This window comes from Sorex araneus, chromosome 7 (assembly GCF_027595985.1).
Source record: "Sorex araneus isolate mSorAra2 chromosome 7, mSorAra2.pri, whole genome shotgun sequence".
In the NCBI taxonomy this organism is placed as follows: domain Eukaryota; kingdom Metazoa; phylum Chordata; class Mammalia; order Eulipotyphla; family Soricidae; genus Sorex; species Sorex araneus.
This window is the reverse complement of record NC_073308.1, coordinates 30,328,224-30,431,817: the sequence shown is the minus strand read 5'-3', so window position 1 is coordinate 30,431,817 and position 103,594 is coordinate 30,328,224. Positions and strand designations below refer to the sequence as shown.

At 39.1% G+C, this 103,594-nt stretch overlaps 1 protein-coding gene and 1 non-coding gene across 2 annotated transcripts; one reads left to right on the top strand and one right to left on the bottom strand.

Moving 5' to 3' along the window:
* Positions 1-14,931: 14,931 nt before the first annotated feature.
* On the bottom strand, positions 14,932-100,479 carry LOC129406439 (complement factor H-like). The gene is given in 19 exon segments (XM_055144203.1): positions 14,932-15,134; positions 15,756-15,938; positions 19,249-19,428; positions 21,461-21,637; positions 39,850-40,044; positions 40,495-40,677; positions 48,405-48,584; positions 48,688-48,870; positions 49,628-49,804; positions 51,713-51,889; positions 53,819-54,001; positions 69,712-69,888; positions 72,041-72,235; positions 78,637-78,732; positions 83,683-83,918; positions 93,418-93,564; positions 96,035-96,179; positions 99,257-99,349; positions 100,449-100,479. Coding segments are annotated over 19 exon segments (3,141 nt in total).
* LOC129406733 (U6 spliceosomal RNA) lies at positions 94,004-94,110 on the top strand. Its single transcript, XR_008631192.1, has one exon. It is a non-coding gene; the product is annotated as a U6 spliceosomal RNA (small nuclear RNA).
* Positions 100,480-103,594: the final 3,115 nt, after the last annotated feature.

Below are 103,594 nucleotides of genomic sequence, written 5' to 3'. Positions count from 1 at the left end.
TTTTTGAGTTTTAAATAGTACTAATCTTTTGAGACATATGATATAAAAAAATTCTTCCAAGCAGATAATACATAAATCTGTAACTATTTTCAGAAAGAAATGCATTGAATAATTCTAACTCTTTATTTTTCCATAATTTCACAATACTACATAACCTAGTAATGTTTATACAATTATTATTTCCAAAATTACTACATAGCTTACATTAGACAAGTCTATATCCAAATCACAAAGAGAAACAAAGTGCTTCTTGAGAAAACAAGAAAATCCCACAAAATAGAAAACCTTTGAAAGAATGAGATAAAAGTATGGAATCTGCTCTCTTCATGTTTTGGGGTTTAGGAACACCCTTACCTCTCTTAGCATAAAGTATATAGAGCTGAAGTAGGAAGCAAGAGTCTGACTAGGGAACAATATGACATCAGAGTGGAGTCTGCATCCACATCACTCACTGAGAAGGTAAATCAGTGGGGAAATTCCCACGTGTCTAGTTCTCTGCAGGGAAAACCCCATTTGTCTGTTTGCCCTTATACATATGCTGAGCCCGCACCTGGTCAAACTCCATGGAACCCTGTTGAAAGCAACTGCTGCAAGAACAAAAACTGAAACATTCAGATAACACTCTGTGGAGAGGAGGAGTGTAAGGATCAAGGGCAGTATGATCAAATCATTCCGATTAAACTTTATCCCGTTGATGAAGTTTCTCAAGCGGTCTCAGTAACATCTCCATTCTTCCAGCCTGAGACTTTAGAAGCCTATCTCTATTCGTCCTTCCAATGATGCCATACTGGAGGCTCTTCCAGGGTCAGAGGAATGAGACCCAGCTTGTTACTGGTTTTGGCATATTAATAATCCATGGGGACCTTGTCAGGCTCTCCCATGTGGGCAGGAAACTCCCAGTAGTTTGCCAGGTTTTCCCAGAGGGAGAAGTAAGCTATTAGATATTGCATGGCTACAAAGTGGCCGGGTGCTTCCGGGAGTTGGCTTTTAAGTCTCTGGATGCTGGCCGTTGACAGGATTACATGGCGACAGGGGCAGTCCCTGGGTGTGACTGCATAACTACTGGGAGATGGCAAATCTGGGCGTAAGAGGCCCAGTCCCAATCAGAGCAGACTTGGAGGTCTCAACCTCGGGTCCATCGCACCTGGGTTCCTCTGCCGCTTCCTTCATTCATGAGAGTGGCCCTGAGCATGGCTGTGGCTAGGGTCCAGAGGTCTTCGGCCACCGGGAGCTCTGCTCAAGATGGGGAGGGAAGCTGGAGTCCAACCCCTTGGAGAAGGCCCTGGGGAAGACAGCCAGGCGCGGGCAAGAGACTCTCTTTCGGGAGCTGGCTTTTAAGTCTCTGGATGCTGTCCATTGACAGGATTACAGGGCGCCCTATAAACTTAAGAGGATGTATTTTAGGAGTTCTCTATCCCAGTAGATGGCTGAGGGCTCTATATCTGTAGTAGGGGTTCTATTGCTCACTACATCTAGAAAACATAACAGTTGCAAAATGACTTTCAAGACTGCAATCTCTCCAGGCCAGCCCATAGGGCCCCAGAACAATGCTGGGTGTGAGCAAGCCTCCTCAAGCCCTCACTCTGGCTGACTGTCTCTTGATGTGGCCCCATGTCCCAGAGCACTGCTTGGTAGAACCCTCCATAAAAGATGAAAATGTAAGAACAATACCTAACCTGAAAATCTCAAGATTAGTAGTTGTACACTTGGAAAGTTGTTCATATTAGGTTTTGAAAAGCTCTTACAGGTACGATGATACATTCAGGTAAAATGCAAACTACCTCAGAAGTCCTAGAGACAAAAGAAGACAGGAGGAAGAGAAAAGTTAAGATTTTGACCTTCATGAGTTTCATCTAGACAGACCTGGGTCTGGACAGAGTGAACTGATTGCCATGGGCTAGTTTGAAGAATTTTGTCTGACTAAAGTTTTGAGTTACTCTTGAAATATTTGGCATCTTCCTGGAATGATATGGGAAATTATTCTTTCCTCCTTGGGCTAAAAAGTTCTAATAGAGACGATGACGACTGGGTTGTTCACATACCAAGGCATGCTCCTGCTTCATCATTTCCCATTTAGCAAGGTTCTGTAGAATGCCAAGCCACTGTAGTATACAGGAAACTTAAACTATTTAGAATATGATTTCCTACTACAGGAACAGTCTATCATTTGAAGCAATATCAGAATTTAAAAAATTACAATTTCATTAAGAAATTAAAGTGCATTTCTTTGCAGGGTGGTGGAAGAAAATATTTCCAGTATTCCACAGAAAATGGATATCTAAAGATATGGATGTAAAGACAAAAAGTCTTCTAAACCAAGTAAGAAAATAGGAAACACTCTCAAATAGCTGTTAAAAGCCATCATTATTATCTCTTCTGATGGAACATTTCTCCCTTTGGAATAAACAGTTTCAGTCCAGCAGAGGACAATAACACAGAGGAAAGGAAAGATTTGAAGGTGGATTACTAGGGACAATATAAGTAACATCACCAAAAAGTGCATTGTGGCCACACAGTATACATTGAATGCTGATTTTAGACATCCAGATTTATAAGGTAAATCAAGTGAATGCAAGTTAATGCCTGCTGATCTGTCCTTATTTGTAAAATAGTTTAAATTTATTAATGATTTTAGACTTTGAAAGTCTAAAATTTGTTTTGTTTAAGGCAAAATTATCCCTTTAACGTTCCAGACACAAAGCCAGATTTCTCTAAAACCTAAAACAATTATAACTAATATTATTATGAGTGTTCAAGTGAGAACTGTTTTTAATCATATTGTACATTTAGAATACTTCAAAAATTTGGTTTACTTGGTCAAAACGGAAACAGCTTTGGTGGAGCAGATGACCAAATATCCTAATATCCACTGAATATGAGTTGCTGCTTTAAGATACACATTTAGGAATGGAATCAAATTTAGGATCTACCTAGCTGCACCCCGTAGGCTTGAACATTAAATAATTATATCTTCTTTAAGAATTTTCCTACAACATCTCTTATCCCTAGGGGTTTTTTTCTTATCTGATTTTGCAGGATTTCCTTTATCATGTACACTAACATTCTTTTAGCTATTCACATTATTTATTTTGGGATATGTATCTCTGCTCAGGGCTGACTCTTGGAATTGCTCAGAGGACTATAAGTGGTGCCAGAGATTGATCTCAGGTTGACAGCATGCAAGGCAAGCTCCCTACCTGCTGAATAATCTGTTCGGCCCCTATGCATATTGTTTTACACAGAGGCTAAACCACAAAACTTTCACATCAATTGTGGGTGAAGTTTCCTTTTTGGTCACACCGCAACAGAACTGCTTTTTTCACAGTCTACCACCTCAGTATATGCCATTCTCATATGTGAGATATTTCATTGTTTTGCTTTGCATTTCCATGAAAATTAATGACAACATTTTTTGTGCTTTTTGGCTCACACCCGGCAATGCACAGAGGTCACTCCTTGCTCTGTACATGTGCTCAGGGGACCATATGGGATGCTAGGAATCGAACCCGGGTCAGCTTCGAGCAAGGAAAATGCCCTACACACTGTGCTATCTCTCCAGCCCTGACAATAATTTCTTATACACCTACTTGTCCATGTTTATATATGTCATCTCCTCTTCCATTTTTATGTCATCCCCATCTTTAGTAGAGTCCATTAAGCTTAATATTTCTTTATTACTGTGTCTTACACAAACTGTTTCCTTGACTTGAATTACTCTCTCTATGTGACTTCCCCTACAGAAATAGTCTTATTTATAATTCTAGAAAAATTGAATGAACTACAAACATTAGAGAGACTTATCAAAAATAGTCCATTAAATCTTTGTCATGGTGTTAAAGAAATAACTATTTTCAAGATCTGCAGAAGATTTGCATTGAGGTTGAAAGTATAAAGTCAAAATTTCTGGTGCAAAAGAATTGAGCAAGTTCCAGAAATATAAAAGTTAGTAAAGCTTTCTAGTGTTTCACAATGCAGAGTCTTAAAATGAGTATGAAAAAAGAAACCTCTTCTACTCAACAACATCTAAGTATACAACCCATGTAAAATAATTCTTTAGTGCATATTTTTGGAAGACACATTGCAGTTTTGTACCTTATTGGATCTTGAGATCTGATCACACAAATCTCACTTACCTGAGGTTATAATAGTGTACTCCTTGTTAAGAATCATTTTATTAAAAGCAAAAGCAGTTTTTATGATAAAAAAAATTTTGTTGACCATTGTAAACTGTTGAGAATAAATTATGGTAAATTAGAAAATATAAAAATTCACTTAGACAGTAGATAGCATGATCCAAATTGGTTTCCATGCATAACTGGTCATTCTCCTATGAATAAGCTATAATACCAGCTTAGTAGGTCTTCTAGCCACCCATCTCCTTTCTGTTCCATCTGCCTGAGAATGAATAGATCGCTCTCCTTGTAGAGTGAGGCAGGAATAATTAGGGGAGAAGAGGAAGTATTTTGTCCAATAGTTTTCCTTGTCTCTGGGCCTGAAAGGAAAGATATATTATAGAAACAAGCACAGTTACATTTTCCTGATTAATATAACTTACATTTCCTTCCTAGGAGTATCTGTAAGTCAAGTTTATCTTCATATTTGGAGAAAATATTTGCATGGGGGAGAGAAATATTCATAACATATTACTAACATATTTTTCTAGTAGGTATATATTAAAGTATAAACAATACACGTTGACCTCAGTGTAATTTAAGACCTTACATTTCAAGAATATATCAAATTTTTAGATGAGTTTCCAGTGAAAATGATAATTTTTGGTAGATGAAAATTTGAGAGATATACTCATACCAATGCACTTAGGAAGCTAGGTCCATATTCCACTGACAGGTGTACCCGATCTGGGTTCAATTATTGTAATTGCTTCTCTGCAATTGAACTTTACTGAATCTCCATGGTTAGAGTGAGGAACAGTAGGTTCTTAAAAGCCATCCTCAAGCCTAGGTGTAGCCTGACATATATCCTTCTCTTCTATTAAAATGGATTCTCAAAATAACGTTTGCCTGAAAATACATCATACTTATAAATATGAACAAAACGTGTTAGTTTTACATTAGGTTTACATTTTTACTTTCCTTATGCACATAGACAGAGCTTTCCATACTCCATGAAGGCACTGAATCTTATGAGAACACGTCACCAGAAACCCAGGATCGCAAACACATTCTACTACACCACTGTGTTCATAGACTTCTCTCTCCATTTCTGTTGACTTTCCTTTGAAAAGTTAATGAGGCAACCACAATGCTTTACATGTTCTACAGTAGAAATGTATAATCGATGGATAATGTTTATATTTTACCACAGAAAAATTCAGTATATGATATTTTTTCTTTAATATATTTATAAAATAATTGATTATAGCTATCTAAAGCTATAAAAAGTATGATGATATACAAAATTCATATCTTACTTCTGCTAAATTGAATTCATTTACTATAACTACATTTAAACCCAGAAAATACATTCACAAATCAAAATATTAATATATACCTCATTATATTCCATTTACATATTTTGTCAAAAAATTAAAAATCCAATGCCCATATTCAATTAAAACATCAAAATATGTACAAATTCCATAGTGATGTTTCCATTTTATTACGATATTTGAAGATTATTTCAGCCGTACATGTGAATTAATTTATCAGGGCTTTCTAAATATTATTTTAGATATACTCATATGCTCAGCGAAATTTGAGTTCACATTAAAGACATGGATTAGATCCCATGTTGCTGGTGCAATTGTTGGCAAAAGCCAAATATTAGCAGTCACATAGTGTTTATACACAGTTATAATGTTTACACATAGTTATACTCACACTACATATTTTATCAAACAATTGTAAGTTGCATTCTTAAATAAGGAAATGTCAGATATCTGCTACCTGAAATATATCCCTCACGGACATATATCTGTCTAATTACATTAGATCACTGACACAGAAAAAACCAATGTGCAAGTGAAAAGAAAAATGTTGATGCAAAAACTCTGAATTCTTCATTTAGCAATTGTAAGATAAACATTTACCGCCCCATATTGGATTATTAGGAGACCATCCAAAGGATTATCACTGAATTGAATGTGGTCCAACTCTTATACCTATATTTCTGCAGGAGAATTTCAACACCTCTCCACCTTTATATTTTAATTTTCTAGCTGTAGCAATTATATATGTATCTAATTTCAAAAGAGAGCATTCTCTTTCTATTCAAAGGTGAATTACATGAATGAAAAGATGGAAATAAGCATTGGCAAAGAAACTTCATGCATCCTATGAAAATGCGGTCTACAGTGTCAAATAAGCCTTCTTCCTGGAAATATTCATCATCCCATGGATTGTCAAATTCCTCGAGCAGTCTCAGTAATGTCTCCATTGGTCCTAGCCCTGAGATTTTAGAAGCCTCTCTCCATTTGTCGCTCCCAAGTATGCTGCAGTGGAGACTCTTTCAGGGTCAGGGGAATGAGACCCAGCATGTTACTGGTTTTGGCATATGAATACACCATGTGGAGCTTGTGAGGCTCTCCCATGTGGGCAGGAAACTCTCAGTAGCCTGCCAGTTTCTCCCAGAGGGAGAAGTAGGCTATAAGATATTGCATGGCCGTTTTGCGGCCTCGCGCTTCCAGGAGCTTGGTTTTAAGTCTCTGGATGTGGATGTGATTACACACACCTGGGTTCCTATGAAGGTTACTTGATTTGTAAGCCTTTTGCCCCGCGTGCCTGGCTGTCTTCCCGGGGCCTCTTGGGTTCCGGCTTCCCTCCCTGTCCCGAGCAGTGCGCCCGGCAGCCAAAGACCTTCGGAACCTAGCCACAAACATGCACAAGGCCCCTCTGGAAATATTTAATAGTCATCATGTCCTGAAATTTGATATTGGAGTCTGAAGTATGTTAATTTACTGAGCATCAACAGATGCCTGACAATATTTGAGAAATCAACTTGCTTGACTTTAAATAAATTTATTAATGACATGTATGATTTTTTTAAGTTTTATTGAATCACCATGAGATAGTTACAAGCTTTCATGTTTGGGTTACAATCTCACAATGATCAAACACCCATCCCTCCTCCAGTGCACATTACCACCGCCAATATCCCCGGTATATCCCCCCTTTCCACCCTCCCCCTGACTCCATGGCAGACAATATTCCCCATACTCTCTACTTTTGGGCTTTATAGCTTGCAACACAGACATTGAGAGGTCATCAGGTTTGGTCCATTATCTACTTTGGGCACGAATATCCCATCCCGACTGATTCATCCAGCCATCCTTTTCTTAGTGATCCCTTCTCTATTCCATCTGTGTTCTCCCCTCTGATCATGAAACAGTCTTCCAGCCTTGGGACAATCTTCCTCGCCTTTGTATCTACAGTCCTTGGGTGTCACTTTCATGTGATGTTATTCTATACTCCATAAATTAGTTTAGTCCTTCTATGTCTGTCCCTCTCTTTCTGACTCATTTCACTTAGCATAATACTCTCCATATGTATCCATTTATAAGCAAATTTCATAACTTCATCTCTCCTAGTAGCTGCATAATATGCCACTGTGTAAATGTACCAAAGTTATTTTTTAATTTTTATTAGTGAATAACTGTGAGGTACAGTAACAATCTTATGAACTTTCATGTTTGCATTTATTATTATTATTTTTTATTAATTAGTGAGTCACCATGAGGGTACAATAACAGATTTACACATTTTTATACTTGAGTTTCCCTCATACAATGTTTGAGCACCACTTCCTCCACCAGTGTCCATTCTCCACCACAGTGAATCCAGTATCCCTCCCACCTCCCAATCCCATCCCCCTCCCCCCAGCCTCCTGCCCTGCCTTTGTGGCAGGGCATTCCCTTTTATTCTCTCTCTCTCTCTCCTTTGGGGTGTTGTGGTCCATAATAGGGGTATTGAGTGCCATCCTGTTCAATCTATAGTCTATTTTCAGCACGCATGTCCCCTCCCGAGCGGGTCCTCCAACCAGAGCTTACTTTATGTTCCACTCTCTATCTGAACTGCCTTTCCCCCAGCATGTGAGGCCAGCTTCCAAGCCATGGAACCAAGCTCCTGGTACTTATTTTTACTATTCTTGGGTGTTAGTCTCCTACTCTGTCATTTTATATTCCACAGATGAGCGCAATCTTTCTATGTCTGTCTCTCTCTTTCTGACTCATTTCTCTTAGCATGATACTTTCCATGTTGATCCACTTATATGCAAAATTCATGACTTCATCTTTTCTAACAGCTGCATAGTATTTCATTGTGTAGATGTACCAAAGTTTCTTTAACCAGTCTTCTGTTCTCGGAACTCGAGACTTTTCCAGGTTCTGGCTATGTAAACAGTGCTGCAATGAATATATAAGTGCAGGTGTCATCTGGAAAACAATATGGATGCTGCACAAAAACTTAGAAATTGAGCTCCCATTCTACTCAGCAATACCACTTCTGGGAATATATCCCGGAGAAGAAAAGAAGTATAGTCATGTTTGCATTTCATATACATCCCTCCACCAGTGCCCATTCTCCTCCACCAATGTTCCCAGTATCCCTCTCACCACCCACACCCTACCCCCAACATGTATAATTTTTATATGAAATTTTGTATTTTAAATTATAGAATTTATCTGTAATATTAAAAAAGTTCTACAAAATTTAAACTGCATAGAAACAAAATTATGTTTGTTGAAAATAACTGTTAAACTTGAAGGCAAAAGACTTTGCAATGTACTCTAGTTAGGAAATAGAATCATTATTAAAACAAATTAAATTTGTATCATATATTTCAATGTAAAATGATGTAAGCATTGTGTTCAGGGCTAATGTCAGGGTGTAGATAAGTTGTCCTAGACATATACATAATAGACCATTGTGTTCTTCTCTTGTTCAGTTTTTTGTTCATATTTCCAGGGGTGGAGGAGGGAAGTGTTCGCCCAATTGGCCTTCAGAATAAATAGACATATCTGCTATTTTCAGTCCACCAGAGGTTAATTCAGCAGTAGGGCTCAAGGACCTGATGCTGCTCTGGCTCTCCTTTCCAACATCTCCGGGTCATTATTCGGAAAACACGGCCTCAGTAACAAAGAGCTTTAACAGAGGGGTCAGAGAACTAGTACAGAAGGTAAGGTTCTTGCTTTAATGTATCTGACTCAGGTTCAGTCCTAAGGGCATCTGGTTCCCTGAGTTCTGCAGGAGTGATCCCTGAATGCTGCAGAGCCAGGAGTAAGCCATGAGCACAACCAGCCAGCTGTGCCCCACACAACAAAATCCATGAGCCAAAGGGAGAAGCGGGGTGTGGAATAGACAGAGAAATAGAGAAAGAAAAATGGAGAAAGCCTCATTGTTGGTTTTTCATAAAATATTAATTTACCTCTAATATTCCCTGTTATGATTATTTAAAAAACCATTACCAATAATTCAGACTATAATTTACCTGCTTCTGATGCTATTCTTACAATATTATCTCTAGCTTCATTATAAATTCACAGTCAGGCTTTAGGATGCTTAATATTTTGTCTTGTTTTATTTTACTTTGGAAGGAGGAAGAAGGAAGGAAGGAAGGAAGGAAGGAAGGAAGGAAGGAAGGAAGGAAGGAAGGAAGGAAGGAAGGAAGGAAGGAAGGAAGGGAAAGAAGGAAGGAAGGAAGAAAGGAAGGAAGGAAGGAAGGAAGGAAGGAAGGAAGGAAGGAAGGAAGGAAGGAAGGAGGAAGGAAGGAAGGAAGGAAGGAAGGAAGGAAGGAAGGAAGGAAGGAAGGAAGGGAAAGAAGGAAGGAAGGAAGGAAGGATGGAAGGAAGGAAGGAGGGAAGGAAGGAAGGAAGGGAGGGAGGGAGGGAGGGAGGGAGGGAGGGAGGGAGGGAGGGAGGGAGAGAAGGAGAGAGGGAGGGAGGGAGGGTAGGAAAGAAAGAAGGAAGGAAGGAGGGAGGGAGGGAGGGAGGGAGGAAGGGTAGGAAGGAAGGAAGGAAGGAAGGAAGGAAGGAAGGAAGGAAGGAAGGAAGGAAGGAAGGAAGGAAGGAAGGAAGGAGGGAGGGAGGGAGGGAGGGAGAGAGGGAGAGAGGGAGGGAGGAAGGAAGGAAGGAAGGAAGCGAGGGAGGGAGGGAGGGAGGACATAATGTGTGACTCTTGAGGCTTGCTTCTGTTATCATAGTGTTTGGGTTGATTTATCGTTTTATTACTGCTATGGCTGAAGTCCTGTGCAATGGGACAGTGATGCTGAACTTTGCCCTGTTTGAGACCAGGAGTCACAACCTGGGCAGGGCTTACAAGCAAGACTCCCTGCCACCACCAAATTCCATTCCAAGTCTCTCAGGTTTCAGAAGTCTGCACTATTTCTGTAATCAATACTGCATGTGTTTTCATGTCCGAATAATTTTATCAGAATATGAATTTACTTGCTTAACCATATACTTATTGTTAATCCACTCCTATGTTAGAAAGTGAAGGTTTTGCAATACTTAATCATCATCAACAGTGCATTGAGTATTGTGTCCAATTTTTGAGGTCATCATTTTAAATTAAGTTTTCGTTGACCATTTTCTATGTTTTTCTTTTGAGAAGTGTCCTTTTAAACAGATTGCTAGCTCTCTCAATCCATTTGTCTCTAGTTTACAGAGTTGTGAGATATATTTGCATATATTCTAAATCCTGGTTATTTTGATGTATGAGTAGAAAATATTTTCTTCCATTCTGTAGATTACCTTATCATCTTATACATATCTTTTATTAATTTAATTATTTCCTTGGCTTGGGGGTCACATCCTTTGGTATTCATTGCTTACTCTTGTGTTGTGCTCAGTGATCATACCTGATGGGATCTCAGGGGACCATATGTGGTGCTAGGGATCAAAGTCCAGTTGTCCACATCCATGGCAAGTACTCTACCAGGTGTGCTATCGCTCTGGCACCTATAATGTATTTTCTTGTACAAAATTGGTGCTTTTTTGACTCACATATTCTATCTTTTCCTTTTTTGGTGCAACTATATTGTAATACCTAGAAGCCTATGGCAGAATCTAAGGTCATTAGGACTCATTCTTTGACTTTTTGATGTAAGTAGTGTGTATTTTCACATCTCACATCTAGGACCATGATGCATTATGAAATAATTTTTATTATGTGAGGAATGGGTCAGATTCATTTCCTGGCAGGTGAAATTCAGTTGGCCCAGAATCCTTTTATACTGAAACTGTCTACGCAGTGAAAGACTTTGAGTTATATCAATGACTCTTCATTTCAGAGACATGAACTCATTTTTATTTTGTATTGTTGATACTCTTAGTGTATTTGTCTTTTCCTATGCTATGTTTCAAAATGTGGGGCAGGAGAGAATACAACAGGTAGAGTGCTTGACTTACATGCAAGCGATCTAAATCCAATTTCTGAGATGCCATATGATCTGGCACCAACAGGAATAATATCTGAGGGCAGAGCCAAGAAGAGGAAGCCCTGAGCACTGTTGGTAAGGCAAAAAAAAAAGAAAGAATGAATAAATAAGTTCAAAGAAAATATATACAATAAGAACAATTCTTAAAAACCCTTGAAACTGATGAATGCACAAAATAGATGTTTTCAGAAAATTCTTTACATTTATATTTTAACTGTGGCTGAAGAGAGAGTACAAACCGCATGGTGTTTGCCTTGAATGGCTCTAAGTGGATATGATCACAACCACCCCAAGTGGTCTTCCAAGCCTGGTTCATAATGAACGATGATCATATAGCCAAAAATAGGCCCACAACACCACCAGGGGTGACCCCAGATCTCCCCCAAAATTTGCTGGGAGCTAGACCGATATTTCAGATGTTCCTGTGCTTGCCTTTCATGCAGCTGACTCTGGTTTAGTCTCAGGACAGCACATGCTCCCTGTGTACCACCACAGTGATCCGTGAGCATAGATTCAGGAGTAAGTTCCTGTAAGTAAGAACAGTCACATGGACATAACATGCATAAAAGCAAGCTCCCAGAAGAGAGGGATGCAGAGGGTCTCTTGCACGCATGCCTGCTGTCTTCACTGAGGCCCCTCAGAGAGGATGGGCTCCAGATTCCCTCCAGCCCTAAGCAGAGCTCCCGGTGGCCAAAGACCACCGGAACCTAGCCAAAGCCATGCTCAAGGCCCCACTCCACACGTTCAGATGAGCCAAATGCATGAAGGTACCGGCAAAGTAACTTAGGTGTGTGTAATTCCATCAATGGCCAACATCCAGAGACTTAAAAGCAAGCTCCCAGAAGCACGTGGCCACAAAGTGGCCATGAGATATCTTTTTTTTTTTTTGCTTTTTTTTTTTGTGGGGGGGTCACACCTGGCGATGCACAGGGGTCACTCCTGGCTCATGCACTCAGGAACTACCCCTGGCCGTGCTCAGGGGACCATATGGGATGCTGGGATTTGAACCCGGGTTGGCCGCGTGCAAGGCAAATGCCCTACCCGCTGCTATCTCTCCAGCCCCGGCCATGAGATATCTTAAACCCTACTTCTCCCTCTGGGAGAAAGTAGCAGGCTACTGAAAGTTTCCTGCCCACATGGGATACATGGGGCAACTTTGCAAGCTTCCCATGGAGTATTCCTACGCTAAAGCCAGTAACAAGCAGGATCCCATTCCTCTGACCCTGAAAGAGCCTCCAGTGTGGCATCTTTGGGAGGACCAAGTGGAGAGAGGCTTCTAAAATCTCAGGGATAAGACAAATGGAGAGGTTACTGAGCCCGCTCAAGAAATCAACGATCAACAGGATTTCGTGATTCGTGATTCATGAAGTAAGAACAGTCACATGGACATAACATGCGCCCCTCCCCAAAGACACACCCTGGATTACCAATTCTTCACAAATGGAAGTAGCACTGCATAAACTTTGTGTAAGTTTCAGGTGTGTCATTTTAATTCAATACAGAAGTTCACCATCGAGTGCATTTCTAGCTGTTTTGAAATAATTGACATATTTTCCACAATGTAACCCCCTCCTTTGCCTTCCACTTTCCTTGAGGGGCAGACATAGTGGTGCTACTAAATGTTGCTCAGAGTCTCCAAACCACTTTTCCACTTTTTCACTTAACTGAACCTTGTAACAGTTCACTTGTGGCCATGCATTGCTGTAAATCACTTGAGCTACCCTGCCAGTGCTCCTTGTCCCCAGAGTGACATTCTGCTGTGTAATCCAGCTCTCTGGACCGACATCTAACAGTGCTGAGGAATAATGAGGTGATGAAGATTCTACCAGATCATGCAATGTCTTGAAATTCCTGAAATATCCCAATCATTCCTTTTCCATTCTTCCAACCATAAACACTAGATTTTATAGTTTCTAAGTTGTTTTTGTTAATAGTTTGCAAATAATCTACAAGCTTATAGTTTATAAGTCTTTTTTTTACCTAATTTTGTTAATCCATGTCATGTATGAAACACATATAAGTGAAATCATGCATTACTTATCTTTCTCCATCGGATTCCTTTAATAAATCATAGTCATTCATGTGCTCAAAAACGGCAATATCTCATTCTGTTAAAATAACTGTCAGTATTGCATTGAGATTAGAAACGGTATGTTACTTATCCAGAGAGTCTCTTGCCCACACACCTGACTGTCTTCCCCGGACCTATCGGAGGGGATGGGCTCCAGCTTCCCTCCCCACCCAAAGCAGAGCTCCCAGCGGCCATGCTGGAGGCTCCTCTCTACATGTTTGGACAGGCCTCATGCATGAAGGTACCGGCAGAGGAACCCAGGTATATGTAATCCCATTAATGGTCAACATCCATAGACTTAAAAGCTAGCTCTCAGAAGCGATATCTTGTAGCCTACTTCTCCCTCTATGAGAAACAGGCAATCTTCCAAGAGTTTCCTGCCCACATGGGACAGCCTTGCAAGCTTCCCATGGTGTATTTATATGCAAAGTCCAGTAACAAAGTGGATCTCATTCCCTTGACCCTGAAGATCCCTCAGTGCAACATCGTTGGGATGGCCAAGTCCAGATGGACTTCTAAGATCTCAGGGAAAGGACGAAATGAGATGCTACTGGGCCCGCCTGAGAAATTGGTGTTTAACGGGCTATAGTGATCGTGATGTTCCTTATCCAATCACATGTCTGTGGAAACTTCTGTTTTCCCCAGTCCACTCTTGTACATAATGATACTTTGAACATGGCAATGTTTATATTGTTCGACTTAGTGTTTGTCCCCTTTTAGTAAGTACCCAAGAGAGAATACTAGAAGAGACTTTTCATTTTCATGAATTATGACTTTTCATAATGACTACAACAATCTGCTTCTATGAAATTTCAATTGTTACATATGATTCCTAACTCTTGTATCACAGGCTCTTTCCCACTCTTCTAATCATCAGCATTATTTTAAAATTGCAATTTAGTCATGTATCAACAAAAGTGTGAAGATTATTGCATGATTTTGGAATTGGAATCTAGTCACAAATGAAGAATTGTGACGTAGTTATATTTTGTTCTTAGCATAGACATTTAATTTATCCCGAGTTATAAGTGTTTGTAATTGGCAGTATTTTGAAAGCATGAATATTTCTACAGTTTCTTTGAAATAGAGTCTCAGAAATCCCTGAAAGTTCTAGAAAGAGGTGAAACAATATTAGCAGAATGACAGGAGGAAGTAGGCAGAAAAGACTCTACATCAAATTTCAAAACATAGACATTTTACAAATAGGATACATACATTATTTTTTACAAACTTTCAATGTGTTACCTTTAAAAAGTAATTATGGGTCTCTCAGATTAAAACTGCATCAGCCACATGATGTGTACCTAGCTTTCTAACTACGAATAAAGTTTAAACATTAAGAATGAGTTGAGAAGAATGAATTGTAAATGAATATTCAGAACAAATGTATATATTTTAAGTTTCTGATTGCACTAGAAATATTAATTTAAAATATTAATTTATTTTTAAAATTAATATTTCTTTAAATATTAATTTAAAGCACAAGTGGGATATGCTAATTTTCCATCATGACAGGTTGTTCGAAATGTTTCATCTGGTGACGTTCTACGATATCCCCGTTTACAGTCAAATTCAACAAAGTCCCCTGACTCAGTATAAAGTTTCTTTGTATCCACCCATCGGAACGTTATATTATGTTCATTTAAGATGTCTTCTGATATTACACAGGGACCTGAAAAGGAAAAATTATAAACTTTAAATAGTACACAAATACTACTCACAAACGTCAGACTTTCAAGCTGAGTTTCCTACACTCATCCAAGAATTTAATACCAAACTTTTGACAAACCAAAATATTGACAACCCATCATGTGAATTTAAAACGTTTAAAGTGTGAAATTAAGATTTATAATGAAAGTTTCCTAATGCCATTTATCATATTAAGAGCCCATGTTAAAAGAAGTTTCACTGTTGTGCTTCAAACAAGTATTCAAATTTTATTTTTTTATATTCATATTTTGTAGTTATGTATTCAGTAAGATTTTGTGAATCTGTGAACTTTTTTTTCGAAACATCAAATTTTCATTTACAGCCAATCATTTTCCTTGACTCCTTCGGCATATTAAAATAATTTAAAAAAATAATTAAAATAAAATACTTTCTTTTTTAGTTTTTTGGGTCACACCTGGCAATGCACAGGGGTTATTCCTGGCATTGCACTCAGGAATTACTCCTAGCATTGTTCAGGAGACCATATGGGATGCTGGGAATCATACCCAAATCGGCCACATGTAAGGTAAACGTCCTACCCACTGTACTATCGCTCCAGCCCCAGGCATATTAAAATACTTACTTATGCATTTGGGTGGTTCTGACCACTGCCCATTGCGGCATACTATAGTCCTGTGTCCTTCGAGTCTATAATAAGATTGGCATTGGTAATCAACTCTTGATTCTGGAGCATATTCCTTAAGTTGCTGTGAAATAGTATCTCCATTTGCTATAGGTGGAGGGGGACTACACTTTCCTACAGCGTCTGAAAAAAATATTTGGTTTATTGAAACTTACTGATTTCATGTAATATCCATTACATATACTAGGAGAGAAAGAACAAATGTTTAGGATAAAAAATAAATGGGTCAAACTATAACGTACATAATGTAAAGTGTCATAATTTTACATGATGGAAAAGATTCAATGAAGAACTTTCAATTTATAAATTGTCATGCTTATAACTGTTTCCTTTCAGCCTGCATAAAAGCAGATAGAGCATTAGCGAATATGTTTGCTTTAGAGACTCTACTATTACAAGTATTTTTTCAAGGACTGGAGTGATAGTATAGAGGGCAGGGTGTTTGCCTTGCACACAGCTGACCCAGGTTCAATCCCCAGCGTGCTATATGGTCCCCCCCAGTCTCTCAGGTATGGCCTAAAAGGCAGAAAAAAAAAATTTATATACCAATTGTGCAGGACAAAAAACATCTCTTATAGTGGAAGTGGAGGAAAGGTGAAGGGCACCACATCATCTCGTGATTATGTGGTGAAATCTTCTCCTTAAAATTTAGTTGGTCTTTTAAGTTTTTACCACTGAAGTAGAAGTAATTCAGTGAAATAAAAAATGAAAATGGTTAGGGGAGTGCAAAACAATGTGACATCAGAGGGTTTATGGCTGGTACCAGCCTCTTTGACCCCTCCTCTATGACTGGGTGGGTGGCAGGAAAGTGGCACAGGACCCAAGAACAAAGCAAACTCATGGGTCAAAGAGCTGAGGAGATGCAAGACCCCAGTGAAAGGAGACAGAGCTGCTGTCACCAGCATGAAGATACAGGTGTCAGGCTCTAGTCACTGCGCTCAAACCCAGAAGTCAGACTAGATCAAGTGTGATGGGGGACAGGAACTGGTCTTTGGACACTGGGAGATACGGGATAAACGGGTGAAGTCACGCCACAAGTAGGTAAAAGAATGAGACCAAGACGTGGGGGAAGGACCTAAACCATCCTACTTAAACTGTAATGAACGGTGATCATCAATCTAAGCCTTTGAAGGTGAATACTTCATACACTACTCAAAGATTGGCACATCTAAGAGATAATCCAATTTCACAGAATAAAATGAAGTATCTGGTTTTCATAAAAAATACACTGCAGTTTGCATGGGATATCTAAAATTTTACTGCTATTGATTATTCCAATTTATTTTTATTTGTACCTTCATGCATGAGGACTGTCCAAATGTGTGGAGAGGGGCCTCAAGCAAGGTTGTGGCTAGATTCCAGTGGTATTGTAACCTATTTCTCCCAGTGGAAGAAACTAGCAAGCCTCTGAGAGTTTCCTGCCCACATGGGACAAGACAGCCTTGCAAGCTTCCCATGGTGTATTCATATGCTAAAGCCCTTAACAAGCAGGATCTCATTCCCCTGATCCTTAAAGAGCCTCCAGTGCAACATCCTTGGGAAGACAGCATGGAGAGAGGCTTCAAAAATCTCAGGGATAGGACGAATGGAGAGGTTACTGAGCCTGCTCGAGAAATCGACTATCAACGGGATTTCATGATTTGTGATTCATGATTTTTAATTGAGACACACTGATTTACAAATAATTCAGAGTAGAGTGTCAGGAATACAGTGTTCTAACATCAATCCCACCACCAATGTCACCTTCCTTCTCCGAGTGTCCCCACATTCCCTCCCACAATTCTGTATCCTGGACAGACACATGTTAAAATTTGGTTTCTGTGGCTTGGATCTCCTGCTGACAGCCTGGCTGGCTCTGTGTTTTAGATATGTGCCTTTAACATAATTCTGCCCCACAGACATGCCTGAGGCCCCTCAGCCTGACCAAGAAGCCAGAAAGAAGTGTTCCAGAAACCCACATGGAAGATAACAAAAAAGAAAGAGAAACAAAAGAATAAGAAACTCACCTGATAATGAGTAACCCAGCCTCTAATAGCAGTAATTACTGATAAAAAGTCTAGTATGATCAGAAATGGGCTAAAACTGGCAAGGAGGACACAAAGACAAGATCTATCTGTGTTCCATATTCAAGGAATTCTTCACACTTAAAAACATAAGTGGATTCAAAGAAAGGGCTTGGAAACGTATATGTACCAGGAAAAGTTATCTTGAAAAGCTAGAAGTGGCCTATGTCCTAATTTCTTCATTGGCTCTCCTGATTTCCTGGACACTCAATTCAGGAGTGCCCCATGACCTAGATCTCAGACTTCTCTATAGATCTATTAATTTCCTCCATGAGCTCAGCATGACAGCATGTCTTTAAATGTAATCCATGTACTGGAGAAGTCCCACTTCATTATACTTTCTAGGATGACTCTCTGCCTAGTCTATGCCTCCAAGTGAAGTGTTTAGACTCCAAATACACCTAAATCCTATTCACTTTACTTATTTGTTTGTTTTAGTTGGGAAAAGACACCCATCATGCTCAGGACTGACTGCTGGCTCTGTGCTCAGGGATCACCTGAGCATGCAAGCTTTGGTGACCCTTGGGTTCCAGGTTGCAAATCTGAGTGAGCCATGTGCAAGGCAGGGACCCTACCACTCTCTGTCTCCCCAGCCCCACACTTCAGCAATTTTAATACCTTTTTATTTAACTCAGGAAATAAGAGCCTGAGACCTTAAGTCTGGTACTAATTTTCTATTACTCAGATAAAATATTTCCTAAAAATCAGCTATTATTTCATAAAGATAATTTGATTTTCAACATACTCATTTTGTTAAAATATGTCATAGGATTTCCCACATATGCTTGTATGTCTGTAGCACTGTAGTACTGTTGTCTCGTTCATCGATTTGCTCAAGCGGACGACAGTAACATCCCATAATTATCAGACTTATTGTTACCATTTTGGGTATATCGAATACACCATGGGGAGCTTGTCAGGTTCTGCTGTGCAGGCGGGATACTCTCAGTAGCTTGCCAGGCTCTCCAAGAGGGGCGGGGGAATCGAACCCAGGTCAGCCGCGTACAAGGCAAATGCCCTACCCACTGTGCTATCGCTCCAGTATGTATCACTGTCACTGTCATCTGGTTGCTCGATTTGTTTAAGCGGGCAACAGTAACGTCTCTCGTTGAGAGACTTATTGTTACTGTTTTTGGCATATCCAATATGCCACAAGTAGCTTGCCATGCTCTGCCGTGCGGGCGCGATATTCTAGGTAGCTTGCCGGGCTCTCCTAGAGGGGCGGAGGATTCGAACACAGGTCGACCTCATGAAAGGGGAACGACCTATGGCTGTGCTATCACTACATATTACCCTAGCATATTTTATTATTTGCTGCTATTATCCCAAAATATGTTGGATAATAGCAAAGCGCAAGTCAGATACACTACCTTTACATTGAGGAGGTGTTGTCCATTTGCCATCTAAACACTGCACTTCTGCTGTGTCTCCATAGAGTTTAAAAGGCTTTTCACATTCATAACGCACCTGCACACCAGATGGATACCTCACCATCTCATTTTGTATGATACCATGTTCAACCCTGGGTGGAGGACTACAAGCAACACTTTCTATAGGGAAAGCAAAAAGAACCTACAGTGCAATGGCTAAGTATAAAATCTACAAATGGAATTTGAATCATAGTTTAAGGAGATTAAAAATCCAAACTTCAGGGGGCTGGCGAGCAACATAGCTAATCAAATCAATTCTGTGGTTCAAATCTTTTTCTTTTTCTTTAATATTTTGGAATTGGTGTCACGCCCAGGGACTACTCCTAGTTTGCTGTCCAAGATACAGTCCTGGCCACAGATCTGCCCCTCCTGCAGGCAAGCTTGTATGTGTCAAAGGGCCACAGCCCCTATTTCAATTTTTGTCTTCTATCCTTCACAGATAGTTAATAGACTCTTTAAGGAAAGTGAGTAATAAGAATTTCTCTTTGTTCCCCTTTGGTCTAATCAAATTCATGTTATTAACTATATAAATTTTAAATAAATAGATTATAAGAAATATTATAATGAATTTATTGACATCAGAATTTGGTTTGTAATCAGTCTTTTAGTGAACCATAATTTAAAGCACATACCTTAGGGACAACAGCAATGAACACAATTTAGAAGACAAACTTGAAGGAAAAGGATGACGAGAGGATTCAAACAATGTACTTGGAGATATTTAGGAAATATGTCAAGAGAATACCCATAATGTCCTTTAGTTAAATCCTAGAATAATAGAAGCATTCAAAACATATATGTCTAATAGTCTAATATAATTATTAGTAGTAGCACTGTAGCACTGTTGTCCCATTGTTCATCAATTTGCTCTAGTGAGCACCAGTAACTTCTCCATTGTGAGAATTGTTCTTATTATTTTTGGCATAGTGAATACACCACGGGTAGCTTGCCAGGCTCTGCCATGCGGGCAGGATACTCTCGATAGCCTGCTGGGCTCTCTGAGAGGGATGAAGGAATCGAACCCGGGTCAGTCGCTTGCAAGGCAAACGCCTTACTCGCTGTGCTATCACTCCAGTCCATAATTATAATTTTTATTATAATTTCCAAAAAACCAACATACTGACTTAACTGTATCAAATGATTTGTTACACATTTATCCAAAGTACAACATGGATATGGTGATATTGAAGACCTAAATATGTATGAATACATGTGTTATTGAGGTCATACTTCTTATATTCAAATTCTTTTCTGCCAACATAGATCATCACCAAAACATGTGTGTATATGCATGTGTATGTGTATACTGTCTGTGATAATCTGTTAGCTTTAATAAAATACTTATTAATATTTTTTAATAAAGAAATCATAGAAATGTGCATACTACTAAATTTGATGAACTATTTAAGAAAAGAACATCAAATGGCAAATGTATATTAGAAGTACAAATGTTATATTAGAAGTACAAATATTAGAAAGAGGATTGGAGGGGCTGGAGAGATAGCACAGCGGGTAGGGCGTTTGCCTTGCACGCGGCCGACCCAGGTTCAAATCCCAGCATCCCATATGGTCCCCTGAGCACGGCCAGGGGTAATTCCTGAGTGCAGAGCCAGGAGTAACCCCTGTGCATCGCCAGGTGTGACCCAAAAAGAAAAAAAAAAAGAAAAAAAAAGAAAGAGGATTGGAGACAGGGTGAAAAAGAAAGAGAGAAAGACAAAGAGAGAAAGAGAAAAAGAGAAAGAGAGAGAAAGAAGAAAAGTGCTTGCCATAGACACAGTGGGGGTGGAAGAAAGGAAGAGGAAAACTGGGGACCTTGGTGGTGGGAAATGTACACTGGTAGAGGGGTGAGTGTTGGACCAGTGTATGACTGAAAACCAATTGCGAACACCTTTGTAACTGTGTACCTCACTGTAAAGTAAAATGTGTATTGGAGAGGGAGGATGTTGAAATCGTAACAAAGGTGATGTGAAAATGTCATAATTTAGCTCACGTTGTCAATTTTTATCCCTGGGGAAAATACTTCTACCAATTTCAAGAACTTCTCAGAGATAGTTTTATAAATTTTAGAATTACTACTTAGATTAATATTTGTAGTATCTAAGTTCTGAATTAAAGATATCTGTCAGCCTTAGAAGAATATAGTACACTATACCTATGCATTCTGGTGGACTGGACCATTTTCCTCCTAAACATGTTGAGATTGCAGATCCATCAATTCTATAACCGTCAGCGCAGCTGTACATAACTTCTTCTCCGTATTGGTAACCATCTCCGTTGTGTAACTGAGGTATACCATGGGAAATCTGAGGTGGAGTTCCACAAGGAAGTCCTGAAAAAAAAAATAATGAGCCCTCTCCCTCCCCTACCTTCCCTGCCTGCTCACTGCTCCAGCAGCTCCCAGACCGATCTCCAGCCAGTGTCCAGTAGCAAAAGGGACGTGGCCTCTTTGCTAGTGGGCGTGGCCCCTCTTCGGTGGGCGTGGTCGCCAGGAGCGGTGGCCGCTTACTTGGCCTCAGTTATTTTCCTCTTTACTAGTATAATGGAGAGACATCACAATCCCCATTAACTTACTCTGTGGAGATCTCCCCAGTTACCTCAAACACAAAAGACTAAATTAACCACTAGCCTACTCCAATTGCACCAAAATATCGAAAACTCAGGAAAAGAGAGATTAGCTTTAGTGAACTGGAAGGTCCCACCTCCATACAACCGTGAGAGCATGAAGAAACAGCACAAATCCCCACAGCAAGGAGAAGATGAAGAAAAGAGTCCAGAAACCTCTGCAGGAGTTTCCCACAAATGTGATCTCTATGATAAAGAATTCAGAGAAGAAATTCTGAGAATTTTCATCGAACTTAAAGAAACGGTGGAGCAGTCAGCGAAGAAATTACGGCAAGAAATGAGAGCAGAAATAGGAAGGCTACATTCAGAAATGTCACGAATAAAAGACACTGTAGACAAAATTAAAAACACAGTTGGAGCCCTCAACAGTAGAATGGCTGCAGCTGAAGAGAGAATTAGTGACCTTGAAGATAAGCAACAGAAATCCCAAAGGCTACAACAAACAATAGGAAAAGATTTTAAAATTGCTCTAAAGCGAATCAGAGACCTAGGGGATGATGCCAAGAGGAATAACATAAGAATAATTGGAGTTCCAGAAGGACAGGGAGGCAACCCTAATGAGAAAGCCACAGTTAAAGAAATCATTGCTGAAAACTTCCCAGAGCTGGATAAGGCAGATGTTCAGATCCTAGGAGCCAGAAGGGTGCCAGCTAGAAGGGACCCTAATAAAAAGACACCAAGACATATCTTAGTCAGAATGATGGATGCCATGGATAGGGATACAATACTGCAAGCAGCAAGGTCAAAAAAAGAAATCACATACAAAGGAGCACCCCTTAGATTCACAGCAGACTTATCAGAGGAAATCCTCCAAACCAGAAGACAGTGGTGGGATATAGTGTAAAAACTCAATGAAATGAACGCCTCACCAAGAATACTTTATCCGGCTAAGCTCTCACTCAAACTCGAAGGAACCATACACAATTTCATGGATAAACAACAATAAGGAATTTCATGGACTCAAAACCAAGCTTAAAAGAAGGACTAAAGGGCTACAGGAAAAATCCTACAAGAAAAACAAACCCCACAGAAAGATGACACAAAGTCCCATGACAATAATCTCTCTCAATGTCAATGGCCTAAATGCACCAATTAAAAGACAAAGAGTGGCAAAATGGATTCAGAAACAAAACCCAACATTCTGCTGCCTACAGGAAACACACCTGAACAGTCAGAGCAAACACAGACTCAAAGTCAAAGGATGGAAAACTATCCCGCAAGCAAACAACTCCCTCAAAAAAGCTGGGGTGGCTATACTAGTTTCCAATAACATAGATTTCAGGTTGAAAAAGATTAGAAGGGACAGCGAAGGTCACTTCCTATTTATCAAGGGATATGTACAACAGGAAGAAATCACACTCTTAAATTTATACGCACCTAATAAGCAATGAGCTAAATACTTAAAACAAGTTTTAACAGACTTTAAGGAGGACATTGCTAGCAACACAATAGCAGTCGGAGACTTCAACACTGCCTTATCACCTCTGAATAGATCGACAAGAATAAAACTCACCAAGGAAATACTGAAACTGCAGGAAAAAAATAGAAGAGAGAGGCCGAATAGACCTATACAGGGCTTTACACCCAAAAAAGAAAGAATGCACATTCTTTACCAGTGCACATGGAACATTTTCTAAAATAGACCATGTACTGGGCCACAAAACATACCTCAATAGAATCGGAAAAATAGAAATTGCATCAACAACCTTCTGAGACCATGATGTGCTGAAGATAGAAGCTAATCAAACACAGACACAGAGAATCAAAGCAAACACCTGGAAAGTAAACAGCTCAGTGTTGAACAATGAGTGAGTCAGGAAGGAAATCAGGAAGAAATCAAGAGATACCTTGAAACAAATGAAAATGAAGACAGGAGCTACCAAAACCTATGGGATGCAGCTAAAGCTGTGTTAAGGGGAAATTTTATTGCTCTGCAAGCGTTCCTTAGGCTGGAAGAAAGGGCCTATACAGATAGCTTAGCTTGACTTCACAGCTCAAGGCCTTAGAAAAGGGCCAGAAAAAGGAAGCTAAACCAGAACGAAGGAAGGAAATGATAAAAATTAGAGCAGAAATTAATGACATGGAAACCCAGAAAACAATCTGAAAGGTCAGTGAAAGCAAGAGCTGGTTCTTTGAGAAAATAAACAAGAGTGATAAACCGCTAGCAAGACTCACAAAGAAAGAGCGAGAGATAACACTAATAAACTGAATCAGAAATGAAAAAGGGGGCATCACAACAGAAATTCAAAAGATTATCAGATACTACTTTGAAAATCTATATGCCACAAAACAATAGAACCAAAAAGAAATGGATGAATTCCTTGACTCCTACAATCTCCCAAGACTGAAACAAGAAGACTTGGACTTCCTGAATAGTCCCATTAATATCAAGGAAATTGAAACTGTAATCAAAAGTCTCCCCAAAAACAAAAGCCCGGGTAGAGATAGATTCACTGGCGAATTCATCCAAACATTTAAAAAAGATTAGTTGCCAATACTACTCAAGCTTTTCCAGGAAATTGAAAAATCAGGAACTCTCCCAAACAGTTTCTATGAGGCACATATCTCCCTAATACCAAAAGCAAACAAAGACACCACTAAGAAAGAAAATTATAGACCAATATCCCTGATGAACACCGATGCAAAGATCCTCAACAAAATATTAGCAAATAGGATCCAACAACTCAACAAAAAGATCATACACCATGACCAAATGGGATTCATCACAGGGATGCAAGGATGGTTTAACATTCGGAAATCAATCAACATAATCCATCATATAAACAAAAGTAAGGATAAAAACCATACGAATATAACAATTTATGCAGAGAAATCATTTGACAAGATCCAACATCCATTCATGATGAAAACCCTCACCAAAATGGGTTTTGGAGGAACTTTCTTCAAGATAGTCGAAGTCATCTACCATAAGCCTATGGCAAGCATTTTCCTCAATGAGGAAAAACTAAGGGCCTCTCCTCTAAGATCAGGCACAAGACAAGGATGCCCACTCTCACCACTTGTGTTCAATATAGTCCTAAAGTACTTTCGATAGGTGATAGACAACAAAAATATACCAAGGGCATCCAGATAGGAAAGGAAGAAATCAAACTCTCACTATTTGCAGAAGATATGATACTATATATAGAGAAGCCAAAATCCTCTACTAAGAAACTCTTAGAAACAATAGACTTGTACAGTAAGGTTGCAAGCTATAAAATCAATACCCAAAAATCCATGGCATTCCTATTTGCAAACAATGAGACAGAGGAAAGGGACATTAAAAAAAGCAATCCCAGTCACAATTGTGCCCCAGAAAATCAAGTACCTTGGAATCAGCTTAACTAAGGAAGTAAAAGACCTCTACAAAGAAAACTACAAGACACTACTCCATGAAAAAAAAGAGGATGTAAGGAAATGGAAACATATACCCTGCTCATGGTTAGGGAGAATCAACATTGTCAAAATGGCAATACTCCCAAAAGCATTGTACAGATTCAACACGATCCCTATAAGGATACCCATGACATTCTTCAAAGAAATGGATCAAGCAATCCAGAAATTCATATGGAACAACAAACACCCATGGATTGCTAAAACAATTCTTGGGAAAATGATGATGGGAGGCATCACCCTCCCCAACCTCAAACTTTACTATAAAGCGGTAATAATCAAAGCAGCATGGTACTGGAACAAAGGCAGAGCCTCAGACCAGTGGAACAGGGTGGAATATCCCTACACACAACCCCCAATGTATGACCATCTAATCTTTGATAAAGGAGCAAGAAATGTGAAATGGAGCAAGGAAAGCCTCTTTAACAAATGGTGCTGGCACAACTGGACAACCACATGCAAAAGAATGGGTTTAATCCTCGCCCTGACACCATGCACAAAAATCAGACCAAAATGGATTAAGGACCTCAACATCAGACTTCAAACTATAAGGTACATTGAAGACAAGGTTGGCAAAACCCACCATGATATTGAAGCTAACAGTTTCTTCAAAGATGACACGCAACTGAACAACAAAGAGGAAACAGAGATAAACAAATGGGACTACATTAAACTAAGAAGCTCCTGCACTGCAAAAGACACAGTGACCAGAATCCAAAAACAGTCTACAGAATGGGAAAGGATATTCACCCAATAGTCATCAGATAAGGGATTGATATCAAGGGTATATAAGGCACTGGTTGAACTCTACAAGAAGAAAACATCCAACCCCCTCAGATAATGGGGTGAAGATATGAACAGAAACTTTCCCAAGGAAGAAATACGAATGGCCAAAAGGCACATGATAAAGTGCGCTACATCACTAATCATCAGGGAGATTCAGATCAAAACAACCATGAGATACCACCTCACACCACAGAGACTGGCACACATCCAAATGAACAAAAACAAACGCTGTTGGAGAGGATGTGGGGAGAAAGGGACCCTTCTACACTGCTGGTGGGAATGCCGGCTAGTTCAGCCCTTTTGGAAAACAGTATGGACGATTCTCAAAGAACTAGAGGTTGAGCTCCCATTTGACCCAGCAATACCACTGCTGGGTATATACCCCGGAGAAGCAAAAAAGTATAGTCGAAGTGACATCTGCATTTATATGTTCATCGCAGCACTGCTTACAACAGCCAGAATCTCAAAAAAACCCGAGTGCCCAAGAACAGATGACTGGTTAAAGAAACTCTGGTACATCTATACAATAGAATAGTATGCAGCCGTTAGTAAACATGAAGTCATGAACTTTACATATAAATGCAACAACATGGAAAGTATCATGCTAAGTGAAATGAATCAGAAACAGAGAGACAGACATAGAAAGATTGCACTCATCTGTGGAATATAAAATAACAGAGTAGGAGACTAATATCCAAGAATAGTAGAAATAAGTACCAAGAGGTTGTCTCCATGGCTTGGAAGCTGGTCTCATATGCTGCTGGAAAAGTCATCTCAGATAGAGAAGGGAACACCAAGTAAAATGTGGTTGTAGTTCCTGCCCGGGAAGCGAGATGTGTGCTGAAAGTAGACTAGAGACTGAACACAATGGCCACTCAATACCCCTATTGCAAACCACAACACCTAATTGGAGAGAGAGAGATCAAAAGGGATTATCCTGCCACAGAGGCAGAGTGGAGTGGGGAGAGATGTGATGGGGGGGAAGGATACTGGGTTTATTGATGATGGAGAACGGGCACTGGTGGAAGGATTTGTGTGTGAACATTTTATGAGAAAAAAATAAGTTCTAACATGTGTGAATCTGTATCTGTACCCTCATGGTGATTCACTAATTAAAGAATAAAATAAATTTAAAAAAAGAAAAAAAAAGGAAATAATGACTCTATATTTACCTAACTTTGAAATTTGTTGATTTTATTAACTGATAATGAAATTTAATATGTAGTTTTAACACTTAACAATTTGAGTTTCTTTTTATTTAATTAATATCTGGTTTGGGAACCACAAGTGGCAGTGCTCAGGGCTTTCTCCTGGATCTACACTCAGGAATCACTCCTCATGAACTCCAAGCACTGGATGTGGTATTGGGATTGAACCCAGGTCGGCAGACTGCAAAGCAAACGTTTTGTGCTTTTGCTCAATAACCAAATTTTATTTAATACTAAACCACAACTCAGGAGCTGAGACGACATCACATAGAAGGTTCACATATAGGTCCTCAAATCAGCCTCCTAGCATGTAGCCAGATGTTAATCTGAGCAAAAACTTGTAGCTAAGAATGTACAGATCTACATATGTATATAGATATGAGAATGTATATATCATAATGTATATAGGAGAAACTATAAATTCTTTCCTAACCAATAAATAACAGAAAAAGGGAAACACAATAGGAATTAACCATCTTAACAAATGTACCTTATAGTGTAAAAAATTGGGACAATGTAGGAAAATAATATAAAAACCTGGCTGAGGGCCCACTGCTCCGCTCCTTTTTTCAGGTTAATGGAGGGAACGGGCCCCATCACATCTGCACCTGCACCTCCCCCCGCTCCGTGCCGTCTTCCTCAGACCCTGGCTCCACCCTTTCTGCTCAACGCCCATCTAGACCCTCATCACCTTCCAGCGCCAGTCCACTGCTCTGCTCCCCTTTTCAGGTTAGTGGAGTGAACAGGCGCCATCCCATCTGCGCCTGCACCTCCCCACCCCCTGAGGTCACCCCGGCACATTGTGTTAGTGGGTGTGGCCTCAACAAAAGTGGGCGTGGCTTCAACAAAGTGGGCGTGGCCTCCTCCGGATCGGTGGCCACAGTTATTTTTTTTCAAATACCAAGCAATTATTTGGTACTTCTCAATATTCATCACCTATATCCCTGATTATCATCTTCGAGGGCCTCAAAATACTTCCTAAATGAGTTCCTAGCTAATTCCAAATTTCAAAAACTACCAATGAGTAGAAGCAGCTATTCAAGCCAAACCTAACGGACCTCACTCTCAAAAAGTATTGCTTGAACTTTCACATAAATAATAGAGGAACAGAGAGGGACATCTTCTAGAGGGAGTACAGAAGAAATTGATCACCACTGACCAACCCATTCAGAATTCTTTTTCACAACCAGAGGTGAACTTCAAGGCCTCTTTGCCATACTACCACAGCAATATGAAGAAACAGCGAAAATCCCCACCACAAGGGGAGGACGAAGAAAAGAGTCTTGATGCATCACTAGACCTTACCTACAAACTAGAGCTCTCCGATAAAGAATTCAGAGCTGAAATCCTCAAGATGTTCAATCAACTCAATCGAAAGTTTGACAAGGTATTCGTTACATTAAAGGCAGACCTCATAGAAATGATACAACAGACAGCTGAGAAATTACGGGAAGAAATGAGAACAGAAAGAAAAAACCTACAGAAGGAAATGTCACAAATCAAGGATTCCGTACATGAATTAAAAAACTCAGTGGGTGCCCTCAACAATAGAATGACTGCAGCATAAGACAGAATCAGTGAGCTTGAAGATCAGCTCCAGGAAGCCTATAGGCAACAACAATCAATGGGGAGAGACCTTAAAATAGCTCTAGGGAGAATTAGAGTCCTAGGGGATAAATTCAAGAGGAACAACATTAGAATCATTGGACTACCAGAACCACAGGGAACCAACCCCAATGAAAAAGCCACAGTCAAAAAAATCATTGCTGAAAAGTTCCCAGAGCTGGACAATGCAGACATCCAGATTCAAGGAGCCAGAAGGGTACCAGCTAAAAGAGACCCTAACAGAAAAACTCCAAGACATATCATAGTTAGGATGATGGACGTAACAGATAGAGACACATTACTGCAAGGCACAAGGTCGAAGAAGGAAATCACATACAATGGAGCACCCCTTAGGTTCACAGCAGACCTATCGGAGGAAACCCTTTAAGCTCGAAGGCAGTGGTGGGATATAGTGAAAAAAACTCAATGAGATGAATGCTTCACCAATAATACTTTATCCAGCCAAACTCTAATTCAAACTCGAAGGAATTATACACTATTTTGGGGATAAACAACAACTCAGGAACTTCTTAGACTCTAAACCAAACCTAAAAGAAGGTCTAAAGGGGCTACTATAAGACAAGACAAACCGCTACAAGCACAACAAATATTTACACAAAGATGGCAGAAAACCCTATGACAATAATCTCTCTCAATGTCAATGGTCTTAATTCACCAATTAAGAGACACAGACTGGCAAAATGGATTCAGAGACTCAACCCAGCATTCTGCTGCCTGCAAGAAACACATCTGAATAGCCAGAACAAACGCAGACTCAAAGTCAAAGGATGGAAAACAATTCTGCAAGCAAACAACTCCCTTAAAAAAGCTGGGGTGGCTTTACTAGTATCAGACAAAATAGACTTCAGGTTGAAAAAGATTAGAAGGGATATTGAAGGACACTTTTTATTAATCAAGGGATATGTACAGCAGGAAGAAATCACACTCCTAAACGTGTATGCACCCAATGAGGGACCAGCTAAATACCTACAACAGCTGCTAACAGACCTTAAGAAGGACATTGTGGGCAACACAATAGTAGTTGGAGACTTCAACACTGCCCTATCACCTCTGGACAGATCAAGAAGATTAAAACTCACCAAGGAAATAATGGCTTTGAAGGAAGAAATAGAAGAGAGAGGGCTAATAGATCTATACAGGGCTCTATATCCAAAAGAAAGGGAATACACATTCTTTTCCAGTGCACATGGAACATTTTCCAGAATAGACCATGCGCTGGGCCACACAACATACCTCAACAGAATCAACAAAATAGACATTGTACTAGCTATTTTTTCAGACCATGATGCATTGAAAATAGAAGTTAATCATGGACAGATGCAGAAAATTAAATCACACACCTGGAAATTAAATAGCACGATGTTGAACAATGAGTGGGTCAGGAAGGAAATCAAGGAGGAAATCAAATGGTACCTGGAAACAAATGAGAATGAAGACACGAGCTACCAGAACCTGTGGGACGCAGCTAAAGCCGTTTTAAGGGGAAAATTTATAGCTCTGCAAGCATATCTCAGGAAGGAAGAAAGGGCCCGCATAAATAACTTGACTTCACAGCTCAAGACCTTAGAAAAGGACCAACAAAAGGAGCCCAAACCAGGCAGAAGGAAAGAGATAATAAAACTTAGAGCAGAAATTTACGACATGGAATCCCAAAAGACAATTTGAAAGATCAATGAAACCAAGAGCTGGTTCTTTGAGAAAATTAATAAGATTGATAAACCACTAGCAAGGCTCACAAAGAAAGAGAGAGAGAGAACACTTATAAGTCGAATCAGAAATGAAAAGGGGGACATCACAACAGAAACCAATGAAATTCAAAAGATCCTCAGAGACTACTTTGAAAATCTGTATGCCACAAAACAAGAGAACCTAGAAGAAATGGATAAATTTCTGGATTCCTATAATATCCCAAGGCTGAACCAAGAAGACCTGGAGTTCCTGAATAGTCCTATTAACATCAAGGAAATTAAAATGGTAATCAAAAGTCTTCCCAAAAACAAAAGCCCAGGCCGAGACGGATTCACTAGTGAATTTTTCCAAACATTTAAAGAGGACCTATTGCCAGTACTTCTCAAGATTTACCAGGAAATTGAAGAAACAAAAACCCTCCCAAACAGTTTCTATGAGGCTCACATATCCCTAATACCAAAAGCAAACAAGGACACCACAAAAAAAGAAAACTACAGACCAATATGCCTGACGAACACAGATGCGAAGATTCTCAACAAAATATTAGCAAACAGCATTCAACAACTCATCAAAAAGATCATACACCACGACCAAGTGGGATTCATCCCGGGGATGCAAGGATGGTTTAACATTCGGAAATCAATCAACATAATCCATCATATCAACAAAAGAAAAGATAAAAATCATATAATTATATCAATACATGCAGAGACAGCATTTGACAAGATCCAGCATCCGTTTATGATGAAAACACTAGCCAAAATGGGTATAGAAGGGACCTTCCTCAATATAGTCAAAGCCATCTACCACAAGCCTACGGCAAGCATTGTCCTCAATGGGGAAAAATTAAGACCCTTCCCTCTGAGAACAGTGACAAGACAAGGATGCCCACTCTTTCCTCTTCTGGTCAATATAGTACTGGAAGTACTTGCAATAGCGATTAGGCAAGAAAAAGATATTAAGGGCATTCAGGTAGGAAAGGAAGAAATCAAGATCTCACTATTCGCTGATGATAATGATATTATACTTAGAAAACCCTAAAACCTCTACCAAGAAACTCCTAGAAACAATAGACTCGTATAGTAAAGTTGTAGGCTATAAAATCAATACCCAAAAGTCCATGGCTTTCTAATATGCAAATAGTGAGAGAGAAGAAAGCGACATGATAAAAGCTATCCCGTTCACAATTGTGCCTCAGAAAATCAAATACCTCGGAATCAGCTTAATTAAGGAGGTAAAGGACTTTTATAATGAAAACTACAAAATGCTACTTCAGGAAATAAAAGAAGACATGAGGAAATGGAAAAATATCCTCTGCTCATGGATTGGAAGAATTAATATTGTCAAAATGGCAATTCTCCCCAAAGCATTGTACAAATTCAATGCGATCCCTATAGGGATACCCTTGTCATTCTTCAAAGAGATGGAGCAAGCGCTCCTGAAATTCATATGGAACAATAAGCCTGCACGAATAGCTAAAGCAATTCTTGGGGAAAAGAAAATGGGAGGAATCAACCTTCCCAACTTCCAACTCTACTACAAAGCGGTAGTCACTAAAACAGCATGGTACTGGAAAAAAGGCAGATCGGCAGACCAATGGAACAGGGTTGAATACTCTGACACATGCCCCCAAATATATGACCATCTAATCTTTGATAGGGAGCGAAAAAGGTGAAGTGGAGCAAGGAAAGCACATTAACAAATTGTGCTGGCAAAACTGGATGGCTACATGCAAAAAAATGGGCTTAGACCTCCACCTATCACCATGTACAAAAGTCAGATCAAAATGGATTAATGACTTCAACATCAGACCAGAATCCCTAAGGTACATTGAAGACAAGATCGGCAAAACCCTCCACGACATTGAAGCCAAAGGTATCTTCAAAGCTGACACGCCACTGGCCAAGCAAGTGAAAACAGAGATAAATAAATGGGACTATCTCAAACTAAGAAGCTTCTGCACCTCAAGAGAAACAGTGACCAAAGTACAAAGACAATCTACAGAATGGGAAAGGATATTTATGCAGTACCCTCTGATAAAGGGTTGATAACAAGGATATACAATGCACTGGTTGAACTCCACAAGAAGAAAACTGCCAACCCGATCAAAAAATGGGCTGATGAAATGAACAGAAACTTTCCTAAAGAAGAAATCCGAATGGCTCAGAGGCACATGAGAAAATGTTCCACATCACAAATCATCAGGGAAATGCAGATCAAAAAAACAATGAGATATCATCTCACACCACAGAGACTGGCCCACATCCCAAAAAACAAAAGCAACCGGTGTTGGCGTGGATGCGGAGAGAAAAGGACTCTTCTTCACTGCTGGTGGGAATGCCGACTGGTTCAGCCCTTTTGGAAAACAATATGGATGATTCTCAAAAAATTAGAAATTGAGCTTCCATTTGACCCAGCAATACCACTCCTGGGAATATATCCCGAAGAGGCAAAACGGTATAGTAGAGATGGCATATGTATTTCTATGTTCATTGCAGCACTGTTTACAATAGCCAGAATCTGGAAAAAACCAGAGTGCCCCAAAACAGATGACTGGTTAAAGAAACTCTGGTACATCTACACAATGGAATACTATGTAGCCGTCAGAAAACATGAAGTCATGAAATTTGCATATAAATGGATCAACATGGAGAGTATCATGTTGAGTGAAATGAGTCAAAAAGAAAGAGACAGACATAGAAAGATTGCACTCATATGTGGAATATAATGTAACTGAGAAGTACAAATTGGCAACGATGCAACTTCTGGCAGATATCTCTCTGGACTTAGTTACTAAAATACTAAAATATAGAAAGCCAAAACCGAGAGGCCGCTAGTGTGGTCACTCGACCTCATACCTCTTCATCCTCAGTAATGGAAAACAAATTATCTAATGCTTCATTTTCAGCAGGTCTGACTTTAGGGGACTCTCCAAACAATAATATTGAGTTTTGTTGAAATATTGTATGCAATCAAAGTGAAAGTAAAGTGAAATTTATTAGTTACACGGGCGGGGGAATAAGGGGGGGGCAGGGGCGTGGGGGGGTTAGGGTTGTGGTGGTGTGGGGTGGAGCTATACTGGGATTCTTTTTTTTTTAATTTTTTATTGAGTCACCATGTGGAAAGTTACAAAGTTTTCAGATTTAAATCTCAGTTATACAATGCTCGAATACCCATCCCTTCACCAGTGCTCATATTCCACCACCAAGAATCCCAGTATAGCTCCACCCCGCCCCCTCACACCCCTAGTCCCCCCCACCCTAAGCCCCCCCCCCCGCCTGTGTAACTAATAAATTTCACTTTACTTTCATTTTGATTGCATACAATATTTCAACAAAACTCACTATTATTGTTTGGAGAGTCTCTCCCCTAAAGTCAGACCTGCTGAAAAGGAAGCATTAGATAATTTGTTTTCCATTGCTGAGGGTGAAGAGGTATGAGGTCGAGTGACCACACTTAGCGGCCTCTCAGTTTTGGGTTTCTGTAATTTAGTATTTTAGTAACTAAGTCCAGAGAGACATCTGCCAGAAGTTGCATCGTTGCCAACTTGTACTTCTCAGTTACATTATATTCCACATATGAGTGCAATCTTTCTATGTCTGTCTCTTTCTTTCTGACTCATTTCACTCAACATGATACTTTCCATGTTGATCCACTTATATGCAAATTTCATGACTTCATGTTTCCTGACAGCTACATAGTATTCCATTGTGTAAATATACCAGAGTTTCTTTAGCCAATCATCTGTTTTCGGGCACTCTGGTTTTTTCCATATTGTGGCTATTGTGAACAGAGCGGCAATGAACATGGAAATGCAGATGTCATCTCTACTATACCTTTTTGCCTCTCCGGGATATATTCCCAGGAGTGGTATTGCTGGGTCAAATGGGAGCTCAATTTCTAACTTTTTGAGAATCGTCCATATTGTTTTCCAAAAGGGCTGAACCAGTCGGCATTCCCACCAGCAGTGAAGGAGAGTCCCTTTCTCCCCACATCCACGCCAACACCGGTTGCTTTTGTTTTTTGGGATGTGGGCCAGTCTCTGTGGTGTGACATGATATCTCATTGTTGTTTTGATCTGCATCTCCCTGATGATTAGTGATGTTGAACATTTTCTCATGTGCCTCTGAGCCATTCGGATTTCTTCTTTGGAAAAGTTTCTGTTCATTTCATCAGCCCATTTTTTGATCAGGTTGGCAGTTTTCTTCTTGTGGAGTTCAACCAGTGCATTGTATATCCTTGTTATCAACCCTTTATCGGATGGGTACTGCATAAATATCCTTTCCCATTCTGTAGATTGTCTTTGTATTTTGGTCACTGTTTCTTTTGAGTTGCAGAAGCTTCTTAGTTTGAGATAGTCCCATTTATTTATCTTTGTTTTCACTAGCTTAGCCAGTGGCGTGTCAGCTTTGAAGATACCTTTGGCTTCAATGTCGTGGAGGGTTTTGCCGACCTTATCTTCAATGTACCTTAGGGATTCTGGTCTGATGTTGAGGTCTTTAATCCATTTTGATCTGATTTTTGTACATGGTGATAGATGGAGGTCTAAGCCCATTTTTTTGCATGTAGCCATCCAGTTTTGCCAGCACAATTTGTTAAACATGCTTTCCTTGCTCCACTTCACATTTCTTGCTCCCTTATCAAAGATTAGATGATCATATATTTGAGGGTGTATGTTGGAGTATTCAATCCTGTTCCATTGGTCTGCCGCTCTGCCTTTGTTCCAGTACCATGCTGTTTTAATGACTACCACTTTGTAGTAGAGTTGGAAGTTGGGGAGGTTGATTCCTCCCATTTTCTTTTTCCCAAGGATTGCTTTTGGTATTCATGGGAGCTTATTGTTCCATATGAATTTCAGGAGCGTTTGCTCCATTTCTTTGAAAAATGGCAAGGGTATCCCTATAGGGATCGCATTGAATTTGTACAATGCTTTGGGGAGAATTGCCATTTTGACAATATTAATTCTTCCAATCCATGAGCAGGGGATGTCTTTCCATTTCCTTGTGTCCTCTTTTATTTCCTGAAGTAGTGTTTTATAGTTTTCATTATACAAGTCCTTTACCTCCTTTGTTAAGCTGATTCCGAGGTATTTGATTTTTTGAGGCGCAATTGTGAACGGGATTGCTTTTCTCAGGTCACTTTCTTCTCTCTCATTATTTGCATATAGGAAAGCCATGGACTTTTGGGTATTGATTCTATAGCCTGCAACTTTACTGTACGAGTCTATTGTTTCTAGGCGTTTCTTGGTAGAGGTTTTAGGGTTCTCTAAGTATAGTATCATATCATCTGCGAATAGTGAGAGCTTGATTTCTTCCTTTCCTACCTGAATGCCCTTAATGTCTTTTTCTTGCCTAATCGCTATTGCAAGTACTTCCAGTACTATATTGACCAGAAGAGGAAAGAGTGGGCATCCTTGTCTTGTCACTGTTCTCAGAGGGAAGTCTCTTAGATTTTCCCCATTGAGGACAATGCTTGCCATAGGCTTGTGATAAATGGCTTTGACTATATTGAGGAAGGTCCCTTCTATACCCATTTTGGCTAGTGTTTTCATCATAAACGGATGCTGGATCTTGTCAAATGCTTTCTCTGCATCTATTGATATAATTATATGATTTTTACCTTTTCTTTTGTTGATATGGTGGATTATGTTGATTGATTTCCGGATGTTAAACCATCCTTGCATCCCCGGGATGAATGCCACTTGGTCGTGGTGTATGATCTTTTTGATGAGTTGTTGAATTCTATTTGCTAATATTTTGTTGAAAATTTTTGCATCTGTGTTCATCAGGGATATTGGCCTGTAGTTTTCTTTTTTTGTGGTGTCTTTGTTTGCTTTTGGTATTAGGGAGATATGAGCCTCATAGAAACTGTTAGGGAGGGTTTCTGATTCTTCAATTTCCTGGAAGAGCTTGAGAAGGATTGGCAAAAGGTCCTCTTTAAATGTTTGGAAGAACTCACTAGTGAATCCGTCCGGACCTGGGCTTTTGTTTTTGGGAAGACTTTTGATTACAATTTCAATTTCCTTGATGTTAATTGGACTATTCAGGTACTCCAGGTCTTCTTGGTTCAGCCTTGGGAGATTATAGGAGTCGAGGAATTTATCCATTTCTTCTAGGTTCTCTTGTTTTGTGGCATACAGATTTTCAAAGTAGTCTCTGAGGATCTTTTGAATTTCATTGGTTTCTGTTGTGATGTCCCCCTTTTCATTTCTGATTCGGCTTATAAGGGTTCTCTCTCTCTCTTTCTTTGTGAGTCTTGCTAGTGGTTTATCAATCTTGTTTATTTTCTCGAAGAACCAGCTCTTGGTTTCATTGATCTTCCGGATTGTCTTTTGGGTTTCCATGTCATTAATTTCTGCTCTAAGTTTTATTATCTCTTTCCTTCTGCCTGGTTTGGGCTCCTTTTATTGGTCCTTTTCTAAGGTCTTGAGCTGTGAAGTCAAGTTATTTATGCGGGCCCTTTCTTCCTTCCTGAGATATGCTTGCAGAGCTATAAATTTTCCCCTTAAAACGGCTTTAGCTGTGTCCCACAGGTTCTGGTAGCTCGTGTCTTCATTCTCATTTGTTTCTAGGTACCTTTTGATTTCTTCCTTGATTTCCTTCCTGACCCACTCATTGTTCAATATCGAGCTATTTAATTTCCAGTTGTTTGATTTGGTTTTCTCCATCTGTCCACGATTAAGTTTTATCTTCAGTGCATCATGGTCTGAAAAGATAGCTGGTACAATGTCTATCTTGTTTATTCTGTTGATGTATGTTGTGAGGCCCAGCGCATGGTCTATTCTGGAAAATGTTCCATGTGCACTGGAAAAGAATGTGTATTCCTTTTTTGGGGGATATAAAGCCCTGTATAGATCTATTAGCCCTCTCTCTTCTATTTCTTCCTTCAAAGCCAGTATTTCATTGGTGAGTTTTAATCTTCTAGATCTGTCCAGAGGAGACAGTGCGGTGTTGAAGTCTCCAACTACTATTGTGTTGCTCGAGATGTCCTCCTCGAAGTCTCTTAGCAGCCGTTGTAGGTATTTAGCTGGTCCCTCATTGGGTGCGTAGACATTTAGGAGTGTGATTTCTTCCTGATGTACATATCCCTTGATTAATAAAAAGTGGCCTTCACTATCCCTTCTAATCTTTTTCAACCTGAAGTCTATGTTGTCCGATACTAGTAAAGCCACCCCGGCTTTCTTGAGGGAGTTGTTTGCTTGCAGGATTGTTTTCCATCCTTTGACTTTGAGTCTGTGTTTGTTCTGGCTATTCATATGTGTTTCTTGCAGGCAACAGAATGTTGGGTTGAGTCTCTGAATCCATTTTGCCAGTCTGTGTCTCTTAATTGGTGAATTCAGACCATTGACATTAAGGGAGATTATTGTTATGGGATTTTGTGCCGTCTTTCTGCAAGGGTTTGTTGTGCTTGTAGGGGTTGTTCTTGTCTTACAATAACCCCTGTAGTGCTTCTTTTAGGTTTGGTTTTGAGTCTATGAAGATCCTGAGCTGTTGTTTATTCTCAAAGTAGTGTATGATTCCTTCTAGTTTGAATGAGAGTTTAGCCAGATAAAGTATTCTTGGTGAAGCGTTGATTTCATTGAGTTTTTTCACTATATCCCACCATTGCCTTCGAGCTTGGAGGGTTTCCTCTGATAGATCTGCTGTGAGCCTAAGGGGTGCTCCTTTGTATGCGATTTCCTTCTTGGACCTTGCTGCTTGGAGTATTGTGTCTCTCTGGAAGACGTCCAGCATTGTAACTATGATATGTCTTGGGGTTTTTCTGTTAGGATCTCTTTTAGCTGGCACTCTTCGGGCGCCTTGAATCTGGATGCCCGCATTGTCCAGCTGTGGGAAGTTTTCCGCAATGATTTGTTTGACTGTGTCTTTTTCGTTGGGGTTGGTTCCCTGTGGTTCTGATAGTCCAATGATTCTAATGTTGTTCCTCTTGAAGTCATCCCCTAGGACTCTGATTCTGGCTAGAGCTATTTTGAGGTTTCTTGCCATGGTTTGTTGTTGCCTGTAGACCTCTTGCAGCTCATCTTCAAGCATACTGATTCTGTCTTCGGCTGCAGTCATCCTATTGTTGAGGGAAGCCAGAGAGTTTTTGATTTCATGCTCCGAATCCTTCATTTCTTTTTGAAGGTTTTTTATTTCTGCTCTCATTTCTTCCCGTATTTTGTCGGCTGTCTGTTGTATTGTTTCCGTCAGGTCTTCCTTGAAGTTGTCCATCTTTGCATTGAGTTCATTGAACATGTTGAGGATTTCAAGTCTGAATTCTTTCTCAGAGAGGTCAAGTTTGTAGGAAGCGCCAATTGAGGTTTCCGGACTCCTTTGATCGACCTCTGGTTGCAATGGGGATTTTCGTTGTTTCTTCATGTTGTCTTTTAACTTGCCGTTTGTAGAACCTGATCTACTGAGATGTTTCCTTCAACCCTTATGTGAGGTCTTGTGCATTATTGTCCTACTGCTTGCTAATAGCTAGGATGTTAGTCTTGGGTAGGATGTTGAGGAAATTACCTGCCGCCGCGTGAGCTTTGGCTGGCCGGCAATGAGGCCACGCCCACTTTTCTTAGGCCACGCCCCTTTCCCACAACCCAACAGCGGTCAATGTGCTGGGGGTGGCGTGCCGGCCACTCGGCCGGCAGTCCGGAGGGGAGGGAAGCCCGGGGTGCTCAGGGCCGCGGAGCAGGCTGGGTCCGGAAGCTATACTGGGATTCTTGGTGGTGGAATATGTGCACTGGTGAAGGGATGGGTATTCGAGCATTGTATAACTGAGATTTAAACCTGAAAACTTTGTAACTTTCCACATGGTGACTCAATAAAAAAAATTTAAAAAAAATAAAATAAAATAAAAAATAAAATTATAATTTGTGATTTAAAAAAGAAACCTGACTGAAAAGTAATCACTACATTCAAACAAAACACTGCACAGTTCCCATAAAGTTATGTGTATTCAGAAGCACAGTATATGAAGTGGTAAACTTAACTTCACTCTATATTGTGTTACAATACAAAAATTGCCAGAATTACAACTGATATTTATAATGAGCCTATGTGGTTGACAATAGTAGATAATTTGATCATACCAAAATTCTTTGCTAGAGTGCAAAACTCCATTCTAACATGTCAAAGAATATAAATTTATAAATCAGAATAGTTCTCCCATATTATTTTGATGGGAAATGATTCTTTTTACAAATTTAACTGAAAAAAATTAGTAGTTGCACTATGCTCACCTACACACCGAGGTGGAATACTCCATTCTCCCAGGGAGCACGTTATCTTGTTGTCTTCTTCAAATATCTTAAAACCAGCTTGACAAGTGTAATTCAGTATGGTGCCATGTGGGTAAACTTCGGGCCCCAGTGAAGACCTAGCTGATGTAGTGCTTCCATGTTCAATCTGAGGTGGCTGAGAACATGGAAGTTTTTCTGGAGGAACAACAGAGATCCAAAAGAAAATGTGTTGTATAACTTTGGTATCAATTAAAATATGAAATTGAAAAAATCAATCCAACACTGGCATTTCATCTGAGAGAAACGTCAACAAAAATAAATTACAAGGTCAAAAAACATGAAGCTTGCATGATTAGCTATCCTTAGCAAATCTCCCATATATGTTCAACTTGCCCCAACCGACTTCTCCAATTTTTTTTTCATGAGGAGTAAAAATAGTCATAAGTAAAACTTGTAGCTGTTTTACATAGCAACCTCCATTTTTCCCTTTAGTTTCTCAGGACAAATAGAAAAATTTTAATTGATCTGTTTGCTTGTATTGGTAATTTGCTATTTTAAGAGAAAGTAAATGAACAAGTTTCACTACTTTCATTTAAACAAAGCAACCGTTTTGGGAATAGTTGTTGCAAACTAGACAATACTGACCTACACAGCGTGGTATTGACTGCCAGGTTCCATTTTTGCACTCCATTTCTTCTGATTCCTGCATTAGATAATTTTCTTGGCAGAGAATTGATATTCTTTCTCCATCCCGGTAATTGACTGTAGTCGTCATAATTTGACTATTGGGAATCTGAGGTGGAGGTGGGCAGACCTGTATTGTTTGACCTAAAATTATTAAAATTAAATTTCTTGATAAAAATCAGGTTAAAAGTATAGAAAACTAATTTAAGAAATGCAAAATTCAGTAATAAAGTATCATAATTTTATGTGATTATATGCTCTATGTATAATATGTCATGATTTTGGAGGTTTTCAGTTTTTTGTTTTTGTCAATCAGGTCACACCCAGAGATGCACAGGTGTTACTCCTTGCTCTGCACTCAGGAATTACTCCTGGTGTTGCCGGAGGAACATATGGGATGCTGGGAATCAAACCCAGGTCAGCCTCGGGCAAGGCAAACACCCTACCCGCTGTGCTATCACTCCAGCCTCTGGAGTTTTGTACTTTTATAGCATTGTGGGCAGATTTAATAATCTTCAATTTTTTTTAATTTTATACCTATTACAGATTCTTTTATAGACACTAAATATTGATCTAGGGTTTTTAAACAAATCTATATACATATATGACTACAACAATGCTTAAGGATTGGATTAAAACCATCTTAAAGGCGGAGGAAAGAATAAGTCAAAGAACTGGAGTTCATGCTGCTTGGGGAAGGCCAAGGTTCACTCCGTGGCACCACATAGTCTCCTGAGCACATTCAGGAGCAACTGCTAACACACAGGACCCAGGAATCGTCCCTTAGCCCTTCTGGGTATGGGCCAAAAGCAACTTTTTTAAATTTTGCTTTTTCTTTTTTTGGGGGGGGTCACACCCAGCATTGCTCAGGGGTTACTCCTGGCTCTGCACTCAGTAATTACTCCTGGTGGTGCTTGGGAGACCATATAAAATGCTGGGAATCAAACCTAGGTCAGCCACGTGGAAGGAAATGCCCTACACACGCCCTACCCGCTGTGCTATCACTCCAGCCCTACCGAAAGTAACTTTTTAAAAGAACAAAAAATTTTCAATATAGTCTACCAAGAGATACTGATTTATCAGGGAAAGAATCTATTTAGGAGATAACAAAACATACAAACAAGTTTTTGGCCAAGATAAGAAGGAATATGATCCCTAGTTATAAGATTAAAAATGTAAAACTTCCCTAGAGGTACAATAACTATTCTTTTGCACTGTCTAGAAAGAAACATATAGCTTGACAAAATGCACCTGGTTAACAGATCATCTGTCTGATATTAGTTTGAAGAGCAGCAGAATTTAAAAGATTCCTCTATAATCATATAATCATGAGTTCCTATAAAACATAACATATTCTGAAGACGTCTTCAAATGAGAAGGATCCTGGATGTTTGTACCTAGAAAAGTTTTGACTCCACTATTGCTCTTTGAGTTTTGCTCTCTTCTCTCATAGTAAATCTTGATTTCATTCAAAGCTATATTGAAATACATAGAGTGAAAATTTAAAGACTTCTCAATTTTCCAAAATCGTATATTCAATTCAAGAAAATAATTGACTGATTGAGTATAGTTTATTCATAATTATTAACATCGTCAGATTTAGAACTTTGAAGTTAACCAACATATTTTTCCTGTGGCTGAGCACAGCATAATACACAAGCACTTGTCATGTATGTGCTGACCCTGGTTCAATCCTCAGAATCTCATATGGACCCCTGATGTTTCCAGAAATAAATCTCTGAGTGCAGAGGCAGCACTCTACCTGGATGTGGCCCAACTCCCCGCAAAACTACTTTGTTCTTTCTGATTTTAATATCTTGGTGGAGTTTTCTTTTCAATATGTTCACAAGGAACACCTTATTCTGCACTGTGCCTTGGTAGCTATGCCATGTGCTGGACCAACCATAAGACATCTCTCATCATTTTATATATAACCTGTTTAAGTTTTTAAATGTTTGTGTCAATTTACTTCTAGTTAGCATTTGTGTCCTTTTGATTTTCTAGGCATTAGATTGCAATCTTGCTTTAACTTTGTTCCTTGTTTTCTCATGTCTGTTTTAAAGCTATAGGTACCTTGGCTTACACTATACCCATAGATTTCAGTGTGTTCTGCCATCATGTTAATTTTATTTATTTAAAGTATTTTCTACTACTAAATTCTTAAGAATTTACTTAAGAACTTGCTTATCATTCCAGATTTGTGAGATTACAAAATAACAAGTGTCTTTGGAGATCACGCCCAACGTGCAGAAGCCCTTCCCTAGCCCCCTGCTTGTGGTTTGGGGCTCACTCGGAAGCCCCCAGCGCTGCCTGGCCCCTTTGATCCACTTCAAAGACCACCCTGACCCCTCCCTTTGATCCACCTCAAAGACCACCCTGACCCCTCCCTCTTTCCCAGGTTATGGGCGTGTCATCACGTCAGAAAGAATGGCTTCAAAAATGGGCGTGGCGTATTTCTGGAGTGGCCGCATTTATTTCTCCAATTCAATGCTTTGTGCTTTGGCCATAATTGATGTAATCTATTCCTTTGAAGAATACCTTGGTCATTTTAGTCACTATGTTTTGATAGTCAACTAGCCTAGCCTATCGTAACTCCACAAAAAATTTCAGTGAATGCATCAAGCTGCACATAAAGTCTTTTGTAAAAAGATCATAGCCCCATGTCTTCAGTTGAGGCCCCTCTCAAGCTAAGGAGAGCGCCTGATAGTAAAGCCTATAACTACATGAAGAAACAGCGAAAATCCCCACCACCAGGAGAGATGGAAGAGAGGATCTCAGTAGCCTCAGCAGCAACTTCCAGGAAATACAACCTTCTCTTGGATAAAGAATTCATAGAGGAAATCGTGAAGATGGTTGATGAACTCAAAGCAACTATGGAATGAACATCCAATATATTAAGGGAGGATATGGATGCAGCATTGGAATGGTCCACAAAGATAATCCAGGAAGAAATGAGAGCAGAAATTTCAAAGCTACGAATAGAAGTGACACAATTAAAAGAATCAGTAGATGAAATTATAAACTTGGTAGGAGCCCTCAATAGTAGAATGACTACAAGCCAAAGATAGAATCAGTGAGCTTGAAGACAACCTGTAGAAAGCATATAGGCAACAACAAATAATGGAAAAAGACCTCAAAATGGCTCTAGAGCAAATTAGAGTCCTAGGGGATGACCTCAAGAGAAACAACGTAAGAATCATTGGAGTACCAGAACCACAGGGAACCAATCCCAATGAAAAAAACACAATTAAAGACAGCATTGCTAAGAAATTCCCAGAGCTAGAGAATTCAGACATCCAGATCCAAGGAGTCCAAAGGGTGCCAGCTAAATTGGACCCAAATAAAAAATCCCCAAGGCATATCATAGTCAGAATGATGGATGCCATTGATAGAGACACAATACTGCCAGCAGCAAGATCAAAGAAGGAGATCATATACAAAGGAGCACCCCTTAGATTCACAACAGACCTATCAGAAGAAACATTCCAAGCCCGAAGACAATGGTGGGATATAGTAAAAAAACTTCATGAAATGAACGCTTCACCAAGAATACTTTACCCAGCTTAACTCTCAGTTAAACTTGAAGGAACCATACACAATTTCACGGAGAAGCAACAGCTCAGGAACTTCATAGACGCAAGACCAAATTTAAAGAAGGACTCAAAGGGCTACTATAAGACAAGGAAAAATCCTACAAGAACAACAAACCCTACAGAAAAATAGCACAAAATCCCATGACAATAATTTCTCTTAATGTTAACGGTCTAAATGCACCAATCAAGAGGCACAGAGTGGCAAAATGGATCAGAAACTAAACCCAACTTTCTGCTGCCTACAAGAAACACATCTGAATAGTCAGAACAAACACAGACTCAAAATCAAAGGGTCGAAAACAATCCTGCAAGCAAACAGCTCCCTCAAAAAAGTGGGGGTGGCCATACTAGTATCCGACAACATAGATTTCAGGCTGAAAAAGATCAGTAGGGACAGCGAAGGTCATTTTCTATTCCTCAAGGGATATGTACAACAGGAAGAAATCACACTCAAACATATACGCACCTAATGAACAACCAGTTAAATACTTAAAAGAACTCCTAACAGAATTTAAGGAGGACATAACTAGCACAATAGTAGTTGGAGACTTCAACACTGCCTTTTCACCACTGGATAGATCAACAAGAATAACACTCAGCAAGGAAACAATGGCTCTGAAGGAAGAAATGGAGGAGACAGGGCTAATAGACTTATACAGGGCTATACATCCCAAAAGAAAGAATACACATTCTTTTCCAGCGCACATGGAACGTCTTCCAAAATATACCACGTTCTGGGTCAAAAATTATGCCTTAATAGAATCGGGAAGATAGAAATTGTATCAATTATCTTTTCAGACCATGATGCACGGAAGATGGAAGTTAATCACACACAGACGCGGAGAACCAAATCAAACACTTGGAAATTAAACAACTCACTATTGAACAATGAGTGGGTCACAAAGGAAATTAAGGAAGAAATCAAAAAATACCTTGAAACAAATGAGAATGAAGACACAAGCTACCAGAACCTATGGGACGCAGCTAAAGCTGTGTTAAGGGGAAAATTTATAGCTCTGCAAACTTTCCTCAGAAAGGAAAAAAGGGCCTATGTAGATAGCTTGACTTCGCAGCTCAAGATCTTAGAAGAGGACCAGCAAAAGGAACCTAAAACAGATCGAAGGAAAGAAATAATAAAACTTAGAGCAGAAATTAATGATACGGAAACCCAAAAAACAATCCAAAAGATTAATGAAACAAAGAGCTGGTTCTTCGAGAAAATAAATAAAATTGATAAAGCTCTAGAAAGACTCACAAAGAAAGAAGGAGAGAGAACACTAATAAACTGAATCAGAAATGAAAAGGGTGACGTCACAACAGAAACAAAGGAGATTCAAAAGATCATCAGAGACTAATTTGAAAGTCTGTATGCCACAAAACAAGAGAACCTAAAAGAAATGGACGAATTCCTTGATTCCTACAATCTCCCAAGACTGAACCAAGAAGACTTGAAATACCTGAATGGGACCATAAATATCAAGGAAATCGAAACTGTAATCAAGTCTCCCCAAAAACAAAAGCCCAGGTCCAGATGGATTCACTGGCGAATTCTTCCAAACATTTAAAGAAGACTTGTTGCCAGTTCTCCTCAAGCTTTTCCAGGAAATTGAAAAGACAGGAACCCTTCCAAACAGTTTCTATGAGGCACATATCTCCCTAATACCAAAAGAAAACAAAGACACCACTAACAAAGAAAACTATAGACCAATATTCCTGATGAGCACTGATGCGAAGATCCTCAACAAAATACTAGCAAATAGAATCCAACAACTCATCAAAAAGATCATACACCATGACCAAGTGGGATTCAACCTGGGGGTGCAAGGATGGTTTAACAATCAGAAATCAATCAACATAATTCATCATATCAACAAAAATAAAGATAAAAACCATATGATCATATCAATAGATGCAGAAAAAGCATTTGACAGGATCCAACATCAGTTCATGATAAAAACTCTCACCAAAATGAGTTTTGGAGGAACTTTCCACAAGATAGTCAAAGCCATCTACCACGAACCTATGGCAAGCTTCCATTCGATTCAGCAATACCTTCTGGGAATATATACTGGAGAAACAAAAAAGTATAGTCGAAATGACATCTGCACTTATATGTTCATCACAGCACTGTTTACAATAGCCAGAATCTGGAAAAAAACCAAGTGCCGGAGAACAGATGACTTGTTAAAGAAACTTTGGTACATCTATACAATGGAATACTATGCAGGTGTTAGAAAGGATGAAGTTATCAACTTTGCATATAAGTGGATCAGCATGGAAAGTATCATGCTAAGTGAAATGAGCCTGAAAGAGAGGGACAGACATATAAATATTGCACTCATCTGTGGAATATAGAACAACAGAGTAGGAGACTAATATCCAAGAATAGTAGTATATAATACCAGGATGTTGACTCCATAGCTTGGAAGCTGGCCTCACAGGCTGGGGGAAAGTCATCCCAGATAGAGAGGGGAACACCAAGTAATATGTGGTTGGAGATCTTGCGCAGGAAGGGAGATGCGTGCTGAAAGTAGACTAGAGATTGAACAGGATGACCACTCAATACCCCTATTTGGAACCACAACACCCAAAAGGAAAGAGAGATATCAAATTAGAATGCCCCGCTACAGAGGTGGAGTGGGGTGTGGGGGACTGGACTGGGGGGGTGAGAGGCATACTGGTTTCATGGGTGGTGGAGAATGGACACTGGTGGAAGGATGGGCTCGTAAACATTGCATGAGGTAAAAACAAGCATGAAAATGTGTGAATCTGTTACTGTACCCTCATTGTGATGCATTAATTAAAAAATAAATTAATTAAATAAAAAAAAGAAAAAAAGAACAAGTGTCCTTAGAGAATGAGAATGGAATGAGGATAGACAGGTATTTTTTCCGGGTGGGGGTTGAGATTATTTTTGGTGTTTTTTGTTTTTTTTTTCTTTTGGGGGTCACACCCGGCAATGCACAGGGGCTATTCCTGGTTCTGCCCTGAATATTAACTTCTGTTTTGTTGTATCTGAAAGAAAATTGAAAGAAAATTGCTCACTATCATTTTTAGAGAGGCAAAACTCCTATGAGGAGTAGAACAAGTAAATGTTTTTTCGTTTCAGGGGCCAAAAGAAAAGATACTGTATTAGAAGCCATCATTTTCTCCTTTTTATTAGAACTAGTAGTTTAATTCATGAGTAAGACATAGCTCAACACTTGTAAATAATTTTATATCAGGGATAGAGAGATTCATGAGATAGTATCCTCAATTTCTACTTTTCCTCTATTGAAAGATTTTGTGCAATTACTGTTGTAATTGGGCTGGAGCAATAGCATAGTGGGTAGGGCGCTTGCCTATTATGCAGACGACCGGGGTTCTGATTCCTCCACCCCTCTCGGAGAGCCCGGCAAGGTACCGAGAGTATCTAGCCCACACGGCAGAGCCTGGCAAGCAATCCATGTGTACTCGATATGCCAAAACCAGTAACAAGTCTCACAACGGAGACATTACTGAGGCCTGCTTGAGCAAATAAATCAATGAGCAACAGGATGACAGTGACAGTGACAGTGTGACTGTTGTAAGTTAAGATTGTACATCGCTGTCACTGTATCACTGTCATCCCTTTGCTCATCGATTTGCTTGCGTGGGCACCAGTAATGTATCCATTGTGAAATTTGTTGTTACTGTTTTGGGCCCTGCGGGCGAGATACTCTGGGTAGTTTGCTGGGCTCTACGAAAGGGGCAGAAAAATCAAACCCAGGTAGGTCGGCTGCGTGCAAGGCAAATGCCATACCTGCTGTGCTATCGCTCCAGCCCTAGAAAAAAAAATTAAAAATGACCTTGCATACTTCCTGACAAAACTTCAAGCTTTATGCTTGTAAAATTGGTCATGTTTGTATTTCCTTTCTGTTCTTATAAAGAGGATTTGGAGGATTATCTTATTGGGCCATTTTTCTAACTTTGAAATACATAGATTAAACTAAAATGAGCAGCATCTCAGAAGGAGGAGTTTGGTCTTATTACAAAAGGTAATGACAAGTCACTGACATAAGCCTGGGCTGATTAAATCTGAACTTCGGAAAAACCTCTGAGTTGCACAAATTGAAAAAAATGTAATATAGAACAAAACAAGTCAACTTCCAGAATTCCCTGGTGAAAGCCAGGGAAGCACTCTACACCAAATTACAAACAAAACTATGCACATATTCAAGAATAAATATTTAAATTAAAAATGGGTTTTCATATGAAAACCATACATTTAATAATGAAATTTGAGAGATATGCTCATACCGATGCACATAGGAAGTTGGGTCCATCTTCCACGGAAACATGTAACTGATTTCTCTCCAATCATTGTGAATCCATCCATGCATTTGAACTCGATTGACTCTCCATGATAATAAAGAGGAGCGGAGGAATCAGCAAAGCCATTCTCAAGTTCAGGTTTATCTCGGCATGTACTCTTCTCCGCTGCAAAAATTGTCATAAAATTATTATTTCTACTCAGGATGCAAGTTATACTTATACATATAAAAACAAAAAAGTCTTCATTTCATTAGTGCTTAGACAATACCAATGCACATAGGCAGAGGTGTCCAATTTCCATCAACACACTGAATCTTCCTAGAACCTTTCATCAGAAACTGAGGATCACAAACATATTCCACCATGGTACTGTGTTCATAGGCTTCTCTCTCCACTTCTGTCGATTTTCCATTCAAAAGTGAAGGCGGGGAACCACAACGTTTAACACGATCTGTAGCAGAAATGTGTGACAAATGATTGATTTATAATATTTCGAACATAGATATTGAGTTCATGGTAATTTTTCCTTGATATATTTTTTAATAATTTATTGTAGCATTCTAAAGCAAGCTGTGCAAAAAATATATCATTATACAAGATTGATGTTTCTCAGATCTCTAATATTGAACTTAAATATTATAACTATGTTTAAGTCCAGAAAATGCATTCATGAATCTAATTATTATAAACTTGATTTAAATTCCACTCATATGTATTTCAACATAAATTGCAAAATCCAATGCTCATATTCAATTAAAACATTAAAATATTTAAAATGCCTTCATTGATGCTTCCATTTTTTTACTCTATTTGGATATTGTTTAAGCCATACATATTAATGAGTTGAATATGACCTTCTAGAATATTATTTAGAAATACTCAAGTGCTAAATGAAATTTGAAATGAAGCCAAAGATGAGAATTAGATTCAATGTTGTTGGTGCAATGGTTGGCAGAAGCAACATATTAGAAATCACACAGTGTCTAACTATACTCACACTAAATATTTCATGGAAAAATCATAAATTAATTTCTTTAATAAAGAAATGTGAGATATCTGCTACCAAATATACATCCTTCATGGAAAAGAATCTGTCTAATTGTATTACATCACAGCAACACTAGAAGCCAGCATAAAACTGAGAAGAAAAAATGTTGATGCAAAAAAATCTGAATTCTTCATTCAGCAATTGTAAGATAAATATTTACCTCTACATGTTGGAGGATTAGGAGACCATCCAAAGTGATAGCACTGAATTGAATCTGGTCCAACTCTCTCAAGTTCATTACGACAAGAGAATTTCAACACCTCTCCAATTCTATATTTTCTTTTTGAGGGCATAGCCAATATGTTTTCATCTAAATTCAGAACAGTGCATTGTTTTTCTATAAAATGATAGAGCAGCTAAATGAAAATATGAACACAATCATTGGAAAGTAAACATCACATGTCACGTGAATAGGAGGTCTACAATGTCAAATAATTCCTCTTCTCGGAAATAATAAATAATCATTATTTTAAGTGTCCTGTAATTTAGTTTTGGCATCTGAGTGATGCTAATTTACTGAACAGCAATAGATCCCATCAATATTTGGGAAATCAACTTCCTTGACTGAATGTAAATTTATCAACATATATATTAATGTAAACACTTGTATTATTAAACCATAAAAGTAACCTGTCATATTAAAAAATTCCACAATCTTTAAGCTGCAAAGAAACAAGAACACTATGCCTATTTAAAATAATTATAAAACTTGAAGGCATAAAGGCGTTTCAATGTACCCTAGATGACAAATAAAATCATTTGTAATGGAGAAATTAAACTTAAAAACCATCTCATTTAAACATGAAAAGTATGGTGCTCAGAGCTGATGACTGGGTATACATTAGGCGTCCTGAATGTATACATAATATACTCTTGTGTTCTTCCTCTCTTGTTTGTATTTTTGTTCACATTGGGAGGGGGTGTTCTCAAAGTGGGTCTCAAGAGTACAAAGATGCATCTGCTGTCCACCAGGGGTTGATTCAGTATAAGGATTCAAGGACCTGATGCTGCTCTGGATTTCTTGCTCCAACATCTCTGGGTCATTGTTGGAAAAACATGGCCTCAACAGCAACCAAAAGAGCTTTATTAGAGGGTCGGAGAGCTAGTGCAGAAGGTAAAGCTCTCGCCTTAATGTGCCTGACTCAGGTGCAGTCCTCAGGGCATCTGGTTCCCGGAGCACCTGAAAAAGTGATCCCTGGATGCTGCAGAGCCAGGAGAAAGCCCTGAGCACAGCCAGCCAGGTGTGGCCCAAACACCCAAAGGCATGAGCCAAAAAAGTAAAGAGAGCCTGGATATAGGCTACTCATAATATATCAAATTGCCTCTGATCTCCCCTATCATAATTTCTTTTTAAAAGTACTCACCATTGAGTGAGAGTCTGATTTAGCTCTTATGATACAATTCTTTCCATATTATCTCTAGCTTCAATGTGAATCCAGACTCAGGCTTTATAATGCTTGAGTTTTTTTGTGTTTTGTTGTTGTTGTTGTTGTTGTTTTAAATCAAGAAGCGCAGCACTTACTCCCAGCTCTGGGATCAGGGATCACTCCATGAAGGGCTCAAGTAAACATAGGGGGTCCGGGGTCAGGGAGGCAGGGATGCCACCTAGGTTTGCAGCTTGCAATGCAAAAGCCCTACCTGCTGCACTCTTGTTCCAGTCTAGATGCTTAAAACTAGGTCCACTTCTTTGCTCCCTCACCTGTTGCACATAACTCTCTACCCAGAAAACTTTTATTTAGGAATGCTTCCTTGCAAAGCTGCATTACTAAATTGAATTATAATACCCACATCTCTATTTTCTAAATCCTTGAATTCTTTTGCTTCTTTGAATTAAAGTTGGTTGAATCTGATCGCTCTGAATAAGCACTGTGAGCTGAAAATAGGTAAAGGAACAAAAATGATAACCTTCATCATCTGTATTACAAGCCATAATTCCCAAAAGGAGAGAGAGAGAGAACAAGTTTCTATATTTACTTAATGTGGAGATCTTTAACTAGGATAACAAAATAATCATCCTTCACTCACAATGCCATAACATATTGGATCCAGAAAGTATAGTACTGTAACAATGCATTGTGTTCAACATAGATCACCCTCTTTGTGCTTCAAAACACCCATTTTTCCTAGTTTACATCAATTTGCAAGATAGCACCTTGATTTATATCATCATTTCTTAAAAATACCTCTAGATAATTATTCATCTGATGATTCTGTAAAAGAATAAAAACACAGAAACAGGACTTACCAAGACATAAAGGTTGATCAGACCAACCGTTGAGCTCACACACTATGGAACCACCGGTCCTTCCTGCTTTGGTTTCATAGCCAGGTTTGCATTGATACTCCAGCTGGTCATTGAGCATAAACCGTGCACCAATTCTTTTAATTAGAGCATTCTCAAATCCCGGCCTATCACAAGATTCTAATGCATATGAGAATTAGATGTTCCTATTCTTACCTAATGAAGTAATCTAATGGTGCAACTCCCATCCCAAAGGGGTTAAAGACGTATTCATTAGTATGCTTTTCAAAGGTATCATAAAATTATCCAGAAAAATCAATGGCAGACCACTGATTGGAGTTACTCAAGAGGAAACAAAAGTTTCTATATTTGCCTTCTTGAAAAATTAAACCACATTATTTTCATTTAGACTTATAGATTCATAGCATACTGATAATAAATTGTGTCGTAACAGATTTATGTATTTGAAATTGCATTTGTTTGTTGTGGTTTTTGCCAAAGCTAGTGAAGGTGAGGGGTCACACTGAGCTTAGGAATCACTCCTGGTGTTGCTAAGGGGACCATATTCTGATGCTTGGGATTGAACCCATGTTGGTCACTTGTAAGAAAAGCACACTACACATTACACTATCTTTCTAGCTCAGATTTGTGCATTTTTTCACTAACTAAAATTCATTTAGTGTAGTACTGTACCAACAATATTAGAAGTTCTAATATATATAACAGTGAAAAATTATTTATTAAATAAAAGGATTAATTTTAATAAGGAAATTAAATTTTTAAATATTCCATAAATCTCTTATTTTTTAATATATGCAATTTTATAATGCACATACAATTTTGTTTTCTTAAATATTTTACTAGTGGTTTTTATGCCTATTAATTTGAATACATACATAGTTCTATTGTTTAGAATAAGTGTGAAAAAAGTAAAATGACAAGAAAATTCCATTTTCAAGAAAGTTATACTACAGTGATGTTGATAAAGCTTATAAAGATTTACTGATTTATGTCAAATATGAAAATTTGTTAAATACCCAGGTAGGTTGAAATTTACAAATATATAGTCAATGCTAATAAAATAAATATTAAAAATATTTGTCTCCCATAATAAGTGTGTTACAATCTTGAATCGAATATCAATTAGTGTAAAATGACTTTGACTTGAGGGCAATATTTTCTTTTCTTTTTTTCTTTGGTTAATATACATAGAATAAAAATGAAAAATAAGAAACAAATCATCCAGGTTATATGACAGAAAAATTATTCATCATGTAATTGTAAATACATATGCATATATATATTTTGCTTTTTGGTTCATATCCTGCGATGCACAGGGGTTACTCCTGGTTCTGCATTCAGGAATTACTCCAGACGGTGCTTGGGAAACCATACAGGATGGAACCCAAGTGGGTGGCTTGCAAGGCAAACAACCTACCCACTGTATTATAGCTCCAGCCCCCATACTTTCATTTCAAAAATAAATTTCCTATTTTGGAGTAGAGATTGTGACACTGAGTAAGTCACATGGAACTTAAATAAAAATACACAAAAACTTTTTTACCGTTTGAATGAGTTCTCAATTACATTGTATTTTTTCTATTTGCCTTTGGCTCACACATGGAGATACTCAGGGGTTGCTCCTGCCTCTGCACTCAGAAATTACGGCTTTTGATTCTTTGAGGTCCATTTGGGAAGCCAGAGATGAAACTCAGATGTGCTGCATGCAAGGTGATCTGCTATACTATCTCTCTAGCCTGTATGCTGTGTTTCAAAGTGAAAATTACTTGAACTGAAAGGTATGCTGATATTTTTCCCTTACATAACATTTATCTTAAATGCCCTACGTTATTCTATGTTTAAGAAGAAATTTATTTATTTTTAATACTTAATTTTCTAATTTTCTTTGGGTTTTGGATGACACTCAGTATAGTTCAGGCATCAATATTGGCTCTATGTTCAAATTACTCTGGAGGGCTCATACAACCAGTATTTATATTTTCTGAAATTTGAAAGTACATGAGCACCTCACCCCAACTTTTGAGACATTATTAACAGTAATCCTTTGTGTAATGGTGACTAAGACCATGAATGCTAACAATTACTTACTAAAGCATTTAGGTTGAGCTGACCATCCAGTTAGCTGACAGGTAATTGTTCCTGAAGTTTCACCATTTGCTGTTGCAAATCCTGGTTTGCACTTGTATTCTGCTTGTTTATTTAAGGGATATTGAGTAGTAGCTTCAGAAAAAAAACCATTCTGAATTTCTATGTCTGAATGTGAACATGTTTCTAAAAAGGAGAAAGCATGAAGAAAAGAAAAGTATGCATTCAATAATTGTTTTCATAACAAGTCAAATAATACATAATCATATAAAACAAAATTTTAAAGAAAATGAGATACCACCTCACACCACAGAGACTGGCTCACATCCAGAAGAACAAAAACAACCGCTTGAATGTGGGGAGAAAGGAACCCTCCTACACTGTTGGTGGGAATGTTGACTGGTTCAGCCCCTTTGGAAAACAATATGGTCGATTCTCAAAAAATTAGAAATTGAGCTCCCATTAGATCCAGCAATACCACTCCTGGGAATGTACCCGAGAGAAGCAAAAAAGTATAGTCAAAATGACATCTGCACCTGTATGTTTATCGCAGCACAGTTTACAATAGTCAGTATCTGGAAAAAAAACCGAATGCCTGAGAATAGATGACTGGTTAAAAAATCTTTGGTACATTTACACAATGGAATACTATGCAGCTATTAGAAAGCAAGAAGTCATGAAATTTGCATATAATTGGATCAACATGGAAAGTATCATATTGAGTGAAATGAGTCAGAAAGAAAGAGACAAACACAGAAAGATTGCACTCATATGTGGAATATAAAGTATCAGAGAGTACGAGCTAGCAATGATGCAACCTCTGGCAGAAAGCCCTGTGGACTTAGTCATTAAAATACTAAAATACAGAAATCTAGAACCTCACTACCGCTACTGTGGCCACATGACCTCATATCTCCTCATTCTCAGCAGTGGAAAACAAACTATCAAATGCTTCCTTTCCAACAGGTCCGAATCTGGGGGGGGGGGGGAAACTCCAAACAATAATAGTGAGGTTTTTTTTGTTTGTATGTAATCAAAGTAAAGAGAAAGTAAAGTGAAATTTATCAACTACAGAGGATGGGGTGGGGGGTTGGGGGGTTGGGGGTCGGGGGTAGCTTTACTGTGGTTCTCAGTGGTGGAATATGTGCACTGGTGAAGGCATGGGTGTTCGAGCATTATGTAACTGAAACTTAAGCCTGAAAGTTTTGTAACTTTCAACATAGTGATTCAATAAAAAACATAAATTAAAGAATAAATAAATAAATAAAAATAAATATCTGTTAAAAAAAAGAAAAGATTGTAATATGCCAGTTCCTTTGTCAGAGAAAATAGACTGAGTTTCTCAAGAGATTTTATCAGCATATATCATGAAAAATTTATTGAGGCCTGGAGGAACAACAGTACAGGTGCTAAGGTACATGTTTTGTCTATGGATGTTCCCAGCTCCATGCCACGTGGTACTGAGGGCATCCTGTGTGCAGAGCTGAAGGGCTCTGAACCCTGTTGAGGTGGGCAGGTATCTCATGAACTGCAGGGCCAGAGAACCAATGAACACTCTAGTCTTTGCATTGAACTGCTACTGGTTGGAGGCCCCTGGTTGGGAAACTTAAACAAACAAGGTTGAAGCAAAGCAATATGACAACACTCCATTTTCTAATCTGGAATCATGAGAGATTTGCCTGTTTAAGAAGCATGGAGCCCTTCTTTTATATGAATACAATTATATCCCAGAGCTCTTTATATATTGAGTTCTGTACTAGGTCTTATTTTTAAATACTGCCTAGTTTGGCTCTCTCTCTCTCTCTCTCTCTCTCTCTCTCTCTCTTTAATGTAGGAGTGCTGCTATTTATTCAGTTATTGATTCAGATGATTTAATTGGATATGAACTCTACATTTTATAAAAAATTTTATTGGATATCTGAGATAGACCATTAAAAATCTGTTCATAATTGGTTTTCTTAGTCATACAAAGATCTAGCACCCATCCCTCCACCAATGTACCTTTCCCACCACCAATGTCCTCCCTTTCCCCACCACCATCCCCTAAGCCCCCACCCCATGCCCCAAGCCTACCTCTATGAAAGTCACTTTCCTTCTTGTTCTCTCTCTCCTTTTTGTTTTATGCATTATAGTTTTCAGGACAGGTGCTAAGACATCATGATGTTTGTTGAAGACATTTGATATTTTTATCAGAATGGTAAGGCTGGAGTAGCTTTTCAATTGGGTGGAAGCTTAGAGTGGGGATTTGATTGCTGAGGCTTCTGGAAGTACAGAGGGGGGTTGGGGAGGTAGCCCATCCTGCCACTAAGAAAGCCTGGAGATTTCAGTCACAAAACACGCATACTAAAATTTTCAGCAGATTGTGTCTTGGTGAGATCTGTCCTGAGGTGGTGGAGTCAGGCTTGGTGTATGGAGGCGATTTTGGATTGTGGAAACAAGCCGCTGCTCAGGACACTGCTTGGGTGGTCACAGGGGAAACCACACCCCCTCCAATTTACCCTGGTCTCTTCAGACATCTGTGAGTCCGAGCTTAACTGCTGCTTTTGATCTCTTTTGAAATTTATTTTTGGGTCCCTGAGGCAAGGACAGTGATAGAGCTTATGTGGCAATGCTGGAGTTGGTTTGTGGTGGTGACTGCCAGTGCTTCCATGAGTATTAGAAAGTGGGGGGAGATAGACCATCCCAACTTTGAGGTAGCCTGGAGATTTCAGTCACAAAATCTGTATACGAGTATTTTCAACAGATTATATCTTGGTGAGGTCTGTCCTGAGACAGTGGAATCAGACAGGGGTATGGCAATGATTTGGGATTATATAAACAAGTGGTTGCTGGGGGCTCTGCTTGGGCAAGCCACCAGGCCAACTTGTCCCCCTATGATTTACCCCACTCTGTTCAGCCATGTGCGGGTTGGAGATGAACTGTGACCTTTGATCTCTTCCTAGATTTCTATGGGTCTCTGAAATAAGGCCAATAAATGAGCTGTCACAACTGAGTTGGAGGTGGTTTGTGGGTGAGACTCCCACATACCTAACTTTTGGCCCTTTATTTTCTCAGTAAACTTGGTCCCAAGTTACTGGGGTCTGGCCAGAGGCAGAGCAATAATTTTTGGGTATTAGGAAGGCCAAAGACACCATCAGGCTGCTCTTCCACTTGCCCCAGAGGTACAGGTTGACCTGTTTTTGGCATCATATTCCCCTAGTCTGATTCTCTTAAGAAAACCAATTGCCACATCTGAATTTAGACCCTGATCATCTCAGCTTAGGCCCTTTCACAACAGCTATTACAGCTTTTGACACTGAGAGTGCAAAATGTTTCCCTTGGAAATTCTTTTCCTTTATCGAATTTTTTTTACTTTTAAATGACTTAAATTCTTGCTTAATGCCATATGAATTTATGCTTTTCAATTAACTTGAGGAATATCAGCAAATTCATTTAACTATCTTCTAAAGCCAAACTTACAGAATGCCATTTTACTTCAGAGCACATTCATGTCAGTTACTACTTCTCTTTCCAGAACTCAACATTTATTCAGTAGTATATGGATCAAAATATTTTAAAATGATTTAAAAAACATCATAGATAAAACTTCATAAGATGGGATAAAGTAGTTATGACAGAGAAATTTGACCATTATATTTATATAAATGAAAAGAACACTAAACCAAATTCACTGCAAGAAAGTAAAAAAAGAAAGTTGGAAAGCATCTTATTACACAGCTAGTTACTGAAAGCTTTCTAAATCAATATATAATTGACAATATAACTTGTTCATACAATTCAAGCATCCATCAAGTAATAGCCCAAATTATAACCTCATGGCACCTCCTAAATTACTAGAAAAAGACCAACAAAGGAAACCCCACAAAGTGGAAAAGGAGAAATATCAAAACTTAGGAAAATTCAATGAAATAGAAACAATTCTGTAGAATAACAACAAAACCAGCATTGGCTTTTAAGTAGAAGAAACAAGAGAGTGAAACTGGTCATTCTAATTCAATTTAGAAAGAAACAAAAGATAGACAATTCAAAAATGCCATATCAGAAATAAAGGAAGTTCTAAAAAATAACACAAAAAATTTCACAGTATCATCCAAGATTCTATAAAAAAGATTTTCCATGAAATTGGAAAACCTAAAACCTATAAATATTTTTTCTTGGAATTCTTTAATCTCTCAAGGCTAAGTCAGGAGGAATCTGCATACCTCATTAGTTATTAATAAGGAAATGAAAATAATAATTGTAAGTCGCCCTAAAGGGTTTGAGAAATTGGTTTAGATGCAAGTTCAACTCCCAGCACTGAACGGTCTCCCAAGAGAGCTTTTCCCACAGTTCTCTGGAGTGTCTCAAGTATCTCTATCCTCACAGAATCTGGTCAACATCAGGTCTTCAGAGTTTTACACTAAACTGCTGCAATATCTGATGATGAATTTCCTGTGTGACCACTGAGTCACTGAGCTTCAGTTTTTTTGGTTTTTTGGTTTTTTTTTAGTTTTTTGGTCACACCTGGAGATACACAGGTGTTACTCCTGGCTTTGCACTCAGGAATTACACCTGGCCATGCTCAAGGGATTATATGGGATACTCGGAATCGAACCCGAGTAGGCCGCATGCAAGGCAAACGCCCTACCCATTGTGCTATCTCTCCAGCCCCCTGAGCTTCACTTTTTATGCCCAGTTTCCCCCTTAGAAAAAATAAGCAAATCAAAATTACCAACAAAAAATAGTACTAAAAATAAGAGCCCCAACCAAAAGATTTTACTAGAGAATTTTTCCAAACTGTTAAAGAACTTTTTCTTTTTTTATTCTCAAATGTCTTTCAGAAGCTTAATGAAACTGGAATTATCTGGACACTTTTTATTTTGTTTTGTGTCTGGATCCCACACCCCTACATGCTCAGAATTTACTCCTGGATCTGCCCTCAGGAATTACTCCTGGCATTAGTCAGGGAACCATATGGATTCCTGAGATTGAACCTGGGTTGGCCACATGCAGAATGCCTTACCTGCTGTACTATCTCTCCAGCTCTGCCTCTGAGGCCATTGTTATCCTGATATCAAAAACATAAAGAAGCAGCATATAAAAGAAACTTAAAGAACAACATCCATGATGAACATAGATGGGAAGATCCTCAATAAATTCAAGATTAACCAAACCCCAGCCCAGGAAGCATTAAGGGAATAATAAATCATGTCTAAGTCGGAGTGACATCAGAGACAGGTTTGGTTAAGTACATGCGAATCAATACAGTATATCTCAACAACACGAACAAGGAAACATTAATTTTGTCCAATGTTTCTCTACATCTATGACTTTAATCGTTCCTTCCTTTTAGAGTAAAATACCCATTTATGATAAAAACCCAGAACAAAATGGGGAGAGAAATTTACCTCAATATACTCGAAGGAATTTACAAATTCAAGCTAAAATAATACTCAATGGCATAAGATGGAGAGATTTTCTTTAAAGATCAGGCCCAGGAAATGGATTTTTACACTCACCACAATTCCATTTAGCTTGTAAGTCTTCACAGCAACGGGACAAGAAATGATATTAAAGGGAATCCAGAAAGGAAAATGAATCACACTTTTTCTAAGTAACATAATATCATACTTATAAAAACCAAAAAAGATATGAAAAACTCCTAGAAATAATATATATATACAGGAAAGTGGCAGAAATCCATTGCATTTTACATGCTAACAGTGGAAAAGAGAAAAGTAAAAATAAAGCAGTGTCATTCACACTGTGCCCTAAAGAAACTAATACCTGGAAATTCACTAAACCAAAGAGATGGAAAACATTAAAAAAAAGGATCAATCATTGAAATAGAAATAAATGCAAAGAATTTGAAACACATACACTGTTAATGGTTTGAAGGATTACTATAGTTAAAATGGTGATATTACATATTCAGTGCTATACCTATCAATATTCATGTGACTTTTTATAATTATTTCAATTGATTGATTGTCACACCCAGCAATGCTCAGAGGACACTCCCCGGCTCTGCACTCAGGTATAAATTCCAGGCAGTGTTCAAAGGACCATATGGGAAGTCAGTTGTTGAACCCAGGTCAATTAAAAGTTGGATAAGCATCTTACTCATTGTAATATCTCTCTGGCCCATTGCAGGGCATTTTCAAAAAAAATTTATTGAATCATCGTGAGATAGTTACAAGCTTTCATGTAACTATCAAACTATCATACTCATATGTGAGCTATGAAGAAACCTTGTAGGGAACTATCCAATGGCCAAACTATCAATGATCAATGGTCAAACACCCATCCCTCCACCAGTGCATATTCCTCAGCACGAATATATCCGGTATATCCCCCCTTTCCCACCCTCCCCTTACCTCCATGATAGACAATATTCTCCATACTCTCTCTCTACTTTCGGTCATTATGGCTTGCAATAGAGACAGTGAAAGGTCCTCAGGCTTGGTCCATTATCTACTTTCGGCATGCATCTCCCATCCCAACTGATTCCTCCAGGCATCATTTTCTTAGTGATCCCTTCTCTATTTCATCTGCCTTCTTCTCTCCGCTCTTGAAGCAGTCTTCCAGCTATGGGGCAATCCTCCTAGCCCTTTATTTATTTATTTATTTATTTACTTACTTACTTACTTAAATATTTAATTATTTATTTTTATTGAATTACCATGTGGAAATTTACAAAGCTTTCAGGCTTAAGTCTCAGTTACACAATGCTCAAACACCCATGCCTTCACCAGTGCACATATTCCACAACCAAGAACCACAGAACAACAGTAAACATCCACCCCCCTCCCCAGCCCCTCACCCCACCTGTGTAGCTGATAAATTTCAGTTTACTTTCTCCTACTTTGATTATATTCAATATTTCAACAAAAATCTCAGTATTATTGTTTGGAGTTCCCCCCCCCCACCCACCAACAAAGTAAGACTTGCTGGAAAGAAGCTTTTGATAATTTGTTTTCATTGCTGATAATGAATATGACCTCATATCCTCCTGGCCCTTGTATCTACTGTCCTTGGGTGTCAGTTTCTTGCAATTGTTATTCTTTTCTTCAAAAACTAGAAATTGAGCTTCCATATGACCCAACAATACCACTTCCGGGAATATATCCCGAGAATGCAAAAAAAAAATACAGTAAAAATGACATCTGTACCTAATTTTTTTCATTGTATCACGGTTCACAATAGCCAAAATCTGGAAGCAACCAAAGTGTCCTAGAACAGAGGACTGGTTAAAGAAACATTGGTACATCTACACAATGGAATACTATACAGCTGTCATGAAATTTGCTTATAAATGGATACACATGGAGAGTATCATGCTAAGTGAAATGAGTGAGAAATAGAGGGACAGACATAAAAGGACTGCACTGATTTGTAAGGTAGTTTTAATGATATAGAAGTTATAGGTTAAATGTAGTAATAAATTTCCCAGAATAGCCAAAGCAGTTTCAGGAAAGAGAAGATGAGAAACTTTTCTTTACCCAAATTATCTTTATCAGGGAAATGCAAGTCAAGATATGACTTCCCACCAGTAAGACTAGGACCTGTCAAAACGATGGGAACAAACCAGTGCTGACAAGAATGTATAGAAAAAGGAAACCTCATCCGCTGTTCATGAGAATGATCCTTGGTTCAGCGTCTTTTGAAAATAATAACAACCAGCATGTAGGGAGCCATTTTATCTTACTGATCTTATCCTGTCACTATTTGTTTATCACTAGCTAACCCCATGCCACACCTAGCAAAGGTTGCCACTCCTAATCTTACTGATCTTATCCTATCAGAATTTGTTTATTATTAGCCAAAGCCCATGCCACACCCTGCATTTCAATTGGGGGTGCAGGCATGCATACTATACCACCTCCTCCCAGCAGGGAGGTATAAATAATAACTGCCTTAGAATCAATGCCTTTTCTCCCTCCTCCGGGCTCTGCATCTTTTCATTCAGCTGCGTCCCCTTCTCAGCCCCATGAAGGGTTCTCCCTGCTGAACAGAACGAGACCTCCACATCGACCTCCACACCGGCAATTCCACTTCTTGCATATATCCTAAGGCTCAAAAACACTATTGCGAGAAAAGACATTTGCACTTTTGTATTTAATATAGGGTGATCCAGAATAGCCAAGTTCCAGGAAAAGCCCACATACCTAAGAATAGAGGAGTGGATAAAGAAACGAAAGTCTGTATGCAAAACAGAAGACTGCTCAGCTATATGAACTGGTGACATCGTGCAATTTGCTGCAATGTGGATGGAGGTACATGATACATACTATGGTCTCAGTCTATTAATAAAACACTTTATTTTGGTTTAAAATTGCTAACTTTTATTGATAATATTCAATTTAAAAAATTGTTGTATTCCATTTTTGTTCCAGGCATGTAGAGTTTTATCCCTTTTCCAATGCACTATCCTCCAGCAGGATCCCCAGTTTTCCATCCAACCCCAGCATGCTTCTGCTGCTGGCACTTTCCCCCTTCTATTGTCCTAGTACTCCCTTCTCTAGTTTATCCTACTCATTCCTCACCCAGTGACAATATTCCTACTGAAAACCACTTCTATTTTTCCTCTCTCTTGACTTTGGCCCTTTAGTTAGATAGTTCCCTACATGGTTTCCTCATAGCGCACATATGAAATAGAGCATTCTAAATATTTTTTTCTTTTTGAGTCAACGCTGTAATGCACAGGGGTTACTCCTGGCTCTGCACTCAGAATTACCCTTTGTGGTGCTCAGGGGACCGTATGGATCATGGGAATTGAACCTGGGTCCGCTGCGTGCAAGGCAAATGCCCTACCGGTTGTGCTATTGCTCCAGTCCTGAGATAGAGCATTCTGTGATGAAACTGTGTTGATAGAAATAAGTCAGAAGGAGGACTTACACAGTGGGAATTCTTTTATTTTAAAAGAAGATATAAGGCATGAGTTAAAAAAGGAATTCATAGCTGAATTTCATGTATATAGTGTTCAAGAATAAATTCTTTCACATGCGGAATATTTTTTGAAAAAGCTTAGAAGAATGCATGTGTTATTCCCTACTATATTTGTTCATGTCCTGCAGATGAAAGAGATCATTCTTTCTTCCCTTCTCCACTGACTAAGTTCAATGAGCACAATACACAAGATCTATCCACATGAAAACAAACTGTATGGTTTCATGGGGTTGTTTTTCAATTTTTAATTGAATCACTGTGAGATACGATTACAAAGCTTTCATGTTCGAGATTCAGTCATACAATGATCAAACACCCATCCTTCCCACAGTGCACATTCTTGACCATCAATGTCCCCTGTATACCCTTCTCCCTTTTTCTAAACTCTCCAGCCTCTGTGGCAGACAATTTCCCCCATACTCTCTCTAATTAGGGGCTCTATGGTATACAATGTAGATACTGAGAGGCTATCACGTTTTGTCCTTTACTTACTTTCAGCACATATCTCCCATCCCGAATTATCCCTTCAACCATCAGTGACTTAGCGTTCCCTTCTCTATTCCAGCTTCCCTTCTCCCCCAGTCTTTCTGGTCCATTTCTCTATTGTCCTTGGGTGTCATTCTCATGTTATGTTATTTTATATTCCAAAAATGTGTGCAAACATTCTATGTCTTTCCCTCTCTTTCTGACTCATTCTACTTAGCATGATACTACCCATGACCATCCACTTATAAGCAAATTTCATGACTTCATCTTTCCTAACAGCTGCATAATATACAAATTATGAAAGAGAAGAGATATTAAAAACAGTCACTTTCATAATAGTACCTATGAAAATCAAGTACCCAGAATCAATTTCATGTTTTCTCATACAGAGTTTACTTATGGTCTTTGAGAGAGAAATAAATTCTATAAGCCATACGAGGCTCTCTAAGACTTCTAATGAGCCTCCATTTATGAATCCTCCTACTTGACATGTCTTTTTCCCTGTTGGGAGAAGCTGCATGAAAGTAAGTCTTCCCTCACACTTGCAGAACCAACCCAGCTATAGGTGGCATTCTCTTTGTTTTCTCAAGATCAATGCTGGACGCTGACTTCTTCCTTTCCAGAGGACTGAGAGTTAGCTCTTTGGGTGCAAATATTAGACATCTACAAATACTTGGCTTTCACAGTGAAAAATGGGACAGATCATGGCATGAGAATTGGGTGTGAGTCAGGTGTGCAGGGAATTAGGTGGTCCATGAGTGAAAAGAATCAATAGCAAGGGTTTCTATGAATCTTGGAAGTGGGGTTTCCAGAAGGTCAGAAAACTGGTTAGTAGGATCCATTAATGGCTTTTGAGCCTCTTTTTGGAATGCCAGAATCAGTTTTCAGCAACTGTGTGAAAATATTTCTGCTAGAGTCTCTGAATCCCACAATGATAGTCATCAGGGTAAATGTCAGCACGCGGGTCATTTGCAGAAGTTACTCCTATCCTGCCGTCTTGCTTATCTGAGTCTTTCCTACAAGTTTCAACGTTTTTTTCTATTTTACTGCATTCTTGACACATACTTATCAAGAAATATGTATGGTATCCATTCATACACAGAAAACATAAGTTTAAAATAAGAAGGGTAGGGCTCCCCTGGAACCCCCCCCCCCCAACTCCCTGCGCTGCATAGACGCGCGTCTCAGCTCCTCTGTAATGCTGAAACTCCCAATCAGGTACTGACAAAGAGGATCTGGACTTCACCTACCGACCCAAGGGGCACTCTGCCACCAGACTACCCGGCCCTGCCCCCCAAAAAGTTTACTTGGGGCATGGCCTGTAGCTCAGAGGCGTAGCCTCAAAGGGGGCGTGGTCACTTGACAGAGTGTCAGCCGCTTATGTGGCCGCAGTTTCAATTTTTCTTACATTACATACTCTATAACCTGTTTCTTTGAATATCACCCTGTTCATCTGAATAATTTTTTGCAAAAATAGTCCCTTAGCTGAGTTGTACTTCCCAAAAGCTGTCAGTGGATAATAGAATCTCCACAACTCCTCATAAAGACAGCATGGCCTTAAGTCATCACTAAAGGCCCCACATAAACCAAGAGGAGATTGTGAGAATAAGAAAGTATTCTGGAATTGGTATAAAGCCTCCAACATCAACTTAGCACTAACAGCATCGCCCCTGCAGAAAGAAGGAATAGGGATAGACAACTAGAAGGCTACAACTCTAGACTTCCACAACAATATGAAGAAACAGCTAAAATCCCCTCCATGAAGAGAAGATGAAGAAAAGATTCCAAAATCTCCAAAGAGTCCATCCACATACTGCCTACAAAAAACACACCTGAACAGTCAGGGCAAACACAGACTCAAAGTCAAAGGGTGGGAAATTATCCCACAAGCAAACAACTCCCTCAATAAAGCTGGGGTGGCAATACTAGTATCGGACAACATAGATTGCAGGTTGAAAAGATTAGGAGGGACAATGAAGGTCACTTCCTATTTATCAAGGGATATGTACAACAGGAAGAAATCACACTCTTAAACCTATATGCACCTAATGAGAGACAGGCTAAATACTTAAAACAACTCCTGACAGACTTTAAAAAGGATATCGCTAACAGCACAATAGTAGTCGGAGACTTCAACACTGCCCTATCACCTCTGGATAGATCGACAAGAACAAAACTCAGCAAGGAAACACCGACTCTGAAGAAAGAAATAGAAGAGAGAGACCTAATAGACCTATACAAGGCTTTACACCCCAAAAAGAAAGAATACACATTCTTTTCCAGTGCACATAGAACATTCTCCAAAACAGACCATGTACTAGGTCACAAAACATACCTCAATAAAATCAGAAAAATAGAAATTGTATCAACTATCTTCTCAGACCACGATGCACTGAAGATAGAAGCTAATCACACACAGACGCAGAGAATCAAAGCAAACACCTGGAAATTAAACAGCTCAATGTTGAACAACAAGTGGGTCAGCAAGGAAATCAAGGAAGAAATCACAAGATAACTCGAAACAAATGAAAAAGAAGACACACGCTACCAAAACCTATGGGACTCAGATAAAGCTGTGTTAAGGGGAAAAATTGTAGCTCTGCAAGCATTCCTTAGGAAGAAAGAAAGGGTCTACATAGATAGCTTGTCTTCACAGCTCAAGGCCTTAGAAAAGGATCAGAAAAAGGAACCCAAACTACACCGAAAGAAAGAAATAATAAAAATTAGAGCAAAAATTAACGACATGGAAACCCAGAAAACAATCCGAAAGATCAATGAAACCAAATCTGGCTCTTTGAGAAAATAAACAAGATTTACAAACCACTAGCAAGACTCAAAAAGAAACAGAGAGAGGACCCTAATAAACCGAATCAGGAATGAAAAGGGGGACATCACAATAGAAACCAATGAAATTCAAAAGATTGTCAGAGATTACTTCGAAAGCTTGTATACTACGAAACAAAAGAACCTAAAAGAAATGGATGAATTCTTGATTCCTACACTCTCAAAAGACTGAACAAAGAAGACTTGGAATACCTGAATAGACTCATTAATATTATGGAAATTGAAACGGTAATCAAAAATTTCCCCAAAAACAAAAGCCCAGGTCCAGATGGATTCACAGGCGAATTCTTCCAAACATCTAAAGAAGACTTGTTGCCAGTTCTCCTCAACCTTTTCCAGGAAATTGAAAAAACAGGAACTCTCCCAAACAGTTTCTATGAAGCACACACATATCTCCCTAATACCAAAAGCAAACGAAGACAAGAAAGAAAGAAAATTATAGACAAATATCCCAGATGAACACCGATGAGAAGATCCTCAACAAAATATTAGCAAATAGGATCCAACAACTCATCAAAAAGATCATACACCATGACCAAGTGGAATGCATCCCAGGGATGCAAGGATGTTTTAACATTCGGAAATCAATCAACATAATCCATCTATCAACAAAAGTAAAGATAAAAACCATATGATCATATTAATAGATGCAGAGAAAGCATTTGACAAGATCCAACATCCGTTCATGATGAAAATCCTCACCAAAATGGGTTTTGGAGGAACTTTCCTCAAGATAGTCGAAGCCATCTACCACGAACCTATGGCAAGCATTATCATCAATGGAGAAAAACTAAGGGCCTTTCCTCTAAGATCAGGCACAAGACAAGGATTCCCACTCTCACCACTTCTGTTCAATATAGTCCTGGAAGTATTTGTGATAGCTGTTAGACAAGAAATTATGGGCATCCAGATAGGAAAGGAAGAAATCAAACTCTCACTATTCACAGACGATATGATACTATACCTAGAGAAGCCTAAAGCCTCTACTAAGAAACTCTTAGAAACAATATAATTATACATTAAAGTTGCAGGCTACAAAATCAATACCCAAAAATCCATGGCCTTCCTATACACAAACAATAGGCAGAGGAAAGGGACATGAAAAAAGCAATCCCATTCACAATTGTGCCCCAGAAAATCAAGTACCTCGGAATCAGCTTAACCAAGGAAGTAAAAGACCTCTACAAAGAAAACTATAAAACACTACTCCATGAAATAAAAGAGGATATGAGGAAATGGCAACATATACCCTGTTCATGGATAGTGAGAATTAATATTGTCAAAATGGCAATACTCCCAAAGCATTATACAGATTCAACATGATCCCTATAAGGATACCCATGACATTATTCAAAGAAATGGATCAAGCAATCCTAAAATTTATATGGAACAACAAATTCCCACGGATAGCTAAAACAATTCTTGGGAAAAAGATGATGGGAGGCATCACCCTCCGCAACCTTAAACTCTACTACAAAGCGGTAACAATTAAAACACCATGGTACTGGAACAAAGGCATAGCTACAGACCAATGGAACAGGGTGGAATATCTCTACACACAACCCCAAATGTATGATCATCTATTCTTTGATAAGGGCGCAAGAAATGTGAAGTGGTGCAAGAAATGTGAAGTGGAGCAAGGAAAGCCTCCAAATGGTGCTGGCACAACTGGACAACTACATGCAAAAGAATGGGCTTAGACCTCGACCTGACACCATGCACAAAAGTCAGATCAAAATGGATTAAAGACCTCAACATCAAACCACAAACCATAAGGTACATTGAAGAGAAGGTCGGCAAAACCCTCTACTATATTGAAGATAAAGGTATCTTCAAAGATGACATGCAACTGGCCAACTAAGTGGAAACAAAGATCAACAAATGGGACTACATTAAACTAAAAAGCTTCTGCACCGCAAAAGATACAGTGACCAAAATGCAAAGACAATCTATAGAATGGGAAAGGATATTCACCCAATAGCCACCCGAAAAGGGGTTGATGTCAAGGGTATATAAAGCACTGGTTGAACTTTACAAGAAGAAAATATCCAACCCCATCAGAAAATGGGGTGAAGAAATGAACAGAAACTTTCCCAAAAAGGAGATACGAATGGCCAAAAGGCACATGAAAAAGTGCTCTACATCACTAATCATCAGGGAGATACAGATCAAAATAACCATGAGATACCACCTCACACCACAGAGACTGGCAAAGAACAAAAGCAACAAAAGCAAAAAGAACAAAAGCAACCGCTGTAGGAAAGGTTGTGGAGAGAAAGGGACCCTTCTACACTGCTGGTGGGAATGCCGACTGGTTCAGCCCTTTTGGAAAACAACATGGACGATTCTCAAAAAATTAGAAATTGAGCTCCCATTAGACCCAGCAATACCACTGCTGGAAATATATCCCAGAAAAGCAAAAAGTTATAATGGAAATGACATCTGCACTCATATGTTCATCGCAGCGCTATTTACAATAGCCAGAATCTGGAAAAAACCCGAGTGTCCTAGAACAGATGACTGGTTGAAGAAACTCTTGTACATCTATACAATGGAATACTATGTAGCTGTTAGAAAAAATGAGGTCATGAAGTTTGCATATAAGTGGATCAACATGGAAAGTATCATGCTAAGTGAAATGAGTCAGAAAGAGAGAGACAGACATAGAAAGATTGAACTCATCTGTGGAATATAGAATAACAGAGTAGGAGACTAACACCCAAGAATAGTAGAAATAAGTATCAGGAGGTTGACTCCATGGCTTGGAAGCTGGCCTAACGTTTTGGGGAGAGAGCAACTCAGATAGAGAAGGCAACATCAAGTAAAATGTGGTTGGAGGCCATGCAGGGGAAGGGTGATGCCTGCTGAATGTAGACTAAAGACTGAACACAATGGCCACTCAACACCTTTATTGCAAAGCACAACACCTAATTAGAGACAGAGAGAACAAAAGGGAATATGCTGCCACAGTGGCAGGGTAGGGTGAGGGAGATGGGATTGGGGGTGGGTGGGAGGGATGCTGGGTTTATATGTGGTGGAGAATGGGCACTGATGAAGGGACGGGTTCTCGAACTTTGTATGAGGGAAATATGAGCACGCAAATGTATAAATCTGTAACTGTACCCTCACTGTGACTCAATAATAAATAAATTAAACATAAATAAATAAATAAATAAATAAATAAATAAAATAAGAAGAGTATATGAACAGAAAAATAAAATATAAGTTTAAAATGAAACATAAGTTTAAAATTAAGAATGTTCTATCGCTGTGTCACTGTCATCTCGTTGTTCTTTGATTTGCTCAAGCGGGCACCAGTAACATCTCTATTGTAAGACTTGTTACTGTTTTTTGGCATATCTAATACACCATGGGTAGCTTGCCAGGCTCTGCCTTGCGGAGGAAATACTTATCATAGCTTGCTAGACTCTCCAAGAGGGGCGGAGGAATCAAACTTGGGTTGGCTGCGTGCAAGTCAAACGCCTTATCTGCTGTGTTATCACTCCAGCCCAAGGAAGTTTTATAAGCAGAAAAATAAGAAAGTATCAATTACACATATGAACTATGTGCAATTGATACAACTTAATTTAAAAACATAAAAACAAATGTAAACTGGCAGCTCAGACTCCTTTACTTACTGATTCGGACACATTTGGGAGGAGGGGACCAGCCATTCTCTGTACATGTCATGACTGTCTGCCCATTTGGAAGACTAAAGCCAGGATTGCACTCAGGTATCATCGATTCACCTTGGTAATATGTTTTTGATCTCCATGACCACTTTCCATTTTCCAAAAAATTGAAGAGGCATTTTCCTAATGAATATTAAAATGAAAAATAAAAGTTTAGTAATTTTACATAAGTGTGAGCTGAGGATAAATAAGCATAGGGAATATCTAATGCTTCTTAACTATACAATAATTTTTTTTTTCTTTTTGAGTCACACCTGGCGATGCACAGAGTTTACTCCTGCCTTTTCACTCAGGAATTACTCCTGGCGGTGCACAGGGGACCTTATGGATCATGGGAATTGAACCTGGTCAGCTATGTGGAAAGCAGATGCTCTACCTGCTGTGCTGTTGCTTCAGCCCTGAGATAGAACATTCTGTGATGAAACTGTATTGATTGAAATAAGTCAGCAGGAGGACTTACACAGTGGGAATTCTTTTATTTTAAAAGAAGAATTAAGGCATGAGTTAAAAAAGGAATTCATAGCTGAATTTTATATTCCAGAATAAATTCTTTCAAATATGGAATATTTTTTAAAAAGCTTAGAGAATGCATGTGTTATTTCCCTACTATATTTGTTCATGTCCTGCAGATGAAAGAGATCATTCTTTCTTCCCTTCTCCCCTGACTAAGTTCAATGAGCACAATACACAAGATCTATCCACATAAAAAAAAACTGTATGATTGCATGGTTAATTTTTTCATTATTTTAATTGAATCACTGTGAGAAACGATTACAAAGCTTTCATGTTCGAGTTTCAGTAATAGAATGATCAAACACCCATCCTTCCCACAGTGCACATTCTTCACCAACAATGTCCCATGTATACCCTTCTCCCTTTTCCAAACTCTCCAGCCTCTGTGGCAGACAATTTCCCCCATACTCTCTCTCTAATTTGGGGCTCTATGGTATACAATGTAGATACTGAGAGGCTATCACGTTTTGTCCTTTATTTACTTTCAGCACATATCTCCCATCCCGAATGATCCCTTCAACCATCAGTGACTTAGCGTTCCCTTCTCTATTCCAGCTTCCCTTCTCTCCCAGTCTTCCTGGTCCGTTTCTCTAATGTCCTTGAGTGTCAGTCATGTTATGCTATTTTATATTCCATAAATGTGTGCAAACGCCCTACCCACTGTGTTACTGCTCCAGCCCAAGGAAGTTTTATAAGCAGAAAAATAAGAAAGTATCAATTACACATATGAACTATGTGCTATTGATACAAGTTAATTTAAAAACATAAAAACAAATGTACATTCGCCGCTCAGACCCCTTTACTTACTGATTTGAACGCATATGGGAGGAGGGGACCAGCCATTCTCTGTACATGTCATGACTATCTGCCCATTTGGAAGACTAAAGCCAGGATTGCACTCAGGTATCATCGATTCACCTTGGAAATATTCTTTTGATCTCCATGACCACTTTCCATTTTCCAAAAAATTGAAGAGGCATTTTCCTTAAAATGAAAAATAAAAGTTTAGTAATTTCACCTCAGTGTCAGCTGAGGATGCATAAGCATAGGGATTATCTAATGCTTCTTAGTATACAATAAATTTTGTTTGCTTTTTGAGTTACACCTGGGGATGTACAGGGGTTACTCCTGTCTTTGAATTCAGGAATTACTCCTGGCGGTGCTCAGGGGACCATTGGGGATGTTGGGAATTGAACCCAGGCCAACCGTGTGCAAGGGAAACGCACTACCCGCTGTGCAATCACTCTAGCCCCTATACAATATTTTTTTAAAAGACAAATTAATTTTCACTATATTTATCTTTTTTGTAGTTAAAACATGTATACGTTACAGTTATAAATTTTCTATTGATATTCCAGATAATTTTCCATGAACAATCCTAGTACAAAGACTTACTTTGCCTCCTCAACGCTGGGATGTGGGGAAAAGGTCCAAAGAGCTGGAATGCAGGCCTGGCATGTACTAGGTTCTGGGTTGCATCCCCGATCCTGCATAAACTGCATATAGCCCGGGTAGCCCCAACACTGCTGGGGAGATTTTCTCCACTCCCATCCACATCAAATCTCATCTCATTGTCTTATTGCAACATACACAATCAAAACAACATTTACTCACTGCGATGCAGCAGAGCCTGTCAAGCTACCCGTGCATATTGGATATGCCAAAAACAGTAACAATAAGTCTCTCAATGAGAGATGTTACTGGTGCCCTCTTGAACATATACATGAGCAATGGGATGACAGTGACAGTGACAGTGACTCACTGCGGCAAGGCACTTCTGGCTTCCATCCTGTTTGTGTGCACTTGATGTATTCCCAGGTGGAGTCGGAAGGCGTCGCAAAATTTTCATGACATCTATAGTATTACTGTTTTCCTACAGGTACTGGAAACTCTGGTTTGTATCTGCTTTCCTTATATAGGAATCCATGTGTTATGTTTGGAAATTCACAATTTTTGACTTGTAATGTAAAAAGAAGAGTAACTATAGTCAGTGATTTAAAGGAATCAATTAGAAATCTTCTTGTGCATAAAGTATGTCCTGTATGTTTATACTTATTTCATGGGTTTCAAGGACAAGAACAGAGGTATGTGAGCATGAGGTCCTTGCTAATAAAGGAATATCTTTGGGCTTGGTATGAGCATCAGTGATAAATCTTGTGCCTTGCATGTTAAAGGTCTCTGTTTGATTCCAAATGTTACACTTACACGCATACCTGTTCAAACATATATGTATGTGTGTATCTTATGAGACATGCAATGCCTAAACTTTTTTTAGACTCTCCAAGATAAAAATTGCTCACATATATTTAATGAATTGTCTTTAAGCCTAGTCCCATTCTGCTTGTGTGATAATAATATTGATTTCATCATTCACAATTTCTTTTTTATGTTTTTCGACATCATTAGAAATCATAGGTATGTCTTTTTCACTAATACAAAGCAATGTAGGCAGATAGCAGGGTTTATTTGCTGTAGAAACTAATAACTATTAGCTATTTCTTTTAATTTGCAGAAACAACATTAAATATAGAGAAACAGAATGTTTGGTTGAACATATTGGCCGGAGTAGTATTTCTGGGGCTGAAAGAGAGTATATCACATTAGGTGCTTGTCTTGCAAATAGCCAACCAGGGTTTGATCTCAACATTCCATATGATTCCCACAATCCACCAGGATTGATTCTTGAGTTAGGAGTAACACTATAGTATCATCAGGTGTGGTTCGAAAAAGAAAAGAAAAGAAAGGAAAGGAAAGGAGAGAAAAGGTAAAAAATGAAAAAAGGTTTCTATCCATAATTCAAATCAATGAATTAATCCATGAATTAATTAATTTATTTATGGAAATAACATTCTTGCTTTGTTCATTGGGGGATCTTTTTTTGAGAGGGTAATACAGAGAGAATTATAGGTCACACCTATCAATGCTCAGGACTTATTCCTGGCTCTGAGCTCAGAGAACATTCCTGGTAGTGCTCTGGAAACAATATTTAGTTCTGGAAATTAAGCAAAGTTGGCAGCATGCATGCAACTCCTGTACCTTCACTGGCCCCACATAATAATTTTTAGTTTTCAGGTATCTAAGATAATGAGAAATATTTTTTAATATTGCAGCTGGAGGACAGGGAACTTTTAATTTCTTATTTTCCAATGAGGAATATCATTATATTTATTGAGTTATTCTTATACACTGAACTGTGATTTTTTATTGCATTTCCTCTATCCCATTAAATTACTGGAGAAAATAAATAATAGAGTAGGCCAGAGAACTTATCAAAAAACAACTTACCAAATATCTTTTAAGTATCTGACATATGTATTTAATGAGTTGGGAACTTTCTAATAAACTACTGACCTGGCAGTCTCCCTATGCTGTCCACAAGAATTTCACAACTCTCTTGTGAAGAATCCTGTTGATATTGAGATACAGTGTGGTGCTGTACCATTTCATAAACCAATCATAGAAAATGAAATAACTCCCTGATAATTATTACACACATTATCTCATAGTGATATTTTCTTCAAATTCATGCTTTGTAAACTTATCTTGAACTTATGCTGAGTTATTTAAAATTTTGTCTTTTACTTAATAACTGCGTTATTACATTCTCTTCATGGGAGTTCCAATTTAATTATGGTACCACTTCTCAATAAGCTGTGAAATATAAAGAAAAGGAATTTTATTGCACACACAGAAATGAATTTCTAAAAACTGAAATGAAATACTGAATGAAATATATTAATTATAGTTTTAGGAATATCATGAGGCATCCAGTGGAATCCAGTCCGATTTTAGGGAATTCTCCATCTTCATTCTCATCCCTTGACAAAGTGAAGACTAATTGCACTTCTCCTTATTGGTGGTGGGCTGAGTGACTCACTTCTTTTTTTAAAATTTATTTATTTATTTAATTAATTAATGAATCACCGTGGGAGTATAGTAACAGATTTACACATTTTCATACTTGTGTTTCCCTCATACAATGTTGAAACACCCCTCCATCTACCAGTGTCCATTCTCTACTACAATGTACCTATATCCCTCCCACCTCCCAATCCCATCCCCTCTCCCCCGCCCCTGCCGCTGTGGCAGGGCATTCCCTTTTGATCTCTCTCTCTTTGGGGGTGTAGTGGTCTGTAATAGGGGTATTGACTGGCCATCTTGTTCAATCTATAGTTTACTTTCAGCACGCATCTCCCCTCCCAAGAGGATCCTCCAATCGGAGGTTACTTGATGTTTCCTTCTTTATCTGAACTGCCTTTTCCCCTAACATGTGAAGCCAGCTTCCAAACCATGGACCCAAATTCTTGGTGCTCATTTCTACTATTCTTGGGTTTTATTCTCCTACTCTGTTATTTTATATTCCACAGATGAGTGCAATCTTTCTATGTCTCTCTACGTCTTTCTGACTCATTTCACTTAGCATGATACTTTCCATGTTGATCCACTTATATGCAAAATTCATGACTTCATCTTTTCTAACAGTTGCATAGTATTCCATTGTATACATGTACCAAAGTTTCTTTAGCCACTCATCTGTTCTTGGGCACTCGGGTTTTACCAGGTTCTGGCTATTGTGAACAGTGCTGCAATGAACACTTCACTTGCATCACTTATAGTCCTGTTGATCTTCTATTTGCTTGAGCGGACACCAGTACAATCTCTATTTGTTCCTGTTGTGAGCTAGTGTACCCCAATGATACCTGCTCGCTCCAGGAACAGAAAGAGCCTCAAATAGTTCATTCAGAGATTTGACGAAGAAATCTGACCATCTAGTTGGTGGGCAGCCATGAGGTCTTCTAACGTCCCGTGGAATCCAGTCTGTAAGAGCTCTAGTCCAACGGTCATCTCTGATTCGCATTATATGACCGGCCCATCTGATTTTTGATGCCTTGGCAAACAAGACAGCATCCCTGATTTTTTACCATCGACAGAGGTTAGAACTCAGGATTCCTTCTCTCACTTGAGTGAAACATGATATTCCCAGCGTAGCTCTTTCGATTCCTCTTTGGGATACCCTAATAGCATTCTCGTCCTGCTTGTGTAGGGCCCAGGTCTCTGAGGCATATGTTAGTGCAGGAAGAATGGTGGAATCGAAAAGATGTGCCCAGAGTCGGAGGTTCTTCATTCTCTTAACCACCTCTTCGAGGCTCTAGAAGACATTCCACGCTGTTCTCCTCCTCCTGAGCAGTTCTGGCACCAATTCGTTCCTCATGCTGATTTCTCAACCCAGGTACACATAGCTGCTGCATTCGGAGATGTTCGTTCCATTGAGAGCAAATGGAGCTTCAGGGACCAGTTCGTTTTTCATGAATATCGTCTTGCTGAGATTCAGCTGCAATCTGACCCTTCCACCCTCGAGGTCGAAGTCGGCCAGCATTTGTGCCGCTTGGCTTATGTTTGGCGTTATGAGAACGATGTCATCAGCGAAGTGTAGGTGGTGTAATTGCCCTATCTTCACTCCCATTTCTTCCCATTCCAGTCGTCGCATGATGTTCACAAGGGCAGCACTGAAGAGTTTTGGTGAAATGGTATCACCTTGCCACACCCCTCTCTTTACATCAATGATCACTTCCTTGTAGAATGGTGAGATCCTGGTGGTGAATCCACAGTACAGCTCACGGAGGATTTTGATATACTGAGTTTGAACTCCCTGTTTGGCCAAGGCTTTGATGGCTGCCTCAGTCTCAACAGAAACGAAAGCCTTCTTTAAGTTGATGAATGTTAGACAGAGCGGCATCTTCAACTCTCCTGAAACTTCAATGAGTTTGCTCACTGTGCGGATGTGGTCTATCATGCTGAATCCTCTTCGGAACCCAGCTTGCTCACATGGTTGTCCTTCTTCAAGTGCTCTGCCTATTCTATTCAGGATCACACAAGTGAACAACTTGTAGATGACAGACAACAGGCAGATTGGGCGATTGTTGCTGATGTCGTGGATGTCTCCCTTCTTGTACAACAGAATGGTCCTACTGGTTTTCCACTGGGACAGAACCTTGCATTCAGACAGGTAACGTGTGAAGAGTCGAACCGGTGTATTGATGAGTACTGACGGCAGATTCTTCAGGTATTTGGGTCTGAACTTGTCCGGAGCAGATGCTGTTCGAATCTTTACCAGTGAAATGGCGTGTTGGATTTCAGAAGAGAGAACACTGGGAACGACATATACATCCTGCAGACTTTGGTATGTGGGCAGGTGGACATGGCTGTCAAAGAGATCCAAGTAGAAGTCATGAATAATTTTCTCCATTGCATTTCTGGAGGATGTGATAGATCCATCGGGACGTTGGAGAACAGTCATCTTGGTCTTGTAGTTGGCAAAGTACAGGCCAGCTTTGTGAATACTTTTCCCGGCTTCTACTGCACTGGCCAAAACTGCTGCTCTTCTCTCTTTGAGGTCTTCCTTTATTGAATCTCTGCACAGCTTTGTAAGCTCAGACGTTAGGTGTGAAATTCTACTTCACAGAGCTGGGAGAAAAGTCTACAAAATTTAAGTCTAAAAAGACAACTCCCAGAATGACCACCAACTGGGAGCAATGAACATATAAGTGCAAATGTCATTTAGACTATATTTTTTTTGCGTCTCTGGGATATATCCCCAGAAGTGGTATTGCTGGATCAAATGGGAGCTCAATTTATAATTTTTTGAGAAACGTCCATATTATTTTCCAGAAGGGGTGAACAAGTCACCCAATACCCATCCGATAACGGGTTGATATCAAGGGTATATAAAGCACTGGTTGAACTTTACAAGAAGAAAACATCCAACCTCATCAGAAAATAGGGCAAAGAAATAAACAAAAACTTTCCCAAAAAAGAGATATGAATGGCCAAAAGGCACAGGAAAAAATGCTCTGCATCACTAATTATCAGGGAGATGCAGATCAAAACAACTATTTGATACCACCTCACACCACAGAGAATGGCACAAATCCAAAAGAACAAAAGCAACTGATGTTGGAGGGGATGTGGGGAGAAAGGGACCCTTCTACATTGTTGGTGGGAATGCTGACTAGTTCAGCCCTTCTGAATGACTCACTTCTTAATAATTTATATGGCTCAGGGCCTAAGAGAGAGTTCAAGAAACTGGAACACGTGCTCTGCATGCTGGAGGCCTAGGTTCATTCTCTGGTGCTTCATGGTAGCCCTGATCATCAGGGGCATCCCTCAAACACTAAACAAGGAGTAACCTTCAAGTCCTGCCTGCAAAACCCAAAATCAGTTAAGTAAAAGGCAGTCATGCAGTTGTAGTGTCAGTATTTGTCAGTATTTGTCCTGGACTCATTTGTCCCAGATTTGGCATGGAAGCTTCCTCTCCGATTGCAGAACACTAACCCTAGAGAACATCAGCTGTCCTTCCAGCAACCTATGGCCCTGCCATGTAGTTAGTTGTGGATATTTCCTGCCCAAACCATGTGAGAATCTCATCCAAAAAGGTGGTGCTCTTGCCTAGCCAAGCTATTACCTGCTTGCAGCCTAGACCGCAACCTCTCTGCAGCCCAGAAGAGTGTGACTCAGAAATAGTCTGGTAAATCACTTCCAAATTCTCAAATCAAAGAAAGGCTGAGGGAACATAATTGTTCTTTTGAGTCAATAGTTTGGGGGAAAATTCATACCTAGAATAAGTAGCCAATACATAAATGTTAGATAGCACTATGATTTCCCAGCATCTTTCTCGTATGTTTGCATTCTAATGAAATTACATTATATTAGAAAAATAGATATATCCAAACCTAACATTAAATAGCAATTTTAAGAGTTTTGTACTTTTAAATGTTTTATTCTTTGGTTTGGGGTTACACCTGGAAGTGTTCAGGGCTTCCTCCTAGCTCTGCACTCAGGAATTATTCGTGGTGGTACTCCAGTGACCACCATACGGGACTCTAGAAATCCTGCCTTGGTCAGCTGCATGCACAGCAAACGCCCTGACTACTCCACTATGGCTCAGCTCTACCAAAACTTCTCTAATATTAAGATGTGGTCTTGATCCTCCTTAGAACTGGCTGTCTTGAAATTCAAAGAATTCTTCTAAAACCTCTATTTTCTAATAAAGAGCAGTTAGGGAAATATTTATTGTGCCCATATTAATTTTTGTTCCTTAGGTTTTTGGTTTTTGTTGTTATTGCTGTGCTACATCTTGTAGTGCTCAAAGCTTGCTCATGACTCTGTGCTCAGGGATTTCTCCTGTGAGGGTTCGGGAGACGATCTTCAGTGCCAGGAAGCATGCCTGGTTCAGCAGTGTGCAGGACGAATACACTTACCTGCTGGACGAATACACTTCCTTCCGGCCCCATCTTTATGTTTTTGTGGTTAAGAGGAAGTGATTTCATAACGAAGTGGTAAATAATAAGTGGAACTTACAAGAACATCTTGGACTTGGTACCCATCCTGCCATTGTGCATTTTATTGTTGTTCCCCGAGTTGTAGGGTAAAAGTTATTTATGCACTCGTATGTGACTTAATCTTAATCTCTATATGTGGATTTTTTAGGTCTGACAATTCCATTTTGAATATAAGGAGGAGTACATGTTACTTCTGAAGAGGAAAAAAAATATGTGAACAGTAGAAATCAGTATGCAATGAAATAATCAACTATATAAAAATAATGTAATGGGTGGAATTTTTTGTTCATATCTGCTAAAAATATACACAGCCTCAGGTATTTCCTGCTGTATCACTCAGAGTTTCTCCATTCTTTTTGATATGATGTACCATTCCCCTCCTGGTCTCTTGAATCTTTTCTTCTCTTTCACCATCACAATTCCCTACAGGGCAAGAAGCTCAGTAATAATATCATGTCAACTATTCTTTCATTCCCTTCAATTTCTTTACTTCTGTAATTCTCATAAAGCTATTAAAATCACTTGTCTTGGGGCTAGAGCGATAGCACAGCGTGTAGGGCATTTGCCTTGCATGTGGCCAACCCAGGTTCGATTCCCAGCATCCCTTATGGTCCCCTGAGCACCGCCAGAGGTAATTCCTGAGTGCAGAGCCAGGAGTAAACCCTGTGCATCGCCAGGTGTGACCCAAAAAGCAAAAAGCAATAACTAAATAAATAAAATAAAATCACTTGTCTTTTCCTTTAAGACATGTGGTAAAATTGCATCTTTCTACCCATGTGAAGTAGGTATGACCAAATGACTAAGCCAGAACCATGAAGTGAATGTGCAAGTCAGATGTCCCCCTTAAGGAGGAGGTCCTTTCATGAATTTTTAAGTTGTCTCCCATTCCCTTATAGTGGGAAAAGGCATTTTAGAAAGGTGTCTATTCTAGCTTATGGAAATAAGTTGATAAGATAGCTTTATTCTGTTTATTGCAGTTTATATTGTGAGCAGATTCCCTTACAAACTACATTAGAAGTGAACATAGGTAGAAGTAAATTTGCTTATTAAACTTGTTAGATTTGAAATATATAAACATATGTACATTTATAGCTGCTGTTCCTTACTACAATTAGCTAATTTAGTGCAGTGTGTTTGGGGAAACTATTATTGCAAAGAGTAAATAATAAAAATTCTAAAGCAATGGCTCAACTCTGTGTTGTGCAAATATGGCCACAAAAATGCATAACCAAATGACAATGTTCTAATAAAACTCTGTTTATAAAATTGACGGGCTGATTTTACCTGTGGGTGATGGTTTGTATGTATCCCTTCGACTAGGTCATGATAACTAATAAAACCTGTGTTTTATAAATTACTTAGTCCACTCAACTTTGCTCTGATAGTAATGAATCTCATTGTAATATTCCTTTGCTAATAAATTATTTTGTGTTACAAATATTATGCTGCAGAGTTCTTATATGGGTGCCATACTTCATTGGGACTAAGAGCTGTGGTGGGAAATAAGTATTGCCTGAAATCTGTTTGCAAGCTCCTCGTGTACTTCTTTTTGCATTTCCCAAATGAAGAGACTTATGGCCTCCTTCCTTTCTTCAAGGGACCTAACACAATGTCTTCTTTGTCAAAGGGTCTGTCTTGTTTTCACAGAAAGCAACTGAAATGTATTTGTGACACATTAGATGAAAGAGGAGTTTCCTACTCATAAGAGGCTCCTTGATATCTATAAATTTAAGCTCAGTTCAACAAAAATAAAACACTGTTAGATGCTTTTCTCATTTAGAGTAAACCACATAAATTTTAATTCAATGTTAAAAAGTTACTATGTTGAAGAGAATATTTAAGTTCAGTACATTCCCATTCAGTGTTTTGTCTTTTTTAAAAAAAGCCCACAATATATAGTTTTGAGTAGTTTGTGACACAAATACTATATAAATTGTAAAATAAAATGTTTCATATGAGTATAATCTTTGATGTGGATGCACAAGTGGCAATAAGCCACATTTTAAAAAGTTCCCCTTGTTTAAAGAACTATGTTCTAAAATGTAAATATCATGACAAAATAAGTTGATGAAATACCTTGATCTTCAATTTTTTGGACGTTTTCTGTATTCCATGTTGGTTTCAGACATATACATTACAATCTCTTTTCCAGTGCACTTTCCTCCATTTGCATGCACAGCAAATGCCCTAACTACTCCACTGTGTCTCGGGTCTACCAAAACTTCTCTAAGTTTCAGAAGTGGTCTTGATCCTCCTTAGAACTGGCTGTCTTTTAATTCAAAGAATTCTTTTAAAACCTCTGTTTTCTAATAAATAGAAGTTAGGGAATTATTTATTGTCCCCATATTAATTTTTGTTCCTTAGGTTTTTGGTATTTTTGTTGTTGTTTGGTTTGGTTTTTAGTTTTTTTTTGTTACTTCTGTGGAGTAACTTATAGAGTAATAAATTTCCAGAGTATCCCAAGCAATTCTAGGAAAATAAAGATGAGAAACCTTCTTTACCCATGCTCTCTGTTATCATGAAAATGAATTAAAAGATTAAGGTAACACTTCCTACCAGTGAGATTGGGACATGTCAAAAGAGGCAAACCAACAAGTGCTGACAAGGATTTGTAGAAATGGAACCTTCATCCACTGTCAGTATGAATGGGCTCTGGTTCAGACTCTTTGGAAAATAATCAGAACCAGCAATTCCACTTCTTCAAATAACCCAAGAATCCCAAAACACTATCACAAGTAAAGTTATTTACATTCTTGTGTCTATTATACGGTGTTCACAATAGCCAAGTTCTGGAAAAAAGCCAAGTGCCTAAAAACAGAGGAGTGAATGAAGAGAGCACAGTTCAAATGCACCATGAAAGACTATTCAGATATGGGGACTGGTGAAATCATGTATTTTGCTGCAATGTGGATGAGCGAGATGATACTATGGTTTTAATCTATCAATAAAATGTTTTAACGTGATTTTGGGTTGCTGAGTCTTGTTGATGATCTTCAATTTTTTGTATGTTTTCTGTATTCCTTGTAGGTGTCAGACATATACATTTCAATCCCTTTTCCAGTGCACTTTCCTCCACCAGTGTCCCCAGTTTCTCTTTCAAACCCCAGCCCGCCTCTGTGGCTAGCCCTTTCCCTCTCTCCATTGTCCTCGTGTTCCCTTTCCTGATTTATCCCATTCATCCCTACCCCAGTGCCAATCTTCCTACTTAAGACCACATACCCTGCTCCTCATCTCTCTTGCCTTTGGGCATCTGATGGTCCCCGACAAGGTTTCTGTATATCCCACATATCAGACAGAGCATTCTGAGATGATACTGTATTGAGTGAAATAAGCCAGAGGGAGGAGGACTGATACAGAGGAAATTCTTTTATTTTTTTAAAGTATTAAGGCATGACTTAAAAATTACTTTATACCTGAATTTCAGGTATTCAATGTTCGAGAATGAATTTTTTTACATGTGGAATATTTAAAAAGCTAGAGTTTAATAACTGAATAACAGTAAAAGCACTAAATAAAAAGTGAAGTGAATCATCAAACTTGGGGCCAGAGGTATCGTACAATGGATGGGGTGCTTGTCTTGATCGTAGCTGACCCAGGTTCAATCTCCAGCATCCCATTGGGTCTGAGCATGCCAGGAGTGATCCTAATTTTGGGGGGAAATATCAGATATCTTCCCAGAAGGAGGGAACCAGTCGGCATCCTCATCAGTAATGAGTTGACTATCTTTATTCCTCACATCCTCGCCAACACATGGTATTGTTGTTTTTTTTTCTGAATACCAGTCTTTGTTGTGAGCTGGTACTTAGTTGTTTTAATTTGTATTTCACAGATAATTAGTGGAAAAAGTATTTCTTCATATGCATTTGACCAGTTGTATTTATTCTATGAGAAAACCTCAAAGAAATTTTCCAAATATTGATGGGGTTAGATTTTTTTTGTAATGTTCTACTGGAGCTGAATATATTCTAGGTATTAAACTTTTATCAGATGTGTGGTGGGCAAATAATTTCTCCCTTTTTGAATTCCAGATGCCGCTCTAACGTTCATTGATTTAAAGAAGGCCTTTGACTCTTTAGAGACTGAAGCGGTTATCGAAACCCTAGCCAAACAGGGTGTTCAAACTCAGTACATCAGGATCCTCTGCGAGTTGTAATACGGATTCACAACTGTGATCCCACCATTCTACAAAGAAGTGATCATGGATGTAAAGAGACCTAGCACCGGAACTGTGCAGGAGGAAGAGAGCAGCGTGGAACGCCTTCAAGAGAGTCAAAGAAGTGGTTAAGAGGATGAAGAAACTCTGGCTCCGGACACATATTTTCAACTCTACCGTTCTGCCTGCACTAATATACACCTCAGAGACCTGGACCCTCTGAAAACAGGATGAGAACACTATAAGTGTATCCCAAAGAGGAATCCAAAGTGCTTTGCTTGGAGTATCATGTTTCACTCAAGTAAAAGAAGGAATCTGGAGTTCTGACCTCCATTGATGATCAAGAATCAGAGACGCTGTCTCATTTGCCAAGGAGTCAAAAATCAGATAGGCCAGACATTTAATTCGATTTAGAGATGACCGCTGGACTAGAGCTGTTACCAACTGGATTCCTCGGACTTCAAAACACCGCGTGGCCACCCACCTATGATATAGTCAGACTTCTTCATCAAAACCCCGAATGAACGGTTTCAGGCTCTTTGTGCTCCTAGAGCAAGCAGACGCCACTGGGCTACACTAACACGCGACAGGGACAAATGGAGATGCTACTGGTGCCTGCTCAACAGGAGGACAAGTGATACAGTTGATTTCTGTGGGCTATCTTTGTTTTCTGATCATGGATTCCTTTGAGCACAAAAGACTACTTTGGATGATAAACATGTCCTATTGTAGATTAACTGGTTTGATCATCTGTTTCACATTGGCAAATGTATGGTGTATATTCTTTATACATTGGGATATGCATGCAGGCATTCAGGGAAGCACCCAGCCCAGACCTCCACACCCTCCCAATCCCATGAAATAAATTAAGGGAAAGTAAAAATCCAAGACCCAAGACTACAAAAATCTCACCTTGTGCACACAGAAATTCAAGACGGATCAGACCTACCCCTGGCACCATTGCAGACCCCAAAGAGGCTTGATCCTTTACAGAGAGGAAAAACTTCGGCAGGGGGAAAACACTGCTATAAGGACACAAAGGAAAAACACCAAAATCTTCAAAGCTCTTCCTCTTTACCAATAGCTGTTTAGCTCTCATATCCATAGAAAACTCCAGGCCATTGCAAACTGAAATATCTGTCTGTTCGCTAAAATTTAATAAATATGATTTATTCTAACTTCAAGTAAAACTCATATTTTGGGGTGTCTGCCAAGAGGATTTCAGAAAGTTGCCACACTTCTGCCAACGACTCTTGAAGAAATATTCTAAAGAATATTGATATAAAAGCAAGTTGTCTTTGGAGAAGCCCAACATTTTTTGCCTGAATGAATTGCTTTCTTTTTCCCCTTCCCTCCCCTTTCTCAACACATATAATGAAACCTGCTTTTACTTCGTTGCTCCTCTCTTCCCGAGATGTTTTTTCTGAGAAAAAAACGAAGGACCCAAAAGGACTGGGTAAGGTCAAAGGCTTGCCTTGTTCTGGGATTTGCTGTGGCCATGAGAGCTGATTGACTCACACACAGGAACCTGTGCCCCAGTCCTTTGAGTTTCCTTTCCCGCCTGACCGTCTGGTGCTGCTGTCTCATTCTCCATCCAAGTTTTCTGTCCAAATCTTGCCCATTGTCTATGACACCATCACTTTCTAACACTTGTCTGGCATGAGAGCAACGATAATCTCAAAGAAGAGATATTCCTCTCTGCTTGCATCTTAAAAAAATATAGACATGAAATTAGATAAGACACAAGGTTACAGTGAAGCTAACTGTCCAGATATATAGATGGACTAACCTTGCCCGTGAGCACAGGATCCCCACCCGATGAGGATGACACTGATCAGAATCCACATTTCAGCTGTTCCCAAGAGCCGATGAGTCTGAGCAAACAAGTTGTGCTCCTGGAGCTTTGACTAGGTTTGAGGTCAGAGGTTTGTTGTTTCACTAGAGGCAAGAGCAAGTTCGACTCTGATTTTAAGTGCAGTTCCAGAAACCCAGAAAGCTCAGGTCACTTAGTAAATATCAAAGTTCAAAGAAATTTGCACGAAATCTATTCCTACATACTTTCCCAATACTTCATGTTTTGACAACTTGCATTAGAGAAAGAACTTGCTTCAGAGATTGATTTCAAGAGGCATAGAAATTAACTTTTCAATCATACATTACTTAAAAAGGGTGAATTCTTTCTTCACCAAGCAAATTGTACATGAAAGGTTTTGACTTCATGGCAGTATATTTTCTCTTATATATTATTTACCTTTACACATTTAGTTTCTTAGCCACCTATGAAAATCAACCATATATTTAAACCCATTTTTACAAACATCATTATAATAAATAAAAATTACTTATTATTTGCTGTGCTTTTATTTTTAATTCAAAATGTACATTTTAAAAACTAAATGCCAGCACATTCTGTATAGCTCTTCTCTTTTTCTGAATTTCTCCTATATTACCTGAAATAATCTGGTTCTGTTATCAATTTCCAATAGTTTATTGTTTGTTCAGCTGTTCAATATTTTATAGTCTTATATTGTATGCGTCAGAGGGCTGTCATCTTTGTCTTGTAGTTGGCGAAGGACAGGTAAGCATTGTGAATACCTTTTCCGGCTTCTGCCACATCAGCGAACACTGCTGCTTTTCTCTCTTTGAGGTCTTCCTCTATGGCTTCTCTGCACAGCTTTGCGAGCTCGGATGTTAGCTTGTGGTTGCCTGAGGTTTGTGCCAAATCTCGTTAGCGAATGAGCTCGAGAGTTTCCTAAGACAGGTGTCTGTTTGTACTTTTTTCACTCTTGTCATTCTTCTCGCAGTCATGGAGGTGCTAAACCAGTCTATTGTAATCCTCATTGATGTTGTCAATGACAGCACCTTCCCACATTGCTGCAATAGTGACAAAAAGCTCCCAGTTGGTGGTCATTCTTGGAGTTCTCTTTTTAAACTTAAACTTTGTAGACCTTTCTCCCCGCTCTGTGAAGTAGAATTTTGCACAATGGAGATGGTGGTCCGATCCCTCTTGGAATTTTTGGAGAAAAGCGACATCGGTCAGGCAAAACCTTCGATCAAATATGATGTGGTCAATTTCGTAGTGGATATGTTCACCATGTCCAATGTTTTGATTTGGCCTTCTGGAACACTGAGTTACCTTGGATGGTCTTGGTCGACATGAAGAAGTTAGTCTCTTACCCTGATTGTTCCATTATAGGCCATGGGACCCAATGTGGAGTTCTTTGGGAGACCTTCTCAGTCCTATCTTGGCATAAAAATCACCAACAATGATCTTGTAGAAGGTGTGTTCTTCTTTACAGAACTTCTCCAGCTCCATGTAAAATTTCTTAATTTCTTCTTTATCATATTTGGATCTTGGTGTGTAGGTGACAAAGATAGAAACTCCCAGCAGTGAGCCACATCTACTCAAGGTAATCTTGAAGCTCAAATTTGATTGTGAGGATAACAAGTAGATGAACCCCATGCTGCCCAGTACTTCCGGAAGTTCCATATCCATGTGGGCATCTCCTGTGCTGAAATTGCTCACACAGTCTCCTCTAAGAATCCCGAAGAAATTGTGGAAAGAGCAGCCCAGCTGGCCATCAGAGTCATGGCTACCAATTCCAATCCATCACAGGGAAAATACCCAATAGTCTGTGCCTAGACACCTGTACTAATAGAACCCATAAAACTGCAACACACACAAACACATTATAAAATTAGGCTGCTTCAGTGAGAAAACGGAAATAAGAATATCGTCCAATCTTAGAGAGAATGACTTAATCAGTCAAATCCACAGAATTCGTATATTGCACTGAAAACACCTTGAATTCCTATGATATAAAGATGACAGAGTTTTAACAGAAAGCAAGTGGGTTACTTAAAAGATCTCAGTGGCTGATGGATCTACATCTGCCCTGAGAAAAGAAACCACAGGCATCCCAATGAGGAATCCTGATTCAACCTGTTGATTTCCCCTTGTATCTACACTGAGCACAGCAGGGGGTCAAATTCCCTTATACACAGGCTGAGCCTGCACTGGGTCAAACTCCATGGAGCCCTGTTGAAAGCAACTGCTGCAAGACCAAAAACTGAAACATTCAGATAACACTCTGTGGAGAGGAAGAGTATAAGGGTTAAGGGCAGTATGATTAAATTACTCTGATTAAACTTTATCCCATTGATGAAGTTTCTCAAGCGGTCTCAATAACATCTCCATTCGTCCAAGCCCTGAGATTTTAGAAGTAGTTTGCCAGGTTCTCCCATAGTGATAAGTAAGCTATAAGATGTCGAGTGGCCGCAAAGCGTCTCGGCACTTCCAGGAGCTGGCTTTTAAGTCTCTGGATGCTGCCCCTTGACAGAGTTACACAGCGCCGGGAGAAGGCCCTGGGTGTGACCACCTAGCTACTGAGGGATGGGAAATCTGGGCAGAGGAGGCCCAGTCTTGATCTGAGCAGCCTTGGAGGTCGCAGCCCCGGGTCCCACACACCTGGGTTCCTCTGCTTTCATGCGTGAGGCTTGTCCGAATATGGGGAAAGCGGCCTTGAGCATCACTGTGGCTAGGCTCCAGAGGTCTTCGGCCACCGGGAGTTCTGCTCAGGGTGGGGAGGGAAGCAGGAGCCCAACCCCTCAAAGGAAGCCCCAGAGAAGCCAGCCAGGCACTCGGGCAAGAGACTCTATGTGTCGCTCTCTTCCTTGAGCTGGCTTTTAAGTCTCTGGATGCTGGCCATTGACAGGATTACACGGCGCCCTATAAACTTAAGAGGATGTATTTTAGGAGTTCTCTATCGCATTAGCTGTCTGAGGGCTCTATATCTGTAGTAGGGGTTCTATTGCTCGCTACATCTGGAAAACAAAACAGTTGCAAAATGACTTTCAAGACTGCAATCTCCCCAAGCCAGCTCATGGGGCCCCAGAGCACTGCTGGGTGTGACCAAGCCTCCTCCAGCCCTCATGCTGGCTGATTGTCTCTTGATGTGGCCCCATGTCCCAGAGCACTGCTTGGCAGAACCCTCCATAAAAGATGAAAATGTAAGAACAATACCAATAATGAAAATCTCAAGATCAGTAGTTGTACACTTGGAAAGTTGTTCATATTCGGTTTTGACAAGCTCTTCCAGGTACAATGATACATTCAGGAAAAATGCAAACTACCTCAGAAGTCCTAGAGACAAAAGAAGACAGGAGGGAGAGAAAAGTTAAGATTTTGACCTTCATGAATTTCATCTAGACAGACCTGGGTCTGGATAGAGTGAACTGATTGCCATGGGCTATGAAGACTTTTGTCTGACTAAAGTTTTAGAGATGCTCTTGAAATATTCATCGAATTCCTGGAAAGATATGGGAAAAGATTCCTTCCTCCTTGCACTAAAAGTTCAAATAGATAATAAAACTTAGAGAAGAAATTAACAATATGGAACCCAAAAAACAATCCGAAAGACCAATGAAACAAAGAGCTGGTTCTTTGAGAAAATAAATAAGATTGATAAACCACTAGCAAGACTCACAAAGAAAGAAAGAGAGAAAACCCTAATAAACCAAATCAGAAATGAAAAGGGAGACATAACAACAGAAACCAAGGAGATTCAAAAGATCATCAGAGACTACTTTGAAAGTCTATATGCCACTAAACAAGAGAACCTAAAAGAAATGGACAAATTCCTTGATTCCTACAATCTCCCAAGACTGAACCAAGAAGACTTGAAATTTCTGAATAGGCCCATAAATATCAAGGAAACTGAAACTGTAATCAAAAGTCTCCCCCAAAACAAAAGCCCAGGTCCAGACAGATTCACTGGCGAATTCTTCCAAACATTTAAAGAAGACTTGTTGCCAGTTCTCCTCAAGCTTTTTCAGGAAATTGAAAAGACAGGAACCCTTCCGAACAGTTACTATGAGGCATATATCTCCCTAATACCAAAAGCAAACAAAGACACCACTAACAAAGAAAACTATAGACCAATATCCTTGATGAACACCAAAGCGAAGATCCTCAACAAAATACTAGCAAATAGAAAACAACAACTCATCAAAAGGATCATACACCACGACCCAGTGGGATTCATCCCAGGGATACAAGGATGGTTTAACATTCGGATCAATCAACATAATCCATCATATCAACAAAAGTAAAGATAAAAACCATATGATCATATCAATAGATGCAGAGAAAGCATTTGACAAGATCCAACACCCATTCATGATAAAAACTCTCACCAAAATGGGTTTTAGAGGAACTTTCCTCAAGATAGTCAAAGCCATCTACCACGAACCTATGGCAAGCATTATCATCAATGGAGAAAAACTAAGGACCTTTCCTCTAAGATTCGGGACTAGGCAAGGATGCCCACTCTCACCACTTCTCTTTAAGTACTGGAAGTATTAGCAATAGCCATCAGGCAATAAAAAGATATTAAGGGGATTCAAATCGGAAAGGAGGAAATCAAGCTCTCGCTATTCGCACAGGATATGATACTATACATAGAGAAGTCTAAAAGCTCTAGTAAGAAACTCTTAGAAATAATTGGCCTGTACAGTAAAGTCGCAGGCTATAAAATCAATACCCAAAAATCCATGGCCTTCCTATATGCAAACAATGAGACAGAAGAAAGGGACATGAAAAAAGCAATCCCATTCACAATCGTGCCTCAGAAAATCAAATACCTTGGAATCAGCTAAACTAAAGAAGTAAAGGACCTCTACAAAGAAAACTATAAAACTCTACTCCATGAAATAAAAGAGGACATGAGGAAATGGAAACATATTCCCTGCTCATGGATAGGGAGAATAAACATTGTCAAATACTCCCCAAAGCATTATACAGATTTAACGCGATCCCTATAAGGATACCCATGTCATTCTTCACAGAAACGGATCAAGCAATCCTGAAATTCATATGGAACAACAAACGCACACGGATAGCTAAAACAATTCTTGGTAAAAAGATGATGGGAGGCATCACCCTCCCCAACCTTAAACTCTACTACAAAGCAGTAACAATTAAAACAGCATGGTATTGGAACAAAGGCAGAGTCGAAGACCAATGGAACAGGGTGGAATATCCCTACACACAACCTCAAGTGTATGATCATCTAATCTTTGATAAGGGAGCAAGAGATGTGAAGTGGAGCAAGGAAAGTCTCTTTAACAAATGGTGCTGGCACAACTGGAAAACCACATGCAAAAAAAATGGGCTTAGACCTTGACCTGACACCATGCACAAAAGTCAGATCAAAATGGATTAAAGACCTCAACATCAGACCACAAACCATAAGGTACATTGAAGACAAGGTAGGCAAAACCCTCCACGATATTGAAGATAAAGGTATCTTCAAAGATAACACAGAACTAAGCAATCTAGCAAAAACAGAGATCAACAAATGGGACTACATTAAACTAAAAAGCTTCTGCACCGCAAGAGATACAGTGACCAGAATACAAAGACTATCTACAAATTGGGAAAGGATTTTTACACAATACCCATCAGATAAGGGGTTGATATCAATGGTATATAAAGCACTGGTTGAACTCTACAAGGAGAAAACATCCAAGCCCCTCAAAAAAAGGGGGCGAAGAAATGAACAGAAACTTTTCCAAGGAAGAGATATGAATGGCCAAAAGGCGCATGTAAAGTGCTCTACATCACTAATCATCAGAGAGATGCAGATCAAAACAACCATGAGATACCACCTCACACCACAGACACTAGCACACATCCAAAAGAACAAAAGCAACCACTGTTGGAGAGGATGTTGGGAGAAAGGCACCCTTGTACACTGCTAGTGGGAATGCCGACTAGTTCAGCCCTTTTGGAAAACAATATGGACGATTCTCAAAAAATTAGAGGTTGAGCTCCCATTTGACCCAGCAATACCACTGCTGGAAATATATCCCAGAGGAACAAAAAAGTATAATCGAAATGACATCTGCACTTATGTGTTCATCGCAGCACTGTTTACAATAGCCAAAATCTGGAAAAAACCCGAGTGCCCTAAAACAGATGACTGGTTGAAGAAACTCTGGTACATCTATACAATGGAATACTATGCAGCTGTTAGAAAAAATGAGGTCATGACGTTTGCATATAAGTGGATCAACCTGGAAAGTATCATGCTAAGTGAAATGAGTCAGAGAGAGACAGACATAAAAATATTGCACTCATCTGTGGAATATAGAATAATAGACTAGGAGACCAACACCCAAGAATAGTATAAATATATAACGGGGTTGACTCCATGGCTTGGAGGCTGATCTCTCATTCTGGGCAACTCAGAGAAGGGAACACCAAGTGAAATGTGGTTGGAGGTCATGCGGGGGAAGGGTGATGTGTGCCAAATGTAGACTAGAGACTGAACACAGTGGCCACGCAACACCTTTATTGCAAAACACAACACCTAATCAGAGAGAGAGAACAAAAGGGAATACCCTGCCATAGTGGCAGTGTGGCGGGGGTGGGGATATGGGACTGGGGAGGGTGGGAGGGATTCTTGGTTTACTGGTGGTAGAGAATGGGCACTGGTGAAGGGATGGGTTCTTGAACTTTTTATGGGGAAAGCATGGCACAAAAATATATAAATCTGTAACTGTACCCTCACGGTGATTCACCAATTAAAAAGAAATAAATTATATAAAAATAAAATAAAATAGGGGACTGGAGAGATAGCACAGCGGGTAGGGCGTTTGCCTTGCACGCGGCTGACCCTGGTTCAAATCCCAGCATCCCATATGGTCCCCTGAGCATGGCCAGGGGTAATTCCTGAGTGCAGAGCCAGGAGTAACCCCTGTGCATTGCCAGGCGTGACCCAAAAAAATAAAATAAAATAAAATAAAATAAAATAAAAAAGGGAATGCCCTGCCACAGAGGCGGGGTGTAGTTAGGGGGATGGGGTCGGGGGGGTGGGAGGGCTCCTGAGATCATTGGTGGTGGAGAATGGGCACTGATGGAGGGATGCGTACTCGATCATTGCATGACTGAAACGCAAGCACGAAAATTTGTAAGTATGTAACTGTACCTCACGGTGATTCGCTAATTAAAATAAAATATGTAAATAAATTTAAATAAATATTAAAAAAATAAAAGTTCCAATAGAAACGATGATGACTAGGTTGTTCACATACCAAGGCATGCTCCTGCTTCATCATTTCCCATTAAGCAAGGTTCTGTAGAATGCCAAGCCACTGTAATATACAGGAAACTTAAAACTATTTCGAATATGATTTTCTATTACAGGAACAGTCTATCATTTGAAGAAATGTCAGAATTATAAAAAATTGCAATATCATTGTGAAATTAAAGAGCATTTGTTTGCAGGGGGTGGTAGAAAATATTTCCAGTATTCCACAGAAAATGGATATCTAAAATTATGGATGTAAAAGCAAAAAGTGTTCTAAACCAAGTAAGAAAATAGGAAACACTCTCAAATCGCTGTCAAAAGCCATAATTATTATGCCTTCTGATGGAACATTGCTCCCTTTGGAATAAACAGCTTCAGTCCAGCAGAGGACAATAACACAGAGGAAAGGAAAGATTTGAAGGTGGATTACTAGGGACAATATAAGTAACCTCACCAAAAAGTGCATTGTAGCCACACAGTATACATTGAATGCTGATTTAAGACATCCAGTTTTCTAAGGTAAATCAAGTGAATGTAAGTTAATGCCTGCTGATCTGTCCTTATTTATAAAATAGTTTAAATTTCTTAATGATTTTAGACTTTGAAAGTCTAAAATTTGTTTTGTTTAAGGCAAAATTATCCCTTTAACATTCAGACACAAAGCCAGATTACTCTAAAATCTAAAACAATTATAACATGATATTATTATGAGTGTTCAAGTGAGAACAGTTTTTTATTCTTTTGTACATTTATAATACTTCTAAAATTTGGTTTACTTGGTCAAACAGGAAAAAGCTTGGTGGAGCAGATGACCAAATATCCTAATATCCACTGAAGATGAGTTGCTGCTTTAAGATGCACATTTAGGAATGGAATCAAATTTAGAATCTACCGAGCTGCATTCAGTAGGTTTCAACATTAAATAATCATATCTTCTTTAAAAATTTTCCTACAACATCTGTTATCCCAAGGGGTTTTTTTTTTGTAATCTGATTTTGCACGATCTCCTTTATTATATACACTAACATTCTTTTAGCTGTTCACGTTATTCATATTGTGATATGTATCTCTGCTCAGGGCTCACTCTTGGCATTGCTCAGAGGACCACATGTGGTGCCAGGGATTGATCTCAGGTTGACAGCATGCAAGGCAAACTCCGTACCTGCTGATTGATCTCTCCAGCCCCTCTGCATATTGTTTTACAGAGAGGCTAAACCACACAACATTCACATCAATGCTGGGTGCAGTTTCTTTTTTGGTCACACCCCACCAGCACTGTTTTTCACAGTCTACCACCTCAGTATATACCATTCTCATCGACGTGAGATATTTCATTATTTTGTTTTTAATTTCCATGAATATGAATGACAATATTTTCTTTTTTTGCTTTTTGGCTTACTCCCAGCAAAACACAGGGGTCAGTCCTGGCTCTGCACTCTGGAATCACCCCTGGTGGTACTCAGGGGACCATATGGGATTTGGGAATCGAACCCTGGTCAGCCGAGGGCAAAGCAAACGCCCTACCCACTGTGCTATAATTTTTTTATACACCTACTTGTCCATGTTTGCATATCTCCTCTCCTCTTCCATTTTTATGTCATCCACATCTTTAGTAGAGTCCATTAGCCTTAATATTTCTTTACGACTGTGTCTTACACAAACTGTTTCCTTGACTTGAATTAATCTCCCTATGTGATTTCCCCTACAGAAATAGTAGTATTTATAATCGTAGAAAAATTGAATGCACCACAAACATTCAAGAGACTTATGAAAATTAGTGCAGTAGATCGTTGTCATGGTTTTAAAGAAATAACTTGTTTCAAGACCTGAAGAACTTTGCACCGAGGTTGGAAGTATAAAGCCAAATTTTCTGTATCAATAGAGTTGAGCAAGTTCCAGAAATAAAAAAAGTTAGTAAAGCTTTCTAGTGTTTCACACAGAGTCTTAAAATGAGTATGAACAAAGAAACGTCCTCTACTCAACAACATCTAAGTATTTTCCCATGTAAAATAATACTTTAGTGCATATTTTTGGAAGACACATTGCAGTTTTGTATCTTATTGGATCTTGAGATCTGGTCACCCAAATCTCACTTACCTGAGGTTAGAATAGTGTACTCCTTGTTAAGAATTTTTTAATTAGTGCTTGCTTCGGCAGCACATATACTAAAATTGGAACGATACAGAGAAGATTAGCATGGCCCCTGCGCAAGGATGACACGCAAATTCGTGAAGCGTTCCATATTTTTATATGGAACAATAAACGCCCACGATAGCTAAAACAATTCTTGGGAAAAAGATGATGGGAGGCATCACCCTCCCCAACCTTAAACTCTACTACAAAGCGGTAACAATTAAAACAGCATGGTACTGGAACAAAGGCAGAGCTGCAGAACAATGGAACAGGGTGGAATATCCCCACACACAATCTCAAATGTATGATCATCTAATCTTTGATAAAGGAGCAAGAGATGTGAAGTGGAGCAAGGAAAGTCTCTTTAACAAATGGTGCTGGCACAACTGGACAATCACATGCAAAAAAATGGGCTTAGAACTCGACCTGACACCATGTACAAAAGTCAGATCAAAATGGATTAAAGACCTCAACATCAGACCACAAATCATAAGGTACATTGAAGACAAGGTCAGCAAAACCCTCCAGGATATTGAAGATAAAGGTATCTTCAAAGATGACACGGAACTAAGCAATCTAGTAAAAACAGAGATCAACAAAGGGGACTACATTAAACTAAAAAGCTTCTGCACCGCAAAAGATACAGTGACCAGAATACAAAGACTATCTACAGAATGGGAAAGGATATTCACACAATACCCATCAGATAAGGGGTTGATATCAAGGGTATATAAAGCACTGGTTGAACTCTACAAGAAGAAAACATCCAACCCCATCAAAAAATGGGGCGAAGAAATGAACAGAAACTTTACCAAGGAAGAGATACGAATGGCCAAAAGGCACATGAAAAAGTGCTCTACATCACTAGTCGTCAGAGAGATGCAGATCAAAAAAACCATGAGATACCACCTCACACCACAGAGACTAGCACACATCCAAAAGAACAAAAGCAACCGCTGTTGGAGAGGATGTGGGGAGAAAGGGACCCTTCTACACTGCTGGTGGGAATGCCGGCTAGTTCAGCCCTTTTGGAAAACAGTATGGACGATTCTCAAAAAACTAGAGGTTGAGCTCCCATTTGACCCAGCAATACCACTGCTGGGAATATATCCCAGAAAAGCCAAAAAGTATAGTCGAAGTGACATATGCACTTATATGTTCACCGCAGAGCTATTTACAATAGCCAGAATCTGGAAAAAACCCGAGTGCCCTAGAACAGATGACTGGTTGAAGAAACTCTGGTACATCTATACAATGGAATACTATGCAGCTGTTAGAAAAAATGAGGTCATGACGTTTGCATATAAGTGGATCAACATGGAAAGTATCATGCTAAGTGAAATGAGTCAGAAAGAGAGAGACAGACATAGAAAGATTGCACTCATCTGTGGAATATAGAATAATAGACTATAAGACTAACGCCCAAAAATAGTAGAAATAAGTACCAGGAAATTGTTTCCATGGCTTGGAGGCTGGTCTCTCATTCTGGGTAACTCAGGGAAGGGACCACCAAGTAAAATGTGATTGGAGGTCATGTGGGGGAAGGGTTAGGCGGGCGGAATACAGACTAGAGACTGAACACAATGGCCACTCAACACCCTTATTGCAAACCACAACACCTAATCAGAGAGAGAGAACAAAAGGGAATTCCCTGCCTTAGTGGCAGGGTGGGGTGGGGGGAGACGGGACTGGGGAGGGGGCGAGGGATGTTGGGTTTACGGGTGGTGGAGAATGGGCACTGGTGAAGGGATGGGTTATCGAACTTTGTATGGGGGAAGCATGAGCACAAAGATGTATGGATCTGTAACTGTACCCTCACGATGACTCTCTAATTAAAAATAAACTAATAAAAAAAAGAATTTTTTAATTAAAATCAAAAGCAGTTTTTATGATCAAAAATTTTTGTTCACCATTATAAACTGTTGAGAATAAATTATAGTAAATTAGAAAATATAAAAATTCACTTAGGCAGTAGATAGAATTATCCAAATTGGTTTCCATGTATAACTGGTCATTCTCCTGTGAATAAGCTATAATACCAGCTTAGTACGTCTTCTAGCCACCCATCTCCTTTCTGTTGCATCTGACAGAGAATGAATAGATCACTCTCCTTGTAGAGAGAGTCAGGAATAATTAGGGGAGAAGAGCAAGTATTTTGTCCAATAGTTTTCTTTGTCTCTGGGCCTGAAAGGAAAGATACATTATAGAAACAATCACAGTTACATTTTCATGATTGATGGAACTTACATTTCCTTCCTAGGAGTATCTGTAAGTCAAGTTTATCTTCGTATTTGGAGAAGACATTTGCATTGGCGAGAGAGATATTCATAACATTATATTGCTAACATATATTTTTCTCAGTAGGTGTATATTAAAGTATTAACAATACACGTTGACCTCGGTGTAATTTAAGACCTTACATTTTCAAGAATATTTAAATTTTTAGATGAGTTAGCCTTGAGCATGGCTGTGGCGAGACTCCAGAGGTCTTTGGCCGCCGGGAGTTCTGCTCGGGGTGGGGATGGAAGCTGGAGCCCATCCTCTCAAGGAGGCCCCGGGGAAGACAACCAGGCACTCAGGCAAGAGACTCTCTGAATTGCATTGCTCTGTTCTGTGAGCTGGCTTTTAAGTCTCTGGATGCTGTCCATTGACAGGGTTACATGGCACAGTTAAACTTAAGAGGATGTATTTTAGGAGTTCTCTATCCCAGTAGATGGCTGAGGGGTCTATATCTGTAGTATGTGTTCTATTGCTAATTATATTTAGAAAACAAAACAGTTGCAAAATTACTTTCATGACTGCAATTTCCCCAGGCCAGCTCATAAGGCCACACCCACTGCTGGGTGTGACCAAGCCTCCTTAAGCCCTCACTGCTGGCTGATTTTCTCTTCACATGGCCCCCCTGCTGCCAGAGCACTGCTTGGCAGAACCCTCCATAAAAGATGAAAATGTAAAAACATTTTCTGAAAATATCAGAATTAGTAGTTGTACACTTGAAAAAATGTTCATATTCGTTTTTGTTAAGCTCTTCTAGGTACAATGATACATTCAGGAAAAATGCAAACTATCTCAGAAGTCCTAGAGACAAAAGAAGAGTCTCTAGGTAGGAAGAAAAGAAAAGTTAAGATTTTGACCTTCATGAGTTTCATCTAGACAGACCTGGGTCTGGACAGAGTGAACTGATTGACATGGGCTAGTTTGAAGAATTTTGTCTGACTAAAGTTTTAGAGATGCTCTTGAAATATTCGGCATCTTCCTGGAATGATATGAGAAAAGATTCCTTCCTCCTTGGGCTAAAAGTTCGAATAGAGACAATGACGACTGGGTTGTTCACATACCAAGGCATGCTCCTGCTTCATCATTTCCCATTTAGCAAGGTTCTATAGAATGCCAAGCCACTGTAACATACAGCAAACTTAAACTATTTAGAATATGATTTCTGACTGAAGGAACAGTCTACTATTTGAAGCAATTTCAGAATTAAAAAATCTATAATTTTATTGTGAAATTAAAGAGCACTTGTTTATGTGGGGGGGGGGCAGAAAATATTTCCAGTATTCCAAGGAGGTATATCTAAAGATAAAGATATGGATCAAAATCTTCTAAGCCAAGAAACAAAGTAGGTAACACTCAAATATCTGTTAAAAGCCATCATTATTATGTCTTCTGATGGAACATTGCTCCCTTTGGAATAAACAACTTCAGTCCAGCAGAGGACAATGCCACAGAGGAAAAAAACGATTTCAAGGTGGATTACTAGGCACAATATAAGTAACATCACCAAAAAGTGCATTGTGGCCACACAGTATACATTGAAAGCTGATTTAAGACATCCAGATTTCTAAGTTAAATCAAGTGAATGCAAGTTAATACCTGCAAATCATTTGTAAAATAGTTTAAATTTATTAATGATTTTAGACTTCGAAAGTCTAAAATTTGTTCTGTTTATCAGATAAAATTATCCATTTAACGTTCCAGACAAAAGCCAGATTACTCTAAAACTTAAAACAACTATAACATAATGATATTATTATAAGAGTTCAAATGAAAACTTTTATTAATTCTTTTAGTACATTTAGATTTGGTTTATTGGTTTATTTGGTCAAAAGGAAACAGAAGACTTTGGTGGAGCAGAAGACCTAATATCCTGATATCCACTGAAGATGAGTTGCTGCTTTAAGATGCACATTTAGGACAGAATCAAATTTAGGACCTATCTAGCTGCACCCCGTAGGCTTCAACATTAAATAATTTATATCTTCTTTAAGAATTTTCCTACAACATCTGTTATCCCTAGAGATTTTTTTTCTAATCTGATTTTGCAGAATATCCTTTATTATATACACTAACATTCTTTTAGTTTTTCATGTTATTTATTTTATGGCCATATGTATCTCTGCTCAGGGCTCACTCGGCACTGCTCAGAGGACCATATGTGGTGCCAGTGATCGATCTCAGGTCGACAGCATGCAAGGCAAGTCCCCTACCTTCTGAATGACACCTGTGACCCTTCTGCATATTGTTTTACACGAGGCTAAAACACACAACATTAACATCTATAGTGGGTGAAGTTTCCTTTTTGGGCACACCCCACCAGCACTGAATTTTTCACAGTCTACCACCTCAGTATATGCCATTCTCACTGTTATGAAATATTTCATTGTTTTGTTTTGCATTTCCATGAAAATAAATCACAATAATTTTTATACACCTGCTTGTCTATGTTTGTATATCTCCTCTCCTCTTCCATTTTTATGTCATCCCCATCTTTAGTAGAGTCCATTAACCTTAATATTTCTTTATTACTGTGTCTTACACAGACTGTTTCCTTGACTTGAATTGCTCTCTCTCTATCTGATTTTCCCTAGAAACATAGTCTTATTTATAATCCTAGAAAAATTGAATGCACCACAAACATTCAAGAGACTTATGAAAAATAGTCCACTAGGTCTCTGTCATGGTGTTAAAGAAATAACTTGTTTCAAGACCTGCAGAACTTTGCACTGAGGTTGGAAGTATAAAGCCAAACTTTCTGGTGCAAAAGAGTTGAGCAAGTTCCAGAAATAAAAAAGTTAGTAAAGCTTTCTAGTGTTTCACAATGCAGATGCTTATAAAGAGTATGAAAAAAGTAACCTCATTTTTCAACAATGTCTAAGCATACGACCCATTTAAAATAATACTTTAGTGCATATTTTTGGAAGACACATTGCAGTTTGGTACCTTAATGGATTTTGAGATCTGTTCACCCAAATCTCACTTACCTGAAATTAGAAGAGTGTACTTCTTGTTAAGAATATTTTTATTAAAAGGAAAAGCAGTTTTCATGATCAAAAATTTTTGTTGACCATTGAAAACTGTTGAGGATAAATTATGGTAAATTAGAAAAATAAAAATTCACTTAGGCAGTAGATAGCATGAACCAAATTGGTTTGCATAACTGGTCATTCTCCTATGAATAAGCTATAATACCATCTTAGTAGGTCTTCTAGCTACCCATCTCCTTTCTGTTCCATCTCCTTGAGAATGAATAGATCACTCTCCTTGTAGAGTGAGGCAGAAATAATTAGTGGAGAAGAACAAGTATTTTGTCCAATAGTTTTCCTTGTCTCTGGGCCTGAAAGGAAAGATAAATTATAGAAACAAACACAGTTACATTTTCCTGATTAATAGAACTTACATTTGCATCCTAGAAGTATCTGTAAGTCAAGTTTATCTTCGTATTTGGAGAAGACATTAGCATTGGAGAGAGAATCATTATATTGTCATTGTCATCCCGTTGCTCACCGATTTGTTTGAGCGGGCACCAGAAACGTCTCTCATTGTGAGACTTGTTACTGTCTTTGGCATATCCAATATGCCACGGGTAGCTTGCCAGGTTCTTCCGTGTGGGGTAGATAATCTTGATAGCTTGCGCAGCTCTCCAAGAGGGCGGAGGAATCGAACTCAGGTCAGCTCGTGAAAGATGAAAGCCCTACCGCTGTGCTATCGCTCCATCCCAACATTATATTGCTAACATATATTTTTCTCAGAAGGTATATATTAAAGTATGAACAATACACGTTGACCTCGGTGTAATTTAAGACCTTACATTTTCAAGAATATATCAAATTTTTAGATGTTTCAGTGAAAATGATAATTTTTGGTAGATGTAAATTTGAGAGATATACTCATACCAATGCACTTAGGAAGCTAGGTCCACGTTCCACGGACACATGCCCTTGATCAAAGTTCAATCATTGTAATTGATTCTCTGAAATTGAACTTGACCGAATCTTCATGGTAAGAGTGAGGAACAGTAGGTTCTTAAAAACCATTCTCAAGCTCTAGGTATCCCCTGACATATACCCTTCTCTTATATAAAAATGGATTCTCAAAATAATATTCTCCTGAAATACATCATATTTATAAATATGAACAAAAAGTGTTAGTTTTTCCTTAGGTTTACATTTTTACTTTCCTGATGCACATAGACAGAGCTCTCCATACTCCGTGAAGGCACTGAATCTTATGAGAACACGTCACCAGAAACCCAGGATCGCAAACACATTCCACTACAGCACTGTGTTCACAGACTTCTCTCTCCATTTCTGTTGACTTTCCATTGAAACGTGGATGAGATGACCACAATGCTTTACATGTTCTAGAGTAGAAGTGTAGAATTGATGGATAATGTTTTTATTTTACCACACAAAAATTCAGTACATAATATTTTTTCTTTAATATATTTATTAAATAATTAATAATTTTTGCATAGCATTCTTAAGTTATGTGAAAATATGATGATATACAAAATTCATATCTTAGTTCTACTACATTAAATTCATTTACTATAACTACATTTAAACCCAGAAAATACATTCACAAATCTAAATGTTATTATAATACATTATTTATATTCCATTAATATATTTTGTCAAAAAATTAAAAATCCAATGCCCATATTCAATTAAAACATCAAAATATGTACTATTGCCATAGTTAAGTTTCCATTTTATTACGATATTTGAAGATTATTTCAGCCATACATGTGAATTAATTTATCATGACTTTCTAAAAATTATTTAGATATATTCAAATGCTCAGTCAAATTTGAGTTCACATTAAAGACATGGATTAGGTCCCATGTTGCTGGTGCAATTCTTGGCAAAAGCAAAATATCACCCGCAGTCACATAGTGTTTATACACAGGTATAGTGTTTACACATAGTTATACTCACACTATATATTTTATCAACAATTGTAAGTTATTCTTTAATAAGGAAATATTAGATATATGCTACCTGAAATATATCCTTCATGGACACATATTAGTCTAATTACATTAGATCACTGACACAGAAGAAACCAACATGCAAGTGAATGGAAAAATTTTGATGAAAATACTCGGAATTCTTTATTTAGCAATTGTAAGATAAATATTTACCGCTCCATGATGGATTATTAGGAGACCATCCAAAGGAGTATCACTGAATTGAATCTGGTCCAACTCGTACACCTTTATTTCTGCAGGAGAATCTCAACACCTCTCCACCTTTATATTTTAATTTTCTGGGTGTAGCAATTATGTATCTATCTAATTTCAAGAGAGGGCATTCTCTTTCTATTCAAAGGTAAAAAAGTTGAGGGGCTGGAGTGATAGCATAGCGGGTAGGGCATATGCCTTGCACGCGGCCGACCCGGGTTCGATCCCCAGCATCCCGTATGGTCCCCTGAGCACCGCCAGGAGTAATTCCTGAGTGCAGAGCAAGGAGTAACCCCTGTGCATCGCCAGGTGTGACCCAAAAACCAAAAAAAAACAAAGGTAAAAAAGTTGAATGAAAAGATAGAATTGAGCATTGGCAAAGAAACTTCCTGTATCCTGTGAAAATGAGGTCTACAATGTCAAATAAGCCTTCTTCCTGGAAATATTCATCATCCCGTGGATTGTCAAATTCCTCGCGTGGTCTCAGTAACATCTCCATTGGTCTTAGCCCTGAGATTTTAGAAGCCTCTCTCCACTTGTCACTCCCAAGGATGCTGCAGTGGAGGCTCTTTCAGGGTCAGGGGAATGAGACCCAGCTTGTTACTGGTTTTGGCATATGAATACACCATGTGGAGCTTGTGAGGCTCTCTCATGTGGGCAGGAAACTCTCAGTAGCCTGCCAGTTTCTCCCAGAGGGAGAAGTAGGCTATAAGATATTGCATGGCCACATTGTGGCCCTCGCACTTCCAGGAGCTTGCTTTTAAGTCTCTGGATGTTGATGGGATTACACACAACTGGGTTCCTATGAAGGTTCCTTCATTTGTAAGTCTCTTGCCTGGCATGCCTGGCTGTCTTCCTGGGGCCCCTGGGAGGTGATGGGCTCCAGCTTCCCTCCCCGTTCTTAGCAGTGTGCCCGGCAGCCAAAGACCACTGGCTTTGCTCAAGACCATGCTCAAGACCCCTCTGGTAATAGTAAATAGTCATCATTTACATGTTCTGAAATTTAATATTGGAATGTAAAGTATGTTAATTTACTAAGCAACAATAGATGCCCGAAAATATTTGGGAAATCAACTTGCTTGACTTGAAATAAATTTATCAACAACATGTATAATTTTTTAAGATTTATTGAATCACAGTGAGATAGTTACAAGCTTTCATGTTTGGGTTACAATCTCACAATGATCAAACACCCATCCCTCCTCCAGTGCATATTACCCACCACCAATATCCCTGGACGATATCCCTTTCCCACCCTCCCCCTGACTCCATGGCATACAATATTTCCCATACTCTCTCTCTAATTTGGGGCATTATAGCTTGCAACACAGACACTGAGAGGTCATCGGGTTTGGTCCATTATCTACTTTTGGCACGCATCTCCCATCCCCACTGATTCCTCCAGCCATCATTTTCTTAGTGATCCCTTTTCTATTGCAACTGTGTTCTCCCCTCTGATCATGAAGCAGTCTTCCAGCTATGGGGCAATCCTCCTCACCTTTGTATCTACTGTCCTTGGGTGTCAGTTTCATGTAATGTTATTCTACACTCCATAAATGAGTTCAGTCCTAGTATGTCTGTCCCTCTCTTTCTGATTCATTTTGCTTAGCATTGTACTCTCCATATCTATCCATTTATAAGCAAATTTCATAACTTCATCTCTCCTAGTAACTGCATAGTATGCCATTGTGTAGATGTACCAGTTTCTTCTTTTAAAATTTTTATTAGTGAATCACCGTGAGGTAGTTACAAACTTATGAACTTTCATGTTTGCACTTTTTTATCATTTTTACATTAATTAGTGAGTCACCATGAGGGTACAGTAACATATTTACACATTTTTCTACTTGAGTTTCTCTCATACAATGTTCGAGCACCCCTTCCTCCACCAGTGTCCATTCTCTACCACAGTGAACCCAGTATCCCTCCCACCTCCAAATCCTGTCCCCCATTCCCCGCCCTCCCACCCTGCCTCTGTGGCAGGGCATTCCCTTTTGTTCTCTCTCTCTCTCCCTCTCTCTCTCTCTCTTTCTCCCTCCCTCCTTTGAAGTATTGTGGTCTGCAATAGGGGTATTGAGTGGCCATCGTGTTCAATCTATAGTCTATTTTCATCACGCATCTCCCCTCCCGAGCGGGT